We start from the raw sequence: 144179 nt of genomic DNA, 5'->3' as shown, positions 1-144179 counted from the left end.
TTTCAGCTGAATTTTGTGGCATTTTTGGAACAGGAGAACACTTGGGCTGATGGGGAGATGGAGCAGATGAGGAAACACTGTTGTAAGGACTATCTAAATTTTCATAGCAGTAACATTGACCTAATGCATTGCAGTATATTATTAGGTCTATTTCTCTTGTATAACCATGCAAAAATATGAAACTGAACAGAAATTGAGTGGCCTGAAATTTGAGGACTAAATGATAGACTGGAGCTGGTTCTCATTCTCTAATTTGTCCAGTAATGGTGAGTCACTGTTACTCAGATAAATCAATACAAAGGATATTGTCAATAGGGGTAAGAAACAATTATTTTCTTCAGAATGTTTGTCCTGTAGGAATTTCTACAGCTTCTTCTGTATGCTTTTCAGGTCTTTGTGCCTCTAGTTCTGATTTTTTTTCTAATTGCGTATCAAGAAGATTTGTCACTTTAGCCAAAGGTCTAAAATAATGTCTCATAGAACCACTTTCAGTTGAACCCACTAAACATTAAATACCTGTGGAACTGTCCGTGAGAGGGGTTCGAGTTGTTCTGCGAGACAGAGGCTGATCTGGAAGCCAGTGATGGCATCAGGAAGCTTCCTGTTTGCTGCAGCAAGTTTTGGATTAAACGTTTGGTATACAGACATTTTAATGAAGAAATATATTAATTTTTTTTCCTGTCCCTTGTATGTACCAGTGGGTAGTGGAAAACTGTGCTGCACAACATATTAGAATTCATCACTATTTCTGTTTGGGTAAATTACTTGTTATGTATTAGTAAAGTTTTATTCAAACTTAAGAATTCCCAAGAGATAATTCGAGAGAAGGTATCAAAGCAATGCATGCATGATAACACAAATTTTAATTTCTCCAGATACATAATATCTAATCATTAAACAATTTCTGGTTTATAAAGCTTTGCTTTTGGAGAAAGGATATACCAGTGGATATACCAGAATGTGGCAAACACTGAAGCGAAAAACTGTAAAGTCTGTACTGCCTGAGGGTTTGGAAAAAACCAGACAGGGAGCGCTCTTTTGCACTGTTCGTAGTTTTCAGTGTCCTCAGATAAGGTGAAGTAAATTTCATGATCCTCGAGGGAGATAATTACTAATTCTCTATAATCCCCCGAAGGAAGTCTCCTTATTACAATGCTAGATCATATACCAGTTTGTCCCTTATCTAATGCGACTGGCTAATTATTAAAATAGTCCATTTTTCTCCAGCTGTTGTCTTCCTGGGTAAACAAATTGCTAAGTTCAATTGGCTTCCATTTGCACTTCATTGCTTCTTGACAGCAAACACTCTGTAAAAATGAGCTGCCTCAGGGTGTTCATAATCTCCAAGGGAAGAAGAAACAAACGTATGCATAATTTCTCTAATTTTTTAATATTGGTTTCCACAAAACATAGCACTTAGTTTTGAGTGCAAAACTGTTTTTTCAATAAGCTAATATCAAGGTTACGATATTACCCTTTTCGTAGTCAGGAAGGCAGAAAGAATCCTTCCTCAGTGTTTCAAATCAGTTTCTGTTACAGTGAAAATGGTCTCCTGAGAAGTGCAAGGTAATTAAAAGTTCAAAACAAGGGCAAGAGGTACGTGGTTTACTTGCATGCAGTATTTCATATAGAAGTGGCTCAAACCAAGTGAAACAGTGAACAAACTCTGCTGAAACACGTACTAATTAAGTATTTGATTTCCTTCCCTTCATATTAGGGGGCACAAATCCATCAGCACATCTGTACCGATACCCTTCCTATAGGCATTTATGTTGTGGGCGTTTTCAGGCACACTTCTGCTACAAAATACTAATCTGTTCCAAGCTTTTCAGCTTGTTTTCTTTACATGTCAGGTCAGGGGTAGATAATTACTAAGTAATGGGTGTCAAGGAGTCACATTCTCTAAGAGTGTTCCAAGATCTCAGGCAAGAAATGGCTACAGCCTAATAGTTTGTCAGAGCAGTTATTTTACCTGCCAAACAAAAATTTTAAAGCTTCCTTAAAAAAAGGCAAAACAAACAAAACAAGCCTGAATAAGCTTAACTGTTGAATTATTACATATTATTTTGCTCTGTGCTCCATTTCCCTTTCTTGTCACTTTTCATATGAAAGATTTTGAAAAGTAGCAAGAAGTAACTGAAGAAAGCTGTGATGCTGGAATTCCACGTTTTCTGTATGTGCAGGCAGCATGAAAATGAATGGCAGTAAGAGAAGCAATTAATAGCCAGGGCACGTAATACTTTGTACCTTGTGAAACCTGCTGGAGTAAAAAGGGTCTCCGCATGAAACTTATGACCACATAGTGCCTGTAGGATTGAGAGGAGGTTGGCAACAGGTCATCCTCCAGATTGGACATACTAACTCTATCCTGCAGGAAGATCAGGGTTGTGAAGATGTTCTGGTTATTATATTCTGCTGTGTTCTGCAGCACAAACATTTTGATGAAATAGAAAATGTTCTTGTTTCAATAAAATATTTACAGTTGTAAGAATACCTTAGAAATAATCATCTTTTTTAGTGAATTTTCGCATCTTAATGATAAAATCAGAAACTCCAGAGAAGTATATTTATCTGTATTATTAAAAAAACATGAATTAAAGAAAATTATTTTGCAAAAGCTGTCTTACCGATTAATAATTGGAAGTTATGATTGAAAGTATGTAAGATCTTACTCGCATATAATAATAACGCTAAAATTAGTACACTCAGAGCTAATGACAAAGTAAATGGCAATTTCCAGAAGCATAATATAATGTTCAGTCATACTAGCACTTGTTAGAAATTCATATATGCATTCTCTTTATTCCCTCTCTGTATAGCGCCTTCATGCTTGGTCTCTCAACCCGCCTTCTGATCATAAGCCAAGACTTTCCCCTTATTGACTAGTGTATATTTATATGCACACGAGTTCATATGCATATATTAAAAGATATATGCTGGTGAATTTAATTTCTGGTAGTAGGTGTTAGCATCTGGTTTATGACAAGGAAGACACAAAAGTGGCTCTGGATGAATCATTTAATTGCTTCATCTGGGTTTTCTATACAATCATATCACTTTTTTTGGGAGGAAAGAAGTTAGTGTTTCATGAAGATGTGCAAGCATATATTAAAAAAGCTCTATTAATAAGAATTGATTAATGCCATAAAACCATAACACGTCCTTCAGCATTTTCAATACTGGAGTAATATGGAAGGAGGGAGTAGGAAAGTGTCTGCAAAGTGGAAGATCATTCAAAATCAAAACCAAAAAAAAAAAACCTGAGAAAGTTGGTTACATGCTGCTACAAGTATAACCCATGTCATTCAAGAAGAAAAAGCTATCCTTTATTGAGGAGCCAAATTGCTTGAAGTATGTGAACATCTGTAGATATTTGGCTCAGTCCGTTCTCTTGCTTCCTTGATCACACCAAGCCCTCTTCCCAGGTTCTTGTGTGTTTTTTCTTTTCTTTTTTTTTTTTCTGTAGAACTTATGAATATTACAATCTGGCAATCTATAAGATAAAAAAAAAAGGGGGGGGGAAAAGAAGAAAGCACGTAATATTACCACTCTGATGTATTCTTTTTGCAGAGATCCCTTTTGGCATCTGGGTGTACTCTTTTTCTGCTGCTTGATCACTATATTACTTCTAAATTAATAAACACACACAAAAAGCCAATGATGTAGTGTAATGTTTTAAACTCAACCTTTTTGCAATGTCTGACACATCTTTTTTGGAACCGGTTTGGTTATGTGTGAGCTAACCAGAAGACTCTCATTAAGTAAAATATATTCAGGTGTAACTATTGTCCTATTATCTTTCTGAACAAAACAAACATTTGTGCCAAGGACACAAAAGAGAGAAATATAGTGGTCACAAAATAAATGCTAGCATGAGTGGTAGGGACCTGCAAAGGGACAGCCATTTCCACCACCTGCCTGGATTCCTGTGGGGAAAAGACCTGGCCTTCTCTCACATGTAAGCTATGTGCCTTAATTGAGAGCGCAAGGGGCTGTCTGGCTGCCCTGTCTTTAAAACTAGCTCTGCTCTTCTGACTAGACATTCTGTCCCAAACCAGGGAAATCTTTGCATTGAAGTTATTTGTGAAAGGTATAAACAAATGTTGTTTTTTGGCAAATGGTAGAGAAATGGCAGATTGACCCAACTAGGCCAAATGTATGTATCAACAGTTTTAAAACCACTATCAGTACTAAAAGGTGGAAGATAAATGTGAGTTTTGATAGGAGACACGCACTATTCTTTTACCATTCTTGGCTTCATTGAATTACATTTTAATTATACAAGCGGTAGAAGGGAAATTAAAAATGAATATCTCTTTGGGGCCTATTAAAGAAAGAGGGTGGGGAACACCAGAAATTAATGAGATTGCTGTAGTGTTGAGAAAGGAGCAGGTAATAGCTGTGATGGGAACTGGCAATATGAGAGCAGAAAGAATTCTTGGGTATTTCAAGGCTGCAGTGGGCACTCAAGAAGCCAATGGAAACAATAATGCATTAATATTTTATTTCAAGTATTTATGGAAGTAACGTGTTTTCAGATATTTGTAGGCTAATTCTGTGAGGTGGGGAATATAATGAAGCAGAAGAGTTAAGGAGAAATAACATAACTAAATGACATGGCAAAGTTTGCTAATTGTGTTTGATCCAGATTGGCCACTTCAGGCAATATAAAGTGAGTAGATTCTTGCTGTAGCTTACTGTTTCTTGCAATACAGGAAATCTCTGCAAGTCGTATCCAAATGATCCCACAGGTCAGAGGAGTGGAAGAGCTGAGAGATTCTTGTGACATGTATTTTGACTGAAGTTAATCATTAAGGACCCAGTGCAGAAGATCGTGCTAATCATCAGTGATAAAAATGGGCAAAACCAGCTACAGCAAACGAAATTGCTGAAGTGCTCTCTGCTTTGTCAACTGTCTGCATTCTAGATCCCAGTAAGCTTAATATTTAGGAGTGAACAGTAGACATATGTGGTAGAAACAAGAGCTGTGCACTTTTCCCCCCTTCTGCTTGTCCCTTCTGTTTTAGAGCAAGCTGTCATAATAATGGCATGGTACATGCTCAGCCTTATGTTAACAACTTTCCAGAGATGATATACTATTCCCTTTGGGCAGCCTGCGTGCCAGCATTCGGCATATGCACAAAGGGAGGAACTGAGAAAGGGAGAGTAGATATTTCTGTGTTCAGCAAATATCTGGGAAAATACAAGACAGCAGACTATTTCATATGGCTTAGCGATAGCCTGATATTTTTTCACTCTTTTCCTTGAAAAGATAGAGAACTGATTAGACCTCAAATACATTTTTCGCTATATTTTTAAAAAAACAACCCACAAAAACCAGCTGAAACTGTGTGCTACATGCTCTGTTTTGGGATTGTTTTATCATGATGGAGGTTAGCTGAAGTTTGGAAAAAGACGTCTGTGGAGTAAAGACTGATACCCTTGAGGATGTTATCCAAGTGCCTAATACAGAAAGGCAGGGTTGTCTGAAGAGCACAATACACGTGAGAGTAGTGCGGGCCCACAGAGCAGTCTGCAGAATGGGAAGTGCTCAGCACTCTGAGCTTCCCTCCCTGAAAGCTGTAAACACTGGTAAGCTCACGTACACAGTATAGGAAGATAATTCGGTATAATTTTTTCGTTTACAGATACAGGATCTGAAGTATATAGTCAGCTCAAATTTAATTCTGGTTTTTAGCTTTTGGGTAAAGAACAATGGTTATCCAGTAATCTGCTCTTTATACCATAGTCATCATCGTACTGTGTTTAGTGTTTGTTTTATTTTAAGGTGGGTCATTGAAGATGTGGTTCCTAGCGTAGCTTTGCGCTGTAAATATCTTCTGTGGATTTGGAGACGGATAGGCTTTGCCTCTCTGACAAGAAAGTGGAGATTATTTGTTCCACATACTCTAGGAACGGCTGACCCTTCAATTCCTCTTAGCCAAAATTTTCAATGTTTTAGAAATAATGCTCAAAGTTCTAGTAGCTTGCTGTTGTTCAAAATACTTGATCTTTTTCCACATAAGTATCTCAATAACAATAAAAAAAATTTCAGTTTTGTTGTACCAAGCATCCTTCTGATAGAGTCTCTTGATGGTGCATGGGCCTCACTGACTGTGCTCACAGCCCGTCCGTAAACCCAGTTTATCAAAGACGTTCAGATTTCTGCTGTGTCCTTGTTTCAGTGGGAGCTGATACCTTTACGTACCTTTAAAGCTCTGACCCTCTGTATATTTCAGTGTGCTAAAATAGTATTTTAACTCAGTAAGGCAGAACATAAACTCTAGCATAATAGCTATGCTTAAATTGATAAGATACTATTTGTCGGGGTGTTAGGTGTATTGTAATATCTTTTCTTCATCACTGTGTTGGTTTTTGTTGAAAAAATGAAAACCAAACCAATTTCAGCAGTTGCAGCTGCTCATTGTCCTGAGCCAAACTGTTAACTCAGGGTTACATTGACTAACCAAATCTAAAGGAGATATGGTGGAATCGTGTGAGGATTTATTCTACTCATTCTTAAATTCAGAGCAAAGTGTATTATTTCAGAATAAATTAAAAAAAAAAAAAGCAATCACAGTTTATTTAGTTGAGGTTTCTATGGTGATCCAGAACATGCAGAGTGCAGTTTTTTGGAGAGCTTAAAGCCAAATATTTTCTTTCCTCTAGTGTTTGGCTCACTGAGTTATTGAGAATTTCCTTTACCAACTGACATCTAGAAACAGAAATAGACTTTTTTCCTTGTCTTGTTTGATTTCGAGGAATTTAACATTTACAGAATAGCAACTCTTAAAATAATAGGTATTTAAAAAAAGAAAAAAAAGTTTTGTCCATCACCAGGTAGCAACAACTTATTCTCAAAAAACTGTATGTAACGGGCTTTATGTGTTACTGTGTGGTATGTGTTTCAGGGAGATTTGAACTGCCGTGGTGTTACTGTTTCAACCTTGATTTACACTGGTTATTAGTGAGGTCAGAGTCAGGCTTACTGACTTCCAAGGTAAAACGTAACTCATTGTAGAGTACAAAAATAACTTTAGAAGATCAGAGTGTAGTAGCACACTATAGATCAGAGTTACAACTGTAGTAAAAGCAATGTACCAGTAGAGTTTTAGACTGCTAAGCTGTATGTTCTGTTATCTTGTAAGAAAAGGCAGTAATGCATACGTGAAGGTAGCATAATTGCAGTTGCTATGGGAACCTGCCTTGGGTTTGGAAGTTCCCCGAGTTGTGTGGATTAAAATTTCTATCTCAGCAGTGCATCAAAATAATATTTTGAATAACATCTCTTTAAATTATCTCCCTGAAGATGTTGTTAAGACTGCCATAGACAGTATTTAACATAAAATAATCTCCTTTAATATAATTCTTATTAGCATACAGTTGTATGCATTGTCAGTTGATCTACCTAAAACCAAAAATCCCACTGAGTCTTTTACGTGAGTTTTTTTTGTTTTATTTTTTATAAATTTATTTTTTGAGTGCTAAATTCTAAGGAAGTCCAGGATGCAAGTTAGCTTCCTGACTCAATGCTTTTTGCAGAGCAGCTTAAGCTGTTGTTATTTTTGAAGACTTCAGCCAAAAAGAACTATTTTCCCCAAATAAATCAAATCAACTAAGAAAGATGTTTTAAAAACAATTCAGAGGAAATTTTTCCAAGTGCTGGTTCCTGAAAGCAATGTTATATTTTTGAAAGCTTTTGGTTTCTGAAATTTTCATTATCATTTGAAGTTCAGATTCCTGAAGCAGCTCCCATATTTAGGCTTTGCTTAACCACAGCTTGGGTCAAATTTTCAAAACTAAATCTGTGTTATCATGGATGCTTAATGGTTATATGAAAAATAAAATGCCAGCACACAGTAATTCCCATCACAATTCTTACAGTTTTTTAAAACAAGCCCTGTTGAAGATTCACTTGTGATTTCTGTTCTTTTCCCCAAATTTAGTCCTTAGAGGCGTGTGTTGATATGTGGTGAGGTGCGAGTCTGCTATTGGCAGAAACGTGCTGTGAATAAAGATATGACTGTTCGCTGGGTGAGACCTCCATCCAAAAATTGTGAATTTCATTAGCTGTGGTTCCACTCTGTATTAATAAGGGGTAGCAGCTGGTCCTGTCATATTCTGTGTTACTGCATTAACAAGGTGACCTTCACAAAAGCATTCCTAATTTATTATTTTAGAGAGAAGTCATGTAAATATAATCCATTAAAAGTAATTATGTGCATGCTTTCTCCTTTACTTTGCATCATGGGAAGCTATACATAACACAAAGAAATAGAACAATGTAGATAAAAATGAATAAGTTATGTAGTGGTTAAGCATCTTGCTTTCTCTGATTACCACTCTGCGTTGTCTTCCCCAAGGCTACTACATTATTTCTTCATTGTCATTGCAAAAGGAAGTTAAAAATATCAGGAGACGATCACCAGGAGAAAAAAATGGAGAAATAAAAGTCAAACAGCATGTAGGAGAAAATGTGATCCTGGAGAGCGGGGGGAAGGGAGAGTGTGATGGCAACTCTATTTTTCTGAACTAGCACAACACGTGATATTTCAGGCCGTGTACCAGTGCTCCACTGAGTTTAGCTTGTGCCACTATTCTGAAGGCAAAGACAACTACTAAACTTGCTCTCTTCTTTCTTAGTGAAAAATCTGTGGTAGAGATGGACAGTAGTCTGTGTTTTCCACCAAGTGTAGTTTGAAAATAAGCAGCAAGGGTTTTGCGACATCTAGTGCTTATAAATTCAGCAAACTGTCAAAACAATGGCAATAACTTTTGTCCTTTGCCAACTTTGAAGGACTTAATTTGCCAGCAGGAAATAGCTGTGGACAGTCATATCTAGCAGTAGCAGCTGCAACGTAACCTTTCCGCAACAGTTAGGCTTCTTGTCAAGATATGGCATCAAAACCTAATGATATCATAAATTGTATTTATTTTAATGGAAAAAAAGCCTGGCCAAAAATATTTTTCATCTGTTCCCAGCAGCAACATATAGCACAGTAACAAGTACATGGCATTATATACTATGTGTTAAAATACAACAGACTTGGGTTGAACTGTACAAATACTTCATTTTCAACACAGTCATTTGAGGAATAAGATACTGCTCAACTTGAGTAAATTAATCAGAATCTAATCCAAAGTGAATGTTCACAAGCCTGTAGCTTGAGTTTTCTGATTGCTGGGGTAGACTAGTCTCAGGATTCAGCCTGCCACTTTGTGGTTGGAATTGTGTGTTTTCATTTAGGATTATGCATCTGAGACGTGGCAAGAAGCAGCTGTGCATATTTTACAGCAAGTACTGTCTGGACACTTCAAGACCGCATTTTGAAAAGCTCAACATTCTTCTGTAGAAATAGTCAAGCTTAGCACAGTTTTATGAACTCAAACTTTTTCTCTATAGAGCGTGATTAAAAATGCTGCGATGTTGACTTCTCCAGTAGATGTGGTGAAGTGGCCTGTTTGTGAAAAAGGATGTTTCCCATGTGAATGAATAAAGAACAGTCCTGAGTGATAGGTCTGATACTGCTCACAGTTCATCCCTTTTGGAGGCTTACCCCTGCCAGCTTCCTTGGGGCTGAGAAAGATGAAAGTCCTACGTCCTTCATAACTTTGATAGCTAATCCCTGCCGTGGGAATTCAGCCAGGCAGAATCCCTAGAAAACTGTATTCTGTTCATTGCTCAGTCCCTGCTTTTGTATTTGTGGAGCTGGGATAACCTGCAAGCATAGACTGCAGTCTCTACAGCGGGTTATCTAATTCTCTACGAAGGATTATGAAGGTAAATCTTACTTTCTGGTGTTGCTATGAAACACTGCATAGGTGGTCCAAACCTGTGTAACCAAATGTTTGTGGCAATCTCTGTACGGGTGCTTTTCCACCCAGGAATGTTTTTGAAACATTTCTTCTGGCTTCTTACAGCGTCTCTTCAGCAGTCTGAAATGAACTCTGGACCATTGCAGAAAGCCACAAACACTAGCCGGGGTTTTCATAAAGTCAGTGCAGTTGAGACTGGGGTGAAGTGATTCATTTTCACAGTGATCTTGCATCTTTTAAACAACTTGTGTTCTACAGATCAGTGTAAGAAAACACTCACCATATAGCCTTTTATTATGCTGTTGTTCTAAAACAAGTTTGTATGCACAAGACTACTAAATTACATATATTCAATGTATTAAAAACAAGAGTCTAGAAATTGTTCTAATTGGGCAGCTAAGGTTGCCTACTGGTAATATAAATCCCTATGCAGAAAAAAGGCAGCAGGTTAGTTGTCTGCTTTAGTCTCCATCCTCAGAGTATATACTGTATTGCAGCAGCCTCTGGCAGGCATAATTTCCCTGGCTTTTGCAGACAAAGTGGAATTTAGAGTAGCTTTGAAGCTGCTCTAATTTACATCAGAGAATAAGTATGTTCAGTGTGTCCCTGAAAGGCTTTTTGTTAGTGGGTCAAAATAATCCACTTTTTCTGACCTCTGGGCAAAACCTTTTTAAAAATATGATAATTTGAATCCTTTGGGCTTGATTGTAATGAATCTGTCTCAGAAACGGTGAAATTCCTTATAAAAATTAAATATAAAATTACCCTCAAACATTATTCTTTCACTTCTGTTTTTCAAAGCAAAATACTGCAAGGTGTCTGCATGAATGGCATACGTAGAAGAATTGGAAAATGGATGTATTACCATTGTCATCCGTACTGTAAGATGCGTCTGGGACTAAGCCAGTTTTTGGTTTTACAGTTCAGATTCTGTGCATGTGTCTTTAGAAGCATCGGATAGGGAATGAAACTCTGGCCTGATTGTGTGTGCGCTTACAAGCATCAGAGAGGGGATGAAACTGTCCCCTGAATTATGTTCCTTTGCTATGCAAATGATGGCTCATTTCTATTTTCTGGTTTTGTCTATATCCAGAAGCCAAGACTTCTTTGATTTTCAATACACTGTGGGTTTTGGAAAGGTCTTTGAATGAAGTCTGCCTATCAATATTTCTTTTAAGTTCTCCCACTTTGGGAATCTACAAGTGGAGGTGGATGAAGTCACTAATCACTTTCTAACCTAATTGTGGACTGACATGTCTTATCCCTTAGATATATTTTAATTGTAGTAAAGTATGGCTTTAACTGTGCCTATGACATCAGCAGATGAGATTTCCAAATACACTCAAGAAAGACAAGTTTTAGTAACAGAGGAGAGCTGGCTGAGTCATGATTATAGTCCTATTAATTTTGGATGGGCTATAGCATATAACACACAGATTGCTGGGTGATTCTCTGTTCCAGCAAGACAAGGGGTGAAAGGAGAAAAAGCAACAGACAGGATATCTGATAATATCTGCAAACCCTATTTTTGTCTGTTTTAAAAATATTGTAGCTTAAAAACATCTTGCAGAATTTTCATACCAAGTGGTTTCTGTTTTTGCCACTTCTTTTAACACATTTTAAAATTTTCTAATCTCTATTGTCATTCTGAAGGGTGCTGAATGTCACATTGGAAACCAGTTATTTACGTGTTTCTGCTGACATTGTGTGAAAGTGTTTCATCAACTTTAATTTGCTTGTAAACAAGTATTTTTATCAATATTGGAGTGCTGTTATTCATGTCAAGTTGCACCTGTCTTTCCATCCATTTCCACGCCTGCAATATTCATGGACAATTAACTATCCAGCAAGCAATTACAGTCTCAGGTGTATTCTGCATTTCCACTAAAAATTGGGCCACTGAATCTAATGAAGCCAATATTTCAGACTTATCTTTTAAGTACTGAGGGCCAGAATGTGGTCTCTTTTCTCACCCTTGCGTATGTATAGATATGGTGTTGTCTATTTAACAGTGCAGAATTAGGAGTTTCTCATCCTCTTCCTTATTCTCAGTTTCTTGGCTGAGATCTGCCTTTGTCAAAATCATATAGCAACCTCCTCCTTTACTTTCACTGTTTGTGCAATAAGGGTGAACTTTAATATACTCTGTAAACTGCAATGGAAGTTTTATGTTTCCTTCGTACTTTCCTCCTTTCAGCTTGAACAGTATTAAAATAGAGAGGAGGTGGGCTATAGCATCATGCCCTCTTACTAGTGATCTGCCGCTTCTTATCCTGCCTGGGAGGGAATATGTGAGTAGTCACAGCCCAGCTGACAACTCCAAGGCATCTCGTCCTGGATCCAGCTTCTGCCAGCTGCTCTGCGCACAGCTCTGGTACAGGCCTTTTGCTCTGCTGTAAGGTGACTTCACAGCAAAGGGAAAGCGTTTTTAGCTTATAAATAGACAACCTTTCTATGTTACGGAGAACTCTTGGACCTTGGAGATAAATAAGCAGAACATAGTGCCAGTATAATACTAACTCACAAAATATTTTCCTAAGAGAACAAACACAACTCTAACATCTTGGAATTTATCCATGTTGCTTCTGCAGTTCTGAAGTTCTTACGGCAACTTTTAATCTTAAGGTTCAAAATTGTTTGGGTGTGCAATACATCCTGGCAGGTACCTCAGTTTATTTGGGGTATCGTTTGATTTATGGTTTATCTAAATGCTATTTTGAAGTCCTGTGGTCAGGATTATGAGTTAGGGATGTCTTTTCATGGTCTGAAATAATTGCTTCATAAACATTTCAGGATGAAAAAAATCAGGATATTTTCTGGCCCATTGATTGACCCTGTGCTTGCATTATATTCAGTATTACTTTCGTCAGCTATCATATCAACTATATTTTGATTAGACACCTCATTAGAAATAAATGAATTGTGTTCTTGGTAGTAGAACTGACTCTTACTCTTTGGCTGAATTCAGACTAAAGCTGTCAGATCATGCAGAGAGATACCCAAAAGCAATGAAAACAAATCCATTAGTGTCAAGTATGTGTGTTGCCATAATATTATTGCAGCATTAATTATTTCTAACACACTGTAACAAAGTGGCACTTCAGTAAGAATATAGAGTACATGTAAACTGGATGAATGCTATGTAACTGTAGAAAATCAAATATCTTTGAAACAAAAGAATCTGAAGTCTAAATAAATTGAATAGATTGGCCCCATGTCTTTAGAATTTATTCGTTAAAGAAGCAGGCAAAATACATTGAAGACCTAATGAAATTCTTAGTGTTGTATACAATTTCTTTCTTTATTGCCTGAATTCAAGAGAATAGTTTAGCTTTTTAGCAATATTCACTAAAATCCTTTTTCAGAGGGGCATCACCTCTAAATGATAAACTTTGTTACTGTCCTTGCCACCATATTGTGATGAGTGTAATCAGCATATCGTTGATAGTCAGCATGCTGAAATCAATGACAGAGGTGATGCTTCCTGGAGAAATGTCGAAGATGCAGTGTTTATATTCTCAAAATGAAGAGGCCTCTCCAGTAAAGCTCTACAGTGACATCATAGGCAGAAAGAGTTTAAATTTTACAGGCAGAGAGAGTTTAAGTTTTACAGAAGGGTGGAAATGGAAATTATTCTGCTCCCATTTTACAGGTGAAGAGTGGTGTCAGAGGGAACAAAATCCCCAAGAGAATTTTAAAATCTAACCTTCAATTGCAAGCAATGGGAGCTGAATATGAAAATGCACTTATACAGACTTTGTTACGTATAAGCAGACAGAAGCATATGTTAATCTGAAATTTGATAAGGGCTAGTTCTCAGCAGTAATTAACAAAATATCCAGAAGATCTAAATAAAAACCTGAGAGATGTTTGTTGTGCTTACATAACATCTGCAAGCATCATTCTCTTGTGCTGTTTTAGCACTCAGAAGTGCTCTTTGTAATCCTCATTCATAATATAGAATCATCACTTATCCATCAGTAAAATATCAGTATAGAGCAGCATAACATAAAGGTGGTTTAAGAACACGATAATTGGGGTGGAGAGGCAAGCTTAAACCTGTGGCCTCAATGTTGCAGAGGCTTGTACGTGTATTTGTTAGAACTCTAGAATCTGCTAATTGCTCTGAATGTTATACTTTCAGAATAAGTTCAGTGCGTATGAAGTTTGTGTAGAGTTATGGCTCGGTAGCCTCAGTACAGTGCCAATCCACAACACAACATCGCTTTTCACAGCAATTGATACAGATGAGCACATATTGTCAGAAAGAGTGAGAAGAGCCAGATAACCTGATCATTTAGAAAAAGTAATGGAAACAATTACCTGTTGCCAGGGGCCGCAGGGCAGTAGAGCTGCAGGCACTCTGGGATATCGTCTCCGTGCAGCCCACCCTTCAGAACAGTTGCCGTCTCAGCAGACATCGCAACACCTTTACCTTATGAGCTTTAAGGAGGGATGATGAGTCAGAATCCAATTTTATCTTGGGTTTACTGGGATGTCTGCTTTTTCAATAGCTACATCAGATTAAATTCAGAAATATAACCTGTTCAACCTATTTAAATTCAGTATAATAAAATAAGTATAAATGGGAACCATTGCTTCACTCATCAAGGTTCACTATGCGGTCACAAGGTTTTCAGCATGTTGCTAATTTGAGTGCTTGATCAAGTATTTAGCTGCGAAATGTTCTATACTAAATTGCTAATATTCATATTTAAATATCCTTTGAAAGCCTTCCACCCTGAGGTTAGTTGATTTATTATCTAAAAATTCTTTTTAATTTCAAAATAAAAAATATATATAAAAAAATATAATTCAACTATAGTACTATAGTTGGCAATGTGCATCTAAATCTGTTCCCAAAGTGGAGAATTTTTTTCTCCTTGTAAATTCAGAAAGACAAGTAATTGAAAACCTTTTGTAACAAAAATCCCATCAGTTTTGAACTGATAGCTCAGGTACAAACTTTCAGCCTGATTTGATTTGAAATTGCCTGATAGTAAATGTACAAAATTGGGGGCAAAATTGTTAAAAGCTAGCAGAGCATGGTTTGAGCTCTTGTCCAAGTAATGCTGAAAAATAAAGGTGTTTTTTCACCCTGTATTTTTGCCTTTATCTGTAAAATATTGCTCCTGGTGTAGCTGCAAAGTGAAGACAATTATTCTGTAATGCCATGTATTTGCTAGATGAGTACAGGGCTAGGATTCATAGCTGATTCACTCAATTACTGTTTTCAACAATGTTCTTACTAGGATATTGCTTTTTGGGCACTTAAGAAAACTGAATAAGATTGGATTTTATGCAAGATGAACCATAAAGGAAAAAAAACCAAAACACCACTAGCACATGGTTATTTGCCTTAAAAACCATAAATTGTCAATTTAACACTTGATGTTTTTTAATGATCTGATAATTTTTTTTTTTTTAAATATCAGGAAACAAAGGTGTCTGAAAATGGTAGCACAATCAACATGAAATCTAATAAACAGTATAGTAATTGCCTTTTACGTGTTTCAAAATACAGCTGTGGTTCTAATTTTAGGAAAAAATTAGTCCCATTTGTTCCAAGCACTAGAGAATCCCTTTTGGTGTACCACTGGCTAAAAAAAAAATAAATCAATTCTGCAGCTACTGCTAGTGACATTAATTTCTGCTGTGAAGATTACACACTCAGTAAAATATTTCTTACTCTCTCTCTTTTTACACATACACAACTAGGAAAGAAAATGCAAATAAAGCCATATCAGTATTGCATCTTCTTATGGGACAAAATCCTGAGCCTGCAAAAATTGATGGGATTTTTTGCTGCCATCTTTAGTGAACTAGACACCTTTTTCATGCCTGGTATTTTTTCTTTTTTTTTTTTATTAATTCATACACTTTGCAGTAGATGAGGATTGACCACATATTAAATATATTCAACTATCAGAAAAGTAGATTAGGGTTGAGACAGTAGTTTGACTGGCTTATCCATTTAGTGAGAATATTTTATGTAACATCTAATTTAAATCTCCTTCTGCAATTTAATTTTGTTACTTGTCCTGCCTACAATGAACATGGAGTACATTTACTTCTGTTTTCTTCTCACAGCAGTCTTTTCTCCCATACGGTGAAGAAAGCAAACTCTTTCAAGCAGAGGTCGGATTTCCTAGGTGTCAGATGACCTGATGATCTTTTCTGGGCTTTGTCCAGTTGTTCCTCATCTTTCTGGAATGGGATACTGTAAATTAGCTACAGCATTATAGCCTATGTGATGAATTTTCAGAGCGTGGTAAGATTTAGTTCATGTATTTATGTCCAACACATCTACTTGTATGTGACATGTACCAACATGGGTATTAGTATAGTTGATTTTTTTTTCCACAGCAAGAGAATTTTAATTTTGCTTTTAGCTGGAGGTCAAGAATAACCCTATATTTTTTTTTTTTTTTTTTTAGAACAACTGTCATCGCTATTCTGTATTTTCATAGTAGGCTGAAAATAGCACTTTGTACTCATACTTACTGCACTACATTGCATATATTTCAGACAATTTCTTTGTTTTTTCCAAGGCTTTTCATACAGTTTCATGAGAAATGGTTGTATTGGAAGAGACCCTTATACTTCCCAACAGTATGCCAACCTTTTGTTGGAGCTGCAGTGCTATCAACAATAGTAAAAAAATTAGCAAATCTTTAGTTTGTGGCTTTAGGCAAAATAAGGATTGACTTGGCATTGAGAAGATAACATTGATTCCAGCTGAATTTTTCTTTTTAACTGCATAGAAAATCTGCCAAACAAATGGAAACTGTCAAAATGGAGCATGGAAGAAAACTTAATTTAATTTCCAAATCCATGCTGGCTAAGGCCAGTGGCAGGAAGTCGTCCAGCGCTTGCTAGGAGGCTGTCAAGGAACTGTTAAATTAGCTGATGTTTACGTTAGGTTATCCAGAAAAGCTACTGATTCCCAATGACACTGCACATTCAGTACCTGAGCTGCTAGAGGAAGAAATAGTACAGCCATGCAAGTACCACAGGTACACAGCTGTGTTTGCACCTTCAGGGACCATTACTTTTGGCACCTAAAGGGTCTGTAAATAGGGAATGAAGTAACTTGATGGTTCCTTCTAGAGATGCAGTATAAATGCCTGCTGCGTAACAAAACAGAAATGAAAGCAGAATAGAAGCATTTCGTGATGAAGATAGGGGCTAGAACTGAGGCATCTAAATGGCCATCTCTTCATTAGAAATGTTTTGTTCCTCTGGCACGATAGGTGTGGGTGCTGCATGCCCAAACTGGTGCTGGGACCAGGTGAATGGAAAGCGATGGAGGAAAGTTGGGTGAGTCTTAGCAATTGACACATAATGTCAGGCAACTGTTGAATAGTTCCTGTATATACATTATTTCATAGGAATAATACAAATTATATTATGATTATACACCTATATCGTCTCCTTAGCCCAAATGTTATGGCTAAGGAGTTATGGCTATAACTTCTCCCTTTATTCTTTGATAATTGTATTGTTTTGATGAGTAGCAAAATATAAAGTGTCACGAGTTGAAAGCAAACAGTTCTCACCATCACAGTTTCTTGGTGCTTTAAATAATTCCACAGTTCCTTTCGAGGGGGCTAGCGACAAAACATGGACACCAGCAGCCTAAATATATGTGTGCCCTGAATCTCGTACTGGCGCAGAGGGAGGTCAGTTAAGCCCACCTATCCCTAGGCAGGTAACTGCAGCACTAAAATTGGGATTAGAGCTTCCTGAAGTTGTTATCCTGAAGGATTAGATGAGTGTATATATATATATATATATATATACTCATGATGAGTATATATATATGTATATACGTGTGTGTATGTATATGTATATATATGTATACACACATATATACATATATATACACACACACGGTTTAGAATCACCGTATTTTTAGGTTAATCATTTTTGTTCAGTGCTTAAAGAGGTGGAATGGATCTAGTCAGAACTGTCTAAAATCGTTTTACTTTAATGAGGTGCTATCAGGCTGCGTTTGGATTTGACGGTGTTTAGTGGTTTTACCTCTTTGAATTAATTGGTATGCATGGAGTCTAGGGGTCAGGAATATTTTTACACCACCCATTATGATTTACCTAAAGGTAGGAAGTCAGATATAGGTGCCTTGTGTATGTAGGAAGATTTTTCAGCAATAAAGTTTGATACAAATAAAAAGTGCTGTATGAAAGTTGTTTTCAGCACAATGCGTGATTTGCTAGTATTAACAGGAATGGGAAGTACATGTCCATTTCACTTCGGACGTTGCTAATATGTCTTGGTAGTACAGCTTGCAGCGATTACTAGTTTTTTGTGGAACGTCACGTGTGATTGTTAATATTCTGTGTATGAACATATCAAATTTTAGAGTTTTTATTTGCTCTAAGCACATTTTTTTATGTATGTTGCTAACCCAAGAAACAATATATACTGCAACGTTGATTATATCCCTGTCTTTGATTTGGACCTTGGATTTACTGTTCTAATTCTTTTCTAACTATTTGTCAGCCTATGATTTTCCAGACTTGGAAAACTGAAGGGAGTTGTAGAGAAGCACAACTGAGCCTGTCTACACTCCTGCGTCCTGAGGGAGCTTCTGGTCTAATCAATGGGATTGCCCTTACAAGCTCAGAATCTGTTTGGCCTCTTAAAGCACAATACCTATGTGATGAACAAACATGAACAATGAAATATATGATGCCTGTGTACACGGTAAATGAGCAGATTTAAGAAGCATGGGCAACACACTGGAGATGAAGTGTCTCTGAAATACCTTGTTATAGATTCTCCTTCACTTTGTACTTAAGGCGACATATTTGTCTGGAGGTTTGGAACAATTCTCATTATTCTTGGAACTAACATTTCATTCAGCTATGCAAACTGAGAGGGAATGAATAAACATTGTCTGAGAATGAGATGGGTATTTTGTGTTGTATCAGGCACACAGGAGACACAGTATGTTGCTAAAATAATTACTGTTGGCATATATGCATATTTGAGGCACAAATGGGAAAAACTGAGAAAGCCCTAACTAGAGGTTTCTGCTGCTTGCTAACAGTGTGGCTGCAGATGTCTCTCACCCTTTAAAAATATTCTTTACATTCTTAATGCTAATGGATTTTTTTCTTATGGAAACGCTAGTGAACTGTTTAAATTAATGAAGCTATCAGGCTGTTTCTTAAATACCTATGTTATTCTTATAAAATACCTTAGCACTTTCCTTGGACCCTTGTATTCATACTGTAGAATTATTATTTGTTAGATATTCCTGAAGGCTTATAAGCTACTTTGGCATGGTTAAACTAAGAGAACCGGAATCCTTAATAGTTATTTTGTACAGTCTGAGCTGTTGTATAGTTGGTGAACCAGCTGAATGCTTGCAGGTATTCTTTTCATCTACTGAGGGATGAAGTTGAAGGGATTACTGTAGAAATGTGAATGTTTCTGTCTTAAGTTGAACGTATTCTAATGAAAAATGATTAGTAGGCCAATTTTTGCACTCGCATAAATTTTAGAAAGTCATAGTGCATTCACTGGGTAGTATTTGTTGTTAGAATTTGCCTTTTGGAAGGAGATATTTAGCAACATCTTTTTTGTTTGTTTGTTTGTTTGTTTCGTGCATTTGATTACATACTGTGAATCAAAGGGGGAGGTAAAGTGACACTATCATGTTACTACTCCTTTGACATCTATAGACTTGTGCTAATTCCCACCAATTAAGCAATTGATGTAATGTGATCCGTGGAGTTCAGCCCCCATCACCAAAAATTAGATGTAACACTGGATACAGTTTCCAGAAGTCAGATCTGAAAAGTCAGAACTGAAAGCCTTGTTTGATGTGCTATTTGAGGTTTAGCTTCTGATGAAGTACAATTTATTCTTTCACAAGTAAGGAAGTCAATACTTCCTAGATAGGCACTTGGATAATAGCTAGATTCAATAAATAAAAGCCAAAATTTATCACATCTCTGCTCCCACTCTTGTGTTCAGCCATGGGAGGATAGCCAGAGAACATTGGAACTAGTTCCAAAATAGTTAAAAAGTTGCTTCTCAGTGTCATTCAAAAGTGAGCATTTACATATTTTACTTTTCCTCTACAAAAATTATTACAATTATTGTTAGAATATTAATGATATTGCTTTTCAGGCTCTTAGATTTGAACAATTAGAAAAATAGCATGAGTATGTGCAGATATGGGCAGCAACAGAAGTGTTTTTCTAGAGGTACCAAAGCAGTGCTTTTTATACAGCTGTTTATTACGGATCTGATTCCTTTGCAGAGTAACCATGCCAGCTTGAGTCAGTTTTGTGTTTTTTCTGTACATATCTGACATTATTTTATGAAGTCATATGGAACTGTGAGGTTTTTTTTTTTCTTCATGTGAAAAAATTTCCAATATACAGTATTTGAGTTCCAGAAGTAAGGTTTGCCAACTGATTCCTGTGTAGTCAGAGTGAGGGATTTAAGATGCTCTTCAGGCATCTCAGCTCTTCTGTGCACTGTAGCTTTTGGCCAGTGTATATGTTAGCCACTCTCATAGTGCTGTAGCTTGAACATATATCTGAACATGAAACTTATGGTATAATAGGAAAAGCCCATGGCCTACTGTGGTTGCGTAACAAAAGAGATGCTTCTCTTGAAGCTATGCTTTATCTGATATGCAGATGTTAGAATGTAGAGACAGCTGGTTAATATTCAAGCACCACTTCCTCCAAGCTCAAGATCGGGTCATCCCTATGCATAAGAAATCAAGCAAAGGAGGCAGGGGACCTGCATGGATAAGCAATGAGCTTCAAATGGAAGAAGGAACTTTACACAATGTGGAAAAAGGGACTGGCCACTTGGGAGGAATATAGGAATGTTGTGAGAGTATGCAGGGGTGCAATGAGGAAGGCTAAGGCCAGCTTGGAATTAAATCTGGCGAGGGATGTCAAGGACAATAAGAAGGGCTTCTTCAAGTACATCAGTAGCAAAGGGAAGACTAAGGAAAATGTGGGCCCGCTGCTGAGTAAGGTGAGTGCCTTGGTGATGGAGGATGCAGAGAAGGTGGAGTTACTGAATGCCTTGTTTGCTTCAGTCTTTACTGCTAAGGCCGGTCCCCAAGAGTCCTGCACTCTGGAGGTAAGAGAAAAAGTCTGTAGAAAGGAAGACTTTCCCTTGGTTGAGGACAATTGGGTTAGAGATCATTTAGGCAAACTCAACACCCACAAATTCATGGGCCCTGACGGGATGTACCTGTGAGTGCTGAGGGAGCTGGCAGATGTTATTGCTAAGCCACTCTCCATCGTCTTTGAAAGGTAATGGAGAATAGGAGAGGTTCCAGAGGACTGGAGGAAAGCCAATGTCACACCACTCTTTGAAAAGGGGAAGAAGGAGGACTCAGGAGACTACAGGCCAGTCAGCCTCACCTCCATCCTTGGAAAGGGGATGGAACAGCTCATTCTGGTTGTCATCTCTAAGCATCTGGAGGAAAAGAAGGTTATCGGGAGTGGGCAACATGGATTATTCACCAAGGGGAAATCATGTTTGTCCAATCTGATAGCCGCCTATGATGGCATGACTAGCTGGGTAGACAAGGGGAAAGCAGTGGATGTTGTCTACCTCGACTTTAGCAAGGCTTTTGACCCTGTCTCCCATAACATCCTCACAAGTAAGCTTAGGAAGCGTGGGTTAGATGAGTGGCCAGTGAGGTGGATTGAGAACTGGCTGAACAGCAGAGCTCAGAGGGTTGTGATCAGCGACACAGAGTCTAGTTGGAGGCCTGTAGCTAGTGGTGTTCCCCAGGGGTCAGTGCTGAGTCTGGTCTTGTTCAATGTATCCATCACTGACCTGGATGAGGGGACAGAGTGTACCCTCGGCAAGTTTGCTGGTGACACAAAACCGGGAGGCAGTGGCTGACACACCAGGAGGCTGTGCAGCCATTCAGCAAGACCTGGACAGGCTGCAGAGCTGGGCAGAGAGTAACCTAATGAAGTTCCACAAGGGCAAGTGCAGGGTCCTGCACCTAGGGAGGAATAACCCCATGCACCAGTACAGGTTAGGGGTTGACCTGCTGGGAAGCAGCTCTGCAGAGAGGGACCTGGGAGTCCCAGTGGACAAGAAGTTGGCCATGAGCCAGCAATGTGCCCTTGTGGCCAAGAAGGCCAATGGCATCCTGGGGTGCATTAAAAAGAATTTGGCCAGCAGGTCGAGGGAGGTCATCCTCCCCCTCTTCTCTGCCTTGGTGAGACCACATCTGGAGTACTGTGTCCAGTTCTGGGCACCCCAGTTCAAGAAAGAAAAGGAACTACGGGACAGAGTCCAGCGGAGGGCTATGAAGATGACCAGGGGACTGGAGCATCTCTCTTATGAGGAAAGGCTGAGAGGCCTGGGTCTGTTTAGCCTGGAGAAGAGAAGACTGAGAGGGGATCTCATCAATGCTTACCAATATCTGAAGGGCAGGTGTCAAGAGGATGGGGCCAGACTCTTTTTAGTGGTGCCCAGCGACAGAACAAGGAGCAACAGGCACAAACTGGAACACAGGAACATGAGGAAAAACTTCTTTACTTTGAGCATGCCAGAGCCCTGGCACAGGCTGCCCAGAGAGGTTGTGGAATCTCCGTCTCTGGAGACATTCAAAACCCGCCTGGACGCGTTCCTGTGCAACCTGCTCTAGGTGACCCTGCTCTGGCAGGGGGGTTGGACTAGATGATCTCCAAAGGTGCCCTCCAACCCCTACTATTCTGTGAATTTTCAAAACACTTACCGGATATAATTATTATCCCACTTATTATGGGATATAATTTTAATAATTCTCATCTGCTGCAAGAAAACTTCTTTAAGAGATAAATAATTACAGTAAACAGTATCTATTTCCGCAGGTCTGTTTCTGTAGCTGAAAGTTGATCTGTCTAGTATATCCTAAGTTAGTAAGCGTACACATGCTGTATGGACACAGCTATGAAATGTAAATATAATTTCAATTCCCAGAAAATAAGTAGGCATTTTTGAAGTTTGCCACATATTTATTTTTAATCCGTGCTTAACAACATGCTGTGTTTCACAGAGACTTCCAACGTCTTTGATGAGGCATAACAAAATCTTTCACCATCTACAAAAACTGCCTTTATCATGTAGAACCGGAGATGTGCACAGAGACTGACAGACCTACCCTAGTGACTGTAAATCAATGTTTAGCTGTAGGGAAGTAGGGAACAAAGAGTCTTTTAGAGTCTTTAATGATCTACTGAAATATGAGTGAAGAGATAATAATACAAAGCTCTGTATCATCCACTGTCTTCATGGGACAGGAAGAGCAAGAGGCAGTGTCTCTGGGAGGTATGGCATGGTGCATATATGTGGATGGCTATTCTTCATTAATTTATCTGGTCTGTTTTGCCTTTTGTAGCCCTCAGATTCTATGTATAAACAGGAATTAAAGTGAAGTGAAGGCAGCATTTATTTTCTCCTCTTTCATCTTTTCATCTTATTCCTTCTTCTCTGCAAGGACATGGGAATTCCACTACTTCTCACTACATGTAACGAAACCTGTCCTGGAGGAGCTAACCATGGGTTAGGGAAACAGCAGGATTGAGAGTAGACTGGACGTCAGGAAGGAAGAGAGAACAGAGGGTAACCTGCTTGGTGTCTTCAGTTTGCTGAAGATCGCAAGGCACTCCTTGTTCCATAGCTAAGGCAGATTGTCATCGTCCTGTTTGTTATTTTGCAGAAGTGAATTTTCAACTGCCTAAGTCTCTGTTGTGCACTTTTTATCAAAGCACAGAAATGCAGGAAAGACACTATGCAGTTGCAAAAAAACAAATTAGTGCTGGCAGTCTAGAGTGCAAGAAGTCTGGTTAATTAGAAATAGATTTTGTTAGAGAAAACATTGATTGAGTCTGGATTTATTAGTTTTTTTTGTTTGACACGCAACACTGTAAATACTAACTAGATTAAAATGAATCAAAGTAAACACTCCTTAATATTCCTCCTTGCAATTTGATCAATACAATAATTTTATTGTCTATCACCAGATATTATGTAGCTAAATAACTTATTTTTCAATTATATTTAGTATTTCATGCAGAGAAAAGTAAAGAATACAGCTTGTGTCTCTATTTGCTCATGTAGATATTGTAAATTTCCATAGATGAAAAATGATTGTGACACATTGACTATTCAAAATAATTTACATGTAATCTTCTGAAGAAAGTCAGGTATTTTAAGTACATACAGCTACTGGCTCTTCTGGTTCAAAGATGGAAAAAAGAAAACAAGAAGGGAAAAGAATAGATAGAGTAGGTAGCAGTCTTTTCTGACAACTCTTAATACATTATTTTTTCTTCATGCCGTCACAGTTTAAATTTATGTATGGCCGTGCTGTTAATGTAATTTCTATTCATCGTAAATGCTGTATAAAGGTCAGAACAGCAAAATGACACAGCTTTAGATTTAGGATTATAAACATTTATCTGAGCCTAAGTACTGGTGAAAAAATCTGGATTTGCTGCAGTCACAGTCAAAAAATACTGTCAATTACTGTTTAACTGTATGTTTTGATAAAGTAATTTCATTTAACCAGATACCTTGTAGAGTAAATTAGCTATTTAATGGAATGCATAAAGTAATCACAGCTGATGATTTTATAGTGCACTGAAGTGAATGAATGGACTTCAGTATTAGTTAACCTTCACCGGACTTCTCATTTTATGAATATAATTGATATTACAGTGCACATTTAATCTATTTGTCTTATTTATCCCCATGATCAATGCTGTTCAAGGTATGGGACTTCAGGTTCTCGTGTTTCTATCTATGCTATGATGCCTCCAGTAGCTATCAGACATATTTCTTTGCTTCTCCAATACTGGAAAAAGGCTTGAATAAGTGCTAAGACATATTTATCCTATATATCCAAGATTTATCTGATAGTTGTAAGATTCTGTGTTACTTCCTGGCAGAAACTAGAATAGGTAGAAGGATGGAGACAACTGCTTTAATTCAGAAAAGATGGTGGGCATTAGATGTTAGTAGTTGTTTTTAACTGTAATACATCTTTGTGCGTGGTCTGTTCAGGTAGTGATTCCCCACATCACTGAATCCCATGGTGTGTTACTTCTGGCTGTTGGGTATGTCAAGAAAGTAACTTAGCCAGAACCAACATGGGGTCCCTTCAGGCTAAATCAAAGGTGTTTATGGTGCTATTTTGCAGCATGTACGGCGCACAGTAATCAGAAGGTATTAATTCCCTGCAGTTTTCCTGTTGAGGGCAAAGTAACTTTTTGTTTCATTATGAATTAAGCGTGGGTGTGGGGCAAGAAAGGGCAGTTTACACTGGACTTGGCAAAAGCAAATTCTGTTCTGTGATGCATCCTAGTCTTCACTGATTTACTTTGAAAGAGCCTGTAAAATATAGAGTTTGCTGTATTGTATCACCTAATCATCTTACCGGCTGCTGCACTTTTGTTTTTTAGTAGTCTTGTGAATTTGGAAACTGTTGAAGGGAATGGTCTCTTAGGTCCATCTAGAACAGTGTAAGGCAAACTCAGGAAGGAGAAGGCTGCCCTTGAAATCACACACACTGTGACACATCTTTTTTTCATTTCTCATTTAGTATTTTAGAGACTAAAGCTCCATTTCCTTCAGGGTTTTAGCTCCAACAGCACATATTACTGAATTATGTTTTCTAGGCTGAACAAATAATGTAGGTTTAAATTCAGGTCTGATGCTTTTATGCTGCTTGAATAATCTGATTTATTACTCTACGTGGCATTCCTGTGTGGTATGATGTGCTCTCTTTCATTGTAATTTTCAGTCGCGTGTAATCTGAATTCCATAAAAGCACAAAAATCCACCATTTCTGTCTTATCAATGCGATCTTAAAAACAAACTAAAAATCCCCCAAACATTAATTGAAAATACTTGTTGCCAGCAGATGTGACGAAACTGGGAACATTTATCTGAACCTTGATATAGCCATATATAAAGACAGAGCATTTGAAATTGCGATAGTATGTAGGAAAAGGCTGTTAAAATCAGCTATCAAAACAAAACTGCAAAGGTACATTAAAAAATATAAAATATGAAACTTTTAACTGTGGGAAAGTCAACATAGAAAATGCCATAAGGAAATACCTTAGACGGCTGAAAACTTACAATAGAGTTGCACATACATCCACAGAGATTTTTTTAACCTGCTGTCTCTGTGAACAAGAAATATGTTTAGCTCCAAATGTTTGTCTTCATTCATGCAGCAAAGGTAGACTGCTTGTGCAGCCACCGTCACTGCATTTTTGGATGCAAATTGCTCTTTCAGTATTGGTACTGAATTGAATATTCTAAGGCCGCTGAGGTGAGCACATATCCTTAGAGGGAAGAAAGAATAGCACCAAACAATATTTTCCTTCCAGAACCCCCAAAGTCATCAGTGTGTGTAGCATGCAGTTAGCAGCACAAGCTCTGAAGCCCATCTCAGAATGGAAAATGCCTAAATCAGAAAAAAATTGCTCTAGGTCAGGTAAATTAACTTTTTCTGAGAATTCTCTGGCATTTTAATGGGCAATTTCCATGAAAGTATATTAAAGATCTCAGATCTTAGTGAAACAAATGGAATATTTCAAAATACATATAAATTTAATGACACCTGAATCCTGAGTCTGCCCCCTCTGATTCTGAGAGGTGCTGAGTAAAGCTCGATCTGTTCTCTTTCTTCTGCAGCCAACAGAGAATATTTTCCTGGTTCAGGATCTGTCCTGAGTGAGTACAGGTTTGGCTGTCTAAGGACAGAGAAATATGCTAGGATTAGGCATAGTCTTCCCTTCAACCTTTGAGCGAAGCTGTGGAAATAGTAGTTAAGGTTGAAGTATTAAAGTAGGATGTGTAGTCTCGGAGGCAGAACCTGTGGGACGATCATTTTAAGGCATCCATGTGCCTTAAAGGCACTCTCAAGGACTTAACTTTCTCTTAGTGTGAGCTATCACCAAATTCAGTTGTTTAGGAGCAGGGACAGAGGGTACTGAGTTAATCCATGTCTGGTCTCTGAAGTGGCATGTGAGTGACATGAATGGGCTAAGACCTCCTGGAAGAAAGTGCTGACAAATGGGTTGTAGGAATGGATGACAGCAGTTTGATGCTGGTAGTCCAGAAATGGACTCTGCCACTTACCTTGATGGAAGAATCCCTATGGAGACTTATGCCAGTGACTTTTGCAGTTGGAAAGATAGCTCCCTGCCGCTTATCGATGTGTGTCTACCTGTTCCTATGCAATTCCCAATACGTTGTTTGTGTTGCATCTAATTTCTGCCAACCAATGCAATTGCTGGATGAATGATATTCTTCATAAGGTTAAGAACTCCCTTTCATGCATAATGGCAAAACAAATCTCCCTCCCTTACTTACATGAAGTGAAATATGTTAGCTTTGCACTAGTAGTTCAGTTTTGAATAAGTATCATATTATTATACAAATCAAATCTCTGTGTGCAAGAATGTTTGGGGTGAAAGTGTCATTTCATGTTTGACCTGGATTTATTTAAAGCTATTAATAGATTTTACATCTTACATCTGCTTTTTTCTTCTTTAAAAAAAAATGTTTCAGAAGAAATCTCTCCCTGTTGGATAAATTCATACAATCTAACAAAAAAATTTACGAGTTCGTCACATACATCTTTATATATGTTTACTGACATCTTTCATTTTCCATCAATGTTCAGAGTATTTTGGGGCAAATCTGACACAATCCCTCATTTTGTATTCCTTACCATTATGCTACTAACGCAGCAAGTTACAGTAAGAAAAGTGCTCATCTCCAGGAGTTTTTCTCATGTTTTGGTCTTGCTAAAGTTCTTAAAGGTACTTATGTGATTTAAAATAGTATTGTCAATATCCTCTTGATTTAGGGAGATTAAAACTAATTTTTAAGAATCATCATTATTTTGTTGCTAAAGAATGAGCCAAGAATGATGGCTGATAGTTCTTTCACAAACATAATCCCTTATAGCATTCTTTCTATCTATTTGTGCACAGAGCTGCTGGTGACTGAATGGAAATAGGATTTAGTGGGATTTAATAATATTCTCGGTAGAAAGGCTTAACTTAATATGCAAGTTCTAGTGGGAATTTTCTTTCCCAAAGATATTTTTATTAGCATTTAGATACTTTAAAATGTACAAAATAGAGATCCAGCTCTCAAGGAGACAAAGCCAGTCCCATCAAAGTATTATTGTATTTAAACATAGAGCCTTCATAGAAGCTGCATATTAAACTCATGAAGATAAAATGTGGGCTTATTTCTTTTAAGGCTTTGAAGTGTCTGTCCTCTCTCCTGTTATTGACTGCGAGTAATTCAGTCTTTGAATTTATGCTTGATATAGCCCCAGTAAAGTAGAATGAAATTATCCACAACTGGTCAATGATAAATAACGATGAAGTAACTGTCAACTACTGGGCACTCGTCCTCATACATTCTGAGCCTCCTCCATAAGATGTGTGTTTGTTATCAACAGTGAAGCTGAGAATGTCTTCCACTTTCCATGAATGATAGATTTGATATAGCTGCTGCACCCTGGTGTGACAACTTAGCTGTAAAAGTGACTAGTTATATAGTTTTGTACTACTGCATGGTAGCTGTGAAGTTGATGTACCATCTTTTCCCCCAGAAAAGCCTCAACACAACTGATATGGTCTAGCAACTTCAGCTTCTGTAATGAATTATTAGCCTGAGCAAACCTATTTAGTACCTCTGGAAGTTATAGCTGAATGCCAGGATAGCATCTCAGACAGTATTGTTGTAAGTGGTACTGATGGATGGGTTCTGTAAAATTGAAAGAATGGAAGAATTTTTAGAATATTAATGCAGGAAAAGCTGTATCTGTCAGCTGAGTCAGTGAAACAGCAACAATAGGTTACTTAGTACAGTTCTTGGAGATTCTTGATGAAGGTGTACTGAGCCAGAAAATCGTCTAATAAAGTGACGTTTTGTGTAGACGTTTTGTGTAAATTCATGGTTATCTGCCATATTACATTCCATGTAATTTTGTAAAAGAGTTTGAAAGATATTTATTTCAGCCTTTTCTGCTGAAGTTAGATGGACGGGCTTGGATCAATTAATCAAGAAAATACTTCCCGAAGGAATGATAGCTACTTTAGAAAGAAGGTAACTCAGATACCTCAGAAATACTCAGATAGGTGGGGCTGGTGTCTTTGTATATTCTCTTAGAAATATTTCTCTCTGTGGCATTTTAATATACAGACTTGGAAGCTGAGTAGACAAAGAAAATATACTCATAGAACTGCTATTGCATCTTCAAGGATGAAAGCAGAAAAGTACAGTGACAATCATTGGACTTCTCTCTTTGATAATAAAATTAAATGGAAATATGGAGGCCTCTAACTCACTCTTGTATACTTGAAAAATAAAAGGTGGGAGTTAGGAAAGCTGCCTGTTATTTACAAGCATCACCTGTATGTACACCACAGTATTCACAGAAGTGAATAAACAGCCCGTTCTTGACTCATAAATATGTAGAAGTAAAGGTCAGGTTATCTGGTGGCTAACATCTGTGAAGATTATCTGGCTTGTATTTTTCCAAACTGTTTGGGTTTCTTAAAGCCATACTGAGACAGGCTGAATTCCCTTGGTGTGCCTGAGGTTTGTTTTTCCTGTTGGGGAGGTGTCTCAGCAGGGCAGAAACAGGAGAATCACCAGAGTAGGGGACTGGTGGAAGTCAGACAATCCCTCTGACACTTTTCTCCTTACCCAAAGAGGTTTACTCAGCCAAATCCATCAGTAGCTCACCATGATCTTCCATGTAGCTATTGTAACATGCTTTTGTTTTAACCAAGGCAATTTTTAAACTTCATCTTAATTTTCTCCAAAAATAGGAAAGCCAGTTTGCTGCATCCTGCTGTTTGTAGTTGGTGCTTTTTGTATTTCTTGCTTTAACATCGATATTCCATGTGCAATGTTAACTTTACTGTAGTCAAGACAGGGGTCTCTAAGGGTCTGTATTTTGTTACAATTCAATATCCAACTTTGAAATCATATTCCAAAATGATAGTGGATACTAAATCTTTCTTCTCTGCTTAACTTGCTTTCTAATTCAAATCAATGAGTACTGCATTTTTCTACCTCATGAGACACTTTTGGTTATTTTTCCCAGTCTATGTGGCAAGTAGTCTATCTAGTTGCCTATCTATTTTTTTTTATTTTACTTCTTAACAATAGATTATTCAATTTATCAATTTTATACCATAAATGTTGAGCTCAAACAGTCTATGAGTTGCGGCAGAGAGGAAACAGAGGCAAGGAGAGAAACATGGGAAGCTCTTTAACTGGATTTACTACTACGGAAAATTAAATGTAAAACTATACTTTTTGTAGAAACTTGTGATTGCAGTCTTGATTCATGCCGAGTCTGTAACAGTCATTGACAAAATAGGAATCACTCTACAATTTTTCCAAGTAAATTACTTATCCAATAAATCCCCAAAGTTAATGATTTTTGTATTAAGGACACACATTGTTAAAACTGGATTAAATGTTGGTTTCTTATATGTATTAACAAAAAGCTGCCTAAAGTAACTAGTGTTTAATAATACCTGCTTTTGAAAAGCACAAAGTCACGGAGGGTTGTTCATAACGACTTTCATAAATACACGAGACTTTCTAGATCAGTAATTCAGTAAGCGCAGGAAAGTGCGAATCAATGGGACGATGGTATAATGTTGACCTTTTTGTGTTTCTTGAAGCATTGCTATGTGTTTATTCAGTCTTTATAAACCTGAACGGAAGAATGCACTCCAAAGTGCTGATAAATGCTTTAGATCTAAATATGTCAGAGATTCATGCAGTCAGAGTTTAAGGCTGTAATGAATAATGCATCACCTAAGCTGACCTTTCCTATTTCACAGACCATCACACTTCTCCAAAATTGACTCCAGGATGGGCTTCTTGTTGAATCTGATAACTTGGGATTGACTGAAGCAAAACTGAGGCGTAACTTAGGGCAGTTCACATATAGCCAATATCGCTGGGTATGGAAATCTCCTCAGTTGGTCCTGTTACAACTGTTACTGATTTTAAAACATTTTCTCTTTGGAAGATGTTCCTTAATGCCTCTTTTAAAATTAATGAACAGTATTGCTTATGTAAGAATGTAAATGTAAAACAGAGCATTTACTAAACTGATACCTAATTACGTGAAATGCTAAAGCCCGTTGTCTGTAACTTAGGGAAAACCCTTGTAAAAGGACTCAGAAACTTTACAGGAGTGGGCCCAGTAATGTCAGCGAACAGTAATTCAGCTGATAATAGTGATAGGTGGATTCAGATAAGACCGTATCCAAACCTGACAGTGGGGCCAATTTGGATGTCAATGTATGTAAATGTATGCTAATTTAAATGGGTTATTTGTCAGACCAGAGGAATCTCTATTTAGTAGCAGATGAGTAAGGTATCCCAAAAGAATAAAAATTAGAAAGAAGTTGTAAAAAAGCCTGATTAGCTTTTCTAGGCCTGCTGTAGCTGTCTGCTCATTTATCAAAATTTATGTAATAAATCTCTCCCATCTCCCTCACCTAATTCCTGGGAGGCCAGGTGGCAAACGTGGAAAAAAAATGCCCTGTTTGCGAGTCTGTGCCACCAAGTGGACTAGCTAGGCAGTGGCATGAAACTTTGCCAAACTGGGCTTATTCTGACGGACAGAAGCTGTTTGTACTAAGATTGTTTTCTTACAAAGCTTGTTACACTGTACAGTTGCTTGACTTTATTAAAAAGGTTCCTTTGATTATTCAGGTGAGCAAAGGAGGAGCATTGTGATTTCTCAGGAATGCCTGCTGAGGGCTTTACAGTTTCCATAGGATGAATATATTGCTGTTAGCACTGCACAGTGGTAGCTGCCGGGGCACTGAGCTCTCCCCCTCTCTCTGGCAGCCTCAGCCCCTGCATGGCATGACAAACTTTTCTTTGTTTCTTTCAGGTAGAAGAAATATCTCAATTTCAGGGAGCCTGACTAACAGGGTGGTAGTTTTCCTATGTTGTGTGTTGAATTTTTTTCGGGATATTATTGCTTCAGTCAGTGTGTAAGCCATTGCCCAGAGATGCTATATTCTCTCCAGGCATGGTCATAAATACCATGTAGGATTCAGGTACAGTCATGTATCTATATTTACATCTGTGTCTATATTATCTATAAAATCAAGGATGTGCTTTTTCTAAGCGCGTCTTGGAAAGGAAAACATTAAATTTTATGTGGCTCTTTCATCCAGCTGTATTTGATGCACTGTATATATTGATTTCTAATTTATATTTTTAATATAGCTATCATCTTACACCATGATGTAAAATATTTCTATTTCCATATGTTTTCTTACCGTGTTTTAGTATGGCAAATAAGCAGTGTTACATGCTCATAATTATAGGATTTTCTGGATTTTTTGTGAGCCAGTCTAATGACATAATTATGCATTTTCATATGGTACATAAATATCCAATTCTCTAATTGTCTAGGCATGTCATGCATATTGACATTCAGTAAATACTAATAAAATCAACTGAATTGGTATTTATTTAGAATATTCTATTGAATAACTATAACTGAGTGCTGCTAAGCTAGTGGATGTATTGTGAAACAGTCCATCGGGATGATTTCATTTATTTTAATATGTTATATTTTACAGTGTTTATTGTCTTTCAGGTTAGGGGCCGTGCTGTATATGGTGTCGTTCTTCTGTTCTGTATCATGATACTGCCATACTATTAGAATAACAGCACATTAACATTTGCCATAAGAGTGCAGTTTAGTCTTTCAGAGTGAAATTCATTCCTGGGCATGGGGCCAGGATGAGAGCTGAGAATCTCCCAAGTCCTACTCCAGCTCTCAAATTGGTGTAAGAGCATATAAAAATCGTCATGTTTTCCTCCCTCATTTAGCCTGGCAAACAGAACTGCTTTGGTATATACTTTGATGAGGTTTGTGCTCTGAAGTGAACTAGTCCAGAGGTGGAAGAGCGTAAAATACGTTTAGGTAGGTACCCACCGTTCTTCCTGAACGCGCACGTGCAGCGCTGGGGGTCTGTGCTCCCTTACTCTGCCCTGCCGTGGGAGCAGCTGGGGCTGGATAAAAGGCTCTGCAGTGGGGCTAATCCTCTTTCTGACGAAGGGAAGTTAGGAAAGTCTGGGAGTATTGAAGTTACCCTAAGTCAGTCTGTAGGGAAGATAGACCTTTGCAGGTATGCCAAATATGGGCAGCATAAAAGTAGTCCCATATGCCACCCCTTGGATTCCTTCTCCATGGAGGGAAACAAAGTAACTCTTCATAGAAATGACATTTTTTTTTTCCTCAGAAATCATTGGAGGTTATCCATGACAGACATGCCACGATTATGAATTAACCAGCCACCTCTGAAATATATGCCACTGAGGCTAAACCTCTTGAGTTAAAAATAACACCTTGCCAATGAACAAGGCCTCATTAGTTCGTTGAAAACAAAGTAGGAAAAGCCATTAAAAAAAAACAGTGTAAGGGTGTGGGAACTGAACTTTGGGCACAGGCACTTGCTTCTGCAGGAGAGCTAATGAATGATACGCTGACTCGAGGTATTGAAAACCTAACATAAACTCCTGGTGAGCCAAAGAAACCCTGTTAGGCTTAAGCTGAGCTGTTCTCTGTCCAAATCGCTCAGCCTGAAGAATGGGATTTCTAAAAATTTCCTTTCTTTCCTGATGGAGTGGGAAACTCTTAATTAGTGTCTGCAAATTGCCTTGCAGTCCTGAGGAGGTAGCTGCTATCCAAGTGTCAGGTGGTGTGTGCTTTTTCTCCAGGAATGGGCTACTCCTTGAGCCATAGTAATGAGTTAGAGCAGTTCTCCTGGGTACTTTACTCCAAAAGGCACTTGTCTCTCGAAGTACTACACTGACAGTGATGGTCCTGAGTAACCATTAATCTGTAATGTCCTTCAAGGTGACAGTAAGCTCAGTTTACCCAGATGAGGGAAACCTAAATAAACGGCCTGTCTGCATGATGTGACACAGACTTGGAGCTTAACTCAACAGGCATAAGCACCTTTGGCAGGATGCATGCTCAGTTACTGTGATGCCTGATTTCCTGGAGATGGAAGTGTTGCTGACCAGCTTGAGACTGTGTTCCAGAAGGGAGAAATGGATGTCTAAATCTGCTCTGGAGACAGATGATTCTAATTTAATTTCTCACCATTGCAGATATGAAACAAAACATTTCCTTAAAAATAAATAGATAAAAGGGAATAAAGTTATCTTGAATCTGTTTTAAATTATTTCTGTAGAGCAACCCATGATATACAATCAGTACGGCTTGTAGGCAGTTTTATGGGCACACTAGAGCTAAATTTTACATAACTGGGAAAATAAATCTAGGCCTTCTCCAGATGAAGCTTGCTGTGCTATAAATCTTCCATGCAGTTTGAGTTCTGTCTGAACAGCCCTTCATTAAAATTCACACTGCAAGATGGAGAGGGGTTGGGGCAGGTTTAGGTGAAGATCAAGAAGAGTAGAACAAAGAAAAGAAGAGAAAATGCAGAGAAAAACAGTCTGGAGTGGTTTGTACATGGCTGATACTATGTGAGGGAAACTAACGGAATGACTTCAGGAAGCTTTAGAAAATCGAAGGAGTAACACAATTCAGTAATACAATATGGTACATCTCTTTCAAATTACTTTAAAACAACAACTTTGCCACATAGGTGTTTTCCTCTCCAAATGTTTTTCATGCAGACATCTTTCAAACTAACTTAATGTATAATTTTACATAAAGCATGTATAGCAGTTGACACCTATTTGCGTAAAAATCCATTTTCCTCGTTCTCTCAGAAACTCAAAGCAGTGAGACTCAAAGTGAACAGGTCTTTGGGTTAGAAGAGTTCTTGTGTATGTACACCAGATCACATTGCATTAGACTGGGAATGAATGGCTGCAGATTTAATTTATTATTTAAATTATTTAAGCAGCCCAGTTTGGACTCAGGCCTATGCATCTGCAGAAGGGAGCAGCATCCATTGGTTACCAACATGCAAGCACTCCATTCCTTCTGGCTGCAGATAGTTGTCCAGTACCATGTTCTGGATCCATATCTCTTCTCCACCTTCTGATGCACTGGCTGGCATAGTATCACTCACTAGAAACCTAAAATAAGCTATTCTCTCCACAGCGACCAGGCAGGAGTAGAGAAATCTGGGCAAGGACTCTTTACAGAAGCCTGAAATCAGTGGCTTCTGTGATGTTTCAGTGTCTCATATTAACAGTAAATGTTTTCATCTTAAAGGGCTGCAAACCGTTTATGTTAAAAAAAAAAGATATGGAATCAAACCTAGTATAGAGTAAAATATACAGCAATCACTTTAATCAATTTATAAATGCCACTGTAAGCACAGTTTTAGTATTGTGAGTTCTTTTGAATGAAGAACAATAATAATCTTAAATGATACAAGACATATAAAGCTTACAAATAACTATACCTGTCAGTAGGACCTTTGAGCGTAATAATACTTGAAGATGCTTGACCTGTCTATAAATGAGCAATTGCAGCAATGTGGAGACTCTCATGAGCTCATTTGGACTCTTTCATGGAGAGCTGTAAGTGGGTATACCCCCAGCGTGTTCTAATTACCAGAGCCAGAAGAGTCTTTGGCTCACCTTTAGGGACACCTTGTTAGGAATGTAATTTCTGCTGTGAGATGGATAGGGCTTAAAATACCAAGCTGGTGTAAAGCTCAGAAAAACTGTTGGTGAAAAAGATTTCATTAGCTTCAGAAAGATGCAGCTGGCTGTGGAGAGTGGCTGCTGGCTTTGATGGAGGTTTCTGCCAGGAGCAAATGTTGGGAATATCTGCTTAGGGTGCATAGCCCACAGCATGAAGCAATATGAGCACAGCACTATTGTCACTGCAGGCTGAAGTAATGAAATGTGAGTATTTGTGACCCTGTAGATTCTTGTTGTTCAGGTTCACCATAAGAACTGTGTAAATGTGAATTCAAGCCTCTGTATAAAAAGCACAGTAAAATGGATTTGTTCTGACATGCCAAACCTGACCTGTTAGCTGTCATTTTCATGTCTCTTCATATACTTTTCTGTGCTGCTGTGGTGTATCAGTTGCACAGTCTTCAGGGGAAATAGGATTTCTGTACAGCGGACTCAAAGGTGGGGGCAGAATGCAGCTGATCTAAATATTACCTGCATTTATAGTGGGCTGTGTTTAAAACACTGACATTTTTGAAAGAAAATCCTGAAGGAGCTTTGTTTCACTTGGACTGCTGAAATGTTTCTGCCATGTAATTATTTTAATTGAGTGTTCTGAAGCAGTAGATACCGGCAGACTCCACAGGTTCTGCTGCTGATGCTCAGCTGGCAAGCTGTGTGTGTGTCTAGCAGAAATTTCTGATTCTAAAGAAAATGTGGGTTTTCTTTCCTCCCTCAATTTCAGAGATAGAGACAAGTATCCTAAGTCTTTAAGAAGCTGGGGACTTTTATGAGAAGCTTGTGCAACTCCTGTTGATATAAAATCAATAAATGTGATTTTTATTTTTAAGAGTGAGGATTTCCTCCATGTGGCAGTTTCAGAGGAAATACAGAGTTTTGATATCTGGGGCCAATCTCTACATTTATGAATAATCCCTGCTGACTTGAATGAGAGCTGCAGAAAGGATGTGTCCCTTGTGCTCATCACCCTTGCAGCTTGTCTGACACAGTGTGTGCTGGTTATGTGAGAGGCCTCTGAGGAAAGAGAGAGAGATGGAAGGCTAGAAGTTGTCTTGAAATGCTTACTAAATGCACTGCCAGACAGCAACTGAAGGTCTACAGGAGTTCATGGATTATAAGAGCGGTAATTAATCATAATACCAGAATAATCAAATGGATGAACTGTTTGGAGAAAACCCCTGCAGATCTCAGTTTTGTGAATCTGTGATCATAGCTATCGCATCAATGTAATATGTCTGTTTTCTAGAGCCCAGCAAAAGCCATACTGCACAAAATATTCATTTTTGTGTAGTCTCCACAGCTTGGTGCTGGGTAACTCTGTGTCTCCTTGGTTTCCCAGTAACTGAATGTAGAAGCCCCAGTAATAATGATCTTTGCATAACCTAAATGATATGTTTTCTGTGTGAGAAATAACCTTATTGTTCTATAATTCTAGGATTAGTTTATAGTTAATTTATTTGCTTGTATATTGATGTGCATGTATATGGCTATGTGTGGGAGAATTACTGAGGAAAACTCAGCTTTTAAAATGGGCTTTGCTTTTTGTTTTGGCAATAAGATGCTCTCCATTCTTGGTGGGGAAGTGAGTTTCAGGACTTGGCTCTATGATCTGTGAGTAAGTCTTTGCATGCTTGATTCCTTCTGAGTGTGAGCTTCTGGTGGGATGCAGTTGTTACAGGATGTTGTGGAGCAGGAGTTGGTCTCCTCAGAATCAGTGGAGTAGGGACCTTGTCAGCACAATGGGCTGAGACGCAGCTCTGACCCAAAGCTCTGAAGCTGCAACCCTTGTCGGCCTCTTGTGAAAAAGGTGCCCAGATGCTCAGCATTTTTCCCGAATGCCAGGGATGTAGAGTAAGATTCACAGCAAGGAATGCATGGATGATTTATAGGAAGATACCTGTCCATCCAAATGATTTCCAAAAACATTTTGAGTAGCATAAAATCAGGACGAATCAAGACTGTTCCCTGGCAATTCTTGAACTTGAAAAGGGTAAAATTTACTGGATGAATAATCTGCTGTGAATGGTTTGTTTGTCTCTACTCTAGTGTTTTCTAAGCAATTGTTTATTATGACAAACTACTAGGTAACAGATTTATTCAGGCTGTGGTTTGAAACAAAGATCCCGTCTTCCTTTGCTGTGGATGCAGCCTGCTGAGCTGAGTGCCAGCTAGTGCCCCTGAGCTTGTCTGGAAATGAATATTCTTAGACATAAGCAATCTGTGATTAAAACATTATATCACTCCATCTCATTCAACTATTTTCTTTTATTTTTTTCAAACTGAATAGCATCTTTCGCTATCCATGACTACAGCGCCGAGTGGTCTCCACAGAGTCACTCTGCCAGTGGTCTGCTTAGCACATGGTGACAGATAGGGCAGGTTGAGCAGCCTATGTGCATAACAATAGATTTGGTAGTTACTCACTGGAAAAATTCCCAGAAGGGACTGTAAAAGATGATTACTGTTCAGGAAGCTTTCTCCGGGGAGGTTTGTTCCACCTGTTTTGTCATGGGGAATGGTTAGCCCACTCCAGGAAGAAAGCTGTGGGCTTTCCGGGGAACATCATTCATGTTCCTTAGGCTCCCTGAGGAGAGGCATGCCTGGTGGATTGGCAGACCTGTGTTCATGTGATGGATTTGTGGTCGTGCACATCCCTTTCTACTGGCAGCACAGTGTTGTGAAATTTAAGAATTCCCTTTTTGGTGCAGACCTTTCACATGTTTATCTCTCGAAGCAGGAGGTCACTAAGATATTAAAATAGTCTCTACGATTAATTTTCTCATGTTTAAGGAGAGATGTTTTTTTCCCCCCTATAGTATCAGTACCTCCTCATAACAAACATCCTATGCTTCAACTATAAGAATAAGACTTTACTTGCCGATATGTAGGTTGCTGCTATATTATGAAGATTTTCTGTTTGTGCTGCTCAATTATGAAGGCAAAGCTTGTAAAACAAATTTACTTATATTGAGGCATGGTGTTTTCAGCCTTTTGGGAATATGACTTTGGAATTTGCAATTTGGAAAAGACAGGTGATCAACACTGATTCACAGAAAAATGAATGCTCATTAGCATGAAGCAGTGCTACTTTACCTGATAATGTCTCACCAGGTTTTGTTATATTGATGCTGTGCAAGCTGTTATTTCATGTTTAAAGGTATTGGAATCCAACCCATTGTTACTAATTCAGAAGGGCAGGAGTTATCTAGGTATGATTTCTATGCTTTAGCGCAGTAGCTTCATCAGTAAGATAAATCACCCTTCAAAGGTGCCTTTCCTACCCCTCTTATCACCCATCTCTCACACCCTGTAGTAGTGTCTCTTTCATTTTTTCATTTGATTAATAGGAGTGTGTTATCCTTTAGATGGCTAACTAAATGGCATTGAAATCAGGTGAGATTAATCTTACTGTTATCAACTCGTACTAATGTATGCATGCTAATTACACAGTATGAAATTTGGACAAAGAAATATGGTAGTAACCATTTTTTCAGATGAAGTCATCCTCATGTCATGACTATTAGTCTAGTTTATGACGATACAGTAGAAAGAAGTTTAATTTCTCAATCTAATGACTAACAGTTTTAAGAATGCTGTATTTGTGAAAAAAATCTATTTTGTTGAAGCTACTCTGTGAGGGAAAGGTTAAGGTTTGTTTTAGGGCTTTTGATAAAAATCTGAACATATGTCATTTTCATAAAACATTCCTATATGAGATAAAATACCTTATTAATGAGTAGTTGTATGCTCTTTCATGTGTCACAGAGGAGGTTTCATTGTCAATACAGGAAAGCTAGTTACAGGAGTGAGGTGGTTTAATTCGTCTGTTTAGCTGAACTTGGTGTCTCCAAATCCTGCGTAACATTGTAAGGGATAACAGCTATCGTTTCAGCTAGGCAGGAGCAGGGAAATGGAGGCAGGAGAGTAACTTCTCCCTGGTCATGTTGTAACGTCATTTGTTGTTTGTTTCCCCTTTTATCAGTTCTTGAAACCTAATTAGTAGTTTTCTGTTTTTCAACCAATATGAAAAATGAGGCAATTTGTTGTTCAGCTTCACGTGGGCTTGTATTGTAAAGCAGACTTGTAAATGTATGTAGCCATATATATTTTTAATAATGAAAACATTCATGAGACTTAAGGTGGTCTCAGCTAGTATGTTGGAAGAATTAGCAAATCAAATGTCTTCAAAATAGATCTGGCAAAATGTCAGTGCATTTTATTACATTTCTTGTTCTTACATAGGAACATTTTCGTAAATGTTCTTGCTTTTCTATGAGCTCAATTTCAAAGGGTATAAAGAGGAGAATCTCACATTTTGTGAGGAATGCAGCTTTCACACAATTTTTCAGATACCTGTCTTTTTGCATTATGTGACAGCCCAGCTTAATAAAAAGTCTTGTGCTAGTTCTTAATGTTAGTTTCTTTCCATTTATGCCAAAATAGATAAATAGCACCTCATTCCTTTTTCTCAATAAAATATGCCCTTCCCGCCAATTTCTAATAGCAAGCCACATAGCTTTCAGAAATACTTGTTTCTTAAAGGCATCAGTTTTGACCATAATAACAATACTACTGTTAGCAAAACCCAAACGTCTTTGCAAGAACCTCAGCGTTGTGGCTGTTTTCTAGCAAGGGTGAGAAATATAATGGCTACCCAGGTACCACATTGATCATTTAGGCTTTGACCCTTTTCCTTTGTATTTTCTCCCTGAAAATACAACTGTCATCCCAGAGCAGAGGTTTATCAACAGCTAAATGTTCTTCTATTATGAGTAAGAAGACAGGCAGATTAAGGAAAGCAACTTGCCTTTTAATATTACTCCTCACCACCCCAGAACAGCGTGAATACAGGATGCGCTCACACACCTGGGATGGAGGCGTGGGCAGCAGCCCACTCTCAGACTCTCTCTTGTAAAGCCCAGATCAGGGAGTGAGCATAAACAAGGGAAATAAAATGGCAGAAGGAAAAAGAGTAGGAGAAAAAGAGACTGAGAGAGAGAGAAGCCAGTAGCATAAGATAAAAACTGGGTAGGGAAAACAGTTGTAAAGCTGGGTTGGGTATGAGGCTTCGGAGTTGCAAATTTGCCAGTAAGCACCAACAGTTAATAGCAAAGCTGAGAATAGGGATCATGTACCTGAGAAGCTGTTGGTCTTTCTCAGAAATAACAAGTTTTTCTCAGATTTTTACCACCTTAAATTGACTCATAGCCAGAACTGCAATTAAGCTTCAATATATTTTATAAAAAATAGTACTTAGTTTACTTTCACATAAGTGAAGAGATACAATTGCACAATGGTGGTTACAATGGTAGAAATACATACTGTCGATAAAATGTTTGCAAGAGATTTAAAAACATACTGTACAGCACCACATCTGAAATTGGGTGATGGCAAAATGAGCATTACTCCATGTCCAAGTAAATTAAATTTCTAAATCTTTCTTTTGGAATAAATAAAAAAATACAATGTGCAATACGTGTCTGACGCTACCAAAATATATCCTGAAGTTGAGCAATAGATTAAAAACAAAAATGAGGTAAAAAAAGACATTCATGCATTTAAGCCACCATTAGTCTCTGACTCTAAAATAAGGCAGATCATAATCTTTTTAAAACTGTCTTTAGCCACTTAAATCCTCTTTAGTGCTTTTCAAGACAAGGTCTTGACAGACCTTGGAGAATCATGAGTTAAGATGCTTTATTTCCAACGGGTCATTTTTGACAGGCTCAGCCGTGTTTGAAATGCATTATATGGTTGAAAATGTTGCTTTTCCTTAATGAGAAAAGAAATATAAATTAAAAGGAACTGAGAGAGATGGATGCTTTTAGAATTTATCACAAATGACACTGCTTTGAGGGAGGGAGGTGAGGGAATGGGAAGGGAAAGAAAATTATGTGTCATCTTCAGTTTTAATGACGTGGAAAAGGGTGACATTAAACAGGACTTGATGTCCGTTATTCCAGGCATAGAGAGCTCTATCTCTTGCATTGTAGTCAAGCATGGATATATGAAAATACTGATTATGGAAAGGAATGTCTGTATACTCATAAGTGGAGGTTTTTGTGGAATAAGAATAGTAGACCTTGGCTCCTGTTAAGTGAGAGTTAGTAACATACAAGGTGCCACAGATCATGAAGGATTCTCCAGCACTTCTCTTTGGGTAGCCTGTGCTCCAGCTCTTCAGCACCTCCAGGGTATCCTGGTTTAGCTGGCTGATGACAATATTGCCTGCATTCTGGTTGGTGGCGTACACAGCCCATAGCCCAATTTCATCTGCCATCAGGTCAATATCAGAAAAGCCACCCCAGGTGTAAGGGTAGACATTGTGAAAGCCAGCGTACTCAAGGCTACGCTGTGCAAGCACCCGCCCAGTGTCAAAGCTGTATTTGATGATGATGTTGCTCTGATACTTGTTGAAATAGAGGGAGCCATTGTAGACAACATGGTTGGTTCCTGCCCATTTGAATGGAAGGTTGTATGTCCTTGATTCAGCCCCACTGACAAAGTCTGCGATTGATTTATATTCACGGACAATTTTATTGTTAGTGTAACTATCCATGTACCAGACCTGGAAAGAAAATAAAGATTGGGAGTAAACACCTGGAACACAATCCGTGGTACGTGATCATGATATGGCATGATGGATACATTGCAGAAAAAGAAGGAAAAATAGGTTTTAGGTGTGCAGCAGGCTATCAAAGTACAATATTGTCCACATTCCTATTACAAAAGCATGAGGAACTCTTGAATTTCTGAATCAAAACTTACCTATACAGGTGAACTTTCAAGATGACCGTTACTAACTACAGTGTCTGCATTTTCAGAGAAATTTAATTTTGGGTTATTCAGTGTTTGGGTCTCTGCTATATGGGCTTGCTTAAAGATGTTCCCAGAGACCAATAATCAAAGAGAGAGATGGGAAATGGCATGGGAGCTAAACTTGGATTTATGCTTAGGAATAAATTTGGTTGAATCTTCCTCAGCTGAACCTCTGATTCGCGAAAAATAGTGTATTCTTAGTAAAGAAACCAATACAGTAGCAATGAAACCAGTAAAGTTTAGGAACCACTTTTTCCCCTTAAAATAAAAGAAAAAAAATAATCAATACTTCTTTTTAATGGTCTGCGTGCCAACTTCCATTCCCCCAGTTTTCCATTTGTGCATTTTGCCTTTTCTCCTTTTAGTTTGTCAGAGGACACACCAAATTATGACTAACAAAAGAACAAAATAATTTCTGGAGATATTTTTTGTCCCGACTTTGGGGGCATTAACAAAATATTTGTATAAACGCCAGTTCAGCTCCCCATCTTCATAATAGTTGAGATGCTATGAGGGATGTGGTTTGTCCTAATTTGCAGGTACATGGGTAGGCTTTGTGTTGCTTTAAGAGAGTGGCGGTGGGGGAAACTGTGGAGGGGACTGCAGGAGGGGGCTACAGCAGGGATCTGCTGGTGCAAGCAATGGCCCATGAAGATGCGTCTGGAAGGAGGCACTGGTGCTCTGGGGTGGCAGGAGAAGCTTCCTCAGAACAAGATGGGGCTGAGCAGAGTTTTCTGCTCTCCTAAAGGTAATTGGGATTCCTGGGGCAAACCCGCACAGATATGGCAGGCAGGGGAGAGCTGCACGCAAATCTTTAGTTACTAATTGCCATTTGTATGTTGCTTTTTCTGTTGCTTTTGGGTTTTTTCTGCATTCAAAAAATGAACCTTGTGGGTGTCATACAAATAAAACCTAGTGTTTTGACTTCAAAAGCCCTTTGATGGAGAGAACACCTCCTCAAAGCTGTGGCCGATTAGAGATCCTATTACAGATCCAAATAATAACAGAACTCAGATCTGAGATGGCAAATGATCTGAATACAGTTTATATGGGACCTAATCCTGCAAATTTTGACTGTGCTGCATTATGGGTTATGCTCTTGGGTAAAAGTGTTGAAGTTTGCATTATATTACTTGGGTTCTTAAAGACCCAATCTCAATTAAGTGTGGTAGGAAGAAAAAAATTGTGTAGTCGATTCAGATAGGTGTATGTCATCCCTGAAACAGTTGAAGGAAATGGCAGAAAGGTTCTTAGCTAACTGTTGCCATTGGATAGTTTTGCACAAACACTGTTGCTTTTTCTCTGATGTTTAACAGTGAAAATGACGGAAGAAGAAGAAACGTGCTGGTGAGTGTAAGTAGGGGGGAAATACCTTTTAAAAGATTAAAATAAAGCAAGTAAAACTCCAGAAGGACACAAAGATATTCAGTGCCTTAACATACTCGGTTATTTTTCTCAGATGCTAATGGATCTGTCATCCAGGCTCCAAATCGGGTTCCGGATATCTTGACTGTAATGGGGCCTGTAATTTTCATCAATTTGCCACATGCTGAAATTAGAAAAACAAATGCATTAATGCAAATAATTACACAACTCTCCTTGACATCAGTCAGAGCACAAGACCAATTGCTCTAAACTAAATAGTTGGCTCCAGGGGTTTCAGGCTTATGGATTGTCATCTTCACTGTGTGAACTTTTATATATCAAGCAGTACTACAAATATATAAAGATATACAAATAAAAATGTATTTGTGTATATTTTTTTAATATATTTTAAAGCATAGTTACATCTTGCGGGCATAAAGAAAAATACTACCTAGTAAAATAATGTTCTGAGCTGAAATGAATACCCCCACCCCCCCAACCCCTGCCTTTTGCTTCCAGAAAGTTCAGTGCAAGGCTAGGATTGATGGATGTTTCAGTTTTCCATTGACCAGGGTAACAAGGAGGTTAAGGGCAGACAGGAAAAAATGAGCTGGTACACAAAATGTATAGCTGTACACAAATGCTTGTGTCTGACTGCACTGTGGTTACTGTTCCAGTACTGTCTGAAGTTAAGAAAGTGAATATGGGAATTATTCAGCAACCTTGGCTGTATCAGTTGGCTTCTAATCCATTAGGCTCATATTAGACTGTCTAGGAGGAAATAATGAGAGTCGATATGATCTTGGATGCTGACCTTCCTAACAACCCAAAAATCTATATTTTAGGCGACTTTAATAACATCCCTATTAGTAACAAGCCCCTGGTGGAATTCATGTGTTTACCAAGAGGCTTAATATCACACAGTGATGTGTAGGTGATTAGGTGAAATAGCATGTCTTTGAAGAAAAGATGTTCCATAAGAATGTAAAAAGAAGTGACACATTTCATTTATTTTTTTAATTTAAAAGTAAGGGCTTCTCAGTGATACATGGTTGTGCTAGGTTGTATAACCCTATCTATCTAGGAAATGAGGAAAACAAACTGTGTCTGGTGTTGAGAGTGAATTTATTCAGTTCAAAAGAGAAGGTCACATCAAGCCTGCATTTTCTACTTTATGCAGCTGGCAAGGAATGTATTGTGCAAGCCTGTTTCAGGCAATTAGAAGGGGGTTAGTGCTGTGGTGACAACTCAGGGGCTGCTCGCGGGGATTTCGTTCACTGCCAGGGAAGTGGGGTATAATGGAAATGAAGATAACTGAGTATGTGCTGAGACCTCAATGCGCAGGGTAGGCTGTGTGTATTTTCTGGGTCAATTCAAAGGCATTATTATATACATATCTCAATCTATGTCTCTTACAATCTTTTGAAGATATTTTGGAATTTCCCAATTTAAAGAATCTTATGGGTTTGCTGCAGTTGGTTATCACAGTACATAATTCTTTAGTCTGGATTTTTTGTACATAGGCTGCGAGTATTTTGTGCTGTCTTTCCACAGCAATGAACTGCTATTAGCTTGGAAAGTAGAGAGACTATATCCTATCTAGGTGAAGGCTGTTATTTTTTGGTGGTATGTCAGTAAATAGTCTCAGAAATGGGCATCAGGTAAACACAAACCTTCGGAGGGGTTTAATTTGGAGTTTGGAATATTTAATTTGGAATAAAATCAGAAAAATAATGAGTAGAAAGAAATCAGGAAAAAATTAATTACTCCTGAATTTGTAGTTTTTAAGATAATTAAAATACAATGAATGTATGAGTTGAAGGGTGTACTAATTGGTGCTTTTAAAACACAGAATTTAAATTAGTAGGAAAACATAAGCAAAGAATTTGGAATTCTGAAACAGTTGCTTCTATTAAAAAAAATACCCAGGAAGCTAAATGTGGAATCAAAAAGTGACCTGTGAAATTTTGGTTCATAACGGGCAAAACTTAAAGAAGAGCCCATGGCAGAGATGTGGGGGTAGTCACAGAGCCCATCTTTGGTGCGCAGCCTGGGTACCACTGTGCGTTGGGCTGGGTACGGGAGCGTGCACGGTGTGAGCTGAATTTGCCAAGCTGTCTGCTGGCATGATGCCTTTTGCCAAGGTCAGGCAGGGCAGACACCCTGCCGGGCACTGGGAGCAGCCAGCGCTCAGCGAGGGGAGTCAAAGCACGGGGGCAGCGAGCTGGGTCCCGCAGCCAAGGCAGGAGCGTGTGAACTTGCCAGCTTTCTCAGCAGCGTGTGTGTTAGCAGGTTGTGGGGAGCAGCACGGGCACACGTCAAGCTTGAGGCCCCACATCTCCAGCAGGAGCGGTGTAAAAGCTTGTAGGCTATGGTGGCTGTTGTGTGTTGGGGTGCACGCACATAACTCCGTTGGGTGTTTGTGTGCATGGTGTGCCATGTGTGACTAATCATGTTCATCCTAATTTGAACTGTACAAGGAACATTATATCGTGCACAATCTGGGTGTTTGTGGCTTGATTCATCTCTTTGTTATGGTTTTCTACTGTGGACTCCAGTAAGTCTGTTTGTGATTTCCTGTATTTATTTATATTAAGGAAGAAGTTGAGTATGAAGTGACCATTAAAAAAGAAAGCAGATGTACTACCAGTGTAGGCTGGGAAAGTCTGTGGGGCAGAATGCATCTGAAAAGATGCCCCAGAGTGAGCAAAAAGCAGGAGAAGGTTTTGATAGATCAATTGGCCAGGAGCTGCTTTGAAGATAGCTAGGAATAGGTAGTTGATAGTCCCAGTATCTGTGACGCAAATGAATATTGGTAGCTGCTATATATATCAAGTGAGTGGATGATTTATGGAAGGGTTTGCAAGGGAAATAAAATCAGAACATTCTCTTGAAGTGTTCATAAACATCATTATGTGTTGTGTATTGTAGGTAATAAATAGGGGAAAATGAAGTGAGTATTTTTTTTCAGTGGTTGCACAAATGACTTCCAAGTGTTTTACTACTTGCACTTTTCTGCTTATGGTCAAATTTGTCATAACATTGTAATGTGAGGGAATGAAGAATTAATTCTTACTTAATAGGTGTATGTCTGTTGTCCTGCATGATACAAATCCAGGAAGCACTATAGTCTAGTTATTAGAGCTTGTTGAGGGGAAGCTTCTGGATTCTTCTGCATGTGTGCTATGAATTGGCATGTAATCTTTGGGAAAGTCATTTATACTCCTGGGATGCTTGTTCCTTCATCTACAAAATGGGGATGATAATATATATCTCTATTGCAGTTTTGTACTAAATGATATTTGTAAAGTTCTTCAAATCCCAAAGGGAATGATGCTTTGGAAGTACAAGTACCACTGCAATCAATAAAGTAATCTCATGCCTGCACTGATACCTCTTCTGCCACTGATGTAACAGCATTTCTTTGGATACATAGAATGTTCTACTTTTGAATTTCTAACCAAAAACGTTACAGTAAAATATTGTTTGGGTTCTACATTATAATCAGATAATAGCTACAAATGAATCCAATGTGTATCTACTCTAATTATTTCTTCATATTTCATAAGCAGCATTTGGTAGAGTATAAATGTTACCCATATAATTTTTTTCCAATTTCATATACGCATCGTGACAAGAATAGGAGGGTCCCAAACATACTGTGCAACCTGCATTCTCTTATAAATACACATGCCTTACATGACTGCCAGAAAACGACTCATACATGCCTAAGTGTATCTGAATTTGTGGTGTGTGCAATCATATGTGTTCTATTCCTATGTGTTTAATTGCATGCAGCATTTTAAAGTTTCACGGACAAATTTCTCAGCAGCTTTGGCCTGAATTTTCTCTTATTCCAAAGACAAGGAGCAAGTTTCAGCCATCACAACTGCTGGGGTAATCATTAAACCTCAGTGAAAGTAAGACAACTGCTTACTGTATGTTAATGAGTGTTGAAAGTGTTGCCAGTGCAGATGGAAGATCCCTTTTAAGTGGCCAGGACAATATAAATAATGCATTATATTGCTGAAAAACACCTGCTAGGGAGAAGAATGGAAAACAGCTATTACACATGCTGGTTAGATAATTATATTGTGAAATGCAGCAAAATCTGTGAAGATTTAAGCCAGATCCTGTGGCACATTGGGGCCAGTCTGCCTTCTGCTGCCGTAGACTTATGGCTATCAGATTGGCATAGACAGGCACAGCTGGATCATCTCCAGCGTGGTGAATGTGGCTAGGGAGAAGGTGTAGGCAGGAGAGCTGGTTTTCCTTTATGCTTACTGCTCTGAACACACAGTACCAGCTTTCGGGAGTTACTCACAATAAGCCTAACGGAAGCTGCTTTTACTTTAAAAGGCACAGAGGGGTAGGCCACAAATACACCCAGTCTGTTAGTAGGTGAGTATGAAAGTCATTTAAATATCTAAGACCAGGGAATAATGCCGATAAAGATGAATAAATCTGTACTAGAGCTTGAGAAGGCCAAACTCCTTTAATAATGGATGTGCTGAATAATCTATTTCATACAAAAATTTTCTGTCTATTGTTCATATACATAATTTTAATAGGGTAGGTTCAGGATAGATAGAAGGGGAAACGTGGATGAAAAACAGGGAAGTTACCCCTGTGAATACACTTAGTCATACTGATGCATAAAATGTACCTTATACTGTGGTCACTTCACTAATCAATGTTAAAAGAACACGCTGTAAAAGCAAAAAAACCCCAAGTTACTCATTAAAGATAAAGTTGATGGTCTTTTGGTGTCTAATAAACTTACTGGATCGCTCACTATCAGAAAATACTGTCTATTTATATGAATTTTCTTGCTTGCTGCAGTATTGCAGTGCAGCCATTTTCTCCTGACTACCTCCTGTCAATGCAGTAATGTGCTATTATGTGTGTGTACTGAGGGGAAAATAGGATCATAAGAAATTTCTGTTTGAAGAAGTCTTTCATGTATTTTAGCCCATCATCACTGTGTTATTTCTAGTGTAAAATAAAGAGATTGAAAATAAATAATTTAAGAGGCTAACCTAACCTAGATTTTTCTTATTCCATTGCCTCACAAAAATAAAGATGCACTGCTTATGAAGTTAGTAACATATTTTGTGTTGTGTGTACCATTTAAAAGTAAACACCCCACAGTTGATAACCAAGATACCCATCACAGGACTGAACTTTGGAATTTCTAGTTTATTCATGTTCAGTGTTAACATACAAAGCGTTTATTTCTCAAGTAGGGTCTGGATTTTTGGCTGTAGCAATCCAGATTGCAATAGTGGTCCCATTCAGGAGTCTCAGAACGCATGGATAGGCTGGGGAGGGGGGAGACTCCATTGTGATTGTAAAGCAGGTAGGTACTAATTATCACCCTTTGGGTAATGGAAGTTGAGGCTAACATTTCATAATGATGCTTCAGGCTGTTAGTTCTTGTAGCTGATACTGAGCTAACACTGATTTTCAGAGGTGCTCGACATTTGGGCAACCAAGATGGAGGCTGCCTGATGTAAATCTAGTGCAGTGCTCACAATGGATTGTTGCTGTGCTTCCTGCAAAAAAATGATGCTTTCTTCCCTAAAATTAGGTGTAAGGCTTAATTATGTTGTATTGCAAATTGGAGAATGGTACATCTCTTTTAATGCTGATATTACAGGTCTAATGACAGTACAGTCAGAGTGGCCTCTCAGGTGTCACAGCAGAGCGTTATTCTATGGACATTTCAAAACTGGTTCCAGTCTACATCCCACTACATCTTTTTTCACACTGACATCCCAAAGATGACCCAAGTAGCAATGCCTGTCTGACCTTTTTTGAAATAATATTTGTAGCTCTTCAACCAGTTGTAGATCTCAGATTTTAAAGTTGTTGTCTATTGTAATTTTCCATCTTAATTCCTTCTGTATACAGCGGTGCAAACTTAGAATGATATGACTGACCTTGGGCTGAGTTACTCTTGACTTTTATTAGGGTAGCACAGGTAAGAATATAATTTTTCATTAAACAAGAAAAAAGATAACTTCATTTTTCTATACTGAGGCAACTAAAAATATACATCCAACAATTTGCCATGAAATTGTTAACTTACTGAGCTTTTTCATGCAGTCTCGAAGCCTGGTTTCTAAACTGAGTACGCGCTGGTGTAGCTCCTCATAGTCATAAGCACCAATTTCTTCCTGAATCCCAGTGAGGACAGTAGACAGATTCCTAATTTCCTCCTTGAACTGGGTGATTAATTTGGCATCAGTTTTGTATTGTTCCAGAACTGGGATCAGCGGCAGGAGCTCATCCATCTTTTCTTTCAATTCCTGCTAAAGGCAATCAAATGTGCATTAGAGCAGTTTAAAGGCGTTCAATCCCCTAATTCCCTTTAATGTAATATTTATGCCTGATTATTGATCTCAGTTACAGATCTATTATTAGTGTATTGTGAAAGTCTTAGAAACCTCAGACTTAATGGTAGTAAGCAGTAGAAAAAATGCATAAGAGAATAGTTTTCTACTGAAGGTACACAATTACCTTCAAGTGATCTGAACCAAACCTGAGGATGCAAACCCCCACTAAGTGTGTCTTTCTTCAGAGAAGGTGATTAGGCCTGAACATACAGTGATGTTCAAGGAGGTCATACCTGTTTGACACTGCTGTCATAGTTGGTGAGCTGTTAATTTCTATGTCACTCCTTAGAAATACTGAATTCATTTTTTTCCTCTGTTGCAGACTGTTTTGCTCTGTTCTGGCCAGAGTGATATATACCTCTTTCTTCTGAAGTAAAAAAATCCATGGTTCTTAACTGTGTTTTCTGTTTGTCGTCCTGCTACATCACTAGGTGCCTTTGGTCTTCCGCAGCTGATCTCTCTTCTGGACTATCATGAATTGGTTTTTTGCCATGGTGCAGTTGTTGTTGTGTTGGCATTCCTATTCTTAAATATTGATTAATTAAAATAGGGCCGCACTTTGGAATCTCGGATTGCCCCTTTCTCAGACTTTTGCTGAGTCTCATACTTTGAGAATTTGTCCCAGTTTTTAACTGATATCGGCTGCTCATCTTTCATTTCTTAATTATTCTTTTAAACGCACATATAAACTGCTTGTTTGAGGTTATTTTTGATTTGGTTGTTATTCTGTAGAAAACCTCAAAGAATCCTTACAGTCAAAAGGTTTTGCTTTATTGAAAAGCAAACAGGTTTGTCCCTTATGTATCGTCTGTATATAGAGATTTGCGTATCTTTTTATAATTTGAAGAAACAGCAGGACTACCATGAGCAAATGCCAGAGAGACATGAGGAGATGCAAGCCTGGACAAAACAAGGCAAAGGATGGAAATAAAGACTTGTTAGGTACTAGCATTAGGTGGTAATAGAGATTGGGAACAGATGAGGACACACAGGGAGACGCTATTGAAGGGGTTAAAAACTCAAGTCCTGAGGAATATCTGGAGTAGTCAGCAGGTTAAAAGGGGAAGCAGAAGAGAACTAAAGGGAAGGGCAAGCACAAGAAAGAGGTGTGGAAGCAAATGTAGTTAGAGGTTAGCTTAGTCACTGACGCATGAGAAGACACGAATGTACAGTTTGTTACATCCCTTGTATTAAAGGATGCAATAAACACGGTAGGACATTTCCAAAATAAAAACCATGATGATGCCAAATGCATTTTTGATAATGAGATGTGAAAGAAGCTGATAGGCAGGACCAGTATGTGAGCTGCTTGAAAATCTACCTCTGAATTTTTGCCTCTCAAGTATTTTCTAAGCCAGCTTGCGAGTTCTGCAGTCTCTCTCCATCACCTAGCTAATATATCCATATTGTTTTAAAAATTGCTTTCATATTGCAATTATTATTTACTCAAAATAAAGACTTATATATGTTGCTAGGAAGTATATTTTGCACACAGGTTATCTTAATAGCTAGAAAATTGCATTTTAAATTGTAAGTAGCTAGAAGTGCCATTATAAATGGATTTGAGAGTATTAGGATTTCTATTGGTTCTATTCTCGAGGGGTCTTCCAATTATATTATAGTAGCAGAATTACTGAAATGGATGGAAAGAAGTGGAGAGTCTTTTTGTCTACAGTAAAAACTTTTATTTGACTGTTTTTATTAAAAACTTAACTTGAGCCTACTTTATGCCAGTTAAAATGAAGTTACTTTTTCCTTGATGAGAAGGAGGGTAGGCTTTGTGACATTGAAAGTGGAGCTCCAGAAGCCAAAGTTTTTGTTACTTCATTTTGAAATTATGAATTTAGGTTTGGTTCTGTGGGGCAGTGAACTTCTAAAAATCATGGGTAAAACATGATGGAAAAAAATGCAAAACTTGTAAAAACATTTGCACTCTTTGGTTCTCTCAACAGGGAACCACAGCGTTAGAATATCTCACTTCAGTAAATGATATAAAGATGGTTTTGGTATTTTCATGATAAAGGAAATAATTTCATTGGTTTCTGCTGACACTGCTAGCTTGTTGCTACGATGAGTGGTACAAGATGTAATTTGTATTGTAACACGGATAGGTGATAGACATATTCTGGCACTTTGTGCCTGCTGATACGAGGGGTTATGCTATATTCAGAATGAGTTTCTTTGTCTCAGTAAAGATAAAGCACTGGAATTTCAGTAGATCAAATTTCAGAAAGCCAGCAGCATATTGTATTATGTTGACCTTTTAAATTATTCTATAACTTGATTGGCTGGAAATCTGTTTTATACTCCTGGCAAACTGTCAAACTGAAGTTAAATGACTGGCCAATACAAATATTGAATATTTAAAAGGTTAGAGTACTGCAGAAATCTGCTACCTTTGACATTGTGTATCAGACATTCAAATTTTGATATTTTGTTCCCAAGGAAAACCATAATGAGAATACAGAATATGTAATGGCATAATACAAATGTGTTGTTATTGTAGCAATGAGTGATTAAGGGGAAAAAAAGGTGGAGACATTTCTTACTACCTGAAAATAACTGGAAGTATGTTCTCAAACTCTAATCTAAACTAAGAATGGTGACATAAAGTTTGGTAGTCAGATCATTAGTGATAATTCCTGATATTAAGACCCACTGGATATTCACTGTCTGAAAAATACATTAGACCCCTTAGCTATGTAATTGTTTAGGTGTCTAACTTCGCACCAATTAGAAGATTAAGTGCATTTTATGTGAATTTTCCTAAACACTTTAAAAATATATATTTGGTTAACATAATGTAATCCTCAGAAGGTATTTGCTAGATCTTATATTGCTGTCTTGAAATATGAATTTATCAGACTTGATATTTAAAGAACTTAAACATGCTCTTGTAATCTTTTTTTCCTTAAGAGTAGTTCAGATAGCTTTTTCAGAATACACAATGCTATTTTGTAATCTCTGCAACTGTCCTTCCTCACAAAAAGATTGCCTTGTAGTTTTTGTTGGCATTAAAATTCCTTGGAAGTCTTTTTTTAATCACACAAATGTGACTGGGAATGATTACCCTCCTCCCCATCCCAAATTCAAAACAGCAAACCTTCAGACATGAAATTAGATCTTAATTGTACTTGATAAAAATTACAATAATCTGACCTATTATAGGCTTTCTTCCCTTCAACTGCAGTAAATGTCAGGGAACAGTAAAAGTGCAGAACTCTCTAGTTGTTTGCTATTAATACCATTGGATCTACCCATTTATCACTGGAGCTTGAATGAATATAAATTTCTCAATATGACATACACATTGATACAGAAAAAAACAGGAATCTGTTTATAGTGACATTTCTCTAATGACTTAATAATTAATAGTTACTCCCTATTACAGTTAAATTGAACAGAGCAAAAGATTATCACCATAAAGGAAGATTTATTATGCTTTTCTCTTTAATGTTGCTCTAGTATGAGCATTTCAAGCTGAGATCTTAGCAGTCCATGCATTGCTGCTTAGTACGTTGCTTCCAGCAGGCTTTCAAAGTTATTGTTAAAATAAAACCTACTTGAAAATGCTTTGTCATTAATGTCTTCCGATCATCTTCAATTTGCCGAAACTTGGCCTTCAGCCCTTTCATTTGTGTTTCCATTTTTAAAACATACTGGAAATCCCTCTGAGTCCGCAGATTTAAAACTTCAATAGATTGGGACATATTCTGAACCTGTTAAAGAAGAACACTCTCTAAATGCACTTTTTGTTGCTTTATTTTTTTTGCTGGTTAGGTAGTTAAATGTCAGGCAATAAAATGTGCTTATGTCAATGCTTCAGTTGCAACTCATTTATACCACAGTATAGTTTTAAATTCCATAACTGCATGACAGTACGAAAATTGGGGAACAGAGCTCACAGAGGATTATCAGGAGCAAGACTTTGAAGCCACACATGATTTGGACTAGCTTCCTTGAGGTAAAGACTGATCCTTTCAGCACCGTTATCAGTGGGCTCAAAGAAACCTCTTGGGCAGTGGAGCCTACTTTGATGCTTGTAGTAGATGCTGACTGTTCTTCAGGAGGTGCTATATAGCACGCGCTTCCTCCCAAGCACTTGGGGAGGGACATGACTTAGATTTAGAGGTTTTGGTTCATATGAAGAGCATGGTTTTTTATTGTTTGTAGGCACTTATATAATTCAGTATAAGGAATTAATGAGAATATCCAAGATAAGCTGGGGTGTGCCTATTGTCAAATAGGTGTTTGCTCATGATTTTGTAAGTAGATATAAAATTAGAAATTTTATCCAATTGCCTCATTGGTAGAAAACCAAATTTCTTTACAGATGAGAAGTAGTGAACGTTCAGGTAACTTTTGCAAAGTAACTTTTTAGCTCTAGCGAGCATTTTTACCACAATGAGGAAGAATAACTGTAATCTAGAGTAAAGTACATATATTTTTAAAAGTATCTCTTATAAAAGCAATATTTTGCCAGTCATATCAATGACACATTTTACAAGTGCAGCAATTCTGTTTCAATAAGTGTTTTGTTTTCCCAAAACCTGAAAAAGGTAGACTGCTGTAAATGATGTATTAGGCACCGCATTGAAGTTTTGGCTCAAGCAAAAAAAAAAAAAAAAAAAAAAGAAATAATTCTACCTTTATAAAAGACAAACCTGGCAGCGTTCCTGTTGTTTGTTGTTTGCAAGAATATGCAATGTTTGAACTGATATTCATGTTTGAAACTAATATATTGCAACCTACAGAATGTATGGATTCAGGAAATACTCTTAAAATACTCTTAAGTATTTTAAAATACTCTTAAAATACTTAAAAATAGTATACATTAGTTGCACTAATTATTGCAACATTGTTGCACAGTTGCCATTAGCAGTTTTTAGAAAGTATTTTTAATGAAAAAAAGTAGTGTTTCTCTTTTCTTTGGTTTCTAATTGTTGAAAGCAGGCAAATAAAGTCCTTCAGGTCTTGGAAGAACTTTGAGTGGTTCAATTGGCAGAACATGCACTCACATAGAGGGTCTAATTAAATGACTGTGCATGGACTTAGTGAAGTCATAATATGACATTACATACCCATAATTACCACAGTTCTATTCATAAGAAAATAGCTTTTAGGGACTGATGATTTAGGTTCTTTTCTGCGGCAGCTCAAAAACTATGTTGACATCTTAACACCCCTCCAGACCTTACCGCAAAAGAAAGTAGGATTTTTATTTATTTTTTTTTTTTACATTAATATTTTAGTGTTTGAGAAATGTGCTAGGGCAAAGACTCTGGGGACTGAAGCCTTCCTCTGTTTACTTAACAGAGAGCATGAGGGGAGGTAGCTCCTCTTCCCTGTGCTGGTTCATCAGTGTCTTCTCCCTGCATCTCACGCTATGGGCCCTGTCACAACCTGAAACGAAGTCCCTGCTGAAGTTCATGGAGGTTTAGGGAGGGAAAATCTGTGGGGATCCAGCACTGTATTAGCACTGGAGTGATAGCTAGAAAATACTGAAAACCGTAAGCTAAAAAAGTGTATTTTTAAGTCTACATTTTATGTTCCTTTCTGCAGCTGTTTGAACACCTCCTCAGGTTCTGTGCCACTGGCTGCAATACAGTAACTATACCCTTGGTTACTTGGTTACAGGGAATGCACAGCGATAGTTTGTGTTCTCATGGTTGCAGCATTTTTTCTGTTGTTGACGCAAAATAACATTTCACTGCATTTACTATATACGCAGTAGTGGATAATACTGTAAATAAGAATTTGGTTGGTTGAGGAAAATTTGCACCACCAGAGAATGAATAAATAGCATTATTTGAGGAAAAAACTAACAAAAGAAAATTAGAACTGTTTCTCTTCCGTACAGTCCGCTTTGCAGATGCTGTCATGTCTATAGCTCGTTATTTGTTGATAAGAGCCAAGGAATGACCTTCAAGAGTCTCATATGATTGAAGCAGAAGCTCTAGTATAAATCCCACAGCAACTAGCTAGTTTGAGGTGGGATTTCTAACTGTTTTTACACAGAAAAATCAGTCCTCTCAGTGTGTGAGGAGGAATTTTGGGAGGAGTAAACAAGAGAGAAGATGCAATTTCAGTTTTCTAGATAAGTGGCTTGAGCTGGGAAAGGTGTGATATAAGGAAAATAGACAAATAATGATTTTTGGTGAGAAGACAGGTAGGGGATTTACCCTGAAGAAATATTTTTATTAGATATCTCTTCAGTACTCCATTATGTATTAAACTTAGAGGGAAAGGAGTGGATTTCTGTGGGAATTTTGGTGATCAAAAGGAGCAATTTGTTGGGAAGACTTACCTTCTCCAGCAGTTGTCTGAGTTGCCGGCTTTTGGCATCTCTTGAACACAGGTTTTGTTCCGGCGCAACAACGGTGCAAATGCAACGGCCATCAGGATCCTGGGCTGAACTATAAACTTGCCACCCTTCCTTGGGGCTAATCTGAGTCTGTAACAACAAAATAATAAAAATAAAGAGAACTGAATGGATCTTTTTGTTTTTTGAAAAACCACTGCCTCTGAACACTCTTGTTTATTTTTGCAGTATATGTTTACAATGAGGTTCCTCCTAGTCAACAGTTATTACTGTCTTAACTAATTAGATTGTGGTTTCACACAGTTTGTCATATCTCACACCTTTATACTAATTCTGTAGAAGTGTCCAGCACACATTGTTTCCAGGGTGGATGAGAACAGTTTTCTGCTTGTGATTCAGCATAAACTAGTTGATTTAATTCTTTGCAAAGGGATGTTATGGTTTTTCATCAGCAGAGAACAAACACGTCCTTTCAGCCTGAATGACTTTTACTTTAGACTAATGGAAACAACAAAGACAGAAGAGAACAAATATAAAACCCCAAAGAGAGCGCACAGTGTATGTGACTCACGCATTGGGAATTGGCTCAGAAGGGGTTGGGGATGTGGGTTAAGCAGGTTTTCTCTTAAAGATGCAGCAGACAAAACTGTTCCCTCTTGACTTCTGCTGCACATATGCCAAAGGGAAGAGAGACTCGCTGCAGGGTAGTGCTGGAAAGTGCCTGGTTAGTTTAGGTGTATGGGGGTCATGGCAAGCATGGCACAGTACAGTTAAGATATTGCATGCCCTTCACTGGGACCGAAGAATTCTGGAAATTCCTAACCTGTTCTTTGTTTTTACAGCAACCACCACTGAGAGAGAAAAGCAAAAAACCACATTTGCTTGCAGAGCAGGCTGACACTGCATTTAGAATTTGTGTGATATCTTCTGTGACCCAGTATCTGTGTAATTAATGGGATGTATAGAAATACACAGCGTAAGAATAGGAGAAAGCAATATAATTAGATGATTGAAAAGATTCAGGTGATGGAATTAAGACTAATGGACACAAGAATTCTTTTCAATCTGCAATTTAAAGTTAATATTATGCATTATTCTTTTCTAGTAATATAGTATTGACTACTGAATTTCATAGTACAGATGGTAATAGATGCCATTGAAGTAATTTTGGTCTGGACACAGTTGGAATCAATTACTAGTTATAATATAAAATTGTACTCAGTGTCAGCACGGAGAGTGATTATTTAAACTGGCCAGCTTTGATATTGATGCTTTACTGGTGGGGCTTAGTGCAGAATAAGTTGCAGAGTTCCTCACCTCAGAAGAGGTGCAATATCTCTGTAAACTGAGGTTAGAAAAGAGCACAGACTTTTCACGGCAATGACTCTTCTGAAGTCATTGACAATAGCAGTGACCTCTTCTGCTGCAGAGCTAATTGAAAAATCGAAATTGTATTGTTCCCTTGTTTTGCAAGGAAAAACAAAGTCTTATCATGTAGATGACTGTAAAAAGAGGACAGCTGAATTTGCCTTAGGATTTGCTAGAAAGGTATACCCAGAGTTCAGTGCTAAATTATTCTGTCTCTATGGTGTTCTCTTCGCCTTAATTTTTAGGGCGAAGGGAACCTAGTTAAAGACATGGAGAACAATAAAAACTAAAGAAAATTACCTCTGCAGAGACAATTTAAATTGGTTTTGAGCAGCTACTAAAATTGCAAGCTTGAACAACTGAAGCCTATGAAGGCTGGTAACCCTTGTGAAGTGTAAGCTCTATTCACTCCAGGGGTTTCCATGATTCTCTTAGAACTTACGCCCAGGTGGTGTTGTCATGCAAGAGCAAGGAAACCAAATTTTTGTTGAAGTTCAGGAACATGTTCAGGAACCTAGAGCTTGTGATTATAATTCCTTTAGGACAGAAATACTGAATATGAATTTATGAAAAATTGTGATATTTGAGCCTTATACCTGCTACATTTAGATTGGTGGCAACTGGTTTTATGCATTCAAGAAAGTTTTCTACAGTGGAGAAGGGATGAGATACTGGGATCATGCACAGTTTATAGTAAAGCCATTATAATCCAGGCTGTGTTATCAAAATGTACTTCTATATTCTAATGATGTCATGAGTGTCTCTCGTCTCTATCTAAGAAAGAAAAAAAGCTTTATTGATTTACTCGGCAGATATTTTCTTATGGTGTCTAACATACAGCTTGATTTTAAAAAGTAACGGCTATTTGGGAAAATATTTCTCACAGTGAGAGACTGTCAGTCAGGCCCAATACAAGTGCATGGCTGTTGGCTGCCTGTGCATAAATAAGCACTCTCATCGTACTCCTACAAATTAGACTACACTTCTTTGTGGTATTCTGTGGTTCCCTGTATTTGGGCCACTAGGGTTCCTTCATTAGTTAGGATGGGTAATATGAGTGATCACAGAGACAAACAAGCATGTGTGTGTAGGTGCACTTTGCTTTTCCGCCCCCCTCCCCTCTGTTATTTTTTCAGTTTGACATTTAATCCCTACCTCAAGCAGAAACTGCTGTGCTGTGCAGGGAAGGAGCTAGAAGGCATCAAAACCTGAAAGAAGCTACTGAATGTACTCTTCAAATGCAGGCTTACTGCTGACAGGCCTTAGTAAACAAACAAGAGAAAACCATAACAACTGGAGAACAGCAACAATAATAAATAAGGCTAGTTCTTGAAAATCTGGAGAGAACAGAGGAGTCCCTACAAAGACCAATATTAATCATTGCCTTGGCAGCGGGCTGTGCTAAAGACTCATTTCACTTACCACCAAAAGATTTATTTTTTCACTTTCACAATTTCACAAAAAAAATTATTTATTTTTTGTATATTATGATAAAATTGTCATAGTTACCTCCATTGTTACTAGTGACAAGCCAAATGGCAGTACATATATTTAATATGGTTGCTTAAATATAAACAGTATTTTTCAATTTGTGTTGCAAATTCAATCATGGTTCTGTAAGAGAGCTGAAAAGAGGAGGCCATTTCCCCAACCCCACCTCCTTGGACAATTCTTCCAGCTGAAGGGAGGAAATTGTGAGTTTTCTTCTTTTTTCCTGGTGCTATATACACAATTTATGAGCTGTGTATACACTAGGAGAGAATTTCTGAAGAAATGCATGTGCTGCGCTCTTCACTGGACAAGCTGCCAGTGGATAACTCTTGATGGCAGCTAAAAACCAGTCAGTGATGACCTCAGTATTACTGACCACCTGCGGAATAAAGTCTCTCAGCCCACGTCTAAAGTTTAGAAAAAGGTAGCAGATTTGGGGTGCTTGGTTTTATGCAAAAAGAACCCCATGTGATTGAAGTTGTTTTTTGGGTTTTTTCGTTTTTGTTTTTTTTTTGTTTTTTTTTTTTTTTTTCTTCCCTTAACTTGGAAGGTGTTTCCAGGCTCAGATAATTGGGTTTTTATGATTGTTTCCCCAGCTCTACAGGTACTCCTGCTACCCCTCTTCAAACACAAGATGTGCATATCACTCCAACTCAGTCGTGCAAAGAGCATCATTGAAATAATACTTAGGAGGCATTTACATCGGCAGTGCTCTGCCGTAGCCAAAGAAAGCACGACAGTTTACACTACTTGTAATCTGAACATGTTAATATATATAAACACATACATATGTATGTATGTATAAATAGATAGATATATGTGTGTGTGTTATAATAACTAGTGTGCATCTCTGAGTTACTCAGTTGTAACTTTAAACTTGGATTTAAATCTTACAGAGAACTTTATTACTTATAATATCATATTGCCACAAGAACTAGCATTATATATTATAGTTCAATGAGCACAATTTACATCTAAGGAAAACAAAAGAGAGCTTTCCCTTGTCTTCTCACCTTCTTGCTGCTCTAAAACACAACAGAATTCTTTCTTATGTCATTTAATTAATTTTAAAGTAGTAATATTTAAAATCTAAGTGCAGTGATGTTTCTGCAGTAATGTTTTTCCTGCATGCGTATGTTCAGTTAATTAAATGTTGATTAGTAAATGCATCAGTTTTAGTTACTAAGTTCTGAGCATAGTGAACTACTGTACAAATAGTTAAATTTACATTTTACATAACATACTATTATGTAAACATCTGATTGCAGTTACAGAAAAAGATACAGAGAGTGTTTTACTAAACATTTTGTAAAACACTCGTTCAGTTTATGAATACCAGTATACTGTTCCCTCTTGTCCAATTAAAGTATTACTTTAATATTTAGGCTTCTCATGAGTAGTTAATCACAGCTTTTCTGTAGGTCTTCATTAAGGGAAGCTGCTGTATACAAGCATCAACCATACAAAGTGGTATTTGTGTCGTTTGTATTATTCCCATATCAGCCTTTCTAAAATCCTGGTACCCAACCTCCTAGTACCAATTTTATTTTATTTCTAACAGGTATTTATTTGCTTAACTGTACTCCAATAATGAAAAATAGGAAAGAATCAGACTCCTTGCATATTGTAGTGAATAGCTAATATATAATATTATTCAGACAAAAAGAAACCTACTGCTAGATATTTTTTTTTCTTTATAACGCAATACATTTTTCTGGAGCAGTAAACATAAGAAAAAAAGTCTAGACAAATGAAATTACATTGCTCTACTATTTTTAGCATTTCATGCTCGAGATGAAGGCATTTGTTCTTAAATATTTAAGGATGCTATTTTAAAATTTTTCCTGTCATAGTAAGCCCACAACATGCTCACTAATGTGCAGTTTTATGATGCCCAAAGAGAAGCATGCATTAAGTGATGATAGGAAGATTAGTAGCTTAAAAAGAGATTTACAAAGAGGCAACAAACTAAAGCTTTTGCTGACACTACTTCAGCATTAAGATGGCTTGCAACACATCAGAGCTACTTACTAGAGTATCTGAAGTGGTTATTCTGGTGGTATTTAGTCCTACCAGAGATGGGAGAGTTTGGGACATCCAGTTAGAGATCATTGCCATGGTACTAAGAACAGCACCAAGCTTCAGCAGTGGAGGACTCATTGCCGTGGAGCTAATGAGTTTTCATAGTGAGTGATTATCATCCCAGTGCAGGCTGGCAGTGAGAGGCGTGACTGCAGCACACAACATCCACAGCATGAAAGGAGATCAAGCTACCCAGATTTAATCATCCATTTAAAACGCTCATATCCTTATTTGCCCTCTGTCTTTCTGCTCTTTACTAACAAATACTTAAGACTATCTTATGCTGACCACTAAATAAGCAGTCTTTTCTATGCTAATAATCATAGCAGTTTCCAGTGGGAGATGGCACGGGTGAATTAACCTCTTTATGGGTGCTAGAGAGTCAATTAGCACTTAATTAGTTCAGTCCTTGCAGAGTGGTATGTGTTCCTGTCTGAAATGCAAAAGCCCAATCACAAACCCAAACATAAATAAACCCCCTACTCCCCATCACTGCTTTGGCAGAAGTATGCTCAGGTCTGTTTCTGAATATGATACCCTACTTGTCCAAGGGGATGGGGAAGGGGAAGAAATGGCAGCCTGCCCATGAAAACACCCGAAACCTTTCTGAACCTTCCTTGATTTGTTGATCTCACATAAATTACAAACATCAGTGGCTTTATAATTTGCACAGCTTGTTATTAAGATATTTGTTGTTCATAAAGGAACATTGAAGCAGTAAAGATTCACATTTCTCGGTGTTCTTGTTCGTTTACAAGCTTTTATACGGAGAGTTACTGCGTTACATCCAGGGCTGGCAGATTCAGTATATTTTAGTTGCCGTTTGGATGGGAACAGAAGACAAGTTGTGAGTTGCTCATGTAGGATTTTGAGACTTTTTTTGGCTCTAATCTGCTGTTAAATATACTGTTCTCTAGTGCTGTAGAATGATCTCCAGGTTCAGGAGCAATTTATCTTTTTCATACATTAAGCAAGTGTGGGGAAAAAAAACCCAACCCACCAGAAAAAGAGAGTGTAGAAATCATTGTGCCGTTGGGGTAGTTTTACTTTTTTAGAATTTTTTTAAAAAGAAGAAATGCTGAGCAAGGATTTCTAACAGCAATTATTTTAGAAAAAGCTTGCTTAGAAGTTTACAGAGAGATACACTACTGTATTTTTCCCAGAGGCAGTTATGGACTTTGTTTCTGAAATTGACTTATTTCACATACTTTGTCTAATTGATACCAAAACTCCTGGGACAAAATAACACACAAGGGCTGCTTTCTCCAGAGAACTCGTGTTGCTTTCAAAATATGAACTGATAATTGATGACGCTGATGTCTGAATAAGAAAACATGATCTTTTTGCTCAGTTCCAAAAAAAAGTATCCCAGTAAAAAAATGTTGCAATGGATCAGTCTCCTTGATCCATTTAGCTCCTTTCTCTAGTAATGGCTGGCAGTGGATGCTTAAAAGAGGAGTGTAAGAAGAGAACAAACATACAGTAATATTTTTCTTGGTGTAACTTTCCGTCAGACTGTGGTACTTACTGGGCCAGAGGTTGTGACTACTGTGTATTCGATAGTCTTTCGTGATGCTTTCTTTCATTAATTTCTCAAGTAACTTTTTAACTTATCTGTACTTTTAGGAGGCACAACATCCACTGGCATGGAGTTCCACAGCTTAATTATGCCTTGTGTGAAAAACATACTTACTAGAAGTCATGATTAGATTGCGAATTTGAGAAAGGCTGGTGTTCAGTCCAAATCTGCAATTTTCCACTGAAAACCCTTTTTTTGGAAAATGATAACCTTCATCTGCTTCCAACGACCAGAATTGCTTTCAGCTACTTAATAGAAAAACCCCTTCATCAATGCATTTGGATACTGTAAATATGGTAATCAAGCCCATGAAGCAAGTAATTTTTGTTAAATCTCATAACACTGTCGATACTTTTTGAGAGCCAGTGGTGACTCTACTTTCTGTTGTTCTCTTGACTCCAAAGGAGTCAACAGCAGCAGTAGGTTTCATAAATCAGCTTTTGTCATGGTGTCGGCGCTTACCCTCTGGGGTGTGTTGTAGGGCCTTGGCCTCCTGCTTGTCTGGAGCAAGCAAGTGCTGCAAAACACTGGCTCCAGCCAGGCATCGGGGTTTCCTTACTGTGAAAACCAGAGTGCAAAGATGGCTGGTATGTGCCACATTTCAGGCCTGTATGGGCTTGTGGTGGTGCAGGGATATGCTGCTGGATCCAGAGATTCAGAAGCACTCCTGCGTTCCATAGTTCTGTCATGGCAGCTGTTTTACTCTGCATATTTTCTGTATTTTTGAAGATGAATTTCATAATAGCTTGGATTGTGTGGTGGTTGCCATTATATGTATTTCTCTGAAGACAGAGACCTGTGGCGAGACACCCTTGATATGGTGTCTTAAGTCTGAGAGGTCAGTCAGACATTACCTGGTCCAGCATGATGAAGGGCACAGCGAGCGGAGGCATTTGAGTCTTTGAAAGAGAGTTCATGTTTCTGTGGAAATAGGCTCAAAGTTGCCCACTGAACACATGTGCATATTGAACCATCCAGAATGACATCGAGAGTCAGGCTTTTTGCTGAACTGTTACACTTGATTGGCAATTTATCAATTTCCTGAGTAACTCCACTGATTACTTCCAATACAGATTAGGTAACATTTGGCAATGTTGCATATTTTTCTAGTTTTATTGGGTTCTTCTGAAGTACCTCAGCATCCTCTCTAGACTTAACACAAAGAAGATTGTCATTCACCGGTTTTATCACCTTTTTTGTTCATGTCTTCTTTCAGAAGTTTAATAAGTGCTTTAATTCCCCCAGTTCCAACACGTTTCCTTAAAGTCATGACAGATTTTTTTTTTTTACCACATTGAGCTGCAGCTGTTAATATTTTTATTTTTCTTCTTTTAAACATTTTCTATTTCACGAAAGAACATAATCTGTCTCTCCTGACTTTTTTAACCTTGGACGAAGTACATTCAAAAGACAATAAAAGGCTTTTCTAAAGTTCAGATGAATAATTACTGCTTATTATCCTCAATCCAGTGTATTGTCAACTCCTGCAAAGAACGCTGTTTATTTGGTTGTTATGATTATTCCTAACAGATGACATGCTGCTTGGTTTTTGTGACAGAGGATTCATTAATGTTGTTTAGAACTTTATTTTCTTCCAAATAATTTACCTGCTAAAGAGAAAACCTGCTGATGTGTGATTCATGGTACTGCTGCTAGGTACATCTTTAAAGAGCGTAGCAGGAGATAATCCTCTAGTACTCCTGGCTGGTTATATAATTTAAAATTACCATATATTTGGTATCTGGATTCCCCATAGCACTGAAATTAGATCCCCTATCACTGCACAAGGATTTTAAAGTACATTTGCACTGTGGTGCAGGGATGCTGGCAGGTTCTAGAGGTACATGCAAGTCTGCTAATGCAGCCCTAGCCCAGGGACTGGCAGTAGTGTGGCTTACACTGGAAAGCTGCAAACCCATTCCTCTAGGACTGTAAGTGAGTATGTGGCATCTGTGTCCTACGCCACTGCAGATTTAATGCTAAACTTGGGTTTGTTTACATAGGCTACACCTTCCCCCTAGACAGGAACATTATTGTTCAGTGTAATAGTCAATATTCTGTGCATCTAATATTCCTCGTTTCATGCACCCATTTGTCAAATAATTTCTAGAGACTAGCATTGTGAGAGAAGACATCCGTGGGAACGATTTTTCTCTGAAAATGTTTCTTTGCTGAACAGTGGAAATATGCACTGGAACTATATTTTATTTACGTTCTTATTGGAACTGTAGAAATGTCCAAAAAGCCTTTCTGTCAAGGAACTAAAATTTTAGCTGTATTTTGCCATAAATTTTGGGGTAAATTAAAAAATGGTAAGCAAACAGAAAATATTTAGTGAGAAACACATCTGAAATCACATATACAAAGATCTTACCAGAAGCCACAGAATAACTGAAGAGTTATTCTCTTCTCATTAGGAACGAGAAACAAAATCTTACGATCTGTGTTTCATTTCAGCTCTGTGTTTTGCTTTTTTTTAATTAAAAAAAAAAAAAAGTGCAATTTCGTATTTCTAGTCTATGGTAAACTGCCATGAAAGAGTTCCAAACAAGAGTTAGAAAGCAACAGCAGTTCTAAAATCTGAACGTTATTCTTTACTACCCTGAAATTTCTACTGGTATGATAACTTCCTCTTTTCATGGCTAACTACATCTAAAGTCAGTAAAAGCTAAAATATTGATACAGAATGACTACAGATACCGTATTTTGATCTTACATGTAAGTATGTGAATCTCAAGCAATTTCGGTGTTGTTAGCAGAGTTACTGTATACCAGTTCTGTAATATTCAATTATTATAAATTACTAGGGGTATTAGAGGTATTATTAAAGCATCGTATGGGTGCCCTAATTTATTGTTATTACATAAGAAGTTGGAGGCTCTTCTAGTCTCTGATATTTGCTTTCACTTTGAGATCCTGTTACATTTTGATTTGGGTTAAATAAAGTCTAATGTAAATGAGAATACAGCCCAACGTTACGTTATCACAACAAAGGTATGATAATCTTTGTACTATAAAAAGTAATTAATGTCAGTATTAGAATATCGACAAAATAAATGTCCTGAGAGTCAGCAATATGTGAACACACACACACACAAAAATGCATGAAAAATGTCTAATTACCTCCTGTCTGTAAGAAAAGAAATAGTGTTTATAAGAAAGAGGAAATGGTGAAGTTCAGCAGCAGTCACTTAACCCCGATGCCAGCTTATTTAATTTATGTAAAAAAAGTTATGTTACCTCATTCACAAATATTTCTTAAAATTCAAAATCGTGTTCATGGATAAATGCTGTAAAGGCTTTGCCTAAAACCTTGCATTTTATGCAGATAGAGATCAAAGTAATTGCATAGTCATGGTTCAGATGTCTTAAATAGCTTCCTTGGAAGCAGAGCAAAGGCAGGAATCTTAAATCTCACTGTTTGTGCTTTGACAGGGCAGGTTTAGAAAGTGAGCTCGTGCATAAAAGTCAAAGCTTCCCTTGTTATAGTGTTGTTCTTCTATGGAGTTCTTTTCCTCCATGTGACGTATTCTAGTCGTGACTCAGTAGTACATTGATTTTAAAAAAAATGTATGTCATTACATTAGTCATGTTCCTGAGCATTATTATTTATTCACATAAGGTTAATGCATGTATAAAGCAAAGTTCTCAGAATTTGAATAGCAATTAGAATTCATAGAGCTCAGGTGGACTGAGCAAGTACAACTTTGCCCTTTCAGTTCAATTCCAATTCTCTGAATTTAGAAACACTGAGAAAACATTAGTTTTTCCATCTAACTCTATGTTTTTGTTCAGCAAATCCCTCCGGCTTTGCAGTGTTACTTGTGAGTAGTAATATCCAGGTTCTTTGTCAGAGCAGACTGAGGTATGTACCCTTTCTAGAGAATATCCTGTCCCCAGCTCATCTGGGCACACACAGGGACATTCTTCAGTCAGGCATCTCCACTGATAGTAAAAGGATTGAGCAAGGGGATTTTTTAAAGTCTGTTGTCCATTACATGCTTCTATACCAATGCTGTTGAGGTGACATTCTTTCTGAAGTGGTTTTAGCTATCTGCTTGTTGATTTTTCAGGCTTTAGGGAGCTTCCTTTGAATGAGGGAAAACATTGCTCTTCGAGAACATTTTCATGTTTTTTTCCCACCTATTCTCTTGTGTTCTGCTGTTAGCAGTTCCCAGGTGTAAAGTGTACAGAGTAACAAAACAGTGTGTCTACAGTGGGCATATTTCAAGATGAGTATTGCCTGAAACCAGAAGCAGGCTGGGTGGTGTGCTTTAGGAAAGTCTGCAGTTAATTGAAATAGCTGGGCAAAAAGAAAATGGGCAAGGAAGGACTAACTGAAATGAAAACAAAAACTCCTGCAGTTGATTTCCTCCCATTTGAATTTTCAGTAACATTTATATTGGATACTCAGTAAAACCTCATAAGCTTTTCCCTTAAATGTGTGTTATGATGATGGATCTAATGAAAGAAAAAGCCTTTAGGAAAATCACCCTTTTCTGTTCTGTCCTGGGTGATCAAGGTTATTCATGGTTACTCAAAAAGCTTCTTTTCTGAAATATAAAGAGATATCTATTTAGTAGAGAATGACTAAAGATTGTGCAGAGACACTTTTTTGGTTCAGCAGAGGCTGGGAATCTGCATGCTTTTGGATGATCCTGGGATCTTTCCTCTCGCTTATGAACATCCCCAGAATGGCAGGGTGCAATGTTGGATCGTCCTGGGTCTGGGTTGCTTGGGCATCACAGAGTACTGCAGTTTCCATGTTCTTTTGAAAACTGTAGGGATTGGATATAAGGATTTATGCATAATTCCTCCTGGAGTAATCCTCATGCTTAAGGTTTTGAACCATGTGTAATTTTGTCTTTTTTCCATCCTCAAAATACCTATTATTCTGTTGCGGGTGGGTGAGGCAGGTGAGTTGGTTTACATTGAGGATAAATTTAAAAAGAAACTTGGTTCTTCAAATATGTCTAGAAGCTGAAATTTCCCATGAATTTAGATTATACATAGTACTGGAGTAGAGCTTGAGCCATGAAAATCAGTGAATTCTGTTGTAATTTAATAAAATAAGTGGTTTCAGCTGGCTCTGACTGCAACTAAATGTCAGAAAACAGAGACATAAGATTCTTAGAACAGAAGTCCATTTAGACTCTGTGAAAATGGCCAGTATAATTAAACCTTCCTCTTTATGGTTAAAGTATGCTTACAGCTTTTGGCAGTCAGTGGTTTCAGACTCCTAAACTGGAGATTGTCGGGGGTCTGTCACGTTTAATAACCACAGGTAAATTTTTTCAGGCTCTTTTTAAAATCTCCTTGAATCTCTGTGAGTGAGAAAAAGACAGAAATGAAGATAGTAGAAAAGGTTTTTAAAATAAAATTCCCTGTAAAAGGGGAATTTTGGCTTTGGGAAGAGACTAATAGGCTATGTCTGTACTTATAAATACAACAGGGCTGGGGCATGGGTTGGACACTGGCCCATAGCAAACAATGCTCCTTGTTATTAACACACTCCCTGATTACCTTTTCCTTTTATGCCTGGGCATGATTCAGAGTTAGGTGGTTTGGACATGGATGCAGCATTTCAGGAGGGAAAGAGAGTAGTTTTGGTGTGTGGAAAGGTGCTGTGCCTCAGGGTCCAGAGAACAGCTCATCTCATTTTTATTTGGTAGCATGGTTGTATTCACATTTGGCTAAGTGCTGTCTTTGGAACCATCTACTGTTGTTTGATCCCTGCTGTATTCTGACAAACAGGTCTTTGTATGTTCTTCGTAAATGAACAGCTTTGCATTACAGAAACACTTGGCTTTATCCTCCTTTTTATGTCCTCATGCAGACAGTTGTCAAGACTATAAACTGACTAATGAAAAATTGAAATGGGGAGGGTTCTCCTGTTGACTTGCCCTTCATCCCACCAAGTGTCATACATTCTTTTGGCAAGTCTCTTCAACTGTCATGTCATAGTGATTCCCTCTCCTAACATATACCTGTCATATCACCTATAAGGATGAAATAGGGAAAATTCCTCAGAAGTCTAAACTACTGCTTACTTCCAGTAGTCTGACACCCCGAAGGCTGCAGAAAATTTAGATACTAGCCAAAAAAATTGTAGGTTTAACCAGTATGGCACTGATAACGGCATTTAAAGGCTGTAGCATCTTCCCATTAGGATTTTCTAAGCACAGCGGCGTTAACATTTCCCTTCTGAGATATCAAGCTCTCCTTCATTAGGCAGAAAGCCCGAGAAAGAAAATTATGTGGCTGTTCAGAAAGCACTGCATGCGTTTCCTGCAAAATCCTCAAAAAAAGAAGATTTTGTGAACGTGTCTCATTGCAAGTGAATCCATTTTTAATGTATACCGTTTCTCAGTGCCATTCTGGAAGGAGCAGTTTACTTTTAAACAGGAATGAAAGCGTACAAGGAGTGTGAGTGAATATTGAGAAAATTCCACAGGTGATCTTTCCTGCAAGACAGAATGCCAGTAGAGTTCTCTCTAGCAAAATGCTTCCTGCAGTTTCAGTTGGATACTGTAATCTGTTCTAAATGCTGTACAGTGCTTTGAATACAACTAAACAGGTGCTGTCTTTCACTTCAGAGATGGCTGCATTTCAGTAGTGGGTAAAATAGTCCATGTATATGCCACAAAGCATGATCTGAGATCAAAGGTGCTGTAACATAATTTTATGTTTAAATAAGGTTATAGAAAGCAAACACGTGTTATTTTGTAAGGCTGTAACAATCCTAAAAGTTTCTGATTTGAATAATGCTGAGAAGAACTAAAGGTATTTATTTGGAAATGTATCAAAATTTTATTACTTGAAGTAAAATAATACTGGGTATCTCATAGAGCTCTGAAATTATGACATATTATTTTTCTAGCTGCCTTTTTTATTTTCTATTTATATATTACAGGACAGAAATGAAAGTTTTAAAACATATTTCACTTTAAAGGATTCAGTTGCTCATTTTTTACGAAGTTTGCCCTTTACTCTGTTGTTCGGGGTTTGGTTTTTTTGTTGTTTTTTCTTTCTTGCCGAGATTATCAAAACAGGGTGGCTAGGTCCATCCTCGTGAGGGATGGGTGCTGCCCTCTGCAGGGTGCTAAGGGCTGGCATGCTAATAGGAGACGAAGCTTTTTATGGATAGGGAATTTGTCTGCCACATTTGAAGGTCCAAGGTTCTGTTCCTGGCCTCTAGCGAGTGAAAAGAGAAATTTATTAAATTGGCGCTGTCTGAAGATGTGCCTGGGAGAAATGCACTTGTGTAATGCACAGCAGCAAACAAAACCAAATGTATACATGAAAAAAACACAGATGTGTCCCAGATGTTGTAAAGATCAGTGCTCTTACCTTTTGTGTGGTAACACTGGCTTGTACAAATAAATAAACCACTAATTAAACGTGGTTTAGTCTTGGCTACCATTTTCCTGAAATGACAAAGTGTGAATTTTGTAGGTTTTGATATGGATGATTGAGATTTCTGCATACGGTGAGAAGCAAGATTGTAAAAGCTAGTTTGAACATGATGAGTTTGAAGAAACTTTGTAAAAGTAATAGGAGAAGGGAAAAGAAAACTTCAGGGAAGAAGACAGAGGGAGGAAAATGGAGCTCTAATGAGAGTGACATATTTAGTGGTGAGGTATTAGGGATTGCTGTCTCTTTGGTCCTAAATTGTCACTGGAATAGAACAAAAGACAGACACTTAGAGGACAGACAAGCCAAAACACCTTTCTTTAAATCTAGCGTTTATGCATGGGACAGTGGCAGTCATGCTACTGTGCCCATCCTCAGCATGGTCGTTCTGTCACCTTCTTGCTGTGGGAGGGCTGATATCCTTCCTTGAGAATTAACAAAATCCTGAGCTGCTTAATTTTCTTAGTATTGGAGGTTGCCTTTTTTTTTGGGACAAAAAGGCTACTGTAGTTCGTACACCTTATGATTTTCCAGGATCCCAGACTCAGCACGAGTGTTGGACGACCACAGATAATCCACATTGTTTTGAAAGAAGTAATTCTTATTCCGGCTTTCCTTCCTCCATTTCTACCAGCAATTTGCTTTAGGTGTGATTGACGTACCACTTCCCAGACTGTCAGTATTTTCAACATTACCGTAATGCTCACAAAAATCCATGTATGCAAGAGTTAGCAACTCAGGAGAGGCCATGTTCTTTTGATTAGAAAAGAGTGATATACATTGGAAGTTCTTGTAAAATTAGGCATAGAAAATCGTGAGCCAATGTAAACACTGAGATAAATGTAGGCTATTTCTTCAAACTTGTGGAAAATGAAAACTGGATAGTTCAAATAACTGTGTTCATCACATAACTGTGGCTTGTATGGTGGTACTTACAGGTTAATAATTTCAATGCTTGTGATTTTTCACCCTGTAATGTGTTATTCTTCCTTCCCCCGCCCCTCCTTCCCCCTTTTCATGTGTCTCTAAAACACGCATTAAATCTTATTCTCTGAGTTAGAAAGCTGTGGTCTTGGACTTATAATGAGTGATTTTTCAGTTACTACAGAAAATGATTGCAGCAGTTGAGGAGACGGTGGAAGATGGCTGGGCTTTGTGTTGCTCTGCAGTCCTGCAGTGGAATGTCTGATACGCCAGGCTATGGCAGTGAGAGAGAGCAAAGCTTTTAGAGCACAGTAAGCAGTTCTGACATCGAACTGATCAATGACTTATCCCACACAACAGGCTCATATTTGAGCTTCCAAATGCAAAGTATTAAAAAAAAACCCAAAACACCAAACCACTGGGTACACATCACGATACATTATGCTCATTCTTTCATAGTCGCGTTTTATGACCACAGGAAACAAGGTCCTTCCTGACTTAGATGACTGGAATTTTGCAGTTTTGCACGGTTCAGTGAGCTGACAACTGAGGACTATAAATGATAAAGACTCAGGTGATGCCACATCTGAAGCCTGCTGTTTACTGACACACTCTGTATGGCCTGTAACCTATATTTTTAAAATGTTTTTTTCAGCAGTTTAAGGCTATTTTTTATCATCTCCAGCACTTAATCCTTATGTGCATCGTAATCCTCTGTTTACAATATCAAAATTAAAAACTGTAGAGAGGGCTATTATCTCGCTGGGGAAAAATATGAAATGTGTGAGGAGTGGGCATCGATGAATAGCTTAGAAGCAAAGATTTCATTTCCAGAGAAAAAGATTTCTCTCCACAAGAAGTTCAATGCAGCTATTTTTCTTTCTAGCTTGAATCTGGGGGAATTCACCAATTAAGAATCACAAAGTCAGTGAGTCTTTAAAGGACTGCTTAGCAATGTGATTGTGAAGAACAGAATTCACAGGCAAAGCTGGTAAAGTTTCACATAAGCTTTTAGACCTAATTAGTAAAAAAGGGCCAAGATTTTGGTTAATGAAGGCATTTACATAACATTCGAGATTTGGTATTAATTTTACAGGGAGATTTAACTAACTCATTAGCAAACGACAGCGAAATTTAATAAAAGATTTCTACTGAATCTCGTAATTCCTTTCTGCAGCTTAGTTAACAGCGATGCAGAAAGTGAAGGAACTATTTGCACAAGGGCAAAAAATTGCTTTGGACACACTACTTGTGCTGGAGCTCCTGAAAGGTGTTTTCAATCCCAAAAGATCATTTAAAAAACATGCACAAACTCATCTCAAGGATCACAAAACAAGAAAAGGAAATTTCAATCCAAACTACTGTAAAGATCATGAGGGTAAGACCCCCTAATATCAAACGATACACAGCATTTTGAAGGCAAAATCACTATATTCTTCAGGTCTGTCGAAACCTGAACATTTGCAGAGGAAATGTTTTAATTCATTTCTGTGATATACCGTAGCTGGCAGCCAAAAGGGCCAACGGTGTCCTGGGGTGCATCAAGCACAGCACAGCTAGCCAAGGTCGAGGGAGGCGATTGTCCCACTCTACACTGCACTGATGCAGCCCCACCTAGAGCACTGTCTGCGGTTTTGGGCGCCTCAATATAAGAAGGACATCAAAATATTAGAGTGTGTCCAGAGGAGGGTGACCAAGATGGTGAAAGGCCTTGAGGGTAAGACTTACGAGGAGCGGCTGAGCTCACTTGCTTTGTTCAGCTTGGAGAACAGAAGTTTGAGGGGTGCCCTCATCGCAGACTACAACTTCCTCAAGGCGGGCAGCGGAGGGGGAGATGCTGATCTCCTCTCTCTGGTGACCAGCGATAGGACACAAGGAAATGGAATGAAGCTGTGGCAGGGGAAGTTCAGATTGGATATTAGGAAAAGGTTCTTCACTGAAGACGGTCGGTCAGTGGAACAGGCTGCCCAGGGAAGTAGTCATGGCACCAAGCCTGTCAGAATTCAAGGAGTGTCTGGATATGACGCTCTCGTCATATGGTTTAGTTTTAGGAAGTCCTGAGAGGAGTAGGGAGTTGGACTAGCTGATCCTTATGGGTACCTTCCAACCTGAGATATTCTATGATTCTATGATCTTATGATCTTAAAATGGAGATGACTAAATTACAGCCAGTTACACAGTTCACCGCATACTTAGTTGGATTTCATGATAGCTTAAGTTCTGGATTATCTGGTTAGCCCTTTTCTGTAATTTAAAAGGAAAAATAATAATAAAAAAAAAAATCAGTCATATAACATAGTATAGAATCTAGTATTCAAGATCCAGGTATGTAAATATAGTCCTCTTGCAACCAAACCATTAATATATCAATCCTTCATAGACTGCAAGTAACTGAGAATATTGATACTTTGGTTGTCAACAGAGAAAAACTGTTGAAATTGTGTTGTCATTATTGCTGGAGCTAAAGGTGAACTTCTTTAATCATGGGAAAGTATTTTGCTGTATGATTTCTGTGAACCATCATTTAGTATCATGAGTCATAATAATGTCTTTCATAAACAAACAAAGCACCATAATTTTGGTCTTCATAGTGAGCAGAAACACTTTAATTTTCACCTGGAAACCCAGTATGCCGTTGTTAATAAAAACATCAGAGACGCGATGCGTGCTCTATGTGACATATTGCTTAAAGGGATGAAACTGTCTTTTTCAGCATGTCGATAGCGAGAGAGAGGTACGAAAAGCTTTAAATAAATAGAGCTCACATTTTCAAATGTAGCTTGGGAGGAGAAAATTATGAAGTATTTAGTATTTCCAACAAAATCCATGTGAAAAAAATCTGTCTGCTTTTCTCTCCTCTCAAAATTTTAATCCTGCTTGAGAACATTGGAGATGGTGCCTCAGAAGTGAACTATCTTTTTCTAAAATCTGACCTATATCGTATCTGGAATTTTATATCCTACCTTTTATCCTGAGCTGAGTAAAGCATGTTAGGGTTATATTTTTTGAATTGTATTCGAATCACTCAGTACTTCTAAAATGTCCCATAGAAAAATGATTAAAGCACACAATGAAATACATATCGATCATTTATCAGCAATCCTGGCTAACCAGGGAGGTCCCAGTTGACAGGATGCTAGCAAATGTGATGCCCACCTACAATAAGGGCTGCAAGGAGGATCCAGGAAATTACAGGCCTGTCAGTCTGACCTCGACGCCATAGAAGGTTATGGAGCAGATCATCTTGAGTGCCATCATGCAGCGCATACAGGACAACCAGGTGATCAGACCCAGCCAGCACGGGTTTATGAAAGGCAGGTCCTGCTTGACTGGCCTGATCTCCTTGTATGACAAGGTGACCCACTTAGTGGATGAGGAAAGGCTGTGGGTGTTGTCTACCTAGACTGTAGTAAAGCTTTTGACACCATTTCCCACAGCATTCTCCTCTCCCACGGCATCCAAGCTCATGGCTTGGGTGGGCGTATGCTTCCCTGGGTTAAAAACTGGCTAGATGGCCAGTGGTGAATGGAGTTAAATCCAGTTGGTGGCCGATCACAAGTGGTGTTCCCAAGGGCTGAGTACTGGGGACAGTTCTCTTTAGTATCTTTATCAATGATCTGGACGAGGGGATTGTGTGCATCCTCTGTAAGTTTGCAGATGACACCAAGTTGGGCGGGAGTATTGATCTGCTTGAGGGTAGGAAGGCTCTACAGAGGGATTTGGGCAGGCTGGATTGATGGGCCAATGGTATGAGATTCAGCAAGGCCAAGTGCCGGGTCCTGCACTTGGGTCACAACAACCCCATGCAGTGCTACAGGCCTGGGGAAGAGTGGCTGGGGAGCTGCCAAGCAGAAAAGGACATGAGGGTATTGGTAGACAGCTGGCTGAATATGAGCCAGCAGTGTGCCCAGGTGGCCAAGAAGGCCAACAGCATTCTGGCTTGTATCAGGAATAGTGTGGCTAACAGGACTAGGGAAGTGAATGTCCAGCTGTACTCACCACTGGTGAGGCCGCACCTTGAATACTGTGTTCAGTTTTGGGCCCCTTGCTACAAGAAGGACATTGAGGTGCTGGAGCGTGTCCAGAGAAGGGCAACAAAGCTGGTTGAGGGGTCTAGAGAAGAAGTCTTATGAGGAGTGGCTGAGGGAACTCCAAATGTGATAAAATTATCATAGCTTTCCTTTGATTATTTGAAGCTTAATAAAAATTACCTGCAAGTTGCAGGCAAGGTGCTCTTCCTGTTAAGGGGTATAACTTGCCATTCTGCTGCTTAAGCAGTGTAATGCAGAAATAATTACGACTATGCAATTCTTTACCATATTTTGCAGCTGTTTGTCCCAACCAAGCAAAAATTCTGCTCTGAGTTTTTGTCTGGCATCAGTGTGTTCCTAGCCAAGGTTCAGATCTCCTGGTGTTGAACATATTACCAACTACACATTGACTTTTTATAAGCACCAAGAGGTTAAACCATAAAAGTAAAAACTATTAACATGAAACTGGACAAAAATGGATACGTCTTAGTCAATTTGTCAAAGTGCTGGTGGTGTTAAGGCAATTAAGTAGCAATAAGAAAGCACTGAAGACCATAATTGTTAGCTTTGGAAATCAGTTTTAAATTTATAACTAGAATAAAATGATTTAAAATCTATATAAAATGAGATGGTTTTGCAGAAATAGGAAGATGCCGAAGAGAGTATCACAGAGCTCAAAAGTGAGAAGCTGAAGAAACTGCATTTCACATACACTACATTTTTATTGACTTTTTGCTTTTGATGGACTAGCAAATTATTGTTTATTTGTTTTCTTATGAATATAACACACAGTCAATCTGTCACAAATAAGGAGAAAAGTGATTCCAGATGAAACCCACCTCAATCAGTGGTTAGGGAAAATATTTGTCTTTTTTTGGGCCAGATGGGATGCCACAGGGCTATTTGCAAGAATTAAGTAGTGTTTTTCTTTAATGTAAAATATAATGTGGAAAAAAAAGGGTGAAAATACATTCTCTAGTTTGCAAATATGGCTGCTGTAGGGAAATGCCTGCTGCCTGTGTTCTTATTTCTCATAAGCCTTCTTGCAGTCAAAGGGGAAGGAAAGGGTCAAAGGAGCAAGGAAAGCAGAAATACGAATGCATGACTTGAGCAGCGCACGGTCAATAATAACATGAAAACTTGCCTAATGGATAGACAGTGACACATAATTTTAAAGACGTTGTCTTTGTCAATAGAAACAAAACCAAATAAACCAATAATTAGCTTGTTGCAGCTTCTCCCCTATTTTAGACTGTTTAGAAAACAGACTTGTGCAGATTTTAAATGGGATGCAAGGGATGACCACTTGAGGCTGAAGACTGTTAATAATACTTTTCTAAATTATCTCCATTGGGAGTTCTTTTTCTTTCACTACGACATACACATTTTACAGATAATACAAGTCACTTCAACAAAACCCAGCTTGAATTTATACCACATTTTCTTAGAAGAATTTAAGTGAAGTTTTAAAATGAAGTGCTAAACTTTAGCTCTGGAGTAACTTAATTAAATGACACTCACTTTGCAAATGGTTTTTGCTCATTATAGTCAAATAATCAAAATCGGTTTAAAAGCAAAGCGTGACTTGCACGATTTGCACAAGAGATATATCACAATTCTTTTGGTTGGATAGATTACTTTTGCTCATGTTAAGCTCTGCTCTGGACTGTGAGATTTTTATTCATTGTTCAGTGGACTGAGGATGCGGATGAGTTATTTCATGAATTAAAAGGAAACTCTGGAGATAGAGACACGCACATTTTTTTCATCTGTAGTATGAAGAATTAAAAATATTTTGATGAATTTAAAATATTAAACTTATCACTGGAGATTTTGTTAAATGACTTTGATACAAAAAGAAACATTTTGGAATGCTTCCTTTTAATTAATTGTTAATATGTTAGAGACAAGTCCCTAGGTTGCAAATGACTTTTTGATCCACAGAAAGCTTGTCAATCAAGTCACTTTACATAAATTAAATGGTTTATTAGTAACATGAATGGATATTTTGGGCTGAACACCAAATTCTCATTTCAAAGGGTTTAGAATAAGTACTAGCTTAGACACTTCAATTCTTTTGAAAAATTGATAGGGACTTGAAAAATACTTACTTTGTTGTTTAACAGGGTACTAGATATAGTCGTACTCTAAAAGCAAAACAGCCTGTGGGAATGATCTAGAGCCTGGGAAGGCAGACTACAAAAACACTTAAGTGGGGACATTCAAGCAATCTTGTTTTATCCTGAAATCTAACTGAATGTTTTGCTGCTGACAGTCTTTCTTGTTTATTTATTGGTAAGATACATGTCTGAGCAGTACAGAAGAAGCTGTTTGCGGTTCTTGTGTGTTTTTGAATCTTCAGAACTCATGGTTATGCTTTTTTTAAGGGTGATATGTTGCCAAATTTTTCCCTTAGAAAACCGTTTTCTTTAACTCTATCCATTGGTTTAATAAATAATATGACCTCTTCCTAAAAATTTTACGTGGCTTATGGACATATATGAATGTAGAACACTGTCTTAATACATATTAGTTTTCTGTGCTACATTTTGCTTTCTGGGTTTAGAACAATTGATTTCAGAATGAGATCCCAGATCTGGATCTGTTTTCAGAACTCTCTAATCTGGCTCCAGATTTTCCATCTTTCCTTGTGTGATCAAATACTTTCCTAGGAGTTGTAGCCTGAGCATACCTGTATTAAGAAATTGAGGTATCAAACTCTAAACTTAGATTTGCTACAGTCCCAGCCTTCCTAGCATGGGCTTTTCTAGTAGTTCCTTGAGAGTATGATTAATTGCCTATAAATAAATTTTGGACTGTGCAGTATTTTTAGAACAGATAGCAAACCACAAAGCAGTATCCTAAGCAGTGTTCCTTATGGCTTTCATTCCTGCTATGAATTCCCAGATGTATGGGAAATGTCATAGCTATAAATTCCTTGAGCTGATCAGCAGAGCCAGAGAAAAACAGAATATATTGGTCTTGTAAATATTTCTTTCAAAATATAACAATATACCATATATATAAATTAGCTCATTTGTGTGATGCTATTCATTCTGGGTGCATATTGTTAACTTGAAACATACAGGAAATTAAATGGAGGTAAAGGTAAAGCCCAGGCAAACTGCTTCGAGGGGTTTAAGATAACAATGTCTTGATCATGAGTACAGAAGAAGGTATGTCGGACTCCTGCAGCCTTGATGGAGTACTTCTCTCAAGCCTGAAATGTGGGATTGTAGACAGTTCTATCCCAAATACCTCAGAGCAAGGAGGCAGAGGGAAGGAGACAGGAAAAGACTGGTTTACGGAGAAGATGAGAAACTTCAGCTTTTACCTCAGTTGCATCGTGCTCTAGAGATACAGCTAGAAAGCTAAGGTTGAGTGTATAAAGGTTACAAATGCTATCTAGATATAAACATTTAATTTTTTTACTCTTCCTCTTTGCACTTTGGGCTTTGGAAGAATAAATGTTTTAATTCAGACGATCTTGTTCCTGTGTTGCTGCAAGTTTGCATTATCCTGGACTTGGCAAGGGTGCTAGAATCTAGTGAAACCAGAATGGGAATGAAGGCTGGGAATCAGGAAGTGAAAGAGATTCATGGCAAGAATGGTAAAATCTCTTGCTTTGACTGAAAAGTGAGGTATTAGAAGTCAGATGCATTAAGGAGGGAGCAAATGGAGTCTCTTGTGCAGCTTTCTTGGCAGTCAAACAAATGTGGTTATAACAGCTTTTTAGTGGGGTGGAAATATCCAATTTCCCCAAAGACCAGTCTGGCTTAGCAATGCAGACTTTCTGACTTCACATTCTAATACTTAGTTCACAAGATGCCTCATTTCTCCTTACGTAATGAGTTGGAAAGAACATTGTTTCAGAGCACAAAATGCAAGTACTGCTCCATTAGATAAAACAATTCTCCAGGAGCTTACCAAATAGAAGAAGAGAGAAACCTACAGCCTATATGTGAAAAAAAAAATAAATTTAAATATTAGATACTTGTCAGTGAGACAGTCTGGAGAAAATAGTGTGGCTGAGATGACCATACAGACCCTTTAAAAATGAAATAGAAACTGAAAGGGCTGACAGTTGGGAATACCAGTATCTTGGAAAGGAAAAGCACCCCCGAAGGAGAATGTGGTTTATCAGATGTTGAAGGACAGATGATAAATTTCATATTACTTAAAGCTGTTACTTACGCCAAAGGCACATGAACTGCAATGTAGCTATAACATAGTATACTCTTTTATGCATTATGAATGTAACCATTAGGATAAAAGCCTTCCAGCATTCTATACAGACAGCTATGTTCCTACACAAAGTCAGTCTTTAGTAATTATGAAGAATCTGAGGCAATTCACAGTCTATATTCATACTGTAATTTAAGCCTTCTGGGTTGGGAAACAGTTGTCTGCCATCTATTGTAAAAGAGGAAAAAAGCAAAAATACTACATAGGCTAATACTTAGAAAGTAGGGAAGAAGAACGCAAGTAGAATTATACAAATAAAAATAACAGATTAAAGCAGAAGAAAATGTATGCAGTAACAGAAAAACCTGAAATTTAAAGGATAATTCTGTCTCAGCTTAGGGACAGTCAAAGTAAAGAAACAAGAGAGGCAGTGGGTATTTGGGTTTACAACAGTCAGTCTGAATGAGGTAATGTTCTTTATTCCTTATTCTATAGTGACCCTTTTTAATAAGATTTTTCCTCAGTCTAGTATGGTGTTCCTACTAGGTAATATGCTGACAATCTACTGGAAGAAAACTACTGTAGCCGAAAATTGAGCTCTTTCACAGGGAGAATGAAACGAGAGAGTAAGAACTAAAGCTGACATAATTCCAGAAACAGATGCTTTCTCATTTCTGTTAGGATGCTTTGGGACTCCCTAGCTGTCCTGCGCTGGCTGAGAAAGGATGTCTCAGCATGAAGAGATCTCTGGGTTACATGACTCTCTTGCTCGCTGTCTTCCTGGACCTCTGAGACACTTGTTGGTATCATAGGCTTCAGTCAGCTCTGATTTACATTATGATAAGCAGGTTCTCCTGGCAACACCAAGACTGCAGTACTGCAAGTGATTTATGACCGTGTTAGCCCTTCTCCTCTTGTCTTTTATTGAATACACATCAGCAGTTCTTGAAAAGTGAACCTGTAATCTTTAGGAAATTGCAGCAGAAATGCCAGGCTCTAGCACTGATTTCTTCTGAGTTCCTTATCAATAGTAAAGGAGTGTGCACATATCACTAAAAATTTTGTATACAGTGATGCTTTTTGGTGGTTTTTATTCCATGCATGAATTAATCACACATACTGAGTCTGATTTAGTTTTACTGAAACACAAGGGAATGTACTTACGAATAAAAATTCCTATTACTACTACCCTGTGAAATGTCTTTTCAATCAACAACTGTAGAGAATTTCCTGCTACAAACTATTTAGTCCATGAAATTATGAAAGAAAATCTCTTATTTCACCTTATGGAACCACTGATTGTTATTTCAGCACTTATTTTTTTCCTGCTCGTGATACAGATTGATGTGTATCCTGTAATTAAAGGAATATGCACAAGAATGCAAATATAGGTTCAGTCTCTGCTCTTGAAGTAATATATAAATTATTAGCTACTCACAGGAATTGAAAAGAACACTTAGAATTGAGGAAACTGTACTGCAACTTTTTAATGAGTTTTGTAAAATTTAATAAGAATTTCTAAAAATGTGGAATCATTTCCATCAATTAGTATGTTGGTACTTGCAACGTTACATGGTCAAATACCATTGACTTTAAAGATATTTAATTGTGTTTTGGTGGTTTTCTGCAATAGGAGCACTGAGGTAAACCTTTCCAGGCAAATGTGTCCTGTCCTGCGCAAAAGAGAAGAGCACTCCCAGAGGGCAGCAACACACGCGCTTTCTGACCAAGAGCTCGCACAGTGCTGTTGGAGGGAGGATGAATCAGTGAGAATGGCTGAGGTTGTCTTAATACAAGTAACATCCTATCAGTTGAAATGTAAGTACTCTAAGAAACTTTTCTGGGAAACAGAGGGAAAGTCACCGCTTTGTACGGTGTTTTTTAAAAAATACTGTATAAGCTATCTTCTTTTGTAACTGAGGCAATACTAACAAAGAAATTAATGAATTGCAAGTGACTTAAAGCCTAGAGGGAATGTAAGGCATGACAATTATGTTCAGAATAACATTCTTGAACTTGAGGCCACACATAATTTGTGATACTTTTCATAGCCCTGACTTGATCACTTTTTTCCTTTCTTTTCCATAGCACAGTATTTTAGATCTGCACAATCCCAACTGCACATTCCATCAGATTGCCCAATGTGTAGTTACAAGTTATGAGTGAGAACTCTGTAATGTTTAGATGATACATTCAGTAAGTGATTTTGAAGACTTTAGAGCAAAAGGGAAGAGTTGCATGGCCCGAAGACTTATTAGTTTGAGACAAATTTGTTTATTTCCCATGTAAGAAAATGCCCTTATGACATCCTCTGTCAGAATAAAGCACTCAAAGGTAATGAATTTCAACTGTATTTCTAGGATGATGCAGGGCTGAGAGTTTATGATGCAGGTATGTTAAATTGTTCAGTTTTGGAGGAATAGATTAACTGTCTTTTTGAGCTTCTGTCTATAGTTTATTTTCTGTGATAGTTCTGATGAAAGTAGGGAGCGCAAGATTTGTTTCTGGGAGGAGGGAGTGAACTGGGAAGGAGAGGAGTTTCTAAAGTACCAAAAAGACTTCTCCTCTCTTCATGTGAGATTAAAGGGAGGAAAAAGCCCCCCAAATACCATTAAAATGAGCTATGTTCTTAGAGGGCAGCAGAGTGACAGAAAGCAAGCCCTTCTGATACAGCTGACAAGAAACCAAATCACAGAAGTCAGAAACTATAGACTAGGCACTGGTCTACTAAAAACAGTCAGAACAACTGCTATCTTAGTATAAATAAGCTAGCTCTGCCTTTTAACTTCTCCTTAAATCAGTAGTTCATTTGATATATTTTTAATCTTTTTTAAGAAACTGGTTCATGTATATCTTTGTGTTTGTATGTGAGCTCAGACTACGAACTGCAGAGATGGCATAATGAAGGTTAATCGTGCTCTCAGGTTCATGTGACTCTCATGAATTAGAAATAACTTACTAAAACAGAGGAGGCTCAACCAAATCAAATCTAAAAATACTTCCTGCAGAGTTCATAACAGACTAAATGACGCTTCCAGACAGCTGCAATATAATTTTGCCAAGCTGAAATAAAATAAATGCCAAGGAAGTGTCAGAGTGAACAAAGGAAGGGCCCCTCCTGTGTCACTTATACAAATTTTTTTTCAACGTTATTCCTTTAGTAAACAGGGATGGAATAAGAATGGGAAGAGCCAGAAACATTAAAAACCAAACAGGTCTGGACCACACCTTCCTCCAGTTGATACAGGAGTATACATTTCGGAAATGTTTCATAATTTGAAATCAAACACACAAACAGCATTCTCTCCCTTATTTTGGTAAACACTGGAACATTATGAACTCGGCATTATATTGTGAAATAGCTGTGTGACTGCTGAGGAAACTAAGGAAGAATGAGTCCCGTGCTTTTGTTCTTCCCACAGAGAGCTATGCAGCATTTCAAGGCAGGGAGGAATACAAAATGGATACAGGCTCACCTCGCCTCTTCCCAAGATATCTGCCACTGCAAATGAACCAGTGTGACAAGAACAGTAAATACTTTATTATATTAATAGCAATAATTAACATCTTCAGGAGGAAAGGGGGAAACAATTCTTTGTGCTGTTCATGTAATAGTAAAACAATCTAATACTCATTAAGAATTGTATCCCCAGGTCATAATCTGGAGGTAGACGACCTATATAGTTTCCAAAGTCTTAATCTTATAAAGAGAGGAAGTGGTCTTAGATCATCTGGAAATGAGTTGTACTTTACACACTAGAAAAGCTTGAAGGGTTTGGAACACAGTTTTCATTAAGGACAAGGGATCAATTTGTGTCACTTGGCAAATAATTCTACTGCACTTTCATCTTTTAAGGTTCAGTCAGTAAAGAGTAAATTAATTTTACAGTGAGGGTTTCCTGACAGGCATGCTGTGGAAACTCCATGGAGATGGAAGCTCTCCCAGCAGCACAGTTAATCAGCCAACTCCCAAGTGCCATAGGAGCTCCTCAGGACCCCACAAAACTACTTAATGTGGGTTAATTGTAGGTTATCCAACCTCAGGTTCTTTATTCAACCAAATTTTAATTCACCAAAAGATATTAAGTATTTAAGACCAGAACAAGTCCGAGTGAACTCTTTTCCATTTCATTGTCTTTCAAATTGCTCCTTAATTTCTCTTCGGTGATAATAATGATTTTAATTTAGACAGAGACTTTAATCTAAGGGTGTCACAGTATTTTAACATGGTCAGTCCAGCCCAGCAAAAAGGAGGAGCTCGAAAATCCTGTTACCTCCCATATGGTATGAACATTCTGTGTTCTTGTCATGGATATGAAACTACAGTTAAATTCCTAAAACCCTGGAGTGACTGCAATACAGATAGAACTGAATGTAACATCTGTTGATTGTAGTTGAATACTCTTGTGATGAAACCTAAGCCCCTAAGCTGTAGGTTTGGTATAAAAAGGATATCCTATGTATGATATAAATATATCTTTTGTATAACTCTCAGTAGCATGTCTATATGCTACGTCACAATGTATGGAGAATATGTGTGCATGTATGAGACAACATCACATAAATGCACTTTGTTTCTAGATTATGTACAATATATGCTTAACACTAGGTGACAACATATTATCTCACCATTAAACGTGGTAAATCGTATGTTATTGTGAAGCAGTTGTTATGTAGAGCTTAAATCCCTAAATTCTTATTCAGTTAGACAGGCTAAGGATTAAGGATTTTGCTCCATATTGTCTGTTCACCAAACATAATTACTTGGTTGCAAGTGTGCATGGTAAAAGAAATTGTGTTGTCTGTCACTGTGTACAGAAACAAAAGGTATCATTCTCTTTTTCACACTCTGCTATTGCACTGTTCTCAAAATAGTCTCTGCAAATTGAGCTGAAAAAAAAAGACATGAATTCAAAACTGCTATATCTGTGTTTTGTAGATTTCCAGTCTTGGTGTTAGCAAATAATGAAACAGTGTCTGCACGATAACTAATAGAAAAATGATTAGCAAAATCCTTAGCAAGTATAAATGATGCTTAGCTCCATAGGCCTTTCTGTGTATGAAACACAACTCTGAGCTTATCTTAAGGTGGTTGTTAACGGTGACACTGACTACTAAATGTCAGTGTATTATGCAAATTTAGCTGTCTTCTCAAAAAGTATTGAGTCCCATTGTGTCTTTTGATATCTAGGAGTAAACCTGGAGCGACCATCTTCAAAATAGCACCTTGTTTACACCAGTTTAAGGGATGTCAGAAGTTTGTTCTCTGGACATTGCTTTTGCTCATTGGTTCACCAGATAAATAGAATGAAAACACTCAGGGTGATCTATCCTTTCCAAAGCATAATAATTCTGTTTATTGTCTGGGGGGAAAAATCTTAATAGCTGCCTGATGAACTCAGAGCAACTTGTAATAATGGAGGTGTTTGTTGGAGTATGCTGATTTATTTGACTGGTAAGGTCTTATCAGAATAAAATATTTATGCAACAGTTTTAGATAGCTAACGATGAACAGGGAGTAAATAGCAGCATGACTTTCTTTGTTAAAAATCTTTCAAGGAGAGGAGAAAAGGCAATTGAGGATTCCACTACACTAGGACTAGAACGGGTCCAGCTCCTGACCCAGCTTGACTTCTCTGAGAACCTGTGGTGACAGAAATGACCCTAAAAAAATGTCATGTTATTTCAGCTTAGGATTCCTTTAGTGAGGAGGAGGGAAGGAGAAAATGGGGGCAAGGATGTTAGATAATGGTGGCCAGATCCTGTCTCATCTCCCTAGCTTTTTAGTGCTGTGTGGGTGTCAGGCCCAGGCATAGCCAGGAAGTACTGGCTTGGGGACAGCAGGATCACTCTAGGACTCAGTAACACCACAAAATTATGACAAAGAATTTAGTTAGAGTCAGATCGTCAACTGGTATAATTCTGCATGTCTGATGGTGCTCAGGGGCTGCAGCATCTCTCAGTTAGAAGTAGAGACCTGAGTTAAGGTAATTTTATGCTATCCTCGTGCACAATATACAGCCTGAACGGCCAAAGCAAAACAGCTTATCAGAAGGGTTACAAGCATCCTCAATATAATTCTGTTTTGTTCTTTCAAAATATCTGCAGTCCACAGAATCATTCAAGCAATATGCTGCCTGCATTGATCTGCTGTGGATGGCTCCTTCCCTTAAAGTACAATCACTTTGTCTGATATTAATGAAGAAATTAATTCTCATTCTCGCTTTCCTGCAGCTCATATATTGGCTTTTACAGTTCTCAGCTTCAGAAGTTTCTTTTTCCCTTTCATGAATCTTTGGAAACGGCAGAGCAAAAATATCTAAGAAATCCAAACTTGGGAAAACTTTCAAAAGGGGTTTTAGTTTTTTCAGGCAGTAAAAGAAAGAGAGTACTGAAATAGGAAAATAAAATCATTCTTTCCCCAAGGACTTGGAGTGCAGTGTGATTTTCTGATAAAATGGATTTTATAACTCTGCAGCATGAATAAAAAAAACCCCTGTAAACCAGTTCTGTAAGACAGAACTTTTAGGATCAGATACCTCTCTGATGTTCTTTGGTCATAAGTCAATCCTTAGTCCTTGCCTCTCTTTCCCTGCTGCAGTGCAGGTATTGTTTGCAACTACATTGATCCTTGAACAGAAACATTGGCCGAGGTGTCCTAAAGCTTTTTAATTGTACCTCAGACTAACTTAACTCCAACATGTTCCTTTTCTAGTTAGAGAATAAGGAAATTTATTGCCTTCAGATTGTGATACACAAATCCCTTGTGAACCCCATGATAACAGTCATCTTGTTTACCCTGTTTAATCTTTCTCATCTGGAAGTTATCTGTTGTTTCTTATGGCTACTGTATGATTTCCTCAAAAGAAAAAATCTAAACAGAACCAGAAGAGGATGGCTTAGGAGTTCCCAGGTACACAATGAAAGAGTTACTCCTCAATAGCAGAGTTCAAAGCAAATCCATACTCTGGATCCATTCATAATTATATATTCATAGTAGGCCTACAGCACAATATTTGTTTCCCAGTTAGACAAGAAAACGTGGGCATTACCTTGAGAAGTTTTAGTAACATTTTTTATATTACTGAAAGGCTATTAGGTCTCGTGAAGTTCTGGAAAGCACCTTCTGGACTCATTGTATACTCCATCTGTTACCTGTCAGAAAGACAACTGTTGGAGCAGGGCAGACTGTTTGCAGAAAATATCATGTGGTCTTGTTCTAACCACAAAGTAACTGATATCAAACTGGTGTCCTCAAGTGTCTTTGGCAAAAGCTGAAGTATTGACCCACCTGAAACCTTTCCTTGAAGATTTGTTACAAATCTGTCTCTGAAAGCATCCAACATTCCAGTTTACATGGTTAATTTTGACTGGTCAGATTAGTCATATGTGCTTGTTTTTTGAATCCTGACAGGATAAGTATTTCTAGTGTAAATACTTGTCTAATTTAAGAACATGAATTTCTGCAAATAATTAAGTTTGCAACTTTAGAATTGTATGTATATCTATGCTGTTGAAAATCTAATACCAAAAATGGTCTTGAAAATGAACAAAGTGAAAGTATAAGTATGGATGATACTAGCTTTTTTGGTTTGGTTTTTGTTTTTTTTTTTTTTTAAATCTTAGTGAAATATCCTGATAGTATTTGCTTAAGTCTTCATACAATGTGAGAGAATACTAAGAGTTAGAAATGCTATTTCCTGTTTTAGTAGCAACATAGGAAATGCAATCTCACCTTAGAATAGTATTGATATTTTCATTTATGATGACAACTAATACAACGGCTTCTATTCATACACATGCGTCTGTCTATCTATCTAGACCCATCTTGCAAAGATCTATATATTATAGTAGGAAAAATAAGCAAATAAAACTGAAAAATTATTTTAAAATCCAAGCATGTAATTTTCCCCCTTATCCTTTAAAATGCATTTATGTCATTGTGCTCATTATTTAAAGATATGAATAAATGACTTCAAAATCTAGCAAATGATGTTGCAAGAAACTATAAAACTAGTAGGAAAGAGCTTTTTTCTTTGTTGCAAGCTACTTGAGACTAATGGCTAGCTAAAGAGTGTTAAAACCTCGGAACAGCTGTAAATCACATCGTGTAGGAGTCTGTTTCAAATATATACTAGCTTATTCCTTGCTTTGTTTGCTTTCTGACACATTGCTCGGACATATGTTGAAGGAAAATCAATCTTCTCTTAGTCTTTTACTCTTCCCTGCCATTGAATAGTACTTAATATTCTTCTGTAAGGCTTCAGTGACCGATCCCTTTCTTTCTCTTTTTATCCTTGAGTGTATACAATGAGTCAGAGATCCCTTGCCTATTTTCTCTAATTTTTCATATTTTTTTGGCATTACTTTCTAAAAAGCACAACAGGAGCATATATTTCTCCTCCCTACTAATCAGCGAAACAGATACTGCTTTGTAAGCATTACTTAACTGTGTGGTTTTGTCTTAAACAACAGTAGGGACTGAGTCTGAGTATGAAGAACTGGGGAAAAAAAATGGCAGCAGTGGAGTGTGCTAGGCTGTCATACTCTTCTGGGAAGTGCTGAGCGCCCCATCGCATAGTTAAAAATAGACTGCGCTGTATACTTAATACTAAAGCTAAGCAGATAATTTGATCTAAACAATTTAACAAAATTAGCTTCCTCTTTACTAGAATCAGTCTACAGACAGAGTGCTATTTTCAGCAACATTTCTATAAATATTTTCTGGTGTGTAGCTATTTTATGAATAATTCACAAAACTGAATGCTAAAATTTGAGCTACTTTGGATTGATAAGCCACAAAATATATTGGTATTTCTTAAATGAGTAGATGAAATTTGTTATCCTGTACAAATGCAAGTACAAATTATAAACTCATGTTCAAAAATATATTACAATAGTCACGCAACATTCTCCTCTGTCCCCTACTTTGCTGCTAGAAAAGGAGTACAAATAATTTTTAACCTACATTTGTTTAAAAATTCGAATGACTATTTGTGAAAGATTTTCTTTCTGTTTTCCTTCCTATCTACCGAGGACAGTGCATTAGGAAAGAAAAATACTGACTCATTTAATCTTTTTCATCCTTGGGAGAGGAGCATCTTGCACTGCTGTGCTTGTCCATCAAGGAGATAATCTTTGGTGGGCATAGGCCTACTGACCTGGTCACAGGTGCGGTAACATTCTAACTCACAACCGATTGATGTTGCAAGTGAGAAATGAACCTTGCTTTCCTGCTGTGGCCATCACTTTTTCTTTGGAGATCTCTTAGTTTTGTCCTTGGTGGGAGGCAGCAGGAGGTATGGCCGTAGGGCTTTCTTTAGGCAAACAGCAGTGTATTTTTTAATGACATATATCCCGGTCACAATCTGCTTTGGTACTGTTAGTCTTACTTTTAATATGCTCTTTTATTAATAGGTCAGTACCTTTATGAAAGACAAAACAGTCCTCAAGATATTGTCATGTTTTTTCAGATATTTCATTTTTCAGTGTTTCCAGAGTGTTCCCAGTAGAATTATTTATTTTAATCTCACATCATATCATTTGGGTTTCCTTCCTAAGCCTATTCCTTCCACTTTTCAGAGTACCTTGTAGATTTTTCACAATGTGCCCACTATTTAGCACAGTCTGCTAAGTCCTTATTACTGCCATCCTTCTTCCCATCGCAAGCTACCAGAGTATCAAGTTGGTTCATTTCAGATTGATTTTGTATTTTATCCTATAAGGATGATATCTCATGCATTCAGTGTTTATAATATAGGCATTGTTCCAAACAACACAATTCAGAAGAAACAATTTTTTGTGCCATGTGACAACTGAAGTTGCAAAAGAAGTATCTGGATGCACTTATCTGCTCAGTTCTCATTTTCTAAGTCTGGGCTCTTGAGCCATTAGTTCTGTGTACAGGCTTTGGCTATAAGCCCACGTAAGGCTAGTTAAAGGCATCTAACCGGGTTCCCCTTGGCTTCGCTGGGAGACAAACCCAAGAAGTTCCAGTGCCCACTGACCTTGACTGGACACTGAACAAGTCAAGCCTCCAGATGTACCCTAGCATGTATCTACTGCTCGGTCTGGAGGCAGTCTTCATCCCCAAGAGACGTTCACTTGTAGAAAACAGATTTTGTAAAGGAATGTACCAGAAACTATACCTATCACGCTGGTTCTTGCTTCAGAATCAGTGGTGCAAAAAATTGAGAAGAAAGGCCCAGTGAAAATGATGATGTTCTTGCCCCTCAACAAAACAAGAGTACAAGTCAGCAATACGTGTATATATGCAGTTGTTCTTAAGCTTGTATGGATCCCTCTGTGCTACACCTAAGCTGCCTGGCTATGGCAATGTCCATACTGCGACTGGGTACATGACTGTACAGTGGTTTGCTGGAAAGGTTTTCCTCTGGCATGCCTCATGGCAAACAGTGCAGGGCGTCTAGAATGTAGCTCTGAATTGGATTTAGATGTCAGTTTTAAAAGTCAGCAGTGGCATAGCCTGTATCCACAGTTAGGCATTTAAGGGTTTATTCCGAAGTTCCCATTACTTCCAGTGTTATCTTTGTTCTTTCAGCCAGTTACTCTTCAAGGAAGTTAATCTTCAGGTAGAGTCTTGTAATGAATAGACAGCATGGCACTCACTTATACTGTGGAATCAGCCTTGTCATTTTGTCAGGCAAGAATTCCCCCAGCATCAATGAGTGTAGGTCTGAGCACACTGGTCCTAATGAAAACAGAAGTGCAAAGCCTTATTGACTGGAAATGGGGAGGATGTGCCCTGTTTAGCGTAAAGATATCTCTAATAGGATGTTGCTGATTTTAAAATGCTCTGAATTCAGAGTTCCGCAGAAAAAGCAGAAACTCTGAAGTAATAGGCCTGATATCCGAATGTGAATTATCTGACTGGATATCTTTTTTTTTTTAAATTTTAAATTACCAAGTAGATTATTTAAGCTATTTCTTAAGCTTGTGTTTAAATGGTGATAGGTATGCTGATCATTAGTTCCTCCTGCTACAGTCAATGCTTTGTTTGAGCAGACTCGTGTTAAAAAATGGCCTCCCCAAAACAACTAATATCTAAAAAAAGGGTACCTTTAGGCTGTGGGTTTTTTTGTGGTTTCCCCCCCTCCCCCTCCCCCAATGCCTGTCATGAAGCATTTTAGTTAAACTGATCCTAATTGGAGTAACTGTTCCAGAATTGGGATATATGCCCTTGGAAGGATAGCTGGAAGTCTTTCCAGTCCAATGAACTTACTAGAGCTGTCTGCTGTGAACTTTTAAGTAAACATATATGGTGCATGAACCATAATCATGCGAATTCTTGTCATCTCGGGATGTTTTCCTTAGGTTAACAGTGCATTTGGCTTGAAATGCATTTATTTGTAGCTCAGAGGATTTGGTTTCAATTATTATTAAAAATAATAATAGAAATAATAAAAATCAGCATATGAAGTGATATGGAGGGGACTGGAGGAATCTGTCAAAACTTAGCAAAACTCTTGAGAATCTCTCAAAACTGAAAAATATCAAAACGGTTCCTGGAAAAAGAAGCCATCCTCTAAAGACAACTGAATACGGCAAAAGCAATTGTCTAGCAGTTAAGGGGATCTGTAAGGAACATGGCTGGTCAGAAAGATTGCAAAGATTCCAAGATTGCAAACAAGGAGTGTGAGGGTACAGAATAACAATTAGCATTTTGGAGGGAGAAGAAAGGAGAAGCTAAGGACTTTGGTATGAAATTAGCTAATCATAGCATATTTTCTGCAGAGGAAGCAAAAATATTAGAGAAGAAAGTACATTTACTAGTTTACTTTCTTAAAAATTGCAAATATTTGGGAAACTAACGATGACATGAGACAGTAAGTGTTTAGAACTGTAATTTCCTGAAACTTTGAAAAGCTTATGATGAGAATGATGTAGTAGGGGTCTTAGTATTTTGTAATTTCTAGTACTTCTCCTGATTCAAATGCATTGGACAAGCACTAACTTACATACAATATTATTTTGTAAGAGAGACTTGAATGAGTGTTCCAGATGTGGTGCTGAGAAATTTAAAAGCTGTTTAAATTGAAAGAAACTCTAAAGATCTCAGAAAATTGCAATAGCAACATTCACTCTAGATAAGGACAAGAGCAATTATTTAAAGCCACTAGGGTACCATATGTAAATGTAAGGCCAGTAATTGGAACTTTGGATACACTAATTTTACTCTGTCACTGCAGTGAAGATACTTACATTTGCTGACTTGAACTTTAACATAATACGTATATGGTTATGAGAAAGCAAGTCCAGAGGGCAAAGAAAGATCAGCAAAAGACTACGACTACAGCACAGAAATTTGAACTCCTTGAATTGTGCTGCATAGATGGCTGATCACAGCAAGAAGTATGTAAGGGAAAGAAGGTAGACTTGTATTTCTATACCGTCTGCTAATATGGAAGTATTTGTTTTAGCAGTCTCCGCAGGACTAGTGTAGCAGAAGGTAATTAAAAATTATTTTTCTAAACTTATTAGAAAGGATTAGAATGCAAATCAGCTATCTAACCTTGTGATGGCCACAACTGACAGATTTTTTGATGTCATAAGTTAACCTGTAATATCACAGAATGTAGAAATATGTGGTGCATATGTAACTCCAGAATTTTTATGTGCAAATTCAGTAGAGAAGTAAAGATACAGCCAATCTCACTATTTATACACTTTCCTACCTTAGAGGAACTTCTCTTATCATTTTCTTCTGGTTTCGGTATATTTTTCTGGGCCAGGAGGGACTTCTGTAAGTCTGGAAACTTTAAATTTTGTGTGACATAGCATGGAATATAGCTTCCAGTTTACTCATGTACCTTTCAGCTGCATTTTTGCATATCTAGTTTCATTGCACGTGTTACTAACACACGTTATCTGAGCTGGTTAAACAATAATGTCTGTATCATTTTCACATATTAATCATAAAGAGAAATAAAAGCAAGAGCACTTGCAAAATTCGTGTTGGGGATCAAGGAGGTGTCTGGGAGTCAGTAAATTCCTGCCTGTTAGGTGGCAGGCAGAGGGGGAAGTAGGATTAGCCTTTAGGTTAAAGAGTCAGAGGGGAACTTGAGGCTTTGAAAAAACAAAAATGCAGGATACCGTAGTCTTTGCTTGTGGCTAAAGCTGATCTTCATGGGAGATTGTTAACACATTGTTTTTTATGTTCTGATAGTTGTGTGTGTATTCAGAGACAGGATGGAAAACAGGTCAGTGGCAGTCTTTGTGTCTTGAGCTGTTTTTAGGATACATTCAAACAGGACTGGCTATTGTTGCAAGTCCGAGAACAAGCCTATCCATGAAGCGGATGTCCTCCATGTGGACCAGGAATACACATAGGACAAAGATATGACTCATTCTGCCTATGTGATGCAACGTGTATCTCAAAAAATCTTTCAGAATACCTCAAAAGGAGTATAAGCAGTGGGGACTAAAGAGTTGCTGAAAAACATATTAAATCATTGGGAGAGTAGTAGTACTAGAATAAATTTATTTAGAAAGGGGACAGACTAAGAAGTGTAAGAATAATAAACTATTTACAGAAAATAAATTTGTTTATTCTACTGAATTTACTTCAGTGCAAGTGGGCAAGGATATTATATCCTTTGTCTAAAAAAGGAGAGATTTATACCAATAGATAATTATTTCTCAAATATAAAAAATAATACAAACCCAGTGTTATTAAGTAGAAGTCAGTTTAACTAAGAGTCATGGCTGTCAGGTAACTAAGAGTTGTTGTGGACAAAGTGGTAAAGAAGGTGGATCACAGTATATTGTACAACTTTTCTACATCTCCTATAGGACAAAAATAATGCCCAGGAAATACCTCAGTATCTCACTAACAAAATAATTAAATTTTCCAATCATTCTGAATTGACCAATCAAAGAACTTCACCAAGGTCTATCCTTGTGGCCTGTAGTTTGCTGCTGAAGAATTTGAGAAATATAAATTCAGTCTTACTGGCTATTATTTATGATAACATTGCACCGGGAAGATATATAGAAAATGCCTTAGACATAAATCATCATTTTGTAAAAATACCAGTGTTTCTTTTTGCCATAGAGTTTTATAAAGTTCAGTATTTACTGAAATTTTTTTAGGACCTGATGAAAGCAAATGCCAAAACAAAATTGTACGAGCTCACAATTACTCTTTGTGTACATTGGATAAAGCTATTTTTCCTCCAGGAAAAATACCATACCCAACAGAGCCTGACTGAAAAACAGGATCAGAAACAAAGAAACCACTAGATATCTCAGATTACCCGAGACATAAGCAGAGGATGTCACATACTGAGCCTTTTGACATGGTATCCTACAGCATTCTTGTAGTCAAACTGGGAAGTTATGAGTTGGATGGGTGGATTACACAGCAGGTAGAAAAATGATTGGACTAGTAAGGAGGTAGTGGTTTGAAGTCTAGCTTGCAGCTGGTAGTGAGAGGCACTGCTGAGGGGTTGATACTGTTTAACATCTTCAGGATGATGAAGCAGAATGACCCCAAATTAGTGGAAATAGTGGAAGGTCAGAGCTGCTGTTCAGAGGGGCTCTGAAATGCTGGAGGTATGGGCTGGAAGACCTCCAAAGGTCTCTGCTTGCACTGATGAGAAAGTTTCATCACCTATTTTGTATAAAACAGCTTCAGACTATTAAGGAGCTCATGAAAACGTTTTTGGCATGTATTTAAGGATGCATTTGCCACGAATAACCAAGTATTATTTTAATTTGGTATTGATTAACTGAAAGGTTAATATCATGCCCTGTGTTTGTCCTCAGGAAAACAAGTTTTATTACACTACATTTCATTATGATTTTTTTTTTTGAGATGCACTTAATTTTTTTTTCATTTAATTTCTATATGTGCATGTCTTGAAATAATTACCAGGAGGGGTAAACTCCAAAAGAGTAATCCAAGGTTGCGATTTTGGCAGATTTTACTGTACTGTTGTCATGACGACATCCTGACTGGGGAGCCAGGGCCATAGAACAGATCCTGGGAATGCATTGAGACTGATAGCGGGGAAAGTCTGCCCAGCCCTTTACTCCTCTTAGCAGATTCATTCCTGAAAGTATGTTCAGTAACTCCTGTTCAAGATAAATCAGTTATCAGAATAGAAATTATGTCCATGCTGAATAAAGTGAATATAAAGTTGTAACTGACACCTTGAACAAGGCTTTTTGTGTATCTGAGAAATAGCTACTGATTTGAAAAGTAAATCACTGAGTGTATTAGAAAGGCTAATTCAAAAGAAAATGATCTGTTGAATGATGCTGATCCCATAGGAAATGGAATTTTACCTTGAAGCAAACAACCACAATTTTGAACATTCTTTGAAGCATATATTTTAAAATAATTCTGTGGCTAAGTTGAGGTGACAGAAGTAACTGTTAAATTTGCTTTTCAGAAACCTTTTCTCTGAATAAGGTATTCCCAAAAAGCTTTCAATTCATTGTCATGGGCAGGGCATATTATAAATAATTTAGGAGGTCACAGTTCTCCAAGAAAACTTAAGAACTTAGCAATTCTGATTTTGTTAACCAGTATTTTATTGTTCATTTCTACAATGAGTTTATTTTGATGGAATAATTTGAATATTACTTAATATCTATGTTTTTCTTATTTAATACAGTTGTGAACTTTTGTGATGTCTGAGCTTATCTGGCTTTTTTTCTAACAAAACACTGGACATACTTAGTAGCTGATTTCTGCAAATACGGTTTAGTTACTAAATATTCAAAGTTCCCTACTTTATGCTTCAGAAAAAGTGTTATTTGTTGTACATTCTCGTTTGCTACTCTGCCTGACATGCACCTCTCTATTCTTTATGCAAGTGCCCAGAAACACCTGTGATGACAGCAAATAATATTGATCTGAGATCTCATTGTAAATTCAAACCTGTCACACACTTGCTTTGACAACTGAGAGTGCATATGTCTACAGCTGTATCTAAATTTGTCTTACCGTCATCTATTCTATGTCCTGTTTATTACTTGGTATAGTAGCTCAGTGTTACAACTACTCTGTTTTCTATGTATTTTCTTGGAAAGGTCTCAATACCTCATATTAAAAATGCACAGAATCTTATTATAAGAAGGTAGGTTTCTTAGAATAATATGTAAGAGGTTATACAAAATGAAAAAAATAATTGCAGTAGGAAGGCTGAGACTGAACAACCCCATTTAATATGACTAAGCAAGTGTGTGACAGGTTTCTGTTTATAATCTCAGATCAATAATATTTGCTGTCACCACAGGTGTTAATGTATTCTAAATGTACTGAAGTTCCTATTTCTGTAAATCCAATTTTAAAACTGAAGTCCAAACTCAAGTAAGACCTGCAATTTCATATATGGAAAACTATTTAAGTGCTTAGTTATCTTGCTGAAAGGGATACACTGAAACACAAAGTGTTTTCTGAAAGGAGGTCCTTTCTAAAGGTTTTCTAAAAAAGGAGGTCCATGAAAATATAAAACTGTGTTTTTTTAATAACATGCACCAATAATTTAAGAATAATATTATTCACGGTGCTGTGATTGGCACTTAATAAGAGAGTTCATGAAACTGCAGTCCTCTGAACTGAGTGAGTCTTTTCCAGTTGTTCTGGCCTCCCCCCTTATGGGTTACTTTACAGCTTCAGGAGGATGTAAACACTGTTTCCTAAAACCATAGGAGTGAAAAGGGCTACTTGCTTTCAGAATTTGCTTAAACTGCTGTTATGCTGATTGATACCTGCGTTTCAGTGAAGAAAGTAAATAGAAATATTCAATCTGCATTCACAGTTACAAGGATTTGTTTGGTTAGAAGGCAGCACAGCAGACAGATGACTGTTTTTCAGGGGAATGCAGGATGAAAAAATTACATTTGTGTTAATTGGGGCTGCTTTAGGTTAGTTATTTAAGTGATTTAAAAGCTTGAGAAAGGCTCAGAAGGGGTCAGAATATTAAAACTACTTTAATTTCTCCTGAGGAAAAAAGTTTTAAGTAAATAAGAGTGCGTATTTTGTGAATAATTACATAATATGACTTACTTTCTTGTGAAAAGACATAAATACAGAAGCAGCTGGGTAAGAGTTTATAAAATTCCATACCCATAGGCCAAGCTACTTTTGGCTCTAACTCACGTTCCGATTTATGATTATTTACTGACTTATGAAAAATATGCCTAGTTGTTTCTTTTGATTTTCTGATAAGTAAACCTCAGTCATGAAGTTGAAGAGGGCAATAGGACAGTATGAAAAAAAGTATACGCTATGTGTGATACCACCATGAAACTTTAAATAAGAAATTATTGTGTATACTCCTGTATCCGTTAATACAGTTACCTCCTCAGTGTTAACTGCCTGTGTCACCTTTTTGTGCTGTTTCCTTCCCTAAGCATGCACATTTTGTGGTGTATTTAGTTCGTTAATATGGACCAGTCATATTGACAGAAAAGGTAGTTATTAGGAAACTATTTCTAGAAGCTGGCCAGTAAAGATGAAGACTAGAGATCATTTAGTTTTAGTCAACACAGAGCTATCTAGACAAATGTTACTAATTTTTCTTTGTCTGATACATAGGTTATTTCCCTATTTATTACAAAATCTTTTAGTACTATTCCCAATGAGATGGTCTTACAAATGGGGATGAGAAAATCCGTATAGGGGGCAGACAGTGAAAGGTATCAAGTGTCCATCAGTGGTGGATGGGTGTCCTTCAGATAGCGAGATAATAATGTGTCATAATCAGAATTGTTAAAGTTCCAACTTTTTGTCCATTTTGAGTTCCATGCAGCTTTCACTACAAAACAGTCACCTTTGCACTTCCGTTTAACTTATATTCTTACTTCTTGGATGACATGCACTGTCTTTTCTGGTTAATATTCAATGTGTTCCAGTAAAAATATAACAATCAAAAGAATAAAGTTTTTGAATTGGTGGTAAAGATAACTTAGTACTGAAGTAAGAGGAACTGCGTCCTCTAGAAAATGAATTTCTTTCTAGTGTTAGAAAAATGTCCCAGCTGACTGAATAAAGGCATCGTTAAGATATTTATCAGCTGTTTTTTCTTTTTAGCAAGCTCAACAAAAACATCATTAATGCCAGGATGACGTACATGAAGATTGATGCTGTGCACTTTGAGAGTTCTTAAGAGATCTCCCTGTGAATGCATTAAGATCATTTTGTTTTAGAAAAAAAAAGTGAGTAAAAGTACTGAAGGGGGACACCTGTGGAGCTGTTTTTTCTTTCTTTCTTTTTTTTTGTGAAAGAACTCCTTTTTGAAAAATGAGGTCAGATCAGGTGAACAGTAAATTGTTTTGTTCTGCAGGTGCACCAAGTGCATGCTTATTAGCTGACCATGTGGGAAGCAGTGCACACTGTATCTTTCTATTAAATGAGTACGATTTAAGCTCTTTGATCTTCTTTCAGAATTCTTGAAATACATGAGTGTTTAACTCCTGAATGTTTTTCTGGAGACCATTCAAAGTATTTCTAAGAGTAACATGTACTGTTAACGTATGTCTGTGTTTTACTGGCTTGGAGGACTGAGATTTCTGATGGCTAGTTTCTTAGGTAGAATGATTAACACGTATAGAAACACAGTTCTTGTGCCACACAACTAGGTTTAAAAATATGTGAATAACAGATCTGGTCTGGAATTCTGAGGTATGTTATTTCTTTCTCTTTTTATCATACTTAGGCTTAAATGAAAGAATTGCTGAAATTTTCAGTTCGTTTCTATAAATAAGAGCAGTTTTCCACTTGTTCCTGAATGCTCCCTCATGACAAGAATTCTGTATTCAAACCCAGGCACATGAAGTCCTCACTTTCTCTAGGTTTCATCTTAGACAAGAAATCCACTGCCTTGTGGAGCGAAGCAGTAGGATAAATTGCAGTTCTTGTGGAAGATGGTCTCTGAGAGGACTCCTCCCAGATTACTGCTGCAAAGATTTACACAAGGCTTTTGAATCTTACCCGGCTATCAGTGAAGATCCAGTAAGAATGCCTGTTGTCATACTACGGGATTGAAAAAGGGGATTTCAGTGCCCCAGATAGACTGGACCTTCTCTGAGGACTCCCTGTTCATTTCTTAATAGGCCCCTTTTGAACTTCATGGATTTGAACTTGAAATTTCTGTCTTAAATCTGTAGCCAACTAGAAACACAATTTTTAGAGCTATAGCTGGATGTTGTTTTAACAGCTGTTACACTGCATTTCCTGTTCCTGACAGTCACCTTCTCTGCTTCAGCTTTTTCTTCTTTGCCTATTTTGTGAATTCTTCCTCCTTTATTGGCTTATGACTTGACCAAATATAGAAGAAAGGTGGAAGCCCAGTTACCTGAAGGCAATACACATCTAATGGGAAAATAATTGTTTCCTATGAGAAAACAATTACTTAGTGTATGTATACACATGTTTGTGTTTATATATACAGAAATAATTATTTTTGAGATTCTATATAATGTATACAATCAGTGTATGAGCACATTCAAAGAAGTAGCAGTGATAATAGTAGTGAACAACAGGGGAATTTGTTTTTAGCTAGAGGAAAAAAAGTTGTCTTCACATAGCATCAACAGTTTTAAAAAGCTCTTAAAGACCATGTGATGTCTGATAGCACCAGAAGAGTTAGCAGTCACGCAGATCTCACTCACATGCGTGCTTTTTGCATAGTCTCTTCTAATATCTTCATATATGTTGCTAAAAATGATGTAGTGAATATCTTTCTGTGATTTTATATGCCATATGGCAGATGTGTATCTTTGAGCGTGGATGAATAGGAAATACATGAAGTATCTTTTTTTCCAGGACTGAAAGGTGAGAAGGCATTGTATTGACCATCACAGGAAAAAAACAGTAGTGTTAACAACAATCTTTGGTCTTTACCCATTGACTGAATTATTAGCGTGAGAGTAACATAACTGGAGTGACACCTGGCAGAAGACCCAGGATATATGGATAGCAATAGGATGTTCTTCAATGGCTATTGAATCATGGTGCTCAGAAATGGGAGAGCAGACACCAAGCGAGAGTTGACCATGTGCAGCAGTTAATGATTTAGAGCATTCTTAAATCATGCAGGCTAAATAACCATATATGATTTTCGTATTGACTAACTACTGATACTTTAGGAAACAGGGTAAATTAATTTCCAAGTAGCTAATGAGTTTTCCATTTAATTTTGCAGTGCATTGTAGTACTACGAGTCATAATTCCAACAAAAATAGTGTATTATGGTAATCCTTGTTTGTCCATAGTATTCTTGTTATAAAATCTCATAATAGGATGAATTAATTTGTATTGCAAAGCAGCATGAAAGCAGTGCACTCTTCCTACTGACAAGTTCTTGAAATCTGGGAAAAAGAAAGATTTTAGTGGCTAGTTTTGTAGTCTGATTATGTGTGAAAATTGCACATTTTTAATATCTAGAAAAACAACCATTCCAAAGACCAAAATGCAAAGTGTAATTAAGCATTCAAAAATAGATGACTGGTTTTAAATTTGCTTTTATTTTTTAATGTTATTATTCCCAAACATCCTATCATTCTAAGCAATGAATACAGATAGCAGTTGCTTTCTGTAACTGCCCTTACTTAGCTTCTGTTTGGGATTGTACTTGGCAGTCGTCTTCTGAAACATTTTTTTGTGAAATTCAAATAACTGAAGCCCAACAGATGTAGGATATACAGCCATTATAAAACTTTAAAGGCATAAAGTTCATTAACTGCATTGAAAAATGAACATATTTTCCAGGTTTATTTAAATTTTCAAAATTAAACTTTAAAAATGCCATCTAGACTTTGAAACCTGATGAACTTGATTTCTATGCGGAGCAGCATTACATCACTATAAAATGCTTACTTCATTATACTAGTGTGATTATCAAATGATGTCCAGCAAAAGCAACTCTAATAAAATAAATCTACTTTACATACTATGAAGGTCATTACAGAAATCTCCAGGCTTGCAGGAAAACAGCACAGAGATGCCATCTAGCAGTAACTCTTAGAAATTTCCTAATATTCAATAGTTCCTTCTTTCAAGATACTGAACTTAAGTGTAGGAGAAAGGAAAGATTTGATATTCCAAGCCCTTTCCCTATGGCTGGCTTCCTGCTGAATATCTACCCACCCTGCTGGAAATAAGGCTTTACTGAAATATATTATCATTTCTTGTATTTTCTATATAAATACAGAGAAAAATTAGAATCAAATTAACAGATATAACATTTAAGTAACAAAATTGTTATTCTGTAATTAGCAGTGAGAGCGTTTAAAATTAATCAATAGTGAGCTGTCTTCCATTTGTTAAAGAAGAATTTCTAGAGCTGGTCAATATTCTATATTGTGTTTAGCATAAAAAAATGAAATAAAAAAGGATGGGCAGTAAATTACTATGGTTGAAATAAAATCTTAATGTACCAGAGATTTAGAAATAAACTATATATCTATTTTGTTACATATTTTACCATAAGAGGGCGATACTTAAACACTTTACAATCAGTAAATAACCTAGTAAGTTTAGCATAAAAGCCCTGTCATAATAAGAGTGCCTGTGGACAGCAGTCTTGAGTCATTGACGGCCTGGTACTAAATCAAAGCTTTTTTTTCTCAGGCATTATTTTAAAGTCGTTTATCAGTAAAATAAGTTATTACTTGAATATTAATTATGTAGGACATGAATAGGAACGAATTGTGTATACTTTGACATATCTGATGTGATTTATTTTCATAAACTGAACAGTTTGTGAGTGTCAAGGGCATGTAAAAAGTTGTCTTACTAGTCATGATAATGTTGCACAATTTTTTTTGTAAAAGAAAGAATCTATCACCCCCTTGTTTCCTACAAGTAATTTCATATATTTGCTTCCCAACCTCCAGGGCAGAAAATTACTATTCCATTTCAATTTAGCATAAAGCAAGATAAATAGCTGAGCACTACTTCCACTTCTAAAGTGAGATTTCAGTCACAACTTGTACTTATTTGCTAAAAAAAACACTGTAAGCATTTTTACATGTATCATTTTTCACAGAAATATGAAAACTGTTGTTCATAGTCAACAAAACTAAATGATTATCTGCTGTGTGGCATCTTTTTTAAGCTTAATGTGGTGTAGCATCTTAACCAAGGATCTGAGTAACCATTTGATTTCATGTTTTTATTTCTGAAAACCCAATTTAGCTCTGATAAGTACCAGACTTTGATTAAGGGCTCTTATTTTTACATAATCTTAAGGACTTTTGAGCGTTCTGGCTCATGACCCCTTCACAAAGTTAAAAGAGCCTGCAATGAACGTTTTAATATCCCTGAAAATGTCACAGAGAGTGATGAATAAAAGGCCATTTTTATGCCCTCTGCACAATATGCCACAGTAAAAAGGGCTAGAAGCAAACTTTCGAAAGTTAATTTATGCCATTTCATTCCAGTGGCTCATCCTGCTTTTTCGTGCTGGATGGTGATAGACACATGAGATGGAGCTTTTCTTCCCACTGTTATTTTGGGGCATATCTCCAACACCTGAACTAAAAGAATAATTCTGCCAGCTGAAGCTCATTTGCTTCGTTAGTGGTTTTACTCTTCTGTGGATAGACAGTGATATGAATTTTGCTTTTCCTGCTTTCATGCAGGTTCTTTAAGTCTCTCAACTTTAATAGATCTCAGTAAGTGTAACAGAAGATAGAAAAATAAAGAAAAATGAGTGTGTGGGATTATAATTATAACGTGACCATGTGCTGCTATTCACACAGATGTGGAACTTCCGTGCATTGCCTGATGAGTCTCTTTACAGACATAGCAATACCTGATACTTTCAAATAGCTCCTATTTAATAATACTGATATAATTAATTATTTAGCTAATGTTATTAATCCTATATCACCTCCTGCTTTTTTACGTTGTCACTGTATCTTACTGATTAAAAAGCAGTCAGAATACTGCAGCTGTAAATCACATTTCCAATGAATTGCTTTTTAAGTTCTACCTTCATATTTTTAAAGAGGAAAATAGCTTCCATATTGTTAGAAATTCAGTACATATTTGCGTATGATTAAGTTATGTGATTAATGCCTTTTTTTAAAGGAAAAAGAAAACCTGCCAGAAGAGCTGAACATTGCCTCATACGGCTGTCTGGTACGTAAACGGTATCGTTAAAATGACATTCACCACCATACAATGTAAATTGTGGCAAGACGGTACAGACTACTGCTGGTAATGGACTGCAATGCTCTAAGAATGCTTTCTCTCCTGTTACTTTTCTATGATGCTCACAGTTACAAGATTGCATGTCACAAAAAGACAAATGGGACAAGTTCTACATCTGTAAGATGCAGCACTACAGACATCTGCAGGCCTGGGAGGGGGTCAGTCATTATTGCTCTTAAGTGGTACAGTGCAATTCTGATTTTTTTGATGATTTAATCTAAAATCACCTTCACAGGCAAGGCTGCATGGCTAAAACATGTTGTTTACTTTTATCATTACTTCAATATCAGATGCGATCTTTTGGCAACCCGCACACGTTTGAAAATATGGGAACTCCGCCGCAGCCCAGCGCGTGGCTGTTAGTCCTAAAATCAGTGTCTTCACGTGACAGAGCCTCCGGTTCCGCTCCAAACAAGTGTATTTCCAGCGGCAGGCTGTCGGTCGGTGCCTGCTCCCAGCAGTGCCCAGCTGCTTCCCCGGCACTGGTGCAGTCACCGAGCGCTATGAATCCCTCTTTGCCCGGAATCGGACCCATCGCCGTTGGGCCAGCCGGACGACTACCGGCCGGCAGCCGCGGACGAGCCCCGGCGGCCGCCCCTTCCCTGTGCGGCCGGTACAACTTGTGCTGGGGTGGTGCCGGGAGGAGACTGCGGGAGATGTGCGGGCTCTGGGTGCCGGTGCCGTGGCCCCGCTGCAGCCTGCCCGCGCCCATAACCGCCCCCGCCTCCGCCCCGACCGCTTGCATCCCCGCTCCCCCGCCTCGCACCGCGAAGCCGCTAATCCCCGGGAGCGGGGACAGCCGCTTCCGCCACGAACTCTCCCGGCCTGGCCTATCGGACAGCCAAGGACGCGCACCCGCATCTCCCCGCAGCCATCCGGCCGCCCGGCAGAGCCGCATCGCCCGCCTCGTGCGGGCCGGCACCGCCTCGCCTTGCTCCGGCGCCAGGGCGAACTTGCCGTCGGCGGGGCTCGCCCGGCCGGCTCCTACCTTGGAGGGATCGAGGCCGGCCAGCAAGGACAGCAGCAGGAGGTTGAGGATGTTGGCGGGCGCCCGCATCCTGACGCCGGGGCTGCCTCTCCGCGCCGCTCCCCTCGGTCATTCACTCCGCTCCCGCTGCAGCAGCCGCGCTTTCCGCCCGCCCGCCGGAGCCCGAGTGGAGGCGGCAGCGGCAGCCGCCCGGGGGACGCTCATTCCGCGGGCAGCCTCGGCGCGGGGAGGGCGGGCGGGCGAGGACGGCGCTGCCCGTGCTGCCGGAGCGGCTCGGCTGCCCCGTCCCACCCCCGCCCCTCCCCTCCGCCCCCGGCCGGCCCACCCCAAAAGTTTGGGGCCGGGAGACGGCGGCGAGCGCGGCTGGAGGGGCGCGTGGAGCGGGGCGGCGGATGTGACATCACCGCCGCTGTGCGGGAGCCGCGCACCGCTCGCGGAGGACGGGCGGGATGAGCTGAGGGGCGCGACCCGGCGGGCGGAGGGCGCGGTGTCCCCTCTCACGGGGCGGCTCTTGGTCCCCATCACCCGAACTTCGCGCCCGGCGGCGGCTGGCGGAGGCTCCTTTCTCCGTGTAGGTGCGGCGCTCCTGAAAGGGGCACCCTGGCCCTGGGAAGGGGGCAAGGGCAGGCTGTTGTGGAGAGCCGCAGGGGGAGAGGGGTTTCGTCTGGGGGATCCCACCCTTTCACTCCCTCACCTGGAAGGATAAGTCAGGGCTTGTCTAGGCCCTGAAGAGGGGAAGGCTACGGGTCTGCTTTCCAGCTGGACCATGGGCCAGCAAGGCACTATCATGTCTCCTTGCTTTAGCCAGTGAGCTGTGGTAGGAAGGCCTGTATATGTGAAGGTTGGTGGAGGTCTCTGGTTCAGGAGTCCTTTGGGGGTCCCTCCCAAGGACACGTCGGAGCATGCAGTCAGGAGTTCCCTTTATTTCAACCAGCGTATCTGCAGTCAGGCAGCATTGGGTTGCCAGCCAGGGCTCTGGGTGGGCTCCTGTCTACCTGTGCAGCAGCTCATGGTCACTCTTGCATGCCTACAGATGTGGACGTGCAGGCCGGGGTGTGATTTGGCTTCTGCAGGGTTGCAACTTCAGCACAGCTGAATGTGTCCCAGATGTAAATCACACTTAGAACAGCCCCATCCTGTTAGTGTGGGCAAAGGATGCTAAAGTTTCGATTGTTTTACCTTGCAAGACTCGAGCTTGTGATCTACGGTCAGGATAACCTTAGTTATAAGATTATAAGTTAGATTATTATAAATGATTTTTTCAGCTTTACATGGTAAAAATGTATTAGCTTTACAGTTGGAATTTTTTGGTCTTGATTAGATTCTCTGGGGTCTACATCATGTACTTTTTCAGTAGCTAGCACAGAAAAGCCAAAACCGTTGCAGATTTTTAGGTGCTATGTAATCTCAACAAACAGAAAAATAGATAAAAATATCCTGACAGAAGCAAAACTTCAGTATAAAAAAAAAACACACACACACACAAATCTAAGCTTGGGAGGGTGTTTTGGTTGAGTGTCTATTAGGGTGAGTGTCCTGGTTTGAGGTAAAACAGAACCAATTTTCTGTTCAGTAATTTTACTTTTCAGTTAAGTCTCTTCTAACCAACTGAGCTCTCTGAAAATAATGATGTATTTTTTTAGGTAGTAGTCCGCTTGCAGATTGATAAGACCTGATGTTTATAATTCATACCAAGGAATGGTAGGCAGAGATGCTCTTGCTTATACTTATTGCAATGACAACCAGGGTCAGCTGATTTCGTTAATTTATTCCATTGGAGGGGTGGAAGTGGAAGAGTGTAGAGGGGTCGCACCTGCAGGGAGGAGGGGACAGAAAGGTGACTCAAAACTGACCCAACAGGTATTCCATCCCATCTGCATCATGCTGAGGAAAAAGCTCTTTCTTTAATGGCTGGCATCCAAGTAGGACTCTCTCTGTTCGTCTGCCTTTGATCCCAATCTGTGCATTCCTGAATTCAGCTCCTGTCCATCACCGAGTCTGGTCTGGGACTTCCCCAGTGCCTTCCAGTGACATGATCATCATCCTGGGAGCTTGATACTGGTTTTATATATACTATATATATTTTTTTAAAAAAAATTATTATCTTTCCATTTTGTTATTAATATTTCATTAAAGTAGTTTAGTTTTGTTTTAAACTAACAAGTCTCTCTCATCCTGTCCCTGAAGGGAAATGCTCTCCCTTCTCTGAAAGGAAGAGGAGTAAAAGAGAGGATCTGTCATTCATTTTAGTGGCCAGCCCAGCCCAAACCACGATGATGAGTATGGACAGGGCATGGTTTTCTAACTTACTCTCTCCTAGTCTACAGGATTGGTGCCTTTTGTCTTCAGAGACTGCTGCTGAAAGCCAAATGCAGCAGAAATTGTTCTGCCCACATTCTAGCTGAAAAGATTGCATATCCCTGGTATAATGTTCCCAGATCAAATATGCCAATTTTTCCTACAGTGATTTATTGTATTTTTGAGTTCTCTGAATTTCTTCTAGGGTTAAAATAACCAGATTTTCTTTTGTGAGTAAATCAAAGTGGTAAGATAACTTAGAGAAGCCCCCTTTCAGTCAGCAGTATCTTTTACAAAGATACAGTCTTTCATTTCTGTGAAAGGTAGACCTACAAAGTGTAGTTCCTTATGACAAGAAAAGAAAATTATAGAGTTTATGAATGAGTTTCCATTGACATTCCAGGGTCTGCAATGGAAAGAGCGTCCTCTCTGGTATAGACTCTATTGAATTTCCTTCTACAAAGAAAATATAAAAAGATACAGAAAGGAGACTAATTTAGTTAATTTTTTTTTCTGTAGAAAAGAGGCAAAACATCTATTTTCTATGAAATAGCGATAAAAAAATACAAAAAAGGGGCAGCTGCATGTATTAATATGGATTCAATAATAAGTAAAGTAATGGTACCAAATCACTGAAAATCTGAGGTTCTCCAAAGGAAAGAGTGAACGGTGTTTTCAAAAGAAACAATTTATTATTAAGAAAGAACGTAGATTCTAAAGTCACAAAGGCAGGTACGAAGGGAGTTAGATCTTTTCTAGAGTACCTTGGTGACTAATTCTCTTATTTTTACCTACCTTTATTTTTCCCCCACTTTCCTCCCCTCCTTTTTTTCAGTCTATCATAGATAAAATTGGCAAAATGTATGAACTATTAAATTAATCATAGAATGCAAACTTTATGAAGAGCTTCAGTGATGTGGTATGTTTGTCCTGTTCCTGATGCTTCTTGGAACATCTGTCTGAAATCAGTAAATATTGAAGAGGACAAGATAAAAATAAAACAAATGGCTCCCCAGGCACCTGAAAAAAGTGAGACTTCAGATCGCCTGAATTCCTCAGATACTTTTATGTGTTACAAACGAATAATTTGTTTCATAGATGAAAAGATTCTAAAACGTATTTCAAAAGGATGGCATAAAGTGACCCAGTTCTATTCCGCTTGTTTTCAACAATCCATTAAGAAGAAAAAGAAAATACGTACTAGACTTACTCCTCTACCTCTAGCGACCTGACAAGTCATTTTTTTGTCAGAAAAAAACTGTCTGAAGAGTGGTGACAATAACTAACAATTAGTATCTGAAATAATTGGGTTTGTTAAAACGTATCTGAAAGGTGAAACAAAATTCAAGTCTGTATGAGAAGTTTTTATTTCTGCTGTTAAGTTCCAAAGTGGCAGGGGAATACCTGATTCTGAAGATCTCTCTCTAACAAAGCTTTTAATCATCCTTAAAACCTGTGAAATTTTACATGAATTACATTTCTTCTTGAATTCTTTGTGTGGAGATGGCAGCAGTCAGGGTAAAATACTCAGTTGTGAGTATTTTAGAAAAGGGCTATCAAAAGCTTTCCTGTAGGCATCAATTATTAGCAAAATGGAGGCACGCTGACTACAGCTTGTCTAGGTAGTGAAGCATATTCTCAGTGTGTGGCTAAAGTTATAACAACTTCCTTTTCACACCGTATTGCAAGACGGATTGCTAGCAGTTGGAATAAGACAGATACTTGTTCACTTGGGTACGCTGGAAACTGAAGTTGATAAATTTGATGTAGGTACTGAATTATATATAAATAAGTTCCACGTTCTGCAATCTGAGTTTGACAGCTCAAAAGTACTGTCAGGAGTTATGATAAAAGACAACATACGTACGCATCTGTAGAAAGACACTCAATTATCTATAGAAGGTCACATCTAAAAACTGTATTTTTAATTGCAGCGCTATCAAATATTTTTTCTAGACAAGAAGACTTTTCATTAAATCAATCTTATACTTAGACTGAATATTTCATGGGTCTTGAATTTTCCACCAAGTTAGTAACGCAGTCCAGATTTGGAATTTTAGGCATTCTCTATATTTATTAAAAGAATGAAAAGTTTATGGAATTGGGAAGAGGGGTTGAATACTGACCCCTGTTGACTTTAATGGACCTGAAATGTCCTTGGAGACCATAAATGTGTCTTTCATTGCAGAAGAGATTTTGATATTTCAATGAGACTAAAGAGAGAAAAAGATAAAAACAAAATTAAGCTATCAATGATAGAGAAGCTAAACTTTTATGATAGATTTTGTATTTGATTACATTTGTAAGGAACGTGAGAGGAACAGATTGCTTGAAGTGTTGTTAAATCAAGTGAATAGAAAAATCAGTAAAATATTAATTTGTCTAATTTAGCTAGGGAAGAGTGTGTAGATGTTAAATAAAATACAGAGATATTGCAGATATGGGACAAAATTTAGGACTGCTGTAAATTATTAAATTTGCTTTTATTTGGATAGATTTTGCCATCCAATTGAAATAGACATTATAGTTATCAGTCACGTAAGGAGAGTCATCTTTTTTGGAATGTGTCAATACTGCAACCTCACTTCCTAATCTGCATTGCTACATTAGTTAGTTACAATACTGAAATGAGGTTTTTGAAGCATGTTTTATCAGTGTAACTGTCCTAGTGATGATTACTTTACTGAAGAGAATTGTGTAATTAGGTCAACACTGAGTATTTTTTGAAATCCTACTAATACCTGAAAAATGTATTTTGTTTTTTTTTTTTTTGTGTACACTATCAAAATAGGAAGGCGAATAAATAATTATTGAAAATAAATCTAGCAGTTGATATTTTTCCTACTCCCTGCTCTCTTAAAGTGAATCTTTTAAAGGAATTTTTGTTACTCAGAGTTTTTTTAGGAACTTACAAAGGAAAATTACCTTCCTTTGTAAATATCTCTATAACAGTGCACTGAAAATAGTTAAAATTCAAGTTTCTGAAAACCAATGATACTAATGTTATTTCCCAGTGAGGCTGCTGTCAATGCCAGTCTGAAGTGTACTGTAGATGTAAGTAGCTGAGAATCAGCATAATTGTTACCGGCTTCGATGAAGTTGCACATGACTGATGTACAGAAATATTTAAGTACTGGGTGAAGTGGACAGGTTTAATAGAGAGCCAGTGAGTTAAGCACCTCCTTCAGGTCTTCATCTCTTTTTCTTAAACTATCCGTATGTAGAATTTACTTTTGTCGAAGTTTAAGTTCAACCTTAATTTTAATTGGTGAAGGAACTGCCCCAGGTGTTTAGAATTCATATGAAATACAACAAAGACTTATTGTGGAAATATAAGTTGTTTTAAAGCTAATATGAATATCAATATTTGTAAATATTTCTATAAAGTGATTGTTTGCTTTGTTTTTCTTTCAGATATAATTTATGCTTTTTATTTTTATTCAGGACTTCATGCATCAAAAACAAATCAGTAAAATAAATGCTCTTTCTGGCCTTTTAGGAGTTAACATCATCTTTACTTTAGAGCACCATATGTCTATAGTCTTTTCAGATTTACAAATCAGTTATATTTAAATATAAATTACTGTATAAATAGAAATTAAAACATGTAATTAAAGATTTTATCAGTTTGAAATGTAGGAATGGCATTCTTCATGAAAGTGACAGCATATATGAAGTACGCTTATCTACCAAAAATGCTTTTCCTAGAAGATTATGGAACTCTGCTCACAAGCTTTCTGATATTTTCCCCTTTCCAAGACGGACAAGTACAATACAACATATCCCATTGGTGGCCTTTAAGCGTAATATTGGTTATGTGTGACTTTTGTAATTTTAAATATCATGAAACTTAAGGATTAAGATTCTCTTTTAAAATATCATAAGGACAGTAAATGTATTCTTGATGAACTGTCTGATGTTCTTAAAATTGCACAATCACATTGAATACGTGAAACTTGGAGAACTAAGTTTGAAAATATGTTTTATTTCAGAATTCTAGTGCAGATAGTAAAATCTAGTCAGTTTAATAGAAATTTGGTTTGGCTGACAGATTTTGAAAATAAAGAAGGTACAATTACTCAATATGAATAGGAATAATATAATTTTTAAACAGTAAAATATTCAGTTGGCATAATTGAAAATTGGTTCTCTGTATCTGTAGAATGTTTTAATGTTAAATATTATTTCTAATTTAGAACATAATTACTTTGCAAATACATCCTGCAAAAGTAACAGACAGAGCAGTATACTGTATGAGACACATTTATGAATTTATTTTGTAGTAATTTTAATGCTCTAAATGTTTATATGCAAGCAAAACTAGTTTGTGTCTCATAGCTTATATACGGACATTTATTGACCAGAGTGTCATAGTAAAGAGGCCGATTGCAATATCCCTGTGTAACAACATGGTGTTTGGGGGAATTGAAAGGACCCAAATATCCTCAACTGTTGATCATTGGGGAGTTCCTGGGGCTCAGCACCCACAGGTCTGGCTCTCAAAATAATAAAAAAAATTAACAAGGAATCACCACTAAAAGTTCAATTGCAGTACCAGTCTTTGTCATAATCACTTAAGGGCACAAGTACTTAGAAGAACGATTAGGTCATGATTATAAATTATGGTGCAAACATTCTGATGGATTTTATGTTCTGTTCTGTTTTAAGGTTGTGAATGTTACCTTCATATTTGATGTTTTTTGCCAAATGGAGAATCAGTGTATCTAGTATCCCACGTCTGTCTTCTGTGCAGAAATTTCTGCTGAATGCAGAATGCATGAGTGCTGAATGCAGAAAGAGAAGTTTGCATACGAATTTGCCACAAAGACAAAAAGAGGTGGGTGTTTTTCGTAATACAGTGGTTCATTACTTTGATTTTTAATCAGTTTCAATTTTTAAAAGAACCTTGTAGTATGGTACTATTTGTGGTACTCTTGCAATATTCATGGTTCTGTCACATATAGCCAAGAAGGATGCTTGTTATAGCTGATGATGTAAACTCAGGCACTGTTACGATAATTTTTGTTAGTTGACACATATTTGGTATTTTAATTCCAGCTGAATGCTAGAATATAACTAATCTGAAAAAAGTAATTGTCTAAGCTCATGCTTACTGGCATTCCCGTGATGCTTCTGTAGGATTAGATTTTGAATACTGATATAGGATCATGTCTGTGAACAGTATATGTCAGTATTCTCTCTGAGATCAGTTTAAGTAGTGAGACAGCTGTTTTAAAAGACAAATGTTAGGAAGATAAATATTTTAAAAAAGGTATTTTGGTTTACTTCATACAACATTTGTTAGGTTCTAAAGTTAAGTCTTTCTAAAAAGTAAGTTGCTGTGTCTCTTGGCAATTATCACATGGTATCTGTTCATCCTAATCTGTGAGGAGAATATCTGGGTTGTACGCTAATTGTCATGAGTGAAGAGACCTCCAAACTAGCTCCATCCAAACAGTATAGGTGCTCCATCTCAAAGCAGTACAGGTGTGCTCACTAAGAGTTGCATTGGGTTAACAGTTTAGCAAATTCTGCATTCCACAATGTACAGTGTCATTTGTTTGCTGTTTTCTCATACTAATATGAAATTTAGGAAACTATAGCTTGCATGCGGGACATTATCCCTTTTTTGTCACATTCCATTTGCCTGGTGTTACCCCAAATGCTTGAGACTTGTCTCTAGTTTTGTTTTGATTTTACTCCTATCCTGTTGCATAGCGGCAACAGAGGGACAGATGAGATGATTCCATTCATTCCAATTCCTCTAATTCATAGCTTTGACTATGATATTTGGTCAAAGTATCTCTTTGGAACACGGTATCTCTTCTTTAGAGAAGAAAATTTATGAAGATTTTCTTCAATTTTCTGTAGGATATCAGCCCTTTTGTAAACTCCAGAGGGAATAACTGGATTAAATAATCCATAATAAATAACTGTAGTAAAACTATGATTTGAAGCAAAAGGTCTTGTTTTCCCTCATACTGTGGTTAACGTTCCAGTAATTTGGTTGGTCTTTTGGACTGCTATCCCTTATTTCCTACTAGCATATCTGAAAAGGGGATTATACCTACAATATCTGATATCCAGGAAGCATAAAAGCTACTAATACCACATGTTTCAAGACATAAGGAAACCCTTTTTCACCATTAGGACAGTCAAGCAGTGGAACAGGTTGCCCAGCAAGGTAGTACAGTCTGTATCCTTGAAGGTTTTCTAGACCAGATTGAATAAAACTCTTGAGTAGCCAACACTGACTTCACAGCTGACTCTGCTTTGAGCAGCAGTGTGGACTGGATTATCCTGTGATTCTGTATCAATGTGAACAGTGGTGATCTGCACAATTGGTTTGTCTCTTCTGCTGTGTGCGGGACTTGGAGCCGCCTAGCTTAGTCCTCAACTTATCTGGGAAAAAATAGGCGCTGTATTTCCCATCAGTATACATTTTTGGACCAATATGACATATATTATATAGTCTTATGTTTATATAAACACATATGGGTTTATTTATATATAGTTTTAGGCCACTTTGATGTATATTTTTATTTACAGGAACAGTAGTGTACAAATTACTCATTTTTCTAATTTGATGTGGTTTTATTGAAAATCAAAAGTAAAAAAAATGTATGGAGTTTTGGTATGCCTCTGCTTTTTTTTTTTTTTCCCCAGAAGGTAGCTGTAGTCTTTGTAAGAATGGTATCAAGCTTTCTCATAATTAAATTTTTAAAAAAGGTCGGTACTCTGTGCCGGCCCCCAACCATTGTTTTATAGGAACTTCAGCATATATATTATTGCCACTTTTTTATCTCAAGCCAGAGGAAAGCTCTTTAAATCAGGGTAACACTGACTCTTGACAGTGAGATACATAAACTATGAACTCGCTTGCTCACATCTGCACTGCATGAGTGTTCACAGAAATCTCATGATCTTTTTGAATATACCCTAGCTCCAGCTGTTAAGCAGCGGGCTCAAAACCAAAGCTTTAATGAATTCTCTGAGATATTCTTCTTTTTCATTTTGAACCTGTGGGCCAGAGAAACATAAGATACTATCAGTTCTCTTACAGAACCTGAACAGTCCTTATTTGACTTGTGAAATAAGCTATGAATGAGGGGTTTGGTAACATATTCTTGGAAGGCTCTACACAGCTTTACTTTCAGAGAGTAGTACAAATCCCTTGCTGTCATATTCAGCAGATGGCAGCATGCATGTTAACTGGCTGGGTATCTGCTCAAATCTTTGAGCTGCCATGCCATATTGAGTACAAAGTAATTAATTTGTCAGTGTCTTTAAGGTCAATCACAGTGGAAGCTTTCAGTGTGTTAATGTAAAAAATCATCTTTACCCTGAGGGGGCACTGTCACAGCAGGTAGGAATTAATTGTGGAATTAAATTGCTTTCTTCCTAGAATACAACTGTGTCGGAAGAAGAAAAACATAAAACCATCAGAGTGCAGTTAAGGACCCTGGTGTTTTAAAGTGCAGATTTAACGTTTCCACACAGGCATATCTGAGTGGTACCAGGATCAGGGTCTGGGGATTAGGTCATGCAAAAAAAAAAAAAAAAAAAAATAAAAACAAAGTGCCATGACCAAGCAAATGTTTATGTGTGACTTCTTAATAGCAATACTCATGTCCTTTGAATCCTGCCAGTTTTTTGTATAATATCAGGTCAAGTGTGGTGTAGGATGCCATATTATCAAACCCCTGAATATGAGCAATGAAGGCATATGATAACTGTGTAAGACAAATTGCCATGTCAGGTAGAAAAAAACCTTGATTTTCCGATCTACACAGGAGATTGCAAGGATGGTGTTTTCCATCGTAGTGTTCTTATCAGACTTGCAGATGCAGGAATAATGGGGTACTGAAGACAAAATCTAGAATGCTATCTGAATTTTTCAGCTATGCCAGGGCTCTTAAGGTGAACACAGGTGAAAAATGTGATAGACTTTTGATTGTTGCTGAATATTGGAAATTTGCACTTTATCTAGAGCTGAACGTATTGTAAGAATGGAATTTGCCATTATTTTCTATGTTCAATTTTATCTTATCTGTGTTTCTTTTTATACCTTTCTAACTATTCAAGCAGCATTTCTTCTGTTTGTGTGAGTTTGTAGAAACTGAATAAGGCCTATTGATGATATTCATGTGAATATGAAGATAAATTGATATCTTGCTATCTTACGTTTATTTAGGAAAGATTAATGAAATATGGCATCGTCTACCAAAAAAAGATCATTATGATGTGATCTAAAAAAACAGTCACCCAGGCTACTATTAATGTATTAGTGTATATTACTAAGTAGTACGAAGTACTGCATACCTCACAAGAAATGTTCAAAAAACTGCATGAAAATTTCCCAATGAGTAGATCTTACTATCTAGTTACAGATAATTGGCAATATAGGAAAATGCTAATTTTGCTTAGTAATTTGCTGATAAAATTTTTCATTGCAATTTAAGCATTTTCTGGAGCAGCCTAAGTTGCTGATCCTGGAGAGATTTATATGCGCAGTTATAAACATTCAATGGATAAAATCCATTTAATTTGGTAGGACTGTTGTCTGTCTGTATTTCCATCAGTGCAAAGTAGTGGCATTTATTATGTATCAAATGAAATGTGTTTGTAGATCTTTGGAAAAATAGGATTTGCATTTAATTTGGGGGGTTTTTTTTGGTTTTTTTTTTTGTTGTTTTTTTTTTTCTTTTTTTCCCAACTCTTGGACACACTTAGCTGTATGTTGCTTGTGGAACCTTACCAAAAATAGTCCACATAAACTTCAATTTCACTATACTATCTTTTCTTTAAACATAAAAGCAAGTTTCAATTATTGTCTCCCCCCCCTCCACCCCCCAATAATTTTCTGGTCTGAACAAAAAAGTATTTGTTTACATCTAGTCCTAGACTCTTCTACACTTCCATAAAGTCATGCCTGGCTCATGCTAAGTTCCTGCTTATGTTTAGCTTGCTTTGTCTTTATATTGACAACTGGCTTTCTCCAGAAGATTACGGAGCTTGATGATAAATACAAGCCTACTACTGTAAGGGTCTCTCAAAATGTAGGAGGAACCATGTAAGGTAATAGACTATAAGCTCCCCATTCAAAACTTTAAGTATCTGTAAAGAGTAACATGAGCCTTAAATCCAATTTAACACGTTAGACAAAAACGGTGGCAGGTGAATGATTTACTGAAGAGCTTCATTTTACTTACATTTTGAATTTCACTCCCACTGGGTGTTCGCTTGCTTTTCATCTCTAAACTTTTTTTCTGTAGTATGGAAATCGAAGATTGATGTTGCAGGAGAAAATGTGACCCCAAAATGACTCTCTTATTCTTGTTTTGAGGCGTGGTTGCTTCTTGCAATATTCATGAAGAAGTGTGTGGACAATGATGGTGAAGTCCTGATGAAAAGGATATAAACCGATTTTGTAAGTTTGTGGTTGTGTATGTGTGTATAACTTTAATATCCTTTCTGTAAATCACACTGTATCCTACTTCAGCATTTGCAACTGGTACTGAAAATGCAACTCTAAAATGGGAGCCATAATGACAATTTTGTAATCTGTGAATTTTTGATCTGCTAGTGACATCGTAGTGAAGAAAAGGCAGTTGAGAGCACTATGAAAATGTGTGTTACTGCGTGTTACTGCATTGCTGCTATCACTATGTGATAGATATTGACATTTACATGAGAACAAATGGAAACTTTTGGAATTTCTATTTCTTGGAGAACTGATATTTTTGACATTTGTTTCATTCTGAATTGGTCAAAATTTTCCCAAACATTTCATTTAAAACGATGTTTCAGCAAACGGGTACAATTTTATACTATTATTGATATTTCTGAGAATTTTTGAAGGTGCTTAATGCATAGCTTTCATGGAATTTGTATTATTAAGGATATCCTTTTAATGCCTTAATTTTCCAGTGAAGTTCATCATTTTAATAATGTTTCTCAGATAAAGTTTGATGTGAAAAATTGACGAATAGCTGAAATGTTTCTTCTCTGTAGTGATTTAAAAAGCAGCTATTATATCGTGCTGTGCTTTTAAATACTAACCTTTGAAGGAATATTATATTAAAAAAAAAATTGAGGCTAATTTGATAGTGTGAGTACAAGTAACAATGTACACTGTATTTTAAAATTATTTATAAACATTTTGAGAAATATTTGTTAAACCTGAGACAAACAACTACTATTGATTGAAATTTGTCAAAATCATTCTTTTTTTTCAGTTAGTATTATTTTTAAAAAAGTAGTGAATTAATATTTTCCATCTTAAAAGATTTTAATGCAAGTTTTCAGTGGATTAATTACTTTGTGTGTCAGCAGAATATTTTTAAGTTTTTATGTTGTTAATCTGGGTTGCTAGATTGTGCCACATTTTGATTCTTGTATTGATAATTTTGATTGTTCATTTCAATCAAGTTGTAACATATTTTAAAAATTTTATTTAAAAGTTTTGTTAAGTGATGTTTTTAACCCTAACAAAACAAAATCAAAAAGTACCCTCCAAACTCCGAGTAAACCGTGATTATAAAATGGAAATTATTACTGTAAAAAAAAAAGGAAAAGAAAAAGAAAAAAGATAAATAATTCATTTGAATATGCATTTTAAGATGCATTTGATTTTTCCCTATATTTCAACCAACTCTAAAAGATAAACACACTGAGTTTGGAGTTCACCGATTCAGTGGGAAAACACTGTAGTACCTTATGCTACCTAGAACCATGGCATGATCTATATTGGTTTTTTTTGGAATTTCCTCTCAGTATTACAAAAAAGAAATAGGATTTGGGTTTTTTTTTGTTTTGTTTGACAGACAACCGTTTTCGTCATGAACTGCCTGCGTCTTTGTATTGGCAGTCACCTGCATCTTGCAGATTCTTTATGTTAAGTATGGATGCAGAAGATATTTGCAACTATAATGTACTTTCCCACTTGGTCACTCTTAGTTCCAATTTGGCGGTGCAGTGGCTCATGTAATTTGCTCATTGATTCACACCTCTCCTTTTCTAGCAGACAATCTAATGCTTAGGTTGTCTCTAGCAGATGTACAGGCCATTTAAATAAACTGCAGAATTTCTTCAGCCATATTTTTGTGGACACTGCTATCAACCAATATAAATGTTGTGAGGTTTTGTTTTGTTATTATTATTTTTTATTCTGGAGCTTTTTTGTTGTCTTATTAAAATATTTTCCAGTTTGATAAAGGCAGTATAATATAACATGGGACTGTTTTACACCTTACACTTTTGTATTGGAGAAAAGGCCAGACCTTCTCAAAGGGATGTGTATAACCTTCAGTGAGGTTTTGAAATCAGTAATCATTCCTTGTGAGTGTATGTTATTACAGTTAAGGCTCTTACGGTGTTGTAAAGAACTGGGAATCTGTGCACACATTGAATATACATGCATTAAAGACTACCTTTTACTGGTTGATATTTAGAGCTAAGCCTAGAATTAGATATTGCTTTTGGCTAGTGCTTTTAGTGTGATCCTTTGTTCGGCTCCAAACCTGTTGGAAATTACTTATATTCTAATTTCCTGGAGAAGACACCCAAGACACAGTGTATGGTGTTCCTGAAGTTATGTTAAACAGCTGGAGTCTGATCAAAAATTTTCAAAGTGAGTATTTAAAGATCAATAATTAATGACATAGATAATGACAAATTTTCAGTGACATACTTGTTTACAAGAGGAATGTGGGAGTGGAGAGGTCATTGAATCCTGGCCCTAGTATTACATGTGACCTTTTTGCAAGACAGTTAAGCTCCATCCTGAAACTAGCTGGAGGATTGATAAAGGTAGCTTCATAAGAGCTTCGTAGGTGATCTGTGAAGCAGATCTTTGATCTGACTTAAATGGATATTTGAAACATTCCAGACAAATGACGAGGAAGGTGCATGTAGAAGTGGAAAGCGTTTCTCACAGCAGAAAGAGTACTGTAAGTCACAGCCGCTAAGTAGGTCAGATAGAATGGGGTAATAAACGAACGCTTAGGCTAGTGCAAAAATTTTACAAGGTCTAACTCTGCTTCTGGTGTTACTTTGTTTTGCAGCCCAAGAATGTAATTTCTGATGACTTCGTATTCCCCACACTGTTAAGGAAGCATTGCTAATTGTTTCTTAAATGATATGGAAACAGAAATACAGAATTTCAAATCTGTTAGTCCCAAGAGGAGAAAAGAAACAAGCCAACCCACATTTGATGAACCACACATCAAGAATTGGGAGCATTCTACAATTCACCTTTTAAGCCTAGGTGATAGACCCATTCAAAAGCTCAGTGGCAAGGCTTCTGGCATCCTCTTTTTTAATATCTTGCTGGGTGTGCTAGTTATAATTAAAGTCTTCAGCCTGAATCCAAGGAGAGCCTGATGTTACTGCCAGACTCTTACAATAGGGCCTCTACTCTCTTGACATCCTCCAGTAAAACCAGCACAGTCATAAAGGAATCACACTGTGTTTCCTACTGTGGAGGCTTCCCATCTACACCTGTCCTTTGAGAACTTAACTCCTGTAATATGGGATGTAAGGTTTCTTTTCCCAACTAATTGATTTCTGCAATTAATATGGAGTGTGAGTTCAGGTGAATCTTCTGTGAAAGTCAAGGATTTAGGTAATACAACGCACAAATCAGTGTTCCTGTCTTTCTACAAGTGTATTAGTTTCTTAACTGATTAAAGAAGACTGGAGGGAAAGGAAAGCTTTATTCACATAATAACTTCTATTTTTCTTTCATTTGTGTTTAAAGTCAAACGTTTGCTTTCTCGTGTTTGAGTTTGTTACAAAATAAATGCCAATGTAAACCCACAGCTTAGAATATTAATGTAACAGAAGAATAATTTGAAGAAAGAAAAACAATTACCTGTAGACTAGGAAGTCTTAAAGTCTTTTCACAGGCAGACTTTAAACATTGGTTTTGTCCAGTTCATTCAGACAAGAAAACCAACAGTTTGGACCACTGTAAGCTTTAAATTTGATTCTATTATTACTGTCACTCAGCTGTGCTGAGATGCTTACAATCAAATTATAAGTTATTGGCACTTTTTAGGGCCATAGTACTGAATATTTTGCATATAAATCCATTGCAGTGAAAATTCTGTTTACCTTATAAAAATGGTCAAAACTGTCCAAATTATTATAGTCAGGTTTTTTGCATAGACATTTCATATTTTAATGCAGTTAGGCATAGTATGAAAAAGAAGGAAAACTTCGGATTGGGCAGAACTATGAGGTTAACCAGGAAGAGAATGATAGAAGCTTATAAATCTATAATGGCTTACAAATTCTGTATGTGAATTAGTTATTTGGAAAGTTATTGAAGTCCTTACTGTGTTAATGAAATATTTGCTGTGGGCATCTATTGGCTTAATTTAATAACTGGATGCTAGAAATCACAGAGAAGGCATACAGTGGTTCCAAACAAGCTTCTGCCAGGGGTTAATATAAAACCCTGAATCATTAGTTGAGAAGATGCTGTTTCCATCTGCCAAGGAACACGTATAGGGCTTGTGTTGCAAAGGTATGAGGCTTAAGTTCAACAAAATGTTAAATACTTGAAAATAATTGTCCAGAAATACAAACGAAAAAGTGATGCTTTTTGGAGAACTGCTTCAACAGTAACAGACTGACAAGAGATGAACTATGTTGAAAAGTCTTTGGGTTGACTGGCTTATTTGTTTTGATCCTGTTTCCTACAAGGGAAAAAAACCAGTCACATTGTTTCTTTGCTCCCTCCTTATCTTCCCATTATTTTTTTGAAACTAGATGTTGGCTAATTTAATCCAAATTTGAGAGGGATAGAGGTGTCAAAGAAATTAATTTCATACTTGCTTTGGGGAAAAAAGTATTACTGGTGGTACAGAGGACAGACTTACATTAGCAGTGCCCTCAGAGAAAAGGTCTTATATTTTACTGTTCTGTTGGACTTGCTAGGTAGGTGATCAGCATATATTTGCTTCTGAACCAGCCATGGGCCAAAGGAATGTCTTACACACCTGAGAAGTCCTTGGACAAGGTGAGCATGCTTTGAAAGAGAAGGTTTCTTAATCTTTTATTATGCAATCTCCAGATAGGAGAATTTTTGGTTGGTGTTGATGACATCAGTTTGGTGGTTGCTGCTTAAATAATACAGTTTCTATGTATGAATGCATAGAAAAAGAGTATCTGGAGTTTATCAGTTTTCAAATGGATAGATGCCTGTATGTATACTATCTAGGTCTAAGACAAAGTATTTTAGAATATAGTACTAAATTGTATTACCTTATAGACCTGTAGCTATCATTTGTGTTCAAACACTTTTGAGTTGTGTCTCAGGTAGAAGAGTAACATTACCTTTGAAACAGCAGTTTGACTGGGCTAGCATATGGGCATTGTTCCCTTAGTCCGTTAGATTCTATAGGAATGTAGTTACCTGTGTTCAAAATGTAAATTCACAATGAATTGTCTTGTCTTGTTGTAGTGAAATTAATAGACATTCTGCATATTTTGCTAATTTGAAAACATTGTACTAGAAGCTCTTGATTTTATTATTCAGCCTTCTAAACTGAGAAAATGTTTTGCCCAAATAGATTTAGAAAATTAATTATTTGAAATAATGCTTTGAAATAATTCTTTGAAACATTACTCTCAAAATTAAAAACTACCTCTTTCAATCAAAGCTCTACAGAAATCTTGCTAAAAGTTTTTTAACAGTCTCGCTTTTCCCAAAGTATTAAATGATAGCTTTTAAAAACATGGTAAGGATTTTAATGTGACTTGAGTCTCATTCTGCGAGACTGACTGAAACAAGAAGATCAAAGCGGGATCAAAGGCACTCGTATAAGACAAAAAACAGATATAAGCAGTAGGTGCTTTCTCAAGAAGCTTTGCATAAGACAACAAAGATTTGTAAAGATGGCACAGCTATCCAGGCTAGTAACGGAAGATATTAGGAGTGCTTATGTAAAATTTTGCTATTTGTGTTTCAGAGCTTCAAACTGTATTCTTCAGAATAATACACAGTTAGGTTGGTTGAAAAGGTGCATATGAAACTGTTTATATTAATTTATTTTTGTATGTATAGAACTTACGTACACACAGAGAAGACTAAATGTGACAGTTTTCATTGTTTTGGTAAACAGTTTTCAATCTCTTTGAGGAAAAATGGTGTTTGTTTGGTAATCAAGAGAACATTACTTAGAAGGAAATCTTTCCTATTGGCCCTGATATTTTCTGACCTGGGCAGTTATGGATTTTTTTTAAAAGTTTGGAGGGGTAGAAGTTAGAAAGTGTTTACACTGCAGACATTTATTAATTTTACACATAGCAGTGGAAGGGGAATGGAGGTAAGATAAGGGGAGGGACTGTGAATGGAGGTATAAAAAGAGGGAAAGTGACTAAACCAAAAATGTTGAGTGACAAAACAAACAAATCCATAATAATTTTTCTTCTCATTACCTGCTTAGGCTAAAAAGCCCCAGCCTTAAGCACATCCTAAAAACGCATGCTTGGCTAAATTTGTGTTATTTTGAATTATGTTATACATTTTGAGTTTCAACTAACTAAAACTGAAAATGCAAAAATACTCCCACAGCATTGTATTTATAATATTTCTAATCAACTCTTAATCAGTAAAGACTTGCTTTATTATGGTGTAACCTTGTTGCATAGACGTAGTTCTTTTTTCAAGAAAAGGCATTTAATAATTACAGATGGCAAGCTGACCTGAGATATAGGAACCTTTTGATAGTTACCCATGGTTAATTTGTAGTATGCCGTTCCCAGGAATCTTGGTTTGCTTGTATGCGTACACCTATTGCTGATATTTAAGTCACTTACATTCTGTGTACATATATAGAATGCATATATGGCTGAGGGAGCTCTATCTGTTGTGTAAATAACACAGAGCCTTAGAAATGTTTCATGTCACTTAACTTTCAGGCAGAAGAAAACAACCCCTTAGTAGGTGGTTTTGGTTTTGTTTTTTTTCCCTTGCATAATCTACAGTGATCTTAAAATTTAGTTTAATTGCTCAGATGATGATTTAGGATCCCTTATACTGGAAAATATTCCAGTGTTGATGTTTTTGTTGTCCCTGTTGTGTCTCAGCATCTGAGTCATAGTCAGAATTGAAAGAAGACTATCTCTTAGAGTACAAATGCTGCTTGAGAAGATGTCTGGAAGAAGCAGTTGCTCTGCATGAAAGCACACTCGCTGTATTGCTATCATAAAGTAACATCAGAAAATATGTATGAGCTAAACTGGATGGAACCTCAGTTAGGTGTAGCAAAGAATAACTGACTGGAATTTACCCGTGTCTGCTTGGGCAATGTACTCAATTCTTAATTTTTACCTGTGGTGTCAAGCTGATGATTTTACCTCTCTATTCTTAGTTGTGTATTCAAGAGCTAGTGCAGTTTTGTCTTCTGGCTTCTCTCCTAGGCTCAGACTAACAGCTCTCAAGCAAGTATTTTGGGAAGATTGAGACTGAGTCTAACTTAATAAGAACTTGGGCATAGTTGTTGCCAGTTAAAAACAGTGGGGTGCACAGATCCTGGGTATCATTTTTTTTTCTTCTGTTCATTTCAGAGGAGTAATTGCTGGAAAAATGTTAATTTCCTGTGAGCCCTGTGATAAGCTGCCTAATTGTGTCCAGTCACAGTTTATATGTGGGTGAGGTCAGGCACAATCTAGTTGATGTAGCAGGTGTGCTCTCTGCACTGTTTTCCTGATTTTATACGTTGGTGTTGGTACGGTACTCCTTCAGATCACAGTGGTCTAGATCATTGCAAATTAAAAAAGAGATTAAATGAAAGCTCCTTATTTGTATTTGCTCTGCTCTCTAAGTGTGGCATATGGTCTTGCGCAGACTAGGAGTAATTTCTGTGCCAGATTAAATATCCTAAATACCGACAGCATATGAAAGCTAAGCAAAAAGAAGCATCACAAGCAAAATGCAAAGTTAAACACGAAAGGTATCCAGAAGCTCAAGCATATAGCATTAGGGTCTCTGTGTTAGCAGATGTGTGAAAATCCATAGAATTTTTCACCCCTTTGTAAATGTTTAATGGCCCTAGGGGAGCCAAGCTTTAGCTCATGAATCATTTGCAACTCTGAAGCAGTTCATATTTCTTACCTGTTCCAACTGTATTGTATATGAATCACTAAAGGGCTATGCTAGTATGGGGTCTGCTAGGTAATATGAATTCCTATGGGAAAAAATGAGTCAGGACATGTGGTGAATCCAGTGTCACTTGTTTGTATTAGACCAGTTGTAGACCCTGCCTATTCTTGCCCTGTGTATTCTTGTGCGAGGATGCCAGGGTCCTTTGGAAGATTTCACCTCCTGCTTGGGAACCAGTCCCAGGGGCTCTTACGCTTTCAGACATATGAACATTTTAGCATGCACCTGTAGGAAAGAGAATATAAAGGTCATTGATGTAAGGGGTAGTTAAGGAACATTTTCTTTGTCTTTTTTCAGTGAGTTAGCAGGATTTGGTAGTGTGGGGAAGCAGAATAACATTGATGATAGAGGCTGTAAGTCTCTGTACACAAGATGTGGTGTGTACAAAACCTGTATGCACTCTAGCTTAAGATCTTTCCCACGCTTCCACCTTTCTTCCTTTTGATTTAGTATGCGTCTGGTTTTTTTTTTTGTCAGCTGCAAGTGTGTTAGCCTCTCTGGGGAATGGGAAGCTTTTCCCCTCATGTCTAGTTTAGCACAGGTTGTCAACTTCACACCAACCAAAGCACTATGTTTTCTGGTGAGCAGATAGTTCATAATGCCACAGTTCATCGGGTAACAGATGGCTGACATAATTTGGTCAGAAAGGACCTGGAGCCTTAATAAGACATTCACAGTTGTAAAATTTCATTGAAAGTCTTACAAATCAAGTCAGAATCAAAATCTCATTGTTTGGATGAACATGAAAATGCTTGTCTAGTATTCTCATCAGTTTGATAGTAAGCCTGCAGAAGCACAAGCAGACTAGGAATCCTGACCAATGTCTAATTGGTATACATTCAAAATGATGGTGGGGGGTTCGGAGAGAGTGAGAAAGAAAACAACTTCCTTATAATTACGTGAAAACAATAACCTAAAAATAAGATACGCTTGGCTTTGTATTTATTGACTGCTCATCTTAACAGCTCCATAACCACAAAGGAAATAGCTTTCATTTAAGGCACTATAGAGAGAGTACTATCTGAAGAGGGCTTATTGCTTACTATCCTTCATGAAAAGATGTGGCTTTTAATGAAATATGCATAAAAGTCATTTGAGATATGTGACCTACACAATCACACCCGTCCTGAGAGGCTAGGGTAGAAAATTATTCTATTCATAATAATTAAACTCCCCCTTTGTATTGTTTCTCATTAATTCAATATTATTCTAAAAAATAAAGCTCCCACAACAGTTTTAGTAATCAGCCTTTCAGATTTATGAGCTATTTTTATGCTAGTATTGTTCTATAAGACAAGGCTCCTTGATCAATTGCCAGGTAACTGTTTCAGTCTTTTCCCAACATGCTGCTAATCCAGCACATTGACTTATTTTTAATTGAGTAACTTCATTATTCAGAAAATCCCCTTTGTCACACTTCCATAAACATTAACGGTATTTTATACAAAAAATAATTTAAATATAATCATGTTGGTCCCTTCATCCCCATCTCTCTTCTTGTGCAGAAAAAATAAAGTTCCCAAGCAAAGAAGGAACATACTGGAAAAATTAAAGAAGCTTATCATCATTAAAATTATTCCTCAAAGTAAAAGACCAATTTTAATCATAGGTCCAGATATAAGACAGCTCTAAGATAAATTTTTGGGAAGCTTAAAAGTGATTTCATTATACTTTAATGAAAAAAATGACACAGTTGTTCTGTTTGTCTGCAAGGAAATGTTGTATCTGAAGCATATGATAAGCACACGTACAATGAGAATGTAAAAATAATGACTAAACAGAAGTGATTCAGGTAGTAACATTTTTAGGTTGAAATAAGGAAGAGATTACAGTGACAGTTTGCTTTAAAGCAGTATGTTTTATGTTACCCAAAATTATGGAATCATTGAAATTAACCTTCATGCATACTGAGTTACCTAGTTACCGTGTAGCGGCTGCCTCCTTTTCAAGTGAAAGAATGGCTTTTGAGTTCAGGTGCTCTTCTGTCAACACTTAATTATTCCAGCAACAGTCACAACAATGCCTCTTGTGAAAAATAATAAAAAAAAAGGAAGAAAAAAGTAATTGAATGGTATCTCTGAAAGGATCAAGAGGCACTGAGTGAGGGAGGTGGTGTGATTAACAACACTAACGACCTTTTCTACAGGATATTGTTGGTTCTTATAATGACTCTGAAATGCTTGACATTCATGACAGACAGAAGGAAACCTCAGAGAAGAAATCTTTGAAAACCCTCTCTAATGGAAACTTTATATTTTACGAGCCTTTGTAAGAATCCTCCCACAATAAGAATGTTCTTTTTTTTGCCAAGGGTGAGAAAAAGGTATTCCCATCACCCGACATACATATTCAAAGCATGTTCCCTTAGACATCAGTGTCTTGCAGCACATTAAACAGTCTAGCTATAAAAGATACCCAAGCTACCACTATAGTTGATTTTTAGCTATATGTGCCCCTGATGGCCAGTCATTATAAATTCTGTTAATTTTCTACCTAACAGTAGCTCAAATAGTAGACTTCATAGTACTGTTTTCTGCTTTTTGTTCGTGAACTATGCTCAAGGCAGTGAAGGCAATGTCAGTTTCTAGTCAGACTTCAAGGAGACCAGCTATACAGCAGCTGATAGATCAGAAGAAAGATTACTGATGGAAAGAGTAACCTGCACAGGACTTTAGAGAACAATATGGCGTAACATCACTTTAGGGAATCCAGATATCTGCATGGATGATACAGAGCCTCTACAGTGGGTAATCAGAAGCTGGCCGCTATTAAAGGCAAACTTGCGGAAACCAGCCTAAGGAATAACAGTCTGTGCCGGCTGTGTTATTTCTGGTAGTTATTTTATCATTTAGTATTCATTTTTTAACTTTAAAACTGATTGATCATTTATGTGTTTCAATATTAAGGCTTTGTTCCGAAAGGACCATACTGTGTGCTTGTTAGCTAAGCTCTCTGCCTAATGTCCACAAGTGCATATTAAGGTATTGAAAGTGCTTTTTATGTTTGTTGATTAGAGTGATCACAATTATACCTAAGAGGTCAACTGAAGGGTGCCAAGAAGCAAACAGCAGCCTGCACATTGATTTAAGTAAATGTAAGTAAGCGCTGAAAACCATTTAATCCACAAATACTATGTTGCAGACTCTGAGTGCAGTACAGTTCTTTAGCTTGGTTGCCATGTGGTAGTTCAGATTGAAATCCACCCATGATGACAATACTAGTGATCTGACAGATTGTCTGCTACTATGTACTAATACTGTGCTACTGATACTACTGCTGCGACTAATACTACTATATACTGATACTCCTGATACTGACTACTGATCACGCAGTCATTTCTAAAGTTGTGCCTGCTGACAGAAACTACCCTGCTTCTGCTTACTTCGGTGTTCTTTGTCATCGGTGTTCTTTGGCATTTCTGAGGCACTGTGTGGTAGAGTCTTTAAGACTGCTTTAAAATGTGCTAATTCGGTCTTATGTGGAAAAAACAATGCCATATTGATATATATACACGTCTGTTGTGCATTTTTTTGCTTCTTGATTTTGCTTTTGTGCAGACTTATACCGCTTTCTTCATAAGGGATGTTTGCATAGTGTTGTGCATAGGGGTAGATGGTGGTGGAAGATTTCTCCTTTGGGAAATTGCCTTAATATCTTTATATGATAAACATGTGTGGTGGGTTGGTATTTTCAGTTTGTTTTGTTTAGGGTGGCTTGTAAAATGAAATGCATAGTCCTTCATCTATTTTTTTCTCTGCAGATAGTTCATTGATGCAAAACAGGTTCTGTCTTTCTAACTGGATATCTAACCCCACTAATTCGTAACAATTAAAAGCATAAAAAGCAACAAGGCATTTGATTCATTGCCTGTTATGACCCATTCAGAAATGCATAATTCATTAGATTTTTATTCCTACAGTTTAATAGATTAAAAAAAGATTCGCGGTCCCTCCAGAAGTATGGCATCATGCATAGTACTGTGCCCGATTTTCCCTTCCGGGAAAGTTTTGTGTTTCTTGTTATTCAGTGTTCTGAATCATCATTTCTGTTGGCAGTGTCTCCTTGAATACATTATTTTTTAAAATTGTAATGTATCATGGGAAGTGATTGAGGTTAGAAGTGCTTTTGAGAGGTATATCTCTGTGTATCAGAGAGAGATGTGAAGAGATCTTTTCTTGGAGTGACTGGTAGTGTTTATCATGAGGAAGAAGCACTGTGTAAGATGAATGTTTTGTGCAGATACACCCCAGAAACTACGTTAAAAGAAGACTAAGACTGCAATTATTTAGTATTCAGAATTTGGAAAAGGTCAGTATCGCTACCTGATCAACTTAACCTTGCCAAAGTGGCATAACCTGAACTGTATGAATGTATGATACACTGGCCCATTATGATCCTTTACCCACCTGCAGAGCACATTCCTTGTTCAAGGCGTAAGATGGACAGTACTCACTGAGCGTCTATGTAATAGTTTTCTCTAATATTTCTGGCATCTATTTTTCCCCAAACACATACATGCACACTACTTAAACATGACATTTTTTATTAGTAATTTATTTATGAAATTCTAAATTATATTCATAACTAAAATATGAGTGCTTTAAAAAAGACATACATTTCCACAATGTGCTTGTAGAGTTGGGGTAGCACTGTTAACCTCATTTTTGTAGAAATACAAAGAGAGAATATAGAAATTTGAAAGTAAAAAAGCTATGCTCACTGTAAGTGCCTAATTGGAATGCCTAGCGGTTATTTTTTTTCAGACGACTTATTCTATGATCGCTTAATACGCTTAAAGCTTAACTCCCATTAATTTCAGTTGCAGCAATGGGAATTTGGTACTTCTGCAGATCTCAAGACAGGGCAGTTAGATACCCAGAGTATACAAAGTATGCAATTATTAGTCATGTGACAGTCTGTTTTAAGTGACTTGCACATTCTCACATACGAGCTCTATCCACAGGTGTAATCCATTGTTCCAGAATTACAGTCATCCCCTAGATTTATTCTCCTTCCTTGAGTGCTGCCTAAGTTGTGTCCATTCCTGGGCTCAGTTGTCTTGGTTAACCACATTTCTTCTGCTTGCTAGTGCCTGAATTCTAGTTTTCCTTCAGCTCCAGGTTCCCTATGTGCTCTGGTTTCCCATCCCACCATCTCCCTGGATCCTTGTTGCGTCATTTGCACTGGCAGGTTATATAGATACAAAGCCAGGCCTGAGCTCAGGGCTGGTTGTTTGAGGAGCATTGTCTGTACTAGCTCTCGAGTGACTCAATTGTTAGGGAAAAGGTCCATTCCCAGTTTATGCAAGACTGGGGCACTATATGGTTTACAGTGACCTCCACAAGATGAAAGCACCGTGCAGCTTATTTGCCTGTAGGAACAATGCTATGGGGTTCAGGAATGCCTGAGGTCACCCTAGGCAATTCCTATCTGTACTGTAGTGTATAAAATCTGTCAGTCATCCCTGCGTTTCTCAGTCCATGCCCCTGCTCTATCTCCCTGCCTCGTCTGCTTTGTCCAAGTATTCCCAAGTTTCTGTCTCTGGCAGTTTCCAGTCGTGGCAGCTGACTGTGATGTCCATGCTTTAGTGTCTTCTTTCTCACTTGGCCTCTGATATACCAGACTTCTGAACCACAATATACATGGCACAACAGCCGTCTCTGAGCTTGATAACATTGGATAACTACTAAGAATGTTATGTTCCTCTTGTTTTGATTTTCTAATTCTATGTTTCCTGTGATTTCATTGTGAACATAATTCTGTGTTGACCGTTTGAATATGCAATACATCTCTTCTATAATTTAAATATTGACTACTCCTCATCTCAACTGGGAAAACTTTCTGGGGTGCAAATTGTTTCACATTCCAACTTTTTTCCCATCATAATTTACACTTATTAAAATAACTTTCAAACTTTGAAAGGAAGAAATAAAATCATAGATGTAACATGGATAAAACAACAGAAGATGGATGGGATAAAATCATACTTCACTATTTTTATTGTATTCAGTCATTTCTTTGTACTTGATAGGAACACAGGACTAGAAGTGAGCATGTTTAAAGGAAGCGTTGATTCCAGTGCTCAAAATTGTAGACATAGGCACGGTTTGAGGACCAGTTTAGAAAGACTTGAAGGATACTTACACTGCATGCTCTGAACCAACTCCCTGGAACAACTCCAACAGTGTAATAAAGATCAAAGATTGTAACTGTAGTGTGCTACAGGAAGAGAATGTGGATACTAAACAAGCCTTGTGGGTATCTCAAAATGCAGTAAATTAATTAAAAAGCTGCTAGATGTACTCATGCTTCACTGTGTGTAGGATGATGAGGAAAAATTGCTAATCTGATGTGGAGAGGAAACCCAGATGACTCTGACTCTGAAGTTGGCAAGTAGCATGCTAATGGGGCTCCTGAAGGATCTTAATGAAAGCAGGAACAGGGCACTCTGTTTTGCCTCCCTAGAAGAACTAGTTTTACCTCCCTAGAGAACTAGTGCCAACGTTCTGTGGACCTTTCTTACCATTTATAAATTTCTGCTTTTCTAGCAAATTGGAGTGTCGTGGTACTGACGTTAATCCAGAGCTTTCAAGTTTTGTGTTTTACTAATGGAGGGTTGGAATTCATAGAAAGTAGAGTTTGGGAAGAAGATGAAAGGCTAAATTTGGATTTGACCTTGTATTTGAAAATCCAGGAGTGATTGCCATTAGCTAGTTGTTAAGCTTTTGAATCTTTCTACTTGATGAAGCAATTTTATTCTTTCCCTTGTGTGCCTTTTTGAAGAACATACAGCAGGGTTTTACATACAGTGAGACTATACTTTGCTTTACAATATCAATTTATTGTTAATATTGTTGGATGAGAACCAACTCTGAATACAGATATTTTTACATACTCTGCTGTTACCATCTATAAAATAAAAAAAAATTAGATTATGGGAAAGTGCACTTTTGGACTGGCCCTTTTTAGAGACAGAAGCCGTGCGATAAATTCTCGTCTCCACACCTCTTTTCTCTCACATGCACTTCTCTTGATGTACATATGTGTTCCTGTTGCTTGTAGTAGAGGGATAAGACTTGCCTAGGTGTACATGAGAGTCTCTTTTTTGCAGATACTAGAACTGTGTTAGTCCATTTGGCACGGGGCATGATGGTTTATAGAGCTGATTATTCATTATGAACCCCAAATTCTTTTCAAAATCACTGCTTTCCAGAATAAGTAGTTCCTCTTATCACCTGGCGTTTATTCTGTGATTTCTAGATGTAGGACCTTTTGTTTGTGATATAGATGAGTTCATATTGATTAACTTGTGTCTTTGCTATTTACAGTTTTCCTAATGATTGTGTCATTATCCAACTTTCCCAGTGATGATTTTTGCATTTTATTTTGGATCCAAGATACATATCTTAAAGTGTGCTGCTCCAAATAAGGCACAATATGCCAGTTCAGACCCAGGGTAAGCACATACTTGGCACATCCCTTCATTTTCACAGCTCTGACTGTGGTTTCCTGACAGCTTTTGCCCAGATTTGGAAGTTCTATATTGCTACTGCTTCCTAGCCTTTATCATATGGATGTAATTTTAACCACTCAGTATTTGAAAACCATGGTATTTTAAAAACATATTTTCTTCCACTCTTATCCTTTAACTTTGTTGAGGAATGAAGGAGTTGAATGAACTTGGGATGAATAGTACAGCATTTAAAGTTTTGCTAAAATAGATACATTTAGCCACTCTTACTTTCTCATATGGTTCCAAAGAAATTATTTCTAGAAGTCTAGACTACTAGTCTTTGAATGGTTATCAGTTGGAATACTCAAAAAGAATCAGAGACATTTCATTTATGTTAGAGACTTCTCATTGTTCATAGAAAAGTCTCTTACAACTTATGTCCTGTAGTGGTGTGAGCAGTTGAGAGCTATCTAGCATAGTCAATCTTCTTCCCTTTCCATTACCTACCATTTTTATCTCTGGTTCAGTTCTGCTGACATTGCTGAACAAGCACAGCAGCTGTGGTAAATTTGAGAGAAGGGGATACCTGTCAAGGACAAGGTCATTTTCTCTATAATCTATTTGGAAGAAAGAGTCTTCAGTCTGATAAGAGGTACGACTGCTTTATTAGAGTTTAGTCTTCCACAACCTAGTTTAAGTCTAATTAGGGGACTGTTGAAATTTACTTTTCATGTGATATCATCAGTAGCAAAGGCCAACTGAAAAAGCTTTTTAGCACCCTTACAATAACATAAACTATCGTTCACAAATTAAGTATTTTTGTAGCCATGAAAAGAGAAGAGGAATGGCTTGGTTACAAATTTCAAGACTAGACTAAATCAAATACTGAGCTTCGAGATATTTACATTTTGTAAAGTGCTGTATTCTGTGTTCTGAAATGTTGATTTTTATTATCCAGTCATTTAAGAACTATTGTTTTATTCTTTCTGGGGCTTTTAAAGAAAATTTTCTAAGTAATAAGTCTGTCCTTTTAGGGAATTGATTTTTCTCTATTGGAGCATTGTTTTTGATATCTATTTCACCCTAGCGTTCTGCCATATCATTTGGAAGACGATCACAGGGCTCCAAGCAATGTGTCTGTTTGTATTTAACTTCAACAACTATCAGCTTAAATTATTGGCTCTAAAAGTTTATTTATTATAGCATAAAACCATTCTTTTCTTCTCTCCCCGTCTCTTTTTCTTGTCTCCTGACTTCTTTCCTCTTTCATTAACAAAGACCGAAAATCTTTGGTGCTCAAAGGTGGTTTACATTTCCTCTATTTCCATTCTAAATATATTCCATTTGCTTAAGAAATTAATTTTAGATAAAGAAATGAGAGACAAATTCCCTACGCATAGTAGTGTAGTAGCGGTTTTCTTCATCAATCACAGAAGCTATATAAAGCTTTAGCACTGTAAATTCCTTGTGTATTTATGGATGTAATAATGTTAATTTCAAACTGACCCTTCCATTTGCAAAACATAGTTTCTCACTGTAAACATTTGTTTCTTTTTCTTCTGTACACAGGCTTTAAAAAGCTTATAAAGTATCATTTCTAGATGAAGTTCAATCTCTTGCATTGGAACAAATGTATCTCCTAAATAAGCACGCCTAAACGTAGGTGGACAAAAATGATTTCAACACTGAAGGGGCTAAAGCTATATTGAAAGAATAGGGGAGTTGATAATTGACTGTTGAAGCCGAGTGTTGAGTATTTTGTGATTTTAGGTTAGGATTCTATGTCTGATGTGTATACTTTCTGCAGTCACTATTCAGTTTGCTGCTTGAGTCTCCTCTCTTGTTTTCTGAGACGAGAACGATATGAGTATTTGATGGCAAGCTTAGTGATGAAGGACAAAAATCTCCACACCAGAGTTTTCTGCTGTTGACTTTGGAGTGAAGGAGCGAAGGCAGAGGAAACCATAAGACTCACAGTATGACAATGGCCAGATTATGCCCACTAGAATCCCCCTTTGGCTTAAATGCCTGTATTCTTCTGAGGACACTGTCTTCTGGTTTCCTGAAGACCTTCACTTTCTTGTCAGTTTGTCAGTAATGCACTTGTCATGCTAAGTATGAAGTCATTTGGTAATTCACTAAAGCAGGTAAAGATGCTTCAGAATCCAAAACGTTATGCCTTAGAAGGAGGCAAGAGGTAACAGGCACAAACTTGAACACAGGAAGTTCCATCTCAACATGAGGAGGAACTTCTTTACCTTGAGGGTGGCAGAGCACCGGAATAGGCTCCCCAGAGAGGTGGTGGAGTCTCCGTCTCTGGAGATATTCAAAACCTGTCTGGATGCGTTCCTGTGCAACCTGCTCTGGGTGACCCTGCTCTGGCAGGGGGGTTGGACTAGATGATCTCCAGAGGTCCCTTCCAGCCCCTACCATTCTGTGATTCTGTGAGGTAATTTGCTAAGCAATCCTGAAACTATATATGTGTATCTCTCTATATATTTGAAATAATTTATATTACCTCTGCCTTCTAGTATTAGCTATAGGGAGTATTGAAAATAGCTACTTGGTGTGAATTTTAATAAAAACCTTATGTAACTTCACATTTTGCATAACAAAAGATCACAGCATCTGAGAATAGAAAAATGTGCTATTATCATAAATGAATGCTCCATGGTGAATATTTAAAGATATCTCTTCAATCTAAATTTAAGTATATTTTGCTGTTTGTTTAATTTCTTCTTCCTTTGTCTGATTTTCACCTGGATGGCTCTATTTTAAACAGGCCCGGTAAAGAAATCAGTAGTGACCTGAGTGTTACCTTGGCTCAGCTTAAAAACAGTGCCAAAAGGTAATCAAATGTTAATGTAGGTCAACATCATCTCACTAGTCAGCACTGACATACAGCACTGGAAATTTTTATATGTTCAAGGTCAGCATCAAGTTCTTCCTATTAATATTGTTCACAGCATTCAGTGAGGCACTGGCTTGGCTCCTTGTATTTGTAGCGAGATTTTTCTTTTGATACCACATGCAGACCAAGAACCTTCTGAGCTGGAGTATCATTTCAGTTAAATACGTGTTTTCCATTTGCAACCTCAATAAAAAACCACTTTATAATATAGCTTCTCCTCAGAGATTTTTTTTTTTTAAAAAGCGTCTTGATAATTATTATTTTCTCAGAGAGTGTTTGGGAAATAGAAGGTGAAGTGTCACACAAAATATAACACCGCAGTCCAGGAGTGCATGCATTTATTGAAGTGTTCATCATAAAATCTGCCTCACTGTAAGTGATGATTCCCTTATGGTATTCAATACAAAAAATAGTTTTAACACTACGTTATACTAAGGAATTGTCAAATTCTACATTGTAAAGCACACCTTGAACAAATTTTAGTTTATAATTAGTAAAACAAAAAATGCAGATCTGGTAAATGAATCGAAAGCCTTGCATTTTTACCCCTGAACTTTGAATTAAACCTCAAACACTGAAAATATCTGTACCATCAAACATAAAGGATCACACTGAATTAGTTCTGAAGAGTCGGTTTCCTGTGATTTATTTGTGAAGAAAAAAAATGCCATTTGGTATTTTTAGATTCTTGTGATTGAACATTCTGATTGATCATAAATGTGCCACTAAATAGCATGTGGCAAAGTAAGCAAATCCCAGAATGCTAGGAGAGATGTTAAAAAGTGGTTAAAACGTCATCATCTTGTTGTATTTATTATTGAAATATGGAATGCAGAGCACATGCACATAAAACCACTTGAAAAGACAACTTGTCATCCTTCTGGATGTATTTGAGAAAATAACACATTTCAATGAAATGCCATGGAAGATTAACAAATTAATTATGTATAAGCTGACCTCCTATATCCTTGGGCTCTCAGTGCTATCTCACTGAGTCTCAATGCCACTCTGATATGATTGTTATTGGAACCGCAGTTCCTTATGCCTGTTTGAGTTTGGATTTTGTTGTTTCATTGCTGCTGCCTTGCATGGGGAGAACTACCTCTAAAAGCAGGAAACATGCATTCATTCCCTTTAATAGCTTTTTCCTCTGCTTCACGTAGGAAATGTAATTCTAAAGGAATATGAAATGCAGAAACTGCTGAACTCCATATCGGCATTAGGATTAAACAGAATTTCTTTGCAGATTTATCAAAAATAAAACAATGGCATTCTGTAAAAAGCATTGATTGGGTATATTGCATTCAAGAGACATTTTAGAGAAGAGCAGGTGCAAGAAATACATATCATCTGTTCAGCTGGTCCACTACGCTTCCAGTATAAAGCTTCTCTGCATTTTTTTCTTCAGTGTTTTGGGGGCCATCTCTGCATCTAGAGGAGAAAAGCATCCATATGCAAAGCTCTGCTTTTTCTCCACTGGAATTCTCTCTTGCCTTTGCTTTTTCATTCATTTATTTTATTCATTTATTCTCTCTGCTTCTAATGACTCTTACTATTCATAACATCCTCATTAAAATATCATTTGCACAGAAGGGTAAACAGTATCATGATCAAATACAGGCTGCACAGGAAATAGCATAAGCAATAGTACAAACTTCTTAAAGCTGTGTGTCCTTGAACTCTTTACTACTTCGTATGTTCTTCCTTCACTATACTGCAGGTATCCAGAGGCCACGCTTGTCAGAACGCTATGTCTGAGCCACAAACAGCCATACCACGTAGACCAGGACAGGAGTAGTAAGTCAGCTATCCTTTCTCTTTTTTGTTACCACTGTAGCAAATTTAGTGATTGCAGTAGAAAGGATTATGGCTGCTATACGTTGAATGAATATGCTGGTGAAATGGAGAGATGAAGGTCACAGTGGGAAGGGGCAATACTTGCTAATTATTTCCAGAGTTTTACAGCAAGTGTGTACTGGTGGTGTAGCACAGAACACGTCTGGGGCCTAACTTAATTCTCCAAGGAAACTCTTCTATGTTGCCAGAGTTGCACATACATTCTCCTTTTCCCTCATGGTAAATGCTCTGTTAGAAGTTAAGCAGCAAAGTAAGCTGATGCAGGACAGCAGATATCCTTCTATATCCTGCAGAGATAGAATCTGACCTTTAGAGATTAAATTAGCACACTTATATTAGTAATCATGTTTTTCCTCTTTTTAAATTCCATGGACCTGCCTGGTAAAAAAAAATCTCTTCCCACAATGTTACTGATACTTTCCCGAAACAAGGTGGAATATTATGTAAAATTTGCACTTTATGCCAAGCCATAAGGCAATACCTGTGGGAAATAATAGCAGATGCTTGGATATTGTGAATCCAGTGCTTTAGATTCTGTGTTTTGGGGGGAGGTGTGAAGGGAGATAGAGGTGCCCTGGAGTGTGATAGAAAAATGCCTGACGAAGGAGATAAGGATATTTGATGGGAAAGGGGTGTGCTTTCCAGCAAAGCCCTTCTGGGCACAGACCCTAGTGGGATGCTGTCACGAAAGAGTGGAATGCACCTCACTCAAAAGAGAGAAGCAGCAATATGTTTTATTGAGGTAAATATAATTTGATAGAGTTCAATAAATTATATGAAATTTGAGAAAGTTTAACAGTGGTTTACCAAGGTTCAATGAGTTTGATGGCAAGGTTCACCTTGTTAATTACTGCATGGAAGAAACATACAACGGAAAGTTGAGTTAGAATTGAGTTTGATTCATACAGAGACTGGAGATGCAAAAGGGTAAGGAAGACCCTCCCATTGAGTCATGAGGTTCAGAGTGGACCTCTTTGCTTTCTAAGCTCCTGATGGAGCTTAGGTGTGGCTAGGTCAAATCAGTCTCAGACTTGGCAATGGTTTATGTCTAATGGAATTATTTATACGAAGTTTATAATAATTAATAGCCACATGGTTACACAGAGCCGTGTAGTTAGTGCTGACGGATATGGTCCTTGGTCTGGCACACTGAGGTTGAGGTGATCAGGCCATAGAGCTCTTCACCGAGGCAAGATGGGACCAATGTGGGTAAAGCCATTCTTCCCTATTTTTCCTTTCACACTGTTGGTGTTTCTATATTCCTTGCCCCTTTTGTTGTTATGTATTACACTTAGCTGTGTTACAAAATTCTTATACATGATGACAGTGTATGTTTATGTTAATTTAGAACACCTGTGCCTGAATTCAAGAAAAGCAAATATTAATTGTATCTTGCTTAATATATTTGTACTTTATGGGTGCAACAGGCTTCTGCTCTTGCTACAGCATTGTAGTGTCTTTTTCTTCATTTATTTTCATAGGTAGCAAATGTAGTCCATGAGAAAATTTTTATTTTCCCACAATCTAAGCTTTTCTAATGTAAACTTCTAAATTTTACATTATAAAAATTAAAACATAGAAAAAGTTTATAGATAAAATTTCTTTTACATAGAAAAACTTAAAAAAAAATTAAAAAAATGGCACATACGCAGTTCATGTCAGTGTCTGGGAAGAGCAGAGATTGCCAAAGGATTCTCTGTAATAGTTAGGGGGACATCTCATGGGAGGCGTACATTGATTCCCGGTGTTCAAGCAGAAAGAGCTTCACTCCTGAAGGAAAAAAAAACGTTTTCCTTCCTTTCTACCTCCTGTTAAATAGAGGCTGTTCAGGTGAGCTGACTGGAGAAGACAAAAGAGAAAACTCAGGCCTTGAGACTCACTGGGTGCTGCTAACTTCCCATTGTAGTTTGAATCCTGGACCTTCCTGTTCGTTAGGTCACAAGAGGAGAATGGATGTTTTTTCTTCTCTTCCTGCATATTTCATACCATTCATGATCTCATTGAAGTATAAAGTGTTTCATTTTTACTTTCTATGGGCTTGTACTACTTAGTGCCTTACACTACTGAAGTTTTGGACTATATGGGGGCTTTAATGTGCTGGTGTGTGGCTTTGTGAGCATCTAAGGCACTACAATTTCACCATGGGCTGGTCTGTTGACATCTAAATCAGCCTCCTATTTTGTTACACAACAAACAGCTATTTCACACCCTAGATGAATAATAATAGAAACTGCTCTAGTGTATGTTTCATAGTTAGGAAAAGCCCTGCCTGGATCCATACAAAAAGGGCTTCCTATGAAACAATTACATATTTATGGATACAGAGATAAAATTCAGAACCAGGTGGTTGTTTGACCTCTGTATATTTCTAATACAGACGTCTCAAAAGATCACCTCTAACTGAATATTTTAATACTCTGAAACAATATTCTGTTGTTTCTCTTACTGCTTGTTTCAGTGTATCTCCCATGCAGTGCTCTTACTCAATAAATACAAATTGCTAGCCTTATGCTCATCACTTCTTTTACTTAATTGTGCTGTGCGCTGGCAAGATTGTAATTGTTTTGACTCTACTTGGTTTGTTTTAATTACAACCTCTCCTAAAGCACATTGTAAAGATATTTACGTGAAAAGGTATGGTAAAGACATGGGGAAGGCGGTGTTCCTCAAAGGAATAGGAGTGTTTTTTATCTGCTTAGATGTATTCATCTGTATCCAACCAAAAGCTTCTTTAAACTGCAGAGTGTCCTGAACTCTGTGACATTTTAAAATGAGATCATTTTGTATTCCTTTTGCTTGATGATTGCTAAATGAGGTCTAGAACAAACACAGCTTTGGTATCACCTTCAGACACAAATTTTGTGTCTAAGCACAGCGGATGCATTTTTAGCTCTTTACCTCAGTACTTCCTATGACTAATCCTTGTAGCATTATTTTTTCCTCCCGTTTTTTAGTTTTATTACCTGCCCTGTAATTATTGGTCATTTTTCTGTTTCTCAGCTGGGCCATCTCATGCTGTGATTTATATCACTGCCCTTTGAATTCCAGCTTTCCCAAATGTCTTGTTTCTTTTTTGTTGTTGTTGTGCATTGTTGCTTTTTAAAATAATGCTTATTTTAGCCTAAAAAAAGAAAGGAACGAATACCTCAATATTATCAACCAAAAGCTAAAATAGACAAAACTATAAAGAGCCAACAAATTCTTTATTGCTTTGTATAGCCCACAAATTCTTCAATCCTACGAATACCCTGAAATCACAAAGGAAAATTTTCCTTCATGTGCTTTCAATTTCTTTTTTTAGAAAAACCCCACAACACTGGGTAGCCACTTGCCGGTTAAATTCAGGTAGTTTCAGTCACCCCTGGTTACAGTCATATGCCGTGAGCACATGTAGGTGTTTAGAACTTTCTGCCTGTCCAATTAGCATGACCTCAGATAATCCTGCTGGAAGACGGTGAGAGAACACATGTCCCTGTGAGGTCATTGCTTACCTGACAGTGAGCTGTATTGCAGGCAAATCTGACAAACAGGCTGAATAGTATTCTTTCTTTCCTGGGACTGATAAGTCAAGGTATGGAACTAAGTCATTTTGTTGCAAGCACAAACAGGCATTGTTGTTATGTTCTGATGGTGAATTTCCATATTTTAGTCTCATTAAAAATTTCCACAGATTTGTGTGGTCTCCAAGAGAAAGACTGTGACAAGATGAAAATTGTGACACTGTCACTGGAGTCAGTGATGCATTTTAAAATCAATTTTGTAATTGAGCCTCTTTAATTGCAAATATTCAAATTATATGAGTTAGGGAGGGCCAGTCATAGTAAACCGTGCTGGATTTTGTTGTGTTTTATGAAGTAATTTATTTTATGTAAGTGAACTGCTTATTTAGACTTCCTGTTGGACTGAAGTTGGAATCCCAGAAAAGCAAAGCTGATTTAGTTATTCTAACTAGAAATTAGCTTAAGAGTTGAATGGAAGTTCCTGGGACTGGGGTATTACTGTTTGGAGTCAGATGGTTTTGTGGCATAATAATGGTATCTGGTACATTATGATCAGTGCTGTTAAAGGAAAGAAGGGACATGGTGATACTGGACCTGTCTGGGAGTAGTGCTTATTCATAGTACAGAAAAAATGTAGAAACGAGTAAAAGTGAAGAAAATAGAGAAAAGCTTTTTTTTGTCCAAGAAGTTAATTAGTATTGGTCAGGTTCATTAACAGTGCTCGGTAGCCTTCCAGAACACTGACTCTCTACCTACATTTAAATGCCTGTATCCCAGGAAATGAATTATTGGTGTATGGACCACTTTTTAGGACAACACATGTCATTTAGAAGGCTTGGAAAAATAGTCTGACAGTTGTTAAGCTAGTATCCACCTTATTTATAAGAGCAGTTCTAATGGCAGTGGTTTAACTATCTCAACCAATACCCGTTTCTTTGACAATAAAAATTATTTTGGTTGTAGAATATAATGGACAAATAACTGGCCTGAAAAATAAGGATTGCATTTTTAAAGATTTGACATCAAGTTATGTAATATTCTCGAAACCTTACTCTCATACCAACATGCCTTTCATAAGTAAACTTGCAGGACTAAAAATAGTAGGCAATAATAGTATAACAGAAAAAGGGCAATCTAAAGAAACTTTTATTTTTATTTTCTCCTTTTGCTAGATGCCTTTCTTATTTGTAATTGCACTGGCATTTCTTTGCCTGATCTAAATTCAACAAATGGTTTGGATCTGCAAAAATGTTATTTATAATTTCTTGCAGTGTTTGGTCTTTTTTTCCTCCTCCTTGCTTTTATTGCAGTGGATCTACATTAGACTATGTTGTAAATAGTGTGTAGGTTTTACCATGGATCTTTGAACATAGGTGGATCTTACTCTCTGAGAACAGAAAGAGAAAATAGAATGGACTGTTGAGTATATCTCTCTCTCTATAATATTAGTTCTACTCACACATGCATCTTGAATAAAAACTCTGTTGTTTCAAATAAATGCACTTGTGATAAAACTAGAATGATTTAGTGTATCTAGGAAGGCTTTTAAAATCATTATAGTAGGGTAAAAAAGGTACAAAATATAAGGCTGTCAGTAAACTCTTTCCAGGTTAAGTCGGTTTATCTAAAGCTAGAATACGCCCTTATGGATTATTTGGTGGTATAATGCCTGAAGAGTTGGCTCTGCAGGGTTTATTTGGAAAATATAAATGTTTATATAAAAATGAAGAATTCAATTGTGGAAACAAATAGAAGGGAAATCCCTGAATGTCATTGCTATATCAAGACAGATTTTAGTGGAAATTGTATGTTTTAAAGTCTTTTAAGAATTAAATTCAGTGCAGAATTAATTAGCACGTTTGTAAAAAAACCAAACCAAACCAAAAAAACTTCTAGAAAACAATCTAACAGAAAATTTACTGGTGGTAGTATGCTTGCAATCAAAGTTTTGTTTTGTTTTAAAACTTAAAATATGCAGCTAGCATATTTCCTATGAAAAAGTTAGTTCAGAATAATAGCCAATGTTAGGTCACACAAAAACCGTAATGCTCCAAAGTCTAAAGTCTCAGTTCTTTTATACTTTTCCTACAAATTGCAAAGCATTAATATACCATCTTTAAATCAGTCCTGGAGGAATTCATCGAGTACAATGTTCTGTAAAATTATATTTACCAGAGGTTCACCCTGAAGAAAAAGACATGAGGCAGCTTAAGTGGAGGATGTGGTTTGTGTTTCTTGCTTGTCTATTGTCATGCTAAAACTAAGTACCTTATTTTAAAAGTTTGCTTATCAGAGACGACTCATGCGACAATCTTAGAAACCTCTGAATAAAACTCCCTTCTGTTATAGTCTGCAGAATGCTTTTCTAGTACTTCTGGCTCACTTCAGCCTTCTACCGAAACCTCAAATAAGCTCACATGGCTTATTATTAAATGGAGACACAAGGTCAGTGCTAAACATGCTGGTTAAGCCACGTAAAAGTCTTTGTCCTCTTTTATGCTTTGTAATTTCTTAAAGAAATCCTGAAGAGATACTTTAACAAAATGTATTAACATTAGAAGTGAGGGAATACGAACATTTCTTGTTCCATCCACGTTATGTAATTGTTCATTTATGCAGCAGCTGTCTTTGTCTTGTTATTTCTCCTCACAGTGAAACTATGCTAGAAAATTATGGTAATTGGTTCCTTTTGTAGCAGAATCCTCATTCTGAAACTGCCAGTGAGATGAGGTTATCCTTTCAACCCTAAGGATTTTCCACCTAAGTCAAAGCCGAGATGTGGTGGCAGGTAAAGATAATTGTATTCCTGTTAGCCATGGCAGAAAACAGAAACAGAAAATGAGACTTGGAAGAAACTGGGAGAGGCAGATCGTAATTCTCTTGAACTTGGGAATATTATAGAAAATGCTTTGGTGATCCCACAGAAGAATATGCATAAATCTAAATAGATAGGAGAACAAGGAAAGAGTGCTTGAGGTTAGAACGAGCCCTACAATAACAAAGGTCATTGGAGAGGGAAATCAGGTAAAAGTGGATTAAAGTATAATTAAACATATAGCATGTTGTGAAGTTACAGCCTGGTATGTAAGTAAATCTTGATTTATAACTGGGATATGTTTGGTTATTCTTAACTGCCTGGAGCTGGTAGGGCATGCAAATAGTAACCCCCATCAGTCAGATCAACCCACTAAATCCACCTGTCACTTGTGGGCTGTTATTGAGTATCTGCTCTAGCTAAACACAGAACCAGGCTTCAAAAGCAACTCAAGGCTTTGAAATTGATGCAGAGAACAGCTCGCTTTTTTGTGTTGTCTTATTCCATAAATATGTGTCAGCTTTTTCCATTACTGTATGATAGGGCATGTGCTGACCTTGCTGACTGACTGCAGCAAGTTGTGAATAATGTATGAAATACCAAGCTCCTGTCCAGTGCACAAAGAATGTAGATAGTGTTGGGCGATCAGGGCTGTTCTGGACTGTGTTCTCATGCTCACGGTGTTCAGTACTATCCCAGAAGCTGTCCCTGTATCACAGCAAGGCCAAAATACATTAGAACGTCATACTATTTTCAACTTGAACTATTTGTATTTTATTTCCATTTTTCTTGTAATTTTGCAACTTGATAATTATGATATTAGTTTCTAATGCTTCTGGAACACTGTTCGCTACTACAATTTTTTGTGATATAAACAGATGCTTTTGAAATACTGATATCGCATAGGCGTAACTAGACGGTTTTCTTCTAGCAAGACAGTAAACAATCTTTTACCAAGGATGAATATAGCAGCTACTCATGATAAATGAACTTCTTCCTGCAGGCAGGTACACTTAAACTCTCAGACACTGAGATGTAAACTCTTTTCTAGCCCCATATAATATATATGTTAAAAATGCACTTCATATACATCTGCAAAGGTAACAGCGAGTGTGGCTCATTATTAGCTTTTCTTGACTCTTGGTGGTTGGGGTGAGTTATCCTGTAGTTGTTGGCTTCTCTGTCAGTTCTCAAAGACTACATTCAACTTTATGTAAATGAGGAGAAACTGTCCTGGGTGCTTGAGAAAGTACAGGTAATTTTAGTCTTTTGTTTTCAATAGCACATAGTAAAATGAAACAAAACAGAAATATGTCATACCCTCTAGCAGAAATTTGGAGATGGATCAAGGAGTGAGATGAACATCTATGAATAGGTCATGAAATTGAGAAAGGTAGTGTTTGAAACTGGAAGACACTGCATTAAGTTTCATAAGCACTTTTGACTTCATTAGTTTATTTTCCTTCTTGTATCCAGACTTCATTATTGTATGTACTAAAAGACGGGCTAATTCCATGGATGTTTTCTGTTAATAATTTCACAGTTTGAGCAAGCATAGTTTTCTTGAAAAGAAAACTGTCTGAGCAGAGTGTCTCCTCATTCTTTCCTCAAAATATTTTCTCTTTTGTGCACATTCTGACTGCTTCATCTCTACAGCATTTGGAATCACTTTCATAATTCACTGATGAAACCACAGAATGAAAATCTGCCACAGGTAGTTTATTTTCTCACTACTTTTGCACAGGTGAGAAAAGCTTCTGTGGTACAAAGGATTTTTTTAAAGGGTTTTGCTTTTTGACTCATCTTTTGAGAGCAAGGGATTTTTTTGTAGGTACGCTTACAGTTTAGTGTTAGATAAGAGAATTGGTGGGGGCAGCTTTCTAATCATCCATATCATACATGGCTTTGTAGCAGCTGTTACCACGGCTTTGATGTGACTCCTGAGAAAGTTGGGTCTCCTGCTTTGTTTATGGTGTCTGAGGGTTTGATGGGTCTGTCACAGCCTTCAGCCACAAGGAGCTGATTCACGGAATCACGGAATCTTCAGAGTTGGAAGGGACCTCTAGAGATCATCTAGTCCAACTCCCCTGCTAGAGCAGGATTCATTGATGCGTTTGGTCCAGGCTGTTGAATAATCTGAAGACATGACTAGGCTTTGAATTTTCATCTATGTTCAATGAAAATCTCGTGTAGAGTATATAAAAAGATTCAGGATATGTCTGGTGTGATTGTGCATCCTGCCTGACAGAGGAGGACGACGACAGTTTTCCTGGATAGAATTTCCTAAGGGTTATTTGTGCCTTATTTTGTTTTGCTGAACTTCTGTAATCCAGATGAAAAACAACAGAGGGATGAGTAAACAAGGATCATCAGGCACTAGGATAGGACTATATCCAAACGAACAGGAATATTAGAAAGGATAACTTAATAGTAGTTAATTGTAACTATGCAAAACATTATGTCGGTATGGAATCCAGC

At 37.5% G+C, this 144179-nt stretch overlaps 1 protein-coding gene across 3 annotated transcripts; it reads right to left on the bottom strand.

Annotated features, from left to right (window-relative positions):
• Positions 1-40753: 40753 nt before the first annotated feature.
• On the bottom strand, positions 40754-103955 carry OLFM3 (olfactomedin 3). Of its 3 annotated transcripts, none has more exons than XM_054213242.1 (6): positions 103695-103955; positions 56428-56574; positions 53684-53839; positions 49814-50036; positions 43800-43906; positions 40754-42106 (listed from the first exon to the last, which is right to left on the bottom strand). In XM_054213242.1, exons 1-6 carry the CDS (start codon positions 103761-103763, stop codon positions 41429-41431), a joined length of 1380 nt encoding a protein of 459 aa, XP_054069217.1. In that variant the 5' UTR covers positions 103764-103955; the 3' UTR covers positions 40754-41428. The 3 variants fall into 3 exon arrangements, with proteins under 3 accessions (XP_054069217.1, XP_054069218.1, XP_054069219.1); XM_054213243.1 differs by having other exon boundaries at positions 49814-50033; XM_054213244.1 differs by lacking the exon at positions 53684-53839 and having other exon boundaries at positions 49814-50033.
• Positions 103956-144179: the final 40224 nt, after the last annotated feature.

This window comes from Rissa tridactyla, chromosome 8, assembly GCF_028500815.1.
Source record: "Rissa tridactyla isolate bRisTri1 chromosome 8, bRisTri1.patW.cur.20221130, whole genome shotgun sequence".
NCBI classification, from domain to species: domain Eukaryota; kingdom Metazoa; phylum Chordata; class Aves; order Charadriiformes; family Laridae; genus Rissa; species Rissa tridactyla.
This window is presented reverse-complemented; position numbering and strand designations above follow the sequence as displayed.

Coding starts and splice junctions, on each gene's coding strand:
- OLFM3 (XM_054213242.1), bottom strand. CDS start 103,763: ATGCGGGCGCCCGCCAACATCCTCAACCTCCTGCTGCTGTCCTTGCTG. Junction 56,575..103,694: donor CCGGCCTCGATCCCTCCAAG/GTAGGAGCCGGC, acceptor TTGTTGTTACAG/ACTCAGATTAGCCCCAAGGA. Junction 43,907..49,813: donor AGACTGCATGAAAAAGCTCA/GTAAGTTAACAA, acceptor TTCTAATTTCAG/CATGTGGCAAATTGATGAAA.